The sequence below is a fragment of the Engystomops pustulosus genome, chromosome 3 (assembly GCF_040894005.1).
Source record: "Engystomops pustulosus chromosome 3, aEngPut4.maternal, whole genome shotgun sequence".
Taxonomy (NCBI): domain Eukaryota; kingdom Metazoa; phylum Chordata; class Amphibia; order Anura; family Leptodactylidae; genus Engystomops; species Engystomops pustulosus.
This window is the reverse complement of record NC_092413.1, coordinates 143,867,243-144,005,008: the sequence shown is the minus strand read 5'-3', so window position 1 is coordinate 144,005,008 and position 137,766 is coordinate 143,867,243. Positions and strand designations below refer to the sequence as shown.

The 137,766-nt window shown below is 41.8% G+C and overlaps 3 protein-coding genes and 1 long non-coding RNA gene across 8 annotated transcripts in view; 2 read left to right on the top strand and 2 right to left on the bottom strand.

Moving 5' to 3' along the window:
• Positions 1-38,322: 38,322 nt before the first annotated feature.
• Positions 38,323-47,643, bottom strand: LOC140122026 (mitochondrial ubiquitin ligase activator of nfkb 1-A-like). 3 transcript variants are annotated; one of them, XM_072142380.1, is made up of 4 exons: positions 47,386-47,643; positions 47,225-47,306; positions 43,821-43,941; positions 38,323-40,299 (listed from the first exon to the last, which is right to left on the bottom strand). In XM_072142380.1, exons 1-4 carry the CDS (start codon positions 47,491-47,493, stop codon positions 39,597-39,599), a joined length of 1,014 nt encoding a protein of 337 aa, XP_071998481.1. In that variant the 5' UTR covers positions 47,494-47,643; the 3' UTR covers positions 38,323-39,596. The 3 variants fall into 3 exon arrangements, with proteins under 3 accessions (XP_071998481.1, XP_071998484.1, XP_071998483.1); XM_072142383.1 differs by having other exon boundaries at positions 39,817-39,955; XM_072142382.1 differs by lacking the exon at positions 38,323-40,299 and adding an exon at positions 43,283-43,601.
• LOC140122027 (uncharacterized) lies at positions 46,950-85,442 on the top strand. Of its 2 annotated transcripts, none has more exons than XR_011854241.1 (3): positions 46,950-47,555; positions 77,843-77,954; positions 84,707-85,442. It is a non-coding gene; the product is annotated as an uncharacterized lncRNA (long non-coding RNA). The 2 variants fall into 2 exon arrangements; XR_011854242.1 differs by lacking the exon at positions 46,950-47,555 and adding an exon at positions 47,590-47,822.
• ECE2 (endothelin converting enzyme 2) lies at positions 60,325-112,786 on the bottom strand. Of its 2 annotated transcripts, XM_072142379.1 has the most exons (21): positions 112,768-112,786; positions 112,563-112,632; positions 104,586-104,675; positions 100,812-100,898; positions 95,511-95,655; positions 87,061-87,276; positions 85,331-85,455; positions 84,713-84,859; positions 82,504-82,569; positions 82,106-82,294; positions 81,799-81,941; positions 80,180-80,294; positions 77,814-77,924; positions 77,629-77,727; positions 76,511-76,588; positions 74,103-74,206; positions 73,644-73,754; positions 72,395-72,462; positions 69,076-69,266; positions 67,929-68,024; positions 60,325-67,834 (listed from the first exon to the last, which is right to left on the bottom strand). In XM_072142379.1, exons 3-21 carry the CDS (start codon positions 104,586-104,588, stop codon positions 67,658-67,660), a joined length of 2,271 nt encoding a protein of 756 aa, XP_071998480.1. In that variant the 5' UTR covers positions 104,589-104,675; positions 112,563-112,632; positions 112,768-112,786; the 3' UTR covers positions 60,325-67,657. The 2 variants fall into 2 exon arrangements, with proteins under 2 accessions (XP_071998480.1, XP_071998479.1); XM_072142378.1 differs by lacking the exons at positions 104,586-104,675; positions 112,563-112,632; positions 112,768-112,786 and adding an exon at positions 104,104-104,383.
• Positions 112,787-133,670: 20,884 nt separating this feature from the next.
• The window catches only part of PSMD2 (proteasome 26S subunit ubiquitin receptor, non-ATPase 2), a 14,410-nt gene continuing 10,314 nt past the window's right edge, over positions 133,671-137,766 (top strand). Inside the window, exons 1-6 of the mRNA XM_072142377.1 lie at positions 133,671-133,884; positions 135,788-135,844; positions 136,022-136,186; positions 136,440-136,561; positions 137,104-137,328; positions 137,621-137,766. The exon at positions 137,621-137,766 is cut by the window's right edge and continues 13 nt beyond it. Coding sequence (XP_071998478.1) covers positions 133,777-133,884; positions 135,788-135,844; positions 136,022-136,186; positions 136,440-136,561; positions 137,104-137,328; positions 137,621-137,766 — 823 coding nt within the window. The 5' untranslated portion in view covers positions 133,671-133,776. The remainder of the gene's footprint in view (positions 133,885-135,787; positions 135,845-136,021; positions 136,187-136,439; positions 136,562-137,103; positions 137,329-137,620) is intronic.

Genomic DNA, 137,766 nt, shown 5'->3' with positions numbered 1-137,766 from the left:
GTATCAACGCTTCAGGCTGGTGGTGGTGGTGTCATGGTGTGGGGAATATTTTCTTGGCACTCTTTGGGCCCCTTGGTACCAATTGAGCATCGTTGCACCACCATAGCCTACCTGAGTATTGTTGCTGACCATGTCCATCCCTTTATGACCACAATGTACCCAACATCTGATGGCTACTTTCAGCAGGATAATGCGCGATGTCATAAAGCTGGAATCATCTCAGACTGGTTTCTTGAACATGACAATGAGGTCACTGTACTCAAATGGCCTCCACAGTCACCAGATCTCAATCCAATAGAGCATCTTTGGGATGTGGTGGAACGGGAGATTCGCAACATGGATGTGCAGCCGACAAATCTGCGGCAACTGTGTGATGCCATCATGTCAATATGGACCAAAATCTCTGAGGAATGCTTCCAGCACCTTGTTGAATCTATGCCACGAAGAATTGAGGCAGTTCTGAAGGCAAAAGGGGGTCCAACCCGTTACTAGCATGGTGTACCTAATAAAGTGGCCGCTGAGTGTAAATTGACAATGATGTAGCCGATCACACTTGGGAGCCGGGTGTAGCAGGGGATTCATCATCGTCGTGCAAAGAGAGTGTCGGCTTGCGCGTCAGGCAGCGGAGCAGACAGCAAGTCGCTACTGTGGCCGGTACAAACCCCAGTACATGTCCTTTACAGCCCACTGGGTGAATGTGCTTCCTACCCAGCCACACCAACAACTTGAACAAGAGACGCCGCTTTGTCCTCCGCGTTGTCAAACTGCTGCTCTGGTGCCAGTGTCCTCCTGCTCCTTCTCCACTACCACTTCAGCCTCCACAAGTCCAAGTGCTGCTCCATCATACCACATGTGCAGGGCACAGCAGAGGAACTGCTCTACGTCATGCAACAAGAAATCAATCTGTGGCTTTCTCCACAACAACTGAAAATCGGAACCATGGTGACAATCGGAGGAACATGGTGTCCGCGCTGCACCGAGGAGGGATGGCCCATGCGCTCTGCCTGGAACACGTGTTCAATCAGGTTGTCAGCAAGTTCCTCAAGTCTTCCACCCATCTGCAAGACAGTCTAAAAATGGCCAGGAAACTGTCCATGCACTTCAGCCATTCTTACAAAGCCAAGCACACCCTCCCTGAGTTGCAGCGTCAGAACGGCCTCTCCCAACATAGTCTGATATGTAGGGATGAGTTTTGGCTCTCCACCCTCTTGGACCCTTGCTTAAGTCTGAAGTCCTTGATGAGCAACTTTCTTCACCTGCCTAGTGAGGAGGGTAGCAGCCACCAGCAGCAGCAGGACATAAAGCAGACCCTGCACCAGCAGGTGGTGGCCTTCTTGGACAGCAGTTTACCACACCAGGTAGAGGATCCCCTGGACTACTGGGGAGCCAAACTTAATGCGTGGCCGCAACTTGCAGAGTTTGCAGTAGAGAAGCTGTCCTGCCTGGCCAGTAGTCAGAACGGGTGTTCAGTGAGGCGGGGGCTATCATTACCCCAAGGAGAACCCGCTTGTCCACCCATAATGTGGAGAGACTGACCTTTGTCAAGATGAATCAGGCTTGGATCGGCCCGGATTTCAACTCACCAATGCCTTATGCATCAGATTAGTTCAGCCATGATGCCTCCCCCTAACTTTGAGAAATGAGTATGGATTCTAACTACCTGCCTCAGCCACTATTCTGATGCTGCCACCCGCCTGATCCCACACATCTGCTGCCAGTTACTCCATTTACCTCCTACCATCTTTACTAGGGACTGGAATTGTCCGCCACCTACACAATCTGTCATTGTGCCACTCTGTGGCTTTCAATGTTGCTGCCACCTCCATACTCTGTTATTGTGACACTCTGTGGGCTCCTGCTGCTGCTGCCGCCACCTCCACACTCTATCATTGTGCCGCTCTGTGGGCTCTTGGTGCTGGTGGTGCTGCTGACGTCACCTCCACACTCCCACACTCTATCATCGTGCCACTCTGTGGCTTACCAGGTTGCCACCACCTCCACACTCTATAATTGTGCCACTCTGTGGGCTCCTGTTGCTGCTGCCGCCACCTCCACACTCTATTATTGTGCCACTCTGTGGCTTACCAGTTTCCCGCCACCTCCACACTTTATCATTGTTTCCACTCTGTGGCATACCAGTTTGCTGACACCTTCACACTCTATCATTGTGCCACTCTGTGGCTTTCCAGGTTGCCACCACCTCCACACTCTATAATCGTGCCACTCTGTGGGCTCCTGCTGCTGCTGCCGCCACCTCCACACTCTATTATTGTGTCACTCTGCTGCTTACTAGGTTGCCGCCACCTCCACACTCTATCATTGTGCTACTCTATGGCTACTCTGTTGCTGCCACCTGTGGGTTCCTGCTGCTGCTTCTGCTGCCGCCACCTAAACACTCTATCATTGTGCCACTCTGTGGGCTCCTGCTGCTGACGCCACCTCCATACTCTATAATTGTGCCACTCTGTGGCCTACCTGGTTGCCGCCACCTCCACACTCTGTCATTGTGCCACTCTGTGGCCTTCCAGGTTGCCACCACCTCCACACTCTATAATCGTGCCACTCTGTGGGCTCCTGCTGCTGCTGCCGCCACCTCCACACTCTATTATTGTGTCACTCTGCTGCTTACTAGGTTGCCGCCACCTCCACACTCTATCATTGTGCTACTCTATGGCTACTCTGTTGCTGCCACCTGTGGGTTCCTGCTGCTGCTTCTGCTGCCGCCACCTAAACACTCTATCATTGTGCCACTCTGTGGGCTCCTGCTGCTGCTGACGCCACCTCCATACTCTATAATTGTGCCACTCTGTGGCCTACCTGGTTGCCGCCACCTCCACACTGTAATTGTGCCACTCTGTGGGCTCCTGCTGCTGCTTCTGCTGCCACCACCACCACACTCTATCATTGTGCCACTCTGTGGCTTACCAGGTTGCCGCCACCTCCACATTCTATCATTGTGCCACTCTGTGGCTTTCCATGCTGCTGCCACCTGAGGGCTCCTGCTGCCGCTTCTGCTGTCGCCACCTCCACACTCTATCATTGTGCCACTCTGTGGGCTCCTGCTGCTGCTGACGCCACCTCCACACTATATCATTGTGCCACTTTGTGGCCTACCAGGTTGCTGCCACCTCCACACTGTCATTGTGCCACTCTGTGGCCTCCTGCTGCTGCTGCCGCCTTCACGCTCTGTAATATTGCCACTCTGAGGTCTACCATGTTTCCGCCACCTACATGTTTTGTCATTTTGCCACTCTGCGGCCTACTCATAGTGCTGCCAACTGACCGCTGTCTCCTTGGAACACCCTGTGATTTCCATAATGCTGTTTTCACCCTCCACCGCTCTATGACGTTGCCACTATGTTTAGTTTTCTCCTTCATTTCATTTGTCAGAAGGAATGAAAAGCCTCAGGATTGATAGGCAAAAGCAGGAGTGGATACAGAACACAGAGGACATGCAAATACACCATTTACTGGTCATCTCTGTTTTGGATCCACTCCTGTTTGTTTTTGACTTAGCAATACTGTTGATGGATTATTAACCGATTGAAAGGGGACATTGACGCATGAAATGAACGGCAAAATGATCAGTGATGTGAATGCAGAATTACTGCCGACAACCTCTTTTCGGGGGTTTCTACATGTCTCCGCATTTAGCAGAACAGGTTCTGTCGTAATCTATGGAATCATCTGATGTCAGTGTAAAAAGAGTGCACTCTTTGATGTTATAGTGGGATCTTGGCCCTCAGCTCAGTACTTTCGAGCTGGCACAGAAGTTACCTTGTCAGGCTGCGTTCCCGCTTCGCTTATTTGGTGAAGTTGGCCTCTGTAAGTGCCCATGGAATTGAAGAGTGAAGCGATTCTAAGAGTGGTGGCTGTTTGAAGACCAAACCACGCTCCATGGTCTCTATGCATATTTAAGCATGGCACAACGTTCAATAACACCCTACAGGCTCTCTGCAGCCAGGAAATACCTATTTTTTTAATGTGATTCGTTGTGATTCGATTCGGGTCGAACCAAATTTTAACAAATTTGCCCATCTCTAGTATAGATATATGTATGTGTGCACTGTGTATACAGTGTATAACTGTAGAACTTTGTGTAAATAAGTATATATATGAGTGTATAAATGTGTGTATATATTTGGGTGTATAAATGTGAGTATGTGAGTATGAGTGTATACATGTATGTATATGTATATAAGTGTATAAATGTGTGTGATTGTATAAACGTGTGTGTACAAATATGTGTACTTTTATAAGGGGAAGGGGAGTCCCATGCAGAAATCTACAATGAGGCCCAGCCTCTCCTAGTTATGCCCCTGGCTGGGTTATAAGTAAGTATTTTCCCCCTAACCGAGGTTAAAGTGACAGGTCTGTAGTTTCCAGAACCTTTTTTTTTAAATATTGGCACCACATTTGCTATGCATCTGTCCTGTGAAACAGAACCTGTCCTTAAGGAATCTTCAAATAATTGTCCATCTATCACAGTACATAATTGCATTAGTACCCGGGGGTGTCTGCCATCTGGGCCTGGCGATTTGTCTATATTAGTGGTTTTAAGGAGGCACTATAGGTAAAGCAGCTGATATTTAACAGAGGATTTCCATTATTCATGATCATGTCGATCATGAGCACTTGAGACTTTGGGGCAGATTTATCAACCTGTCTGAAAGTCAGAATATTTCTAGTTGCCCAACCCATCACAGCTCAGCTTTCATTTTACCAGTGCTCATGAATATTTTAAAGGGGAACTGGGATTGGTTGCCATGGGCAACTGGAAATATTCTGACTTTCAGACAGCTTAATAAATCTGCCCATATAGCTCCCTGATCTTCCGTCTTCCATTTCACAGGCTGTAGTCATGCTGTGAGATGGAAAGCTGACATCCTCCTTCTGCAGAGATGACGCAATTTGTAGGGTCCCTGCTTCACGGACCAGAGGCCTCAATAGGCGTATGACCTGTGATGCGTCTGATCCAGCACAGGAGCACACAATGATGTCATCGTGGAGCCATGCATGATGGAGGCAATGGAGGTGCCAGCTTTAGAGAGGTGAGTAGTACCAGTTACTACTGGCAATTATGAAGGGACTGTTATTACTGGTTACTTGGGCCACATACTGTTGGCTGCTGAGTACTGTGACTATTGGCTAATAGGGTACTGTGCTTATTGGCTACTAACTACCAAGTACTAAACGTGGATGTGCTATGTGACTGGGTCCATACACACAGATTATTTATTTACAAAAAACGTCCCTAGGGACCGCTACAAAAATGCGGGTTTGAACCGCTGTGTAACAATCAAGTACTAAAAGTGGATGTGCTATGTGACTGGGTCCATACACACAGATTATTTATTTACAAAAAAGGTCCCACAAAAGGGATATCCTGGCAGGAATGGAGGAAAGACACACACAAAGCACTTCCTCAACAGTTCTCAGTTTCTCCCTGTTTTTAGAATATGGTGCTGATTATTATGTGGCTCATATACTACAAAATAAAGGGGTACAATGAGAAGTACTATGGCCATGAGGCCAGAGTACAAGTGCCAGCTCATATACTCAGCATATGGGCTGGTACTTGTAGTACTCCAGCCTCAAGACTATAGTATTTCTCATTTTTATATGCAGTATACTGCTGGAGTACTAAAAGTACCAGCTCATATGCTGAGTATTCTGCCAACAGTTCATATACTCAGCATTATTGGTGGGCTTTACCTTGGCGATGGGCAAATGCGAGAGTCTCTCCGCTCTCAGGATGATGCGCCGGCCTCGGTGACGTCATTTTGTCGCGCGAGGTTTAAAGCTTGCGCATGTGTTATTGTACACGTCTCCTACATTGTAAGAAGCTGTGACTGCGCATTGCGAAACAAAACACAGGGGGCACCATAGTTTGGGGAACTTTCCCTGCGGCACACCCGACCATGTGTCGCGGCACACTAGTGTGCCATGGCACACTGGTTGAAAATCACTGCTCTACAACATCAATCAGGCAGGGAACCTAGCTCAAATGTCATTTAAAAGGTTTGCAAGAGATGAGGTTTCAGGCCATCCAAATACTGCAGTAACTCCTTATGGAGGCACCCCATCCGGGCCAGCATCAAAGGGGTTGGTTGAAGGACCTGGTGACACTGTTGCAAATGAGACTTATATCTATCGAGCTGAGGGTCAAGATGGGTATTAAGGTCAACCAAACAATAGGCAAGTGACCGAGGGAAAGAGAGACCATACTGTGAAGCCTCATATAATATGGAAAGGGAAGCTATTGGATATAAGATACAAATAAATTCTGGCACTGCTCCCACAATATATGTGTCTTGTAGATCTAATAGGTCTTATAAACTGTATGTTGTTTGCTTTTTTAATAAAAATGCTTTATTTTATAGAACATATGTTGTTAAACGAATTCCAATGAGGAGTCTGGATTGCTAAAAAATTAAATCTAAAAACTAAAAACACAGTAAAAGAATGCTACCTTTTTTGACAACCAGACAGGGTAAATAAAATGAACTGGTGGTAACAGGGCCCCTAGATCACTGTCAGTGTTCTATGCAGAAAGTGTATTCAAAAAAATTGTTGGTCAGATGTATATAAAGGTATTATTTCATTATGGAATATCTCCAATATTTTCAATTAAAATCATAAATTCTTGAGCATAGCCCTATTCTGATATTAGTTAAGCAAAAGACTTTCCTGGATATTGGCTGTAGATATTTGGCAATTCACGCTAAAATAAAAGCATGACTGGTATAGATAAAAATGGCTAGGTCTTTTCTAGATACTGTCTGCCGCTCGCTATTGTGCCAAGACGGCATCCACTGGTAAGCTGAGGTGGTATGCATGCAAGTACAAAATCAGCACAGCCTAGCGTCCACCCCGTTATGGGCCGCACAGATTTTGTGGTGTGAATGTCATATACCCTTGTACTCATTATTTCATTTGTATGAACAAGTATATTTATGAGTAAGGGGCAAAGTGATAAGCTATTACCTTCTTAGGTACAAGTTGTATACGACGACCCCTTGTTGCAGTCGGACCTCTCTGCCCACTGTGACCTTAGATGAAGTTCTCTGGATGCTTTACTTTAGTCCCAGGCTGTAAGGTGTCTGTAATGAAGCTTTAATGATAAACCTTGGTCCCATTACAGCAAACATTTTTGAAAATCCAATTGTCACTGGGACAAATTATTTTTTGGAGCTACAAAAATATACAGTTTCAACTTACATACAAATTCAACTTAAGTACAAACCCAAGGAACCTATCTTATATGGAACCCGGGGACTGCCTGTATATACATAAATTGCTATTTGGCACTTTATTATTATATTTTTATTGTACTTTGCCTTACACTTTTGAAGGTTTTTTTAATAGCATTATTTATAATCATTATGTATACCACCCAATTATGTGTTGAATCTACGATATTATTATTATGTTGTTCCTAGAAGTGCTTTTTGTGGTCAGCCATCTTTCAGCCATTGTTTTTATTTGGATGAAATATTTTTTTAACCTATTTTTCATTCAAATATATGTTTTATATTATCAGTAGTATGGATTCTTTCTCCTTTTTGTACCCTCTTTTGGTAAAGAAATTAAATGTGGAAAATTCGAGCTAACTGTTATAAGGGTTTTCACACTCTGCATATGGGGATCTCTTTTAGAACTATCACCAATCATCTTTAACCTAAGCTTCTCCCAGGATAAAAAATAAAAAGGTGTCACTAGCCTTCTCACTGGGTGGGTGGGGGGGGGGAAATCTGGTTGGTGTCCAAGAATATGTGTCTTAAGGCACCCTTATTTAGATTTGCTCCCTGGTACTTTGGACCATTAAAGGTCTTTAAGTAGAATGAAGGTCTTCATCCATCCCTACATATTCCCAATTCCTTTCTTGTATCTCCTCACAAGCCCCTCCTCCTTACCCGATTCTTAAGAATCCCTCTCTCTTCCTGTAACTGCCAGTCCTAATGAGTAGTACAAGGTTAAATTGATTATAGACAGCAAGGATATAGGCCAAAATATTTTGTATCGTATGGAACCTGAAGACAATATTCATGCTCCAGCCCTCATCAAAGAATGTATCCATCTGTGATGATCAAAGAAAACAGGGCCTAAGCAAGGAGGCATCACAGAGACAGGGACATTAGGGAAATATCTTTTGTAAGCTGTCGCACTAATCATACTCCTACCTACTCTCACTAGCATCCTGCATTACTGGAATTTTCTAACATCTCAGTAATTTAAAGGGCCAGTACACTTATAGCTAACATGTCCCCAACAAATCCCTGCTTAACCATGATTATGAGTATTATCCATTGCACTGTACATTCCATTAGGGATTCACATGAATGACATAAGAATAAATTAGCACAAAAGACACAAAACTACAATGATAAAAGGCACCTTTCCCCACAGAAAGGTCCCTGGTTCATGCCGTCCAGTGCAAAAGGTGTGCATTAGTAGGATTGTCTGAATTTCTGCATTTAGACTGTGTTGTATGACTCAGACCTTGTTTCCCAATTCTTTATTCTGCTTCTGGGAAAAATCTCAGCTTGACTTGACTCCAGTCTGCATCTCATCCAGTAGCTGCCACCTACATTGGGACTACTTTGAGAGGTAGCAACCCTGTGCCCCATCACAACAAAGTCCAAATCCCTGCTCCTGATCTATGCTTCATTTTTGTCCATGGCTCACCCCTGGTTGCTGCCTTTGGGGTCTCTTTTGTCCAGTGCAAGTCCTACTAGTTGTTGTTCATGGTGGCTGCTGATTCTTTTGTCCCTCATTAAAATCAATGTAATATATCAATGCTACTTCATAGTTACAAAATTCACAAATACAAATATGGTTTACTGAGTCTTGCTTGTCTGATACTAGGCTGTCCAGTTACATTACTGTTTCCATACTTTACATATTTCACAGTTTTGTGGTCATCGGTATATGTGCCAGAATATATATTCTTGGCTTGAAAAATAATTTTGCTAAAGGTTGATGGTATATAACATGGACGTGACATGACCATGCCTGTTTAAAATCACAAAGTAAATTATATTATATATAACAACACCCAAAATTGTAGACTTGGCATTAGAGAACTAGATTATGCATTGTTCAAGTCACATTCAGCCTGGTGCCCAGTCGTAGGCATAACACGAAGCAATAGAACTCCCACTGACAGATGGTACTAGCTCCAGAAAGCTACCAACATAGGTTACTAGATTGAAAAATGAGTTCATTATATTTTCATCAACATAGTTTAAAAAAAATAACAAGCTGCTTGTAGAAGGCGACTGACTCATCCTGGTATGTTTTGCCTACACTGACAGTAATGCATTCATGGAACACTCTGAAAGAGTGACACCAAAGTTAAAGGAAACCTAACATTTAAAAATGCCCATTCTGACCCACAAATACCTTTAGGCAGGTCAGGATGAGCCGATGCAGGAAGATGGCTTGAATAGTGCCATTGGTTGTAAAAGAAATTCGTATTTTATACTAAGTAGCCTTTGGTGCTTCTGTGTCCCTCACACAGCGCACACCGCGATCCAGCTGTAGCATAACTGTGCACACGCTTTGTGTGTGTCATCGCCGGTCCCTTCACTGATTTTCGCGCACCCGAGAGCTGTTGACGTCACCGAGCTCTCAGGCACACTAACGCATATATTTAAAAGATTGGTGTCAGGGGTTCAAGTGAAATAAAAGATTTATTAACAATGGTGTCAGTGGAGTGGCGAGCATAGCTATATTTTTGTACAGTAACCCCCTACGGTATCCTGTACGAAGTCTTATGATACTAAACTAGTGCACTACACTAGCGCATGCGCATCTCCATCTTAGATTGCGCAGCGCTAGCATGCACTAGTGTGCTCGAGAGCTCGGTGACGGCACCAGCTATTGGGTGCGCGAAAATCAGTGAATGGACCGGCGATGATGCACACAAAGTGCGAGCACAGTTATGTTACAGCCGGATCGCAGTGCATGCTGTGTGAGGGACACAGAAGCTCCGAAGGCTACTTATCATAAAATAAGAATAGCTTTTTCAATGAAAAGAGCGGTTTCTGGCACTATTAAAGCCATCTTCCTGCATCAGCTCATCCTGATCTGTCTAAAGGTATTTGCTGGTCAGAATGGGAATTTTTAAATGGTAGGTTTCCTTTAAAGGCGCAATTTTCTGAAATATTTATACAGAATTACATTTAATCTACTTTGTATATGCAGTTAGAACTGTAAACGCAGAGTTCCAAATCCTGTGAAAATGTTAAAACATAAGTAAGGGAGGTGTCACGTACTGTTTTAATATTCAGCACCAGTGAACCTATTTTTAAATTTTTCTTCCAGAGCTATTCCTTTCCTAAAAATACATTGGTAGAGATTTATTAATCTGTCAAAATTTGCACTAAAAAACTGTCTGCACCACATTTATAAATGGTTTCAGACAGTTTTCTGGCTGTCCTACAACTACCTTGACAAAAGGGCTGTGGCCTCACACCAAAAAGGTCCGTTTACTACTGACCTGACAGAATTGTGTCCTAACTTGCTGACGTAAAGTAAGCCGGTATAATAGGAGGCGCAGAGTATAGAGTACTAGACTGTCTTATACTAGGACAGATTTATCATCCAGCATTAGACACTTTTATAAATCTGGTGCAGAATAAGACTGTCCTGTCTAACTGTGCACTGCCCCATTGTGCTTAAAAAGTAGTTTCCATAAAAAACTGCCATGCCAAAAGTCCTGAAGGAGTGTTTCAAAGTAATATATATATATGGCTGATCTATCCATTGTATAGGTCATCAATACCAAAATGGTGGGGGCACAACACACTTTTTAAAATAACATATTTCTTGTTTTATTGTTTAAAGTACAACACATTAACACATAGGGGCACATTTACTTACCCGGTCCAGTCGCGATCCAGCGGCGCGTTCTCTGCTCTGCATTCGGGTCCGGCCGGGATTTATGAATGTAGTTCTTCCGCCGTCCACCAGGTGGCGCTGCTGCGCTGAAAGTCATCTCATCGCGCCGGAATTCACCACCTCGGACCAAGTGAAGGTAAGCGATCCCCAAGCGACACTTTTGCGGTTTTTAAATGCGGCGGTTTTTCCGAATCCGTCGGGTTTTCGTTCGGCCACGCCCCCCGATTTCCGTCGCGCGCATGCCGGCGCCGATGCGCCACAATCCGATCGCGTGCGCCACAATCCCGGGGCAATTCAGGTACAATCGGCGCAAATCGGAAATATTCGCGTAACACGTCGGGAAAACGCGAATCGGGCCTTTAGTAAATGACCCCCATAGACCCAAAACCCCCTGGGGCACAACACATTTGGCATATGGAAATGGTGTAGTAAATGATGAAGAGAACAAAGTCATTCATTGTCTACCCCAGAGTGTATATTTTTATGTTGTTTTTGGGTTGATATTTATTGCTTTATTGTGCTATTCATGGGATATCATTTTGTGCCGTCATTGGTTGCTTTTTTAGTGGTGGTAAGCTACTTTAAGTCCCTTAAAGTATTACAGTATGACTATACACTCGTGGTCTTTATCATTTACATGGCATTTAACAATGAGGCAATCCCAAAGCGTAACTGTAAAGTTACTGATAAAAAATAGTTTTAGCACAGCTGTAAGACCTGAAGCAGCTTCATGGGTAAGTCTCAATGCACACTGTTTTTTCTTCTTCTCTATATTCTTCCTGCATATAGTGTCATGTATAGTCCTTATTATATAATCTTTGTTCCCTTTAGGATCGGAAAACCCTATGCTCACTTTTTTAGTATGGGCCTTCAGCCATTTGTAGTTTTGAGCCTCTTATAGTCTCAAAAACCAACTTAAGCAATGGGACTCTTACAGTCCCCTTAACACTTGTTTTTCTTTTATGTATCACTAATATATGTCTTTCTTTGTTTTCATTTCCTATTATAAGCATAATGACTGCCAATCTTATCCTTACCAACTAAAGAACTGCGGAGATACAGTATGAAGTCGACTAAATATGGGAACCTCACTTTGATCCTGGAATCATCCTCTGTCTCCCTTGGCCTGGAAGCTCCATCTGAATTTTTAGAAGATATTTACACCTCTAAAAGTTCCATTTACCTCCTTTTTCCCAAATATATGTAATTGCATAGCTCTTTGCATGGACTTACCCCCACTGACTGAATGGCACACAGGGACTAACTTACCTAGTGCTCTACTACCTTTTATTGTGATTTTGGGCAAACCCTATAGCCCTAAAAAATGTTGGACCCTCCGGGATAGGGATGATGAACTTGTTTCAGTATTACTATCTTTTTGCTTTTTATGTTACTCATACAACATCGACCCCTATTGAGTGCCCCCCGTCGTTCTTCTAAAACCTGCACTAACAAACTATTCTGTGCCTTAACCCATGTAGGAAGTTGATCCTGTATACTTACTGTACCTTATTTTAATACGCCGCACTGTCTATGATAGGCAACTAATCTCTTTACATATATTTTTTTGGGACATCATGACTTTGTGCCTTAATGCTCTATTATATAGCCTGTAGAAACAGCTTGCTCTATATATACGGATTACATGCATTTTATTTCTATTTTCGCCTTGTTATATAATTGAAAACACTACCCCTTTGCACTTTCTGCGCGCTTAATGCACTTTAGTCTATTTTTTGCACATAAATGTGTTATTTGCTGATTATATTTTTTAGATAGGGATCATGATTCTCGTTGATTACCAACAACTATCAATATTATTAATGCATACTTACTTTTATCACCCTTTGACTATACTTGTGTAATGTGATATTAACAAAAAATTATTTACACTTTATATTTCGTCGCCTGGATTGGGTATATTTTGATACCAGAACTTTTTATAAAACTTCCTTTGGACAAATGTATATGTGTAACATATACTTTCTTTTTCTTTTCTACTCACTTGAAGGTCTTCCTCTTAACGACTTAAGGGATATCGTATCCCAATGAATAAGACACAGGTTTTGTGCAAATTTATTTATTTTCCTTTTGAAAAATCGAAACATGCACTTAGATGTTTACATCAGCACTTCTTACTATCTAGTACTTATGTATATTTGATCGCCAAGCTGTAAGCAGTGTTCTGGTGGCTTTGCTGCTGGGGCTGCATTGGTCTCTGTGTTCAATTCCTCTCACCGACTAGAGGAGGACATGCGCAATAGCAGGGGTGTACCGAGCCTTTCTGCTGCCTGAGGCGAGCCATGTAGAGACGCTCCCCCCCCCCCCCCATATATGTAATATATCTGGGAGTGTCAGGACCAGATCCATCATATTGGTTTGGTGCATAAAATGCATACAGCGTGCCGCCATGTAGTATAAAATGAATACAGCGTGCCGCCCTGTAGTATAGAATGCATACAGCATACTGCCATGTAGTATAAAATGCATACAGTGTGCCGCCATGTAGTATAAAATGCATACAACGTACTGTCATGTAGTATAAAATGCATACAGCATTACGCCATGTAATATGAAATGCATACTGCGTACCGCCATGTAGTATAAAATGTATACAGCGTATTGCCATGTAGTACAAAATAGAAGGTCTGATAAATATCAAAATACTACATATACATACAGCATATATACATACATATACAAACAGTATATACGGCATATGCACACACTGCACATACATACACACACATATACAGACACATACATATATATATATATATATATATATATATATATACATACATATACACACACACACACCATACACAGAATATACATAAACACTCATACAGCATATGCACTTATACACACATACATACACATATACGAACACATAAATATATACATGCACAGATAAAGTTACATTACCTTTTTTTTATGGTCCTGACGGGGAGTGGGGGAGCCGGGTGCTCGGTGCTGTCCAGTGGGCTGCCGCAGCATGGTGCCGGCCAACTGGCATCCGGCAGAAGCTCGGTGCCAGGTGGTCAGAGGGCGAAAGATTGGTGCATGCCGGTCAGGTGCTGGGCGGGCACTTGAGAGCTCGTCCCGGTCGTAGCATGGCCAGGAGCATGGTGCCGGTCTGCAGGCGGTTGTATGGTCCTGGCTGACGGCCAGTCATATGGTGCGCGCGGGCGGTAGCCCGGTGCCTGGGGGCAGGCAGCTTGGTTTCGGCAGGCAGGGACAAGAGCGCGAGCGGGATAATGATGGTGGCGGGAGGGCGCGCAAACGGGAGCTCGGTGCTTGGCGGCCGGCAGAAGGGGCGGGCGGCAGCTCAGTGCCGGCTGGCGCAGGGAGTCTCTTGCCGGCTGGAGTGCGGGCCGGAGGGAAGGTGGGAGTAGGATGCTGACCTGCTGACGGGAGCACGGTGCTGCCCCCTCGTACAGCAGGAGGCACGCCGCCTGAAGCGAGATTCTCAACTCGCCTCATGGCAGGTGCGCCCCTGCGCAATAGGTGTCTGTGTATTCGTCGCCTAACAACAAAATCTCGCGATATTTACTGAGCTTTGGCACAGGAATAAGTCACTTCGGGTTTCGGTGCGGCGTCCTGGAGGACACGCTTATGATTGTTTACAGGTGTATGCAGGTACGATGGGGAGTATTTATGGGGGTCTGGTGTTCCAAAGGGCACTTCTATCCCTGAAGAAGTCCCCATCTGGGGACGGAATGCGCGGGGAGCCCTCCCTTTCCTATCCACCGACTGAATCACCCTGACTTTGGACAGTACGGGACTCCGTTTTACATAGCCTTCTGACCCGTCTCACTGACTTGTAATGCATGGGAACCAGATACACATGTTCTCTTTGACTTATTACTAAGTACAATAGGGATAGCATATTGCTTTCTTATACCATTGTGACACTGATACTAGAGCTTGTGTTGTGTTCATACATATATACTGTCTGTTTGACAAACATACTATCAGAGGTGATTCATATACTCATTTTTGTTGGTGAAGGAAATGGTTTGTTGGACTGCCTTGTTCCGATATGTACTGATATGTACTTGGTACATTTTTTGTTTTTATAATGTCTATCATTCCTGTGCTGGGTGATTTGTGTGTTGACCCCCATTTTTGAATAAAGATTTATTTGTATTGTCATATGGCACATTCTCTTTTCTATATATTTATGACATGCTTATAACATCACTCAAGGTCCTTTGCCAGAACACTAAGTACGTGTAAATGACGTAGGGCAACACGTTTGTAATTGGGCAACCTGAAGCATGTGGAGCATCACTCAAGGTCCTATTACTTTGCCCTCCTCTCCTACAGCCCCTACAAACAAGCCTCCTGGTGTCCCTTCTATACTGTTTCCCGTGCTTACCAGAAAGCATATATCTTGATAAATTCCCTTATTTTGAACAAATGTACAGAAAAATTGAGGGAAAATTTGGGAAAAATTAAGGATAGGATATGATCTATTTAAAACTTGGGTCAATTCAACATGCATACCCATGTGAAATAGTTAAACCATGTGTAAACTTGAATAATCTTTGCACTCAATTGTTGCATTGAGGACATCTACAATGGTGCAGACTTACAATGCTGAAAGAAAATCAGCAATTTATTTATTTATTTATTTTTTGTTTTTTCATTTTCATTTTTCACTCCCCATGATCAAAAATCCATAACTTTTTTATTTTTCCATGTACAGAGCTGTGTGACAACTTGTTTTCTGTTTTCTGCGTAACAAATTACACTTCATAGAGATGGTATTTATTATTCCATGCCGTGTACTGGGAAGCGGGAAAAAAATTCCAAATGCAGTGAAATTGGTAAAAAAACGCATTTGTGCCGTTTTCTTGTGGGCTTGGATTTTACGGATTTCACTGTCTGCCCCAAATGACAGGTCTACTTTATTCTTTGGGTCGGTGCGATTACGGGGATACTAAATTTATATAGGTTTTATAATGTTTTCATACATTTAAAAAAAATTAAAACCTCCTGTGCAAAAATTTTTTTTGGGATTTTGCCATCTTCTGGCGCTAATAACTTTTTTATACTTTGGTGTACTGAGCTGTGGGTGCTATTGTTTTTTGCGGATTTTGATGACGTTTACAATGTTATCAATTTTAGGACTGTTCGACCTTGTGATCACTTTTTATAGAATTTTTTTTTTAAATGACAAAAAAGTGGCATTTTCGACTTTGGGCGCGATTTTCCGTTACGGGATTAAACGCATTAAACGTCTCACTGGGACAGGTGAGACGCCCTGGCGGCGGGCTGGCGGGGGCAGAGCAGCACGGGTGAGCCCGCGACCCACGACAGTTCTCTTTCTCGTCCACTCTGAATCATTTCCTAATCCTTTAGTCTTACTACAGGTCCACCAAGATTTTTTGAATTTTCACTTATTTCTGAAATTAAGTATTCCTTCCGGTCCACCTATTTGTGGGTGGTCCTTGTTAGACACACTTCTGTAACACTATTGGTCGGTGTATATTTTGAATTTCCCTCAGTTTTTTTCCTTTGCGATGATTAAGAATTCGGTAAGAGTTTAAAACTTGTCTTGTTATTTCTGGAATAAAGCTACTGTTTCAAAATGATACTCTCAGTGGTGGAACTTCTCTATTTCTTAGTTTTTTTGTTGCTATTAAATATTACCAACCTATGTCTGTGATTAGTTATATCCACATTCATAACCTAAGTGCTATAAGTATGTATCCTAACATACTTGTCTTGTAGCCTGATCAGAATTAGCTACTCCTCTGTGGGACCTGCCAATCCTGTTGTATGATGTCCTGTAATTCGTTTAATAAGAATGTTGTTGAACCATAAATGATGCAACTATAAAGAAAAATGCCAGCAAGGGAACATGTACATCTGTGTTCATGTCTAATAAAAAATAAGCTACTGATACTAGCCGGGGCCCCAGAGGTCTCAGAGGGGCCCACAGCACACACTGGTAAGATAAGCATACTCAATTACATTGGCATACTTATTGCCGATGTAATTGAGAGAAGCACCTTATTCACACTGCCGACGCGTCTGACAGGGGGCGGCACCGCAAGCGGACACTCACAGAACATAATTGCATCGGCGTCGCCGATGTATCTCTGCCGCACAGCGCCTATTGCTGTGCAGGACGCTGGACGACGTGATGACTTCACACCGCCAGCGTCCATGCTGCTGCACAGTAGACGCTGTGCTGTAGATGTGGCAGAAGAGCGGTGAGCCCCAGAAGAGATGAAGAAGAAATCGCATGCAGCCCTTGAGGTAAGTTAGCGTTTGTTTTTTTTTTCTGGCCACTAATAATGTGTATTTAATTAATTAATGGAGGGGAAGGGGGGTATATATTAATTAATGAAGCCTCAAGGGGGTGTATATTAACTAATGGAGCCTGGGGGGGGGGGTTATATATTAATGAATGGAGCCTGGGGGGTCTATATTAATGAATTAATGGATCCCGGGGGGTATATATTAATTAATGGAGCCTCAAGGGGGTGTATATTAATTAATGGACCCTGGGTGGGTATATATTAATTAATAGAGCCAGGGTGGTATATATTAATTAATTAATGGAGCCCGGGGAGTATATATCAATAAATTAATGGAGCCCGGGGAGTATATATCAATTAATGGAGCCTGGGGGGTGTATATTAATTACCCTAATGGAGCCTGTGGGGTGTACATTAATTAATGGAGCCTGGGGGGTATATATTGAAAAATTTATGGAGCCTGGGGGGTATATATCAATGAATGGAGCCTGGGGGGGGGGTATATATTAATTAATTAATTAATTAATAGAGCCTGGGGGGTATATATTAATCAATTAATGGAGCCTGGGGGGGTATATATTAATTAATGGAGCCTGGGGGGGATATATTAATTAATGGAGCCTTTATATTCTTAATAAATGAAGCCTGGGGTGCTGTATACTGATGGACCCTGGGGGGCTGTATATACGTAATTAATGGAGCCGTGGGGGGGTAGTTGTATATTAATATTTGTATCTTAAGATTCTGCGTTTTTAATGCCACCACATTTCACATTTCACTGAGGCTCTGTCGCCCAGGGCCCCACTGAAACCTGGAGCCGGCCCTGATTGTAACCCTAGCCAAAAATGTTTTGGTCTCTGTGACACTTGGATTTTAAAAAATGTTGGATAGTCATAAGAACCATGATTAACAATAAACCTTCATTACAGACACCTTTTATAACTGTTATAGCTGTTTATTGTAGCCTAAGGCTAAAGTACAGTCAATTACTAACATCCAGAGGTTCGTTTGTGACTAGGGGTCGTCTGTTAGTCGGGTGTTCTTTATTGGGGGACTGTCTTTATACTGATTACATTATTTATATTCTTTTTTTACGAATTGAAAGGTAAAATGGTATCAAAATGAAAAAAGCTTAGAGTCACATACAATCACATCCTACAGTAAACAGGATAGGGCTTTGAGGAGGACAATGAATTTAAACAGATGCCATAACCTGTGCATTTATGTTAACAACTACCTGTAAGTGTTTTAACCTGACTGAACTATCATCAATCATCATATTGCTAGTGGGCTGTTTTATTTTATTTTTTTTAAGAAAATAGTTTCCAAAAAAAGACAACCCCTATGTATAAAAAAAATACCAAGGCAGCCAAACTTCACCTACACAAAGTACATTACGTAAAAGACTGTTATATAAATATTAATCAGTGTTACAGGCAACTCATACTTACAGTTATTTTTAAGATATACATGCCTTCCAGCATGCTATAGCCTAGATGGATATTACATTATGCCACAAGCTCATCAGATGAAAACTAAAAACAACCGTCTCTGGGTGCTAATCTTCAATTCTACAGCAATCAAGTTCACAGAAAACTTCCTTGTTTTTCAACAAATTGCTAAAACATATTTAACCACTCAACAAACTTTGCAGTCCATGGGTAATAAATGGTGAATGGTAGACCTTCATGTTTTCTTTGAGATGCAGGTGTGAACTGGGCCTAACACTGCTTATGGTCATTTTGTAATTTGTAATCCTCAGTCTCTAACAGCTTTCTCTTCTTCAGTGTCTGTCTGTGAAGTTGTAACAGTTTCAAAGCAAATGGGCGGAGACTTCGTTCCCTCCCACTACATAGAGTTTTGATGTAATCTGACACCTCACCTGCAGCAAAATGCCTACCAATAGGGTATTCAGTGGAAATTACAAATTAAAAGGCATATAAGAAGTGAAGGAGAGAGGATCATAATGGCAGGGGCATAACTTAAGGGGGTGCAGAGCTTGCGGTCGCACCCGGGCCCAAGAGGTTTAAGGGGGCCCTTATGGTGTCACTTTCCCACATGAGAAGACTATTACTATAAACCATACATTATAGTCGGGGGCCTGGCACAGACTTTGCACTGGGGCCCATCAGCTTCTAGTTACGCCATTGCATAATGGTCAGAGAAAGTAAAGAAGAATAACACTCTTATATTAGAAGGTAACTTATATTAAAAGGTTTCTTGTAGGGCAGATGCATATGACAGTAATATCATAGCAGACCGTGACTGATCAGTTAAAAAGTAGAGCATGTCTTTTCATAACCGTATTTCACAGATCACGATCTATGAAAAAAGGATGGCAGACTAAAGCAAATCGACCATGAAAAATGTATGTAATCTTATGTTTTTCATGGCTGATTTTTGCAAGGAAGCTGGACATTGTCATATGCAATAAGCGGCAGAGTGGGTTTGTGTCTGTCACAGGCGCACCCGTGTACCCCCGTATACCTCTTTGCGGAGGCTGCAGGCTTACTCACTCATCCACACTCGCCTCGGCTCTGTAAAATTTAAAGGGCCAGCGCTACGCTAATTGGCACTGGTTGGCCGCTGCCCTGTTATATAGCCTGCCCCTTCCTATGACTCCTGCCAGATCTTTGTGCCCAGTTGCTTTAGAGAAAGTATTGTTTTATCCATTGGGACCTCTGCTTCGTTTCCTGACCACGTCTGCCTTGATCCTGCGCCGTCGGTCCTAGCTCCTGCCTGACTCCCACCGTCTCTGTACCTCGCCACTACCGCAAGCAAGTCGCACCCGCCCAGTGACCAGGTGGTATCCTGCCGCAGCAAGTCCAACCTGCTTTGCGGCAGGCTCTGGTGAATACCGGGTGCCACTTAGACTCTGCTCCTAGGTGTCAGTTTACTTCACCGCTCGTGATGTTCAGTGAGTCCACCACGGTTCCTGGCAGTGTCCTAACAAATGCCGACAGTTTTGTGTGCAGGCATGAGAATTCAGCAGGAGACTTGGATGAGAATGAGCAATTGAACAACCATTTCTCCAAACATAAAATCTTCGTAACCCCTTCCTCCACAATGATATCGGGGGAAGTCATGCAAGCTTCTACTTCACACACCATGACATTCCCCAATGTCACAGAGATTGCACAGGCTAAGAAGCAGAGCCTGTGCAATGCGTGCAGGAGCCTGGCTGTATGTGACAGCTGAGCCTCTCCACGAACAGCCGGGGATCGTCACCCTCCCTCCCGCGTTGGGTATTGGGGTGCCGACTGTCTCCACAGCAACCCTGGGGTCCTGTGAAGGACCATGCAACACATTTATCATGCAGAGTCCAAAGCGTGTCAAATGCCCCAAGTTAAAGGTGCAACAAATAAAAAGTTTGGTGCATTCTGAAGAATGGGCGCCATAAATCTTGAATCACTGCGCATCCTGCACAATTCCCTTGAAGACAATTCACAGGAAAACTCCACGTTGTGGAGATTGCACTGTTTTTGATAAATGTGCCCCATTAAAAGTGCACAAAACTCCCCATATATCCCAATATCATCACATAAACAACACATATTGGGTATTGCCATGTCCATAATAACATGTACAATAAAATAAAATTATTACTGATTAATGATAACTACAAGTGACAACTTATAACACAAAAAAGAAGCCCTAAAACAGCTCAATCAACAAAATAATAAAAACGTTATGCCGTTTAGTAGACGTCAATCCAAAATCAAGGGATTTTTCTCCTCAAATAAGTTTTAATTCTGTAGAACAAATCAAACATAAAAGATATATCAATAGGATATTGCATAACCATACTGCCCCCCAAAAAAGGTAAAAACAAGGTAAAAATCTATTACAGAATACATTTTTGCAGCCCCCACAAAAAGCTAATAAAGGTTAAACAATGGGTTATTGCGCCCCCAATAATAATGTTTCTGCATTGATTGAGGGGGTCTACTTTTTAAAATGGGTCCACTCTTTGGAGGTTTTTACTGCCATACTATCTTAGGGGCTCAGTCAATGGGACATAGCACCTGAAATCTGTTCTAGCAAAATCCGCCAATAAAAGATCCTTCCTTTTCGGGCCCCTGTAACAGTTCGTTATCAAGTGTGGGATATTACTGCTTTCTAGAGAAACTGGGGGTCAAAGGAAGGTTTTTTGGAAAAAGATTTTTACTTACATGAGCCAATGTAAATATGTTCTATAAAACATCTGTGGTGGTAAAAAGATCAATATAAACCTTGATAAATTAACTGGGTGAGTTTGTTTCCAAAATAGGATCCTTTTTGGGGGGTCCACTGTTCTCGTAGCTCAGAACTTTTCAAATGTGTAATGGCACCTGAACACAACGTCATCAAAATCTGCCCTCTAAAAGCTTAATGGCACTCTTTCCATTCTGTGCTTTGCTGTGTGCCCCTAAAGTATTTTACATCCACGTGTGGGGTCTGCTCATAAGAAACTGCACAACAAAATCTGATATGTGTTTTCTCATTTTATACGGCATGAAGGTGTACATTTTAGGACTAAAAAATCATTTTCTTGTCAAAATTTAAAAACTCCAAATAGAACCAACATTTTGTTTTAATTCTTGTGAGATGAATAAAGGGTTAACAAGCTTACCTTGTTAACAGCTAAAAGGCTGTTTTAAATAGTTTAAAGAATGCAGTTTTAAAAATTGAGTTTCAGTTTATGAGGAGTTTCAGATAAATAGAGCTTTGAAAACCCTTATGAAGATGAATTGTCCCCTAAAATATTTTATCTGCAATTTACATTAAAAATATGGAAAAATCGCTGTTCAAACTGGGACCCTCCTAACATTCTTATAAAATAACATATAAAAATATAAGCATAATGCAGACATATGGTTAATGTTACTTAACAACCAACTTGGGCGGTTAGACTAACTGTATGACAAGTATAACCTTTAGAAATGTAGAAAATCGCACAAATTTTCACCAAATTTCCATTTCTTTTTATAAATAAGTGCAAAAAAGTAGAAGTACAACATGTCATGAAAAAAACAGTGAAAATAAAATTGGTTACAGTCTTCAAAAGTTATATCTTTTGAAAAATCGGGTTGTGTCCTAAAGGTGAGAATGAGCTGTGTCCTTAAGGGGTTAAAAGCAAAAAAAAAAATTAAACAAAAAACACACAACAACGTCAATGCAAGAATGTTGAAATCAAATTTCAACATAGTTTTACTGAATTTCACACAATAGAGCCAATCTTGGTCACTTTGCACAAGGACAGGTATGAACTTTGGGTTCCAGGGACCCTTTTTGTCAGTAATACCCAACCTATACTCTAACCTCTTGGCCTCCATTAAATTGCCTCATGCCCATTCACCCCATTTTAATATTGGTAATGTTACGCGTGGTCTCCCCACTGCTATTCATACTATGCATAGAGCCCCTGGAGGCAGTTATTGCTGTAGTGACAGATATTAAGGGGGTATAAGGTCAGAAACAGGGAATTTAAACTCTCTCTCTCTTTGCAGACAGCCCCATTCCACCCTTTCTAATCTTCAAGCACTAATTATGGCAGCTTATCTGGATATAAGATTAATGTAAGAAAGACAGAAGCATTGGCAATCGATATCCCAACTGTCCAGCTTAACCTACTCTGTTCTAACTACAATTATAGATGGCAGATAAAATCCCTTGTCAAGGGTGCTCCTGCAACCCATGTCCCGGTACCACTTAGACCTCGCTCCCAGGTGTCAGTTTATGTCAACGACCGCGGTGGTACAGTGGGTCCACTACCCTTGATCCTGACAATCTGAAGTGCTTGGGTACTTGTAAGTATTACTGTCACCTATAAATCCCTCAATGCTCATGATTTCCCAGATTTCCCATGATTTCCCCTTTTTACATCCCTAAAGCAACTGCTAAACAAATGGAATAATCTTCTACTGTCCTTTTTCGGAAGGATAGTAGCAGTTTAAAACCCTTCTGTTCCCAGTCCCCTTTAGGGTGTTGAGGCCACTACAGGATTCAGTAATGCAGTTTATCTGAGCACATAAGCAAGTAAATGATGCTGCCTTGGGACAGGGGTGGTTTGGTTGTTCCTGATTTACTAAAATACTATTGGGCGAAGTAGATGTGGTCCAAACTCCTTGTTTACTCTGCATTAATAATCTCTGGAGTACCACAATTAACCCAAATGCTTTACTCTGGTAGACGCCCCCACCATCCCCACTGTTAGGGCCAATGACGCATACCAGATTAATCTGGCAATACTGCATTGGATGTTTCACTTTACAATCAGAACACTGGCCAATGACTTAAAGGGGTTGTCCGAGTTAAAAAAAAAAAAAAATGTGGCCAGGAGCGGGCTGCCTAAAATAATAAAGCTGTACTTACCTTCCAGTTCCCTCCAGTATCCAGCGCTGCTGTTGCTCCGGTCCGGGCGCCATGTAAACAAACATGGCCGCCGGAGCAGCGCTGCATTCAGCTTCCGGACGGCCGTGGCCGGGTACGCCTATCCGTCCCTATACACAGCATTGTGTATGGGGGCCGGAAGGTTGTCGTGTCCGGCCGGAAGCTGAATGCAGCGCTGCTCCGGCGGCCATGTTTGTTTACATGGCGCCCGGACCGGAGCAACAGCAGCGCTGGATACGGGAGGGCACCGGAAGGTAAGTACAGCTTTATTGTTTTAGGCAGCCCACTCCCGGTCACATATATTTTTTTTTCAAAACTCTGACAACCTCTTTAATTCCTGTACAACTGGGCCTACCTTCCAGGCTCATGGGCCAAATGTCTAAGGCTGCATTTAGATGAATGTATGCCCGCATGGCTATGGCTGAAACCCCTCCCCTCTCCATATAGAAATGCATTGTGTACAGGATGTAACATGGGGAAAAATTCGGCATTGCAGCCATTGCCATCTATGGGGGACATAAACCTTTGGCCTTTTCCGGTTTGCAGACATAACAGACTACAGATCTAGGGAAATAATGGATTTCCCGGACCTTCTTCTCTCTATAGCTATCTACAGATTAAATTATATCTACAGTCCTTATACAATACACCAATGGTCTCTAATGGTCTCTGATTTTGAGAGATTTTGTAAAGAGGGCACCTCAACAAAAGGCCTTATTTCCACCATTAATAGAATCTTAGCAGATTCCTATTCTATTAATCCTCCCCGCCACAATTATAGGATTAAATGGGAAAAATTATTGGGCACGGCCCTGTCACCGGGGGTCTGACAAACAATATGTTCACAATGGTATCACACCCCAGCTCTGCTCCACCAAATATAACCCAAGGTCCCAGACATCTGCTGGAGATGTGGTGCTGACACGCCACATATCTTTTGGACCTTTACTTCTATTATTCCCAACTGGCAAATGGTAGAGATAGTTATTGCTGGGTCACTCAATACCAATGTTGGTCTGGGAAAACACAACTCAAGACACTTACTGCATATCCTGATGGCAGCTCGCTGCCTAATCCCTGGCAGTTGGAAACAAGGGAGCACCTCCTTCTTATACCGACCAATGCTCTAAAATACAGGAGGTCCCAACCAAGGAGCATTTAACGTCTATTTAACAAAATAGAGATGATAAATTTGATTGTATTTGGGCCCCGTGGGACTCGTACTGGTGATATGAATATCTGTCAAAACAAGCCTCTTTCTTCATGACCTCAGCCCAGTTTGTTTGAAGGGTTTAACTGAAGGACAGTTTGTGGGTACTGCAGTTTACAGTTACTTTGTACTCAGGGGCTACCGTATATAAGTTTTATGAAGGTACCCATTACAATAATGGACTGATCTAGGATGGAACAATGAGGGGAACTACTGCAAAAACCCACGCATCTATAGTAAAATGCGGGGGGGGAACACTATAACACTATATGACACTTTGGCAGGATGGGGTAACCAAGGTAACTTACAAATACTCCCATGGAGAGCGTGTGGACACACTGCCCTCCTGTGACCATGCACATTGGATTCACCAGCACCCTGCTAAACTGCGGCTATGCGAGTCTGCTGATCATGTGCAGTGGACAAACAGGAATTCAACGGGAAGGAGCCAGGTGCTAGTAGCTGAAAACATAGTTGCTAAGGTATCTCTGATCGTGTCAGATATTGTATACCCAATTGTTTCGCTGGTACCGTGTGAATCAGGGGAAAGGTCAGATAATAAATTGGGATTGGGGCACACAGCCAGTCAGGGCCGGCTCCAGGTTTTAGTGGGCGACAGAGCCTTAGTGGGCCCCTCTGTGGGCCGCCCTCCAGTGGCCACACTGTGCCCCCTCCCCCTGCGGACACATTGACTACCCCCCTTCCACCTGTGGACACAATGACCACCCCCCCTCCCCTTCGGACACACTGACCACCCCCCTTCCCCTCCAAGCACACTGACCCCCCCAACCTCCCCCTGCGGACACACTGACCCCAGGGACACACTGATCCCCCCCCCCCCTGCAGACACACTGATCCCCGCCCCCTGCGGACACACTGAACCCCCCCTCCCCTGCAGACACACTGAAACCCCCCCTCTCCTGCGGACACACTGAACCCCCCCTCTCTTCCCTGCGGACACACTGAACCCCTCCTGCTGAGACAATGACCCCCTCCTCCCCCTACAGACACATTGAACCCCTCCCTCCCCCTGTGGACACACTGACCACCCCTGCTGACACACTAAGCCCTCCCCCGCTGACACACTAACCCAGCCCCCCCCCCCCGCTGACACACCAACCCAGCCCTCCCCCCCACGGACACACTGACCCCCCCACCGACACTGACCCCCCCCCCCCCCCCCGCGGACACACTGACCCCCCCACCGACACTGACACCCCCCATCCCCCCCCCCCCGCGGACACACTGACTTCGCTCCGGGAAAGAAAAAAGAATTCACCTTTCCTGGTTCCCCCGGAGCAGCGTCTGCAGCTGTCTTCGGCCTGGGCCTGCGGAGCGCCACATCATCGGAACCGGGACAGGGGAGTTCTAGATTCTGCCTCTATGCTGGGCTCCCGACCAGCGCAGCATAGAGGTAGAAAAGTGATAGATCCGGATGGTGATCAATTGTACCAGTGTCTTATAGCGACACTGGTACAATTGATCCGGGGGCCCGAGTGGACCCCTCCAGTACCCCGGGGCCCCGGCACTTGCCCGGGTTGGCCGGGTGCTGGCGCCGGGCACTAACCTAAACTGCAGGGATCAAAGTATCCCATAATTTACCAAACCTATGGAAAGTCTGTGTGTTAACTTGTCCAGGAACTGTCTACCACTGAGAGGAGTTAGCTGATTCTTTTATAATTACCCCTAAAACTGTCCTCAGAGATTCCCCTAATCACCAGGACATAGGGTAAAGAGATGGTCTCTGCTAGGGCAGTCTGTCAGGGCAGTCGGGACAAATGATAGTTAAGAGATATCTAGGACAGTCCCGCTTGTTAGAGCTGAGTGTACCCCCCGACCCCTATTGCCCGTTTATTGGCAAGGCCGTTCCTTTTGTTTTAGAAATGTACTAGGTGTAATATCAATCTTTTTAATTTTTTTTAAAGGTTATGTTTAAGTATATATATTTATATCTCGCTTGATATTACTTGGTCACTTCCACTTTATGTTTTCATACATTTACAAAAATTAAAACCTCTTGTACAAAAAATTGAGATTGAGATGTCCCTGGCAGCTTTGCCAGAGGCATTTACAGGGTTAACACCCATGAACAGTGCCAGCACTGGCCGCAGGTGTTACTGGTGGGTTATTGCTGCAATATGCAGCAAACATCCACCTTGTATGGAGAGGGCTCAGCCCATGAGCCATCTCCATACACCCGAAGCCAGCATGTGAAATAATATTACGTCACATGTCGTTAAGATTAACAAAAAGGAACAATTTAGTGATATGTTATTCATCACACATAAAGTAATACTATATAGTTTGTTTAGTTGTGATGCTTTTTTAGAGGTTCATAAAGTCATTATTAGATACTATTTGCATTGCAATGTGTTTTTTATTATTTTCATATTATTGGTAAAAATCACTGTAAAAAGGAAACAAGTAAAGAAAACATCTACTCATCCACAAATTAATACCACTACAATGAAATCTGCAGCTGTTTCTGTTCTAATCTAATCCTATGGAAAGGTAACTCGAACAAAAAAAAGTTCTGCACTAAAACTGCAATGTGTACAAGTGGGCTAGGTCCTGATTCAACATGTAGCAAATGGTCTATTATTTGGTGTCTATATATTTATCTTTTCTTGTACCAGTCTCTCTTGTGTGTGTGCGTCATCATGTGTCACTGGTGAATTGTTTGTAAGGACACACAAAACATTGCATTACACGTGTCCACCTTGTCATAGAGATGGGTCACTGACTAATTATATTATCAGAGAGTAGAACCTCTGTGTTGCCTCCTTCCTATCTAGTCTTCCCTCCACCCTCACTGCATACTGCAGAGCCTGCTTTGGAATGCAGTAAACTGCATGTTCCCAGAAAGTAAACTGCCTACAATTCTACCAAATACACTGCATACATGACGAAAATATGTTACAGGGTTCACTTAGTAGCATTAGTATTAACAATTTCTTCAGTAAAGTGGAATACAAGATAATGTTTACCAGTAAACAATACTGGCATAGAAGAGAAGAACTGGTGAGTAAATAATAAAAAGCAAAAAAACATATTGTAAAACATGGCAGAAAGGTATGGGGAAAGAAGATGGAGGGCAGAGCAAACTATTGGAATAGAAAAGCGTGGGTGTTCTGAGAAGGAGGAAGATGGAAAGGAGTGTGAGAAGAAAGAAGGTGAGTCCTAGGGAGGAGGGCTTGGAAGATGAATATAAATTGTGAATAATAAAGGAAGATATACGGAATATACTTATGCCTCTTCATTATCAGCCCTTCTACTGTCCATATGTTGTCCTTTCCTAGTACAGTTTACAGGCAATTTCCCTCTTTCTGACAGACAAACTGATAGAACTGAACATATAAGTAGCACTAGACATATAAAATGACTTATATGTCCATTTACTAGTGAGTGGATTTGAGTGTGAACACCATTCTTGCTGGCAAGCACATGGTTACTACTTGCAGGAGTACTCAGTGTCCATGAGAATTTTACACATTGGAAGGTAAAGGGATACAAATTACTGGTTCCTTATTAGTAAAATGCCTTATTTTGTGAGTCTGTACACCGGTGCCATGTCTTTGATTTCTGCCGGTGCGTGCCTGGAGGTGACGGTGATTGTAACATGCTCTCTGTGAGGTGTTGGTGTGTGTGTGAGCAGACTGCAGGAGGAGGGTGACAGTGTGACTCCTCGGTGTGTGGGTGGGTGGACTGAAGGCGTGTCGCTGGAGGTGGCACTGGTACATATGGGGTGGAAGGTTTACACGGCGGGCATAGGGGTCACAGTGTGCAGACAGCAGTGGTGACATCACCATGTAATGGCAGGATTAGAAGTGTGATGTGTGGAGTATGAGGGGTTAGCAGTGTAACATTATTTGGGGGAAGGGTGTTCAGAATGAATCTCTGCCTAGTTTCCATAGCAACTTCTAGTTCGCTCTCTCTCACACATCAGCCCTAGATTGCCATGGAAACTGAAAAACTTTCCCAGATTTATATTTGTCTGCATAAAATTATAAAAAGTACGAAAAAGTGGGGGAGTTAGCAGAAGAGTTAGGTGATCACGTTAAAGCTCCTCTACATTTCTGTCAATAACAGTGAAGACTATTTCTCCAGTAACCTGCACCGTGACACCGCTGCCAGAAGCAATTCACAGGCACGCCAACACCAGTATTCCCAAATGCAGAAACACATCTCTGATATCCTGTTAATAGCTAGCTAAAATGGAGAAACCCCCCTCCTTGTATATCTCATTTACCCTCCACCATGTACACAGATCATATTCTTGTTCTCATAGCAACCAATCATTTTTTAGCTGTCAGGTAGAAATATGGCGGCTTTGATCTGGCCAACATCACTGTTCTTCAGGGCTCTGTTTTTCAGGTTTAGCCTTTTTTTCTTACCTTTGTAAACCTGAAGCAATACTATATTGCTAAGGTACATGCACTCTAATGCTATAACCAGGACCACCACTAGGAATTTTGGGGCCTTGAGTGGCAAATTTTGTGAACCCACCCCCATGCACATTAGTTTCCCATTTAATACTACTATTACCTATGGCTATCACAGGACCTAGGATGTAGAAAGATTAGTACATAGATACAGCACAGGAACAACTACAACATACATATGATATCAAAACTAATATTACTTCATAGATAGAGTATCAAAGCCAAAATTACTAAGTTCATAGATACAGTATGTTACCAGAACCAAGACTACTACTTAGATTTGTTACCAGAGCCAAGTTTACTACATGACCAAAACCAAAGATTACTACATTGAAGATCCAAAGTTACTACATAGAAACAGCAATGTAACGAAGAATACTACATAGAAAGGTTACCAGAACCAAGATGACTTAATAGAAACACCAATGCAACTATGAATACTACATAGGTACGTTACCAGAACCAAGATATCTTCAGAGAAACAGCAATGTAACTAAGAATACTACATAGATACGTTACCAGAACCAAGATAACTACATAGAAACAGCACTGGAACAGGACCAGAATCAAGATTGCCAAATAAATTCATAAATATAGCAGTAGATGTGGTAGTAGACCCTATCAAAGGAAGGCTCTAATAATGATCCAATATATTGCCAATATGCCTACAAAAATTGTAAAAAATAAATAAAAGTTAAAAAAAGCTTGAAAAAGGCTCCAGATTTGGGGAGCCGAAACGTAGCTTTCTTAGCACATGTTGGAATAAACAAGTATGTTCATATTCACATTGGAATCTCGGAGTGCTGCCATCTTTTGTTACTATTACGTGGATGGTCTTTGGTCAAAGCCCTGGGAAGTGCACCTGAGTTCAATACTTTCTAAGTGAGTGCTGCCATAATCTTTGTTTATACATATCACCGGCCACTTTATTAGGTACACCTGTCCAACTGCTCGTTAACACTTAATTTCTAATCAGCCAATCACATGGTGGCAACTCAGTGCATTTAGGCATGTAGACATAGTCAAGACAATCTCCTGCAGTTCAAACCGAGCATCAGTATGGGGAAGAAAGGTGATTTGAGTGCCTTTGAACGTGGCATGGTTGTTGGTGCCAGAAGGGCTTGTCTGAGTATTTCGGAAACTGCTGATCTACTGGGATTTTCACGCACAACCATCTCTAGGGTTTACAGAGAATGGTCCGAAAAAGAAAAAACATCCAGTGAGCAGCAGTTCTGTGGGCAGAAATGCCTTGTTGATGCCAGAGGTCAGAGGAGAATGGGCAGACTGGTTCGAGCTGATAGAAAGGCAACAGTGACTCAAATCGCCAGTAGAAGATTGGAAAAACGTTGCCTGGTCTGATAAATCTCGATTTCTGCTGCGACATTCGGATGGTAGGGTCAGAATTTGGCGTCAACAACATGAAAGCATGGATCCATCCTGCCTTGTATCAACGGTTCAGGCTGGTGGTGATGGTGTCATGGTGTGGGGAATATTTTCTTGGCACTCTTTGGGCCCCTTGGTACCAATTGAGCATCGTTGCAATGCCACAGCCTACCTGAGTATTGTTGCTGACCATGTCCATCCCTTTATGACCACAATGTACCCAACATCTGATGGCTACTTTCAGCAGGATAATGTGCCATGTCATAAAGCTGGAATCATCTCAGACTGGTTTCTTGAACATGACAATGAGGTCACTGTACTCAAATGGCCTCCACAGTCACCAGATCTCAATCCAATAGAGCATCTTTGGGATGTGGTGGAACAGGAGATTCGCATCATGGATGTGCAGCCGACAAATCTGCAGCAACTGTGTGATGCCATCATGTCAATATGGACCAAAATCTCTGAGGAATGCTTCCAGCACCTTGTTGAATCTATGCCACAAAGAATTGAGGCAGTTCTGAAGGCAAAAGGGGGTCCAACCCGTTACTAGCATGGTGTACCTAATAAAGTGGCCGGTGAGTGTATATATCGAAAGTAAGTGATCGGATGATCATGTTATTATATATATGCTGTTCACCCATATCACATTGGATGTCTTGGAGTGCTGCTTACCTTTCGTGTGTTATTATTGGAGGATCTGTAGCCCGGTATCATACTGTAAGTGTCTGAGAGAAGATATGTTCAATGGCAACCAATCAGGGCTCAGCTTTAATTTTCCACCAACTGTTAATAAAACTAAATCTGAGCTCTGATTGGTTTCCATGGGCAACTACAACAGTTTTACCTCAGACATATCTTATACATCTCCCACAGACAGGAGATAGATATATATGAGATAGATAGTAGATAGATAGATAGATAGATAGATAGATAGATAGATAGATAGATAGATAGATATGAGATTGATTATGGATAGATAACAAGATGGATCAGGGCCCAATCATAGGGCTATGTTGGAACTAGCTTCTTGGGTGGTAAAGAACAGATACTTTGTACCTCCAAAGACTTCAAACTATAGCAGAGCGAGCGAACAATGAGGCCAAGTACAGAGATATCCTGGATGAAAACTTCGTCTAGAATCCTCTGGACCTCAGACTGAGCCTAAGGTTCACCTTCTAACAAGACAATGACCCACACAGCTAAAATAACAAAGCATTGGCTTCAGATCAACTCTGTGACCATCCTTGACTGGCCGAGCCAGAGCCCTGACCTAAACCCAATTGAGCAACTCTGGAGAGACTTGAAAATGGCTTCCACCAATGTTCACCATCAAACCTGAGGAAACTGGAGAGGATCTGCATGGGAGAATGGCAGTTCAACTAATAAAAGTCCCTTAAATTACCACAGTTACATATTAAAAAAAAGTATTAATAAAGTATATAAAACACAAAGAATTTACATATTTGGTGTTACCGTGTCCATATTAATTTGTACAATAAATCTAAAGCAATATTGAACCTGCGCTGTGAATGGCGTAACCAGACCTCAACCAGATCTGTCAAAAGAAAAAAAGTGCTAAAAATCCAAAATCAAATTTGTTGATTTTGAAACAGTTAATAAAATCTCATGAATAAGCTATAGACCCCCAAAATTAACTATTTATACAGTGCATCTCATACAGCCCTCAAATGTTTGCATTACTATGCATGCCCGGCCGTGTACCCATAAAGCAGTATACCACCACATATAGGGTATGTGTACACTCGGGCAAATTTGGTTGTCAAACTTTGCAGAGCATTTCATCATTTAATTCATTGTGAAAGTATAATTTTTGACCTAAATGAATTTTCAAAATTTTATAATACAGTACAGTACAACGGGTCAAAAGTCAAAATTATCGTGACACATGTCAGATTCTAAAAATAGAGTCATTAAAGGGAACCTGTCATCAGAAATTGGCCTAATAAACCACTTGCAGCATTTTGTCAAGTAGCCAAGCAGATTCTAGATGATGATTCTTTCATGGTCTGGTGTGGTGCATCATCCAGAAAATCAACTTTGAAGTGAGATCATATCTTTGTTAATCCTTGTGCTGAGTGGTTATGCTGATAAAACAGATATATTATGATATTGAAGCTCTGTCGCTTCTATGGCTGGATCACCGATTCTACTATCACATGAGTTTTTCACTGCAAGAGAGGAGGATGTACCGTAATCCCTGGGTTGTCCCTGAAGGCAGAATAATCAATTGCTGCACCATCCCCCAGCTGCTGTGTATGAGTGATCCAGCTCAGGTTGATTAGTCATGTCTTGACCAAACCGCCATTTCTAATTACAAGCTCTGTGTAATGTGTTTATCTAGGCAGCCAGCCTTACCCTGCTTTCCCAAGGTCCTGAATGTTATAATTGTTTTTCAGCAAAACCACTAAGCCCATGATTAACCAAGATATGATCCTGCATCAGCTACATCATTCTCAAGGTATGTTTGCTTCATAATGCATCAAATCAAATGGTAGGTTTCCTTTAAATGGGTCCAAATACTTTCTGTACCAACTGTAACTTTATTATTAGCATGGCTGTTTTGTGAAGGCCTCAAATGTGTGCTAAAAACATTAGGGAACAAATAGTATAATGAAAACAAAGGTACAGCTTTGACAGGCTTCATTTTAATAATGTCCTGTCTGCAGTTTGTAAAAATCTATGTAGAGGACAGAGCAAGCATATAGGTGTGCTGACAAAATTGACAAAAACTTTTTTTGGACGGGGATACCAAATTTGTATAGTTTTTATAATGTTTTCAATGCTACCATTTGTGTCGGACACAGTTCTAGTGCTCCTAGCTGTCTGGGTGAAAGTCTGCCTTAAAGGGGTATTCTCGTCTGGGCATTCACATTCAGTTTGATTAATCTGCCATAAATAAACATTTCTTTAATGATAATTTCTCATAAATGTAGTGATATGGTCCCTTAGAACAAGACTGTGTCCCTGGACACCTCTGCTGAAGCGATTGCACCAAGAAACAAAAGGTTTTTGTATATGAAATGTCTGGGAGTTACTGCAGGTCCTGTGATGATCGCTGAAACCAGGTGGTCAGTCTAAGGGACAATACGGCGACATTTATAAGAAATTATTTTCACACAGGAACATTTTTTTAATAACATCCAATTGAAGAAGTGTTAACATATGCCAAATGAATTGAATTAAATGTAAATGCCCAGATGGGAATACCCCTTTAATTAGTGAAGGGCACTGTGCCAAGCTCTCAGCACGAAAGTTTCCCCACCTGCGTGTCATAGATTAGTCATCACTGCTCTATCACATAAAATATCTATTTAAAAAAAAGCATTCTGAAATGTGGCTACAGAGTTTAAAAATGAGGTTCAAGTTGCAACGCACTATGGTCTTTCTATAGTGTGAAGTCATGGATGTTAGACAACCTCACCTCTATGGTTGTGCAAACAGTGATGGATGCCAATCACTTTTATGACATCTCAACATAGAAAGAGCAGAAATCTAAGTGGATAGATGGCAAAGCTATATTGCATTTTCACTGTGTGTGTAGTTAGTATCAGCGTAATGGCAAAAAAAAAAAAATTATATTCCAGGATTCTAGTTGGATTTGGAACACTGGTGCACTGGTCTCTTTACTGAACACAGCACAGTCCATCTTCCCGATTTACTGCTGAACGGAAATTCTGTGCAGCAAATCCGAATTTAATATATGTGAGGGCGCTCTTGGTAGTTAACTTTTTTTGTTTTTAGTAAGAGATCAGCTGTAATGTACGTGGAAAGTCAAAAAAAAAAACACAAGACAAATATAGATTACATTGTTCCCTTTAAAATAAATGGTGAAGGTAACAGAGATGGAATATGTAGCTGCTTTTCAATCTGGTTGATACAGCATAGCCCTGAACATGAGATCCACCTTTATCTCTGAATTTCCAAATAAGGTATTGGAAAGTTGGTTTTAAAAAGCAAACACCCACTTTAAGAATGATCAGTTACAATGAATGAATCACAAACAGGCACAGACGCATGAGCATCCTCCAGAGGAATAATAAGCAGAGAGCAATTACTTCACATTACATAAAAAAAGCCTATTGACTCGAGTATAGGCCGAGTGTGGCAAATGCATTGGTCACAGCCCCTGTAGTATATAGCCTGCCTGTCCCTGTAGTATATAGCTTGCCAGCCCCTGTAGTATATAGCCTGCCAGTCCCCTGTAGTATATAGCCAGCCAGCCCCTTCCCCCAATATAAAGCCTGTAGGGGAAAAAAAGAAAAAAAGTGTGCTCACCTTCTGACGACCCCCCCAGCAGGTCCTATTCTATCCATCGTGGCTCCAGTATTGGTTCCCTGTACCCGTGCGGTCCGTCGCAGACATCGTGATGTTATTGAATTTTATTTTTAAAAAATAGCATACCGCCCCACAGACACATAGTGTCAATACCTGATGCTCGCCAGCATAGCCAGCTATGCCTAGACCTCTATCCTGATCGTGTTTGACAAAGGCCTGAGTGTAGGTCGAAACGTCACACCTTTTGATCACTTCTGTGTAAATAAAATATCACTTTCTGGCATCAAAAATCCATACGGAGTGCTTGAATTTACTTATATTTTGATCTTCATATACAGCTTGCACAGTGCAATATAGATGTCGAGCATGATCAGTGCATACTCAGTGGATTACAACTGGGTCCTGCCTGGGTTTACACAGTGCTATACAGATGTTGCGCATGCTCAAAGCATGCTCAGTGGATTACAGCCAGGTCCTGCCAGGAGATAGGGACACTGCATCCGAACTTCATTCTGCAGGCTTTGGGGCTGCCTTCAGAGGATCAGACTCTCTCAGTAAGCAGCGTAGGGGGTCCGATCCACTTCAGAAGCCCCTTACGAGTAAAAGGTTAACTCCCTATCCACTTCTGAAGCCCTTTTGGCATAAGGGGTTAACCCCCACGATTGGAAGAATCTCTGGTTACAGTAGGGTGCAATATGCAACTGACACCTGTTCTTTATGGTGCCCATCTCCGAACGTGAGCCATCTACTGCAAGCTATACTATTATGGTGAGTCGGGAAGGGGTTAAAGAGACCATGTCAGGTCCATTTGGAACCCTAAACCAACTACATATCTGTATGGACTGTCGTTTAGTGTCCCAAATTGACCTGTATTACAGCTGTCTGTGGGTGCATTGCTAAAAACAAACATTTACACTCACCTAGATGTGAGTTTGATGAGTTTATAAAGATTTAGTCATGGGTACCTCCTCTTGCATTGCTTCAAAGAAGCCAGGATAATACGCAGGTTCATTATGCATGCACTATATTGCGTCACGATATGCTATGCATGATTCACATGCCATAACAAACAGGCGCCGAGAGCTCTGAAGCAAGTGAAGTATAAATGTTTTTCTTTATGTTGCCAATGAGAAAACTCATACATGGCGATTTAAGACACTAGTCCATAAGGACCTGAGGGTGGTTTACTGTCACAAACCGCCTTGAAAGATTCCCTCTAAATAAGCTGGTACAACCCCAGCTATAATCCTTCTAGGGGATAAACCAGCAAGGGTCAAAAAATAAAGCACATTGATTGACTCCATATAGCAGCGAAATGGAAAACTCTGGAGAGCTCTGACTTTGTCCCCCTCAGGACCTTGATAGATTACACATGGCTCACCAATACATATGCTTGCTACTCCTCTCACCTTTAGGGTGGTGGCAGACGTGCCTTCTTGGCTGCGTTTGCAAACGCAAACCAAGCCCCACCCACCGATGCGGCCCAATCGTATCAGCGTTTCTATGGAAACGCCTGCGTTCGGGAAAGAGCCACCGGTGTTTTGCGTTAATTTAATGCAAAACACTGGCGGCTCGTTCCTGATCGCAGGCGTTTCCAAAGAAACGGTGTGTGTGACTTGGTCTGCGCTTGCGTTTGCAAACACAGCCAAGATGGCACATCTGCCATCACCCTTAGCGACCACCTATACTGATCTTGTACTAACTCCATTCTCAGGGTAACCCTTCCCAACCCTGTGCCCTCCCCCATTCACTTGTTCAGTTTGTTTAATACAGTAGCTGGCTATGCATCACCCTAAAATTACTCTTATGAGATTCCCCTGCGAGGGGCATACATTATGCCATGACCTATTGTAAGGCACTGTTATGCTTTTAATTCATTAAAATTTTGTTGAAACTAAATAAGCTGGTCCGTGCCATGATTTGTAAGAGATCCTCACAGATTGAACCTGTTACCAACCATTATCCCACTAAACTACCAGCCCCCTCAGGTAAGCTATGACATATCCCTTCTAGTATTCCCTATTTTATAGTAAAAAAAAAAAATCACTTCCAAAGTCACTTCTATAAGCAAATGAGCTGAAAACAGCAGAAGTGAGCCCAAGATGGTTCTATGGAATTATAAAGCCCAAGGCATATCCCGTTAAAGGTGAAATGTAACGTAAACTAGAAAATTCTAGAAAAGACATTCCCTTACACCACATTTCTCATCGCACTGTGCACTGGCCAGAAGACTGCAATGTAAAAAATAGAACATGTCCTATTTTTGCTGAAGGATCTCTGTAAGGTCTATGGGTGTGCAAAAAATTGTTTACTTTTGGTGCCACTCGGTTGTCATCCATATAATGGCAGTTTTTGTGGTGGGTTGCCCAGGAGACTAGGTGGAGTTAGCCGCAGGTTTTGGAGAAGTTGAAATGATGGACATAGAGATTTGCTTTAGTACAGCAGCACCCACTACTGTGGGACAGGAGGGAAGGGGACTAAGATGACCCTGACAAAAGAGTGCGGAAGGATGGAAGGAGATAACTGCACTTAGGCTTCCAGATGAGTGGAGTAGGAGCAGTTCCCAAAAAAAAAAAAAAAAAAAAAAAAAAAATTACTTGGTAAGTAGTTAACCCCCCCCCCCCAAAAAAATGGATTGCGGTTAAACAAAAGGTACATAGATTTATCACTATCCTTGAGAGGTTGCTTAAACTATGGATAAATGCAGAATAAAACAATTGGTGAGTGATGTTCCTCATGCTTAACCATGAGAAAATCAGATCTACAATGATAAAATATACAGTTTCGACTTACATGCAAACTCAACTTAAGAACAAACCTCCAGACCCTATCTTGTACGTATATGAGGAAGAAGCAAAAGGTTTTGGAGCTATGTGCGGGTGCGCTATTAACCAAATTTGGAGATGAAGGATAATGAAGGATAAAAATGAAGGATAAAAATACACATAATTATTCTGATTCTCAGCCTGTATCTATTTATTATTTTTTTATTTTCATTATCCTTCATCTCCAAATTTGGTTAATAGCGCACCCGCACATAGCTCCAAAACCTTTTGCTTCTTCCTCATAAACACAATTACGGTTTCCTTTGGATACCGGTCGTTGGAGCAAGTGGGAGCTGCTAGAGTAACCAATATCGGAGACCTGCAAAAGGGGTGGATATTATTCCCCTATTTTGTTTTTCTTATTGCACTTGCACAAGTGCCCATCAGGTGAGCACCTTTCAATACTTACCTGACACCACTACCCTGACGATATCACGCAAGGCGCCGTCCTCTTTGTTGTCCTTTTGTTCTCCAAATTTTCGTTACCTATCTTGTACGTAACCCAGGGACTGCCTGTATACACAAGTCCATATACAAGTGTGCATTGTACCAACTCTGCAAGAACCCCCCCCCCCCCCAAAAAAAAAATGGGGGCTTCTTGGGAGCTCTCTTGGCAAACTTTATTTGTAATTGACATATATTACATAAAGATAAAAGTTTATTTTAAAGTGATCTTGCACACTATGCAACCCCATTAAACTAGTTTCAGATCCACAATAGATAGTAGATGTGTTGCAGTTTGTAAAATCTATACTGCATATCATTTTCAGTACGAAAAAAATTTTCCCGATGTATATGAGATTGCTAAAGCCTTATAAAATAAAGACACTGTATAACATAGAAGATTTTCAATAAAATGCATTTCATGTCAGAATTATCCTTTACAAATACATTCATTTAAAGAGAACCCGTCATGGAAAATAACCCCCCTAAACTAAATATATTTTCATAAACTGCCATTAGAAAGCATTGCCTCTATCCCTTCATTGTCCCTCTACATGCCTGTAAACTTAAGCAATGAGGTCCTAAAGCTGTATGCAAATGAGGAGGATGCAGCATGTCAGCAGATACAGCACATACACTAACTATGCTTTACTATACATTACACACAGACATGAGCAGGGGGAGGAGAGGGGAGGGGTAACAGGGGTGACATCACTGCCTCTGATCATGTGACCAGCCTCATTTACATAATAAAGAATAGATCATTTTATAATGATTAATGTATGAAATAACTAGCTAAAGGCTGGGATGGATCCTTGTGAGCTGCTCCAACAGGTAGTAGTGACAGAAATAGTGACAGAGACCTGATGACAGATGTCCTTTAAGCTGGTAAATAATAAAATTTGTTCTAACTAAAACAGTGCTCTATTCTAATTAGATAGAAGATCGACATCAGGATCCGGTAGATTTATTCAAGATTATAATGATCTACAAACAAAATCTGTTCTTTGGGTTGGGCCATGTAGCCAACTACAGAATAGTACTGTGGATGATCTGCACATACTATTGTGTACATTGTGCAGCATAATATGTATATAATGATACACACCCTCCATTCTTTCAGGTCAGGTCGGATGCCAGGGCCCCTTGACGCTGTGGGCCCCAGAGCTGCTGCTAGGGCTGCTATGCTATGGCTGCCAGCCCTGTGGTTTCGGCCCTACAGGCATTCTACTGTAAATAGCTTTGCAATGTATTCTGTGTAGTTTTAAAATTTCTGTTTCAAGTCTTGCACAGCCCCCAAAGAAAAAGGCATTGCAAAAGCCCTGCAATTAAAAAAAAAAAAAAAACATGTGGCACAAGTCCTCTATAAGTTATCCAGCCTTGGGTATATTTTGAGCAAAACAAAGAAGCTTATGTGTAGTAAAATCACCACATATATATGCTAGTGCAGAGGAACTACCCGTTGTATATGGCATCTACAAATGGGGCATAGTTTATATGGTAGAGCTTGAAAACACAGAAAACAGCAGCATACATGTCCACAAGGTATTAAGACACAATCCCGTAGTCTTGAAATACAGATTACACATGCTCTTTCAGAAGATATTTCATCGTCAGAAAGGGGACAAAGCGTTTGCATCTCATCAACACCTTCTTCTGTCCGTTTTTTCTCTTTATGTCTTTGATAAGCCCGATACAATGCGATACAGAAAACCAGGGCCCCTAGAGCTCCACAGAGCAATGCCGCTTCTCTCCAAAAGGAAGCAATAGTTTCTTGTTCATGTAATATATCCTCGTATCCTGCAAGGGACAAAAAGTATTTACATCCATTTTGGGGTGGCTGTAAAGCAATTACCCCATCTTTGTTCACTACGAGTTTTCCTAGTCCAGTCAATATGGCTCCCACAGGAAGAATCTCCTCGGTTTCTAATAAGCCGGTGGGCTTTTCTCCACTCATGTAAAGTCCCAAAAGCTCCCCAAGGCTCAGAGAGGCAGAATGAAAGCGCTCATAAACAGTTTCCAACGTGAGACCAGTTGCGCTTAAGGGATCACTCACAAGCACAGTTTCATCGCTACCCTCCAGAGGAAGTAAATGGAAGGGGACTGACTGCACACTCTGGAAAAGTACTCGTACATACTCGCTCCTGAGGAAACATTAAGGAATTATCCAGTCATATTCTAGTGTACACGTAAAGCACTGCAATAACTGCAACACATGGTTTTAGCTGTTTTATACAGAAAAATAATAATCAGGTCTTAGAAAACAACAAGAAAAAACAAGCAGACATCCAGGAGAGAATTCAGGAGAGACAAAAAGTAATTGCAGCAGGTACACCTCGTTTAGACCTGGAAGCCACCCAAAATGTACAAGTGTATGCATTGACTCTAGCAGATGATTCTAGATATAGACATACCCTTAGGTCATTATTATATGGAGGTCCAGCACCAAATAAACCCCACTGATGCTGTAGTAAAATCAGCTTGTGCTTCCAAGGCATGTCATGTAACATGAAATCCATCACCACGAATGTCATTTTTAGCTGGTGACAGGTTCCAATAACCTATGCTATGCAGATTTTAAAAATGTGTTTTTCAGCATTTTCAATAATTTTGGTAGTTTATATAAGTTTAATTCACATTACCTGGCTCCCTCCCAGCAGCATGTGGTGAGTCACCAGTGAGGGGGCAGCTGGGTGCCGCTCCTTCCCTTTGTAATGTTTATTAAGCAGGCAGGGGAGGGAGGGATATGTTGTGGAGGAAAGGAAGAATACATGAGGAAACACAGGCACACCTCACCACACGTTGCTGGCAGGATCTGTAAAAGGATCTGAGCTCCACTGGTCTATCCGAAAGTAATAAGTAGTCTCCAAGTAAACACACATTTGTCCCCCTCCCTCTTCTTCCTCCAGAGTTATCACAGGAACGTGCACCCTACCCGGGGACAGGAGGGGAGTTACCGTACACAGCCCCCTGCAGAAGGGTGCCATCTCTGTGTCTGACACACAGAGGTGCTGATAGCTACCTTCTTCCAGTAAACTATGTATCAGATCTGCTCCTCCTGTTCAATATAAAACTGCCTGCACACTTCACCCCATTCTTCAACGTAATCCAGTCCGTCGGAGGATAGGGTGAAGTATACGGGAGTGTGGACGGGAGGTGTCTGGACTCCGACTGGCTGCTGAGTCTGGCTGTATGCCAGGTAAGAGCACAAAGTTCATTTTATGGGGTTGTGTGGCAAACATTTTTAAGGTAAAAGAAGGGTGCCATTGTGTTAGTAGGACAATATGAGAACCTGTCACTCGCTGAATTTGTTACAAAGGTGGTCACAGGTTCCCTTTAATCTATTTATGTGCAGGTCGTCTACTAATTTCTTATGTTAGAAGTTCAGTCTTGTATTAGAAAAAAAAACTTGATCTAAACAGACATCCACATCAATGGTCTCACTTCACAGCCACTATGTATTAATAAAGTATATGCAAATATATTGTGCAGCATTATCGGATACAGTGGTACTTTTGTTCATACCATCTTAACCAAAAAGAAAGATATTTATCATTTACAGGTGGAAAGTGTGTAGTCACTAAATGAAATCATATTGGGCCTGTCCTAGTCAGATTCCCATTAATTTCTGATCTTGAGTAGGGCTAAGTGAGGCCTTAGATAAAAGACAATGCAACCATGAACAGCATGTAGTAAATTAACTTTCTGCTTATGGCCCTTGGCTACAATGAGGACTGTCCTATGGATATCAAATCCAGATTCTCCAAGGCACAAAAAATTGCATCACCAATTACATATTAAGAGTAATTTGTTTTGACAATATGTATCACAGATTATTTTCATGCAAATTTAATTTATAAAAAAAAAAAAAATATGCTACCGGTAGACTCAGCAGGTAGGTCTGAAGCAGGACTGTGAAGCATCTTTTGATATGTGGTCACATCTGGCACTTACATTAATTTTATAGGCATCCCGAGAGATGACGAAACCCCGGGTTGGGTAAACTGTTCTGCAGGTGAAGAATTTTAATGAAAAATTTTGATTTACTTATGAAAGTAGATTAAATAAAGGGCCTTTTAAATTATACACTGCAGGCTATGAGGCACATGTATCATAGTTTTTCAGCTGCCGCTTTTTCAAGTTTCCTGAAGTTGGCCTACTTAATCATTGAAATGCATCTTAAGTTTTTCCCCTTTGTGATGCATGTTTAGTCTCACTTTTGAGACTTTTTGTGGTGTGCGACTTTTTAGTCCCAAATACCGTGTATACTCAAGTATAAGCCGACCAGAGTGTAAGCTGAGATCCTCACTTTTACCACCAAAAACTGGGAAAACCTATTGACTTGAGTATAAGCCGATGGTGTGAAATGCATGTGGTACACAGCCAGCCAGCCCCCATGTGGCACACAGGCAGCCGGCCCGCCAGCCCCCCCATTTGGTACACAGCCAGGCGCGCCAGCCCCCCCCCCCCCCATGTGGTACACAGCCAGGCCCGCCAGCCCCCCCCCCCCAATGTGGTACACAGCCAGGCCCGCCAGCCCCCCCCCCCATGTGGTACACAGCCGGCCCGCCAGCCCCCCCCCCCCCCACGTGGTACATAGCCGGCCCGCCAGCCCCCCCCCCCACGTGGTACACAGCCGGCCCGCCAGCCCCCCCCCCCACGTGGTACACAGCCGGCCCGCCAGCCCCCCCCCCCACGTGGTACACAGCCGGCCCGCCAGCCCCCCCCACGTGGTACACAGCCGGCCCGCCAGCCCCCCCCCCCCACGTGGTACACAGGCGGCGACCCAAACCAGCCCCCCCTATGTGGTACACAGCCGGCCCGCCAGCCCCCCCCCCATGTGGTACACAGCCTGCCAGCCCAGCAGAAGTTTAAAAAAAACTTACATACCCTCCCTCTGATGCCCTGATGCTCCAAGCGGCTCCCAGCAGCTCCTCTTCTATCTTTTCTGTGTTGTTGTAGCCAGCAGAGATGCATCCACATGATCTGCCGGGCGGCGCACACTATGACATCATCAGCGGAGACACCGCTGCATCATAGTGTGCGCCAGCCAGCAGAACGCATGTACGCATCTCTGCCGGCTACTACAACACAGAAAAGATGGGAGCCGCACCGAGGATTGGGGCGCTGGAGGGTAAGAATGAGTTTAATTTTTTTTGCTGACATTTTTTGAGCTGAAAAACTCGGCTAAAACACGAGTATATACGGTAGTAGTTACCAAAAGTAAGTCTGGGTCTAGCATGCTTATTAAGCGCAAGAATGGGAAAATTCCAAGCTCGAAAGTCTGGTGAAGAAATCTTGATCAAAGACTATTCCTGAGAATTGTTTGACTTATTTCTGCATCCAGGATTTTAGGAAGAACTGTGCTGTAGATACCTGAAAGGTTCACTGACAATGTAGTGAATGACATCACCTTTTAAAATAGTGAATAGTGGTGTCATAAAGCCTGAAAAAAAGAGCAGGAGTGAGAAGTGACAGTCGCATTTTTTTTAACCCCATAAAGATGCTCTTTTAGTCCTGAGCCCTGTAGTATTTTGGAGCAAAAGTTTAGGGCAACATGTAGGGCGTTTCGAAAATAAGATGTTACCAAAAGATCTCATAGAAACAATTATTACTCCAATGGCCTTTGAAATTTTCAAACAATGCACCCCACACAGCCTCTCACCAGCTTTTTGTCAGGCTGTTCCAAAAGAGACGGTGTTCCACCATCTGCTTTTTCTGAATGACAGCCAGGAGATGCGGATGGTTATGGCTGCACAGCGGTGGACTGGTGGCTTCTACCCTTCCTGTGATAAAAAAAACAATAATTAGATATCCATAATCATTTGGTACTCGTTAAGCGCCAGAGTAGCAGTTTTTCAAGCATTTGGAACTGCTTCAAACCAAAGCAAATTTTAACTTTGGGATCACACACCATCACTCTCCTTTCCAAAATTGGGTTAAAGATGTCCCTGTTGTCTTATGTGGCAGCTTTTACACCTTAAGTTGCACATTTGGACACTCCAATTCTTCCCCCTTTTTTTAAAAAATAATTTAATTGCAACTGAGCTCCATTCATTTCTATCCAGTTGAGCTGCTGTACCTGCACAAACCATGGTCAGGTGTGGCGCTGTTTTTGGAAGAAAGCAGCTATGTTTTTTAACCTTGGGAGAACCCCTTTGGCTGCAGTCACACGTTGCGTTATGTTTGCATCTAACGCATGCGTTTTCAAACAGCTGAATTGCCTAATTACATGGTTGTAAACATTGCGTTTAGAAAATGCAAGAGTTAACGAAATGTTAATGTGTACGTTAACAATTGCATGCATTACCAATGTTATTAGGCAAATCTCTTCTTCAGCTGTTTGAAAACGCATGCTTTAGACACAAACCAAACGCAACGTGTGACCACAGCCTTTAAGTGTCAGATAAGTGAGTGCCTTCCCACTGGAGCCATGAATGGCCTGCTGGTTCAAATGCTCCCCAACACTGCATTCACTACTATGGGACTGAGGATGATGTCAGACGTGGTGCTTTGTCTGCGCTTGCAAATGCAAACAAAGCCGCGCCCACCGGGGCGGCCCGATCGCATCAGCATTTCTATGGAAACGCCTGCAAACGGGAACAAGCCGCCGGTGTTTTGCATTAAATTAATGCAAAACACCAGCGGCTCATTCCCGATCACAGGCGTTTCCATAGAAATGCTGATGCGATCGGGTCGCGGCTTTGTCTGCGTTTACAAGCGCAGACAAAGCACCATGTCTGACATCACCCTGAGGGAGATAACAATTCCATAGGGTTACAGCAGAACTGTTTGAACATAGGGAATCGATTCATTTGGAGAACCTGGGTTGTTTGTTGGCCCCTGTTCTCATGAGTGACGGGGGTTCTAGTGTCGTGCTGCAGGAAAGCTATAAATATCCATAGTGGGTAAAACAATCATAATTTTCAGCACTCAGAGAACACTACAGGCGGTCCCCTACTTAAGAACACCTGACTTACATATGACCCCTAGTTATAAAGGGACCTCTGGATGTTAGCAATTTACTGTACTTTAGTCTTAGACTACAATAAACAGCTGTAACAGTTATCCCTGGTGTCTACAATGAAGCTTTATTGTTATTCTTGGTTCTAATGACAATCCAACATTTTTAAAATCCAATGGTCACAGAGACCAAAAGAAATTTGGCCGGGGTTACAATGATAAAGTATACAGTTCCGACTTACATACAAATTCAACTTAAGAACAAACCTACAGACCCCATCTTGTATGTAACCCGGGGACTGCCTGTATAATTGAGAGTGGTCTTCTAAAGGACATTCCATATTGCCGAAGTAAATCTTTGTATCTTCAACAGAATTCGTTTTTTTAATATTACTAACCAACAAGGTCCATTGCATATGTAGTTAGCAGTGTCCCCCCTTAATATGTAGTATAGCAGCCTCTCTGATTAGTTAATTCAGAGTACAGTGGCCTCCCTCCTTAATGCACTGTTAACTAGCACCCAGTTATAAATATACTGTCCAGCAGCCTCCAATTAACCCCTTAACGACCTGGCCCTTTTTTGTTTTTTAATTTCCATTTTATAACTTTTTTATTTTTACACGTAAAGAGCTCTGTGACGGCTTGTTTTCTGCGTAACAAATTGCACTTCATAGTGATGGTATTTAATTTAGCATGTCATGTACTGGAAAGCAGGAAAAAGAATCCAAATGCAGTAAAAATGGTGCAAAAAAAGCATTTGCATAGTTTTGTTGTGGGCTTGGATTTTACGGATTTCACTGTGCGCCTCAAATGACATGTCTACTTTATTCTTTGAGTCGGTACCAGCACGGTGATAACAAATTTGTATAGGTCTTATAATGTTTTCCTACATTTACAAAAATTAAAACCTCCTGTACAATTTTTTTTTTTATTTTGCCATTTTCTGCCACTAATAACTTTTTCATGCTTCGGTGTAAAAGCTGTGGGTGGTGTCATTTTGTGCGACTTTTGATGACGTTTTCAATGCTACAATTTTTAGGACTGTACAACCTATTGATCACTTTTTATTGAATTGTTTATATTTTTCAAAATGGTAAAAAAAAAAAAATTAAAAAAAAAAAAGTGTCATTTTCGGCTTTGAGAGCTATTTTCCATTACGGGGTTAAAAGCAGTGAAAAAAACGGTATATTTTGATAGATTGGTTTTTACTGGTTTTTATTAATATATACATATATTTTTTTTAACTTTTACTATTTTTCAGACTCCCTAGGGTACTTTAACCCTAGGTTGTCTGATCAATCCTACCATATACTGCCACACTACAGTTGGCATCATATGGGGATTTTCCACATCACTCGTTAAAATGTGCTAATTGCACATTGTAATGAATGGGTTAAAACGAGACAGCCTGTCTTCGGAAGACCCGAGACTGTCATGGCGACCGATCGCCACTCCCCGATGACTCAAAGGGAGCGAAATTATCACCAAGATGGTGGCGCCCATGCGAGCACCAATTGAGGGTGTTACCGGTAAGTCTTTGCTGTAATATGCAGCAAAGACTTACTGGCAATGGAGAGGCCCCTCCCCTTATACTATCCAGGTGGCTGCCACGCCTAATAATGAACTATCCAGGAGGCTGTCTCCCTTTATAACATATAGTCCAGCAGAGCCCCCATCTCCAACAAATAATAAACTGCCCAGGAGGGCCTCCTAATAATACACTGTCCAGTAGCAGCCATTTAAAAAGAAAAATAAGCTCATTACATAGCTCTCCTGTCTGGCGCTCCCTGCATCCTCCCCTGCATTAGCACAGGCAGAAACAGATGTGTGTGCTCTGCCTGCGCACACTGTATGACGCTGCAGTGCGGTGATGATGTCATCATGGCACCACTGTGGCATAGAGTGTAAAGACGTGTATTTGCCTGTGTCGCTGTGGTAATCAGTTGTATGTGTGTCTTCAAGACCCAAGTACAATCTTCTCTTGGGCCAGCACCTGCCAGCCCCCGGTCGCACCCCTGTCTGTGAGAAGCATCGGGAGAAGTTGGGACAGGGGTGAGCACACATTACTACATACAGCAGCAGATATGGATATGTGAGCTCACTCACCCTCCAGCACCACATAGCTCAGCTCCCGGCAGCACTCCAGCAATGTCCTCAGCTCTGCGCCCACCTTCAGATGAGGAGCTGCCTGCAGAACACAGAGAACACGGGTCAGGAGGCGGAGGCAGAGACAGCGGAGCGCTGCACATTCCCACCGCCACAGTTACCTGTATCCTCCTAACAGCCGCCTGCTGCTGCCGGTACCAGTAGTAGAAGAGCCCTGCCAGGGCTAGGCTGGAGCCCACACACACAGTGTCCAGAGCGGGCAGCTCCATGCCGCCGGTGTGATGACAACTTCCAGTGAGTGCACTGCCGCTCTCACTACCACTAGTTTACGGCAAGTTGACATTCGCCGAGGACTACATTACCCGAGAGCCATCACGGCTCAGCACTACATCTCCCGGCATCCCCCTGTGTCCTACGTTCATTTACTTCCGCTTCTATATAGACGCCGTTGTCTATTTTTTTTATCTAGGCTGATGTTGGCTCCGTCTCTTGTAGACAGTATTATTTCAGTACGCCAACAATTTCTGACCCTTCACAACAAATTGTTGATGGTTGGGGCGTCACTAGAACTGATGGGCTGTAATGTTGGGCCAATCAGGTCAGAAAATCATTTGTAGTTTGGGCTAAAGTAATGTGTTTTTGAAAAAATGTACAAATTCTCATTTTGTAAAATACCAAAACGCTCCACAAAGTTTGATAGCGAATCTCTCCCGAGTATAACAATCCCCCATATGTGGTGGTAACCTGCTGTATGGGCACACGCCAGGGCATCGAGGGGAAGCTGTGCCATTCAGAGCAGATTATGCATTGTCACTTTTTATTGGCTATACAATCTTTATTTTTTGGGAAATTTGGACATATAAGGGCTTATTTCCTGCGACATGAGATGCACTTTACAAATACTTGATTTTAGTGGGTCATTAGTTCATTTTATTAACTCATATGTATGCAGGAAAAAAAATCTTAAATTTTGGTTTCCTTTCTTCATGTATTTTTTGGGGACCTTAAACTGTACCATAAAAATATCAAATTGGGAGAGATTTATCATTAGTCGTATGTAGCTTCTTGGTGTATAATTGTCGTGTTTTTTTAGCGATAAATAACACTCAACTCTAAAGTCACGCCACGCAATGAGAATTATCAAAAGAATGCAAATTTAATTACAAAACTTCACCACATAGGAGGTGGTGTATGTGGGTGTATGTTGCTATTATAGGGGGAAGTTTTTTCTCAATTTTATGTTTGAGGTATCTGAGAATTTCCTGTGCAAAAACATAGCAAAAAGGCAGAAATTGAGCAGATGTTAAACATTCGCATAGAGCACACACAGCTGATCACATCAGAAGGCATTTGACACTGCACATACACCGGACTATAAATCCAACTGTTGAAAAACTGCCAGTCTGAGGGTGAAGACACACATGGCGTTTTTGGGCCGTTTTTACTAAGTGCGTTTTCAGATCGTTAAAAACGCATGCGTTAAAAAACGCATCCGTTTTTTAAAAACGCATGCGTTTTTTGAAAACGCATGCGTTTTTGTCCGTTTTTCATTGCTCAATTTTGGAAAAACGGACAAAACCGCATGCGTTTTCAAAAACCGCATGCGTTTTTAAAAAACGGATGCGTTTTTTAACGCATGCTTTTTTAACAATCTGAAAACGCACTTAGTAAAAACGGCCCAAAAACGCCATGTGTGTCTTCACCCTAAGGCCCCTTCCACACTTGCGTTGCAGATCACGTCAGAGTTTGATCAGGGTGCGATCAGGGTTTGGTCAGTGAAAAACGCACATTTTGCATCAGAGTGCAATCAGTTTTCAGTCAGAGTTTGTTCAGTGTCTCAGTTTTTCACGTGCGTTTTTAATGCAATTTCAATGCGTTTTTCACGTGCAGGTAATGCGCGTGAAATGGACTCAGGGCTGAGCTCTATCTTTTCTATGGCAATTGATGCGTGAAAAATGCATTGCACTTGCATGTGTCTCAGAGTGCAATGTGTTTTTGATGCATCTCCATGGACTTGTATGGTGCGTTTTTCACATGCGTGACTTGCAAAAGTAGAGCATGTCGAGATTTAAACGCGTGTTAAAAAAAATGCCAGTCTGAAAAGACCCATTGATTACAATGGGTTAGAGTGCAATGCAAGTTCTGCACGTCAAAAGAACGCGCAGAAAACGCGTGTGAAAGGGGCCTTACACATAGACAACTGCTCAAAATCCAGCCTAATGATAAATCACCCCTCATATGTGTAACATCAATCTGCTGGCTTCTAGACATCTCCAACACAGGTCAGGTACCAAGGAGTAGATGCTGCGCAGGAAATTAGGGGTCCTGTACCATTTCGTCAAAATCTTGTGATGTGTTTCGTGTTACACAGGGCTGGAAACTAAGATTTTGTAAGTGAATATATTAGCCTTTTCCCATTCTTGTTTAAAAAACTGTTTCCCCAGCTCCCTCTCCCAGGCCCTATAAAATGAACAGTCGATCGATCTCATCTGATCCTTCAGCAGGAACCCGTAGATCAGAGATATAAGATGCCTGGAAGGCGATTTTGTATTTCTGGCGGTCCTACACAGTACACTAAAAATACTATAATATTTTTATTCTATAGATCACTATGATTACGGTGATACCTCCTTTATATAGGTGTTTCTATATTTTACAATTTTACAGGCAAAAAAATTAATATAAAGAAAATCTAATTTGTTTTTGCATCGCCATCTTTTCGGAGATATAACTAATATTTTTTGGTTGACAGAGCTGGTTTAAGGCTTATTTTTTACGTGTTGAGTTGTCCTTTTCAGTGGTACCATTTTGGTACACATAACTTTTTTTATCACTTTTTGGAACATTTTTGTGAAGGGATTATATGAAAATGTAAATTTTTGGCGAGTTTTTCGGGTTTTGTTCACCGTGGTAATTTTCAGGTTTTTTTTACTTTATTAGATGTGTATAGGGAATGTTTGTGTTTAGGGACTTATTTAATTAATTCTTTTTATTAAAAAGTGTGTTTATTTAGTGTTTTTAACTTTCTTTCTTTACTTTTACAGGTAAGCTTGAACAAGCAATCCACTGATCAGTTGTTCAAGCTATTCTTCACCTAATACAGTGTAATACAGATGTATTACACTGTATTATGTGACATGCTGCGCATGCTCAGTGTGTCACAGCCGGGTGTTAGAGGTGGCTGTAGGCTATAATATATAGTCCACACCCGCAGCTTAATGCGCCGGCTCTGTTTGTGAGTACGTGTCGGGTTTGGATTATGTCTACGCCTGGGATCAATAGAAACTTAGGGTGGGAAAGGTCCAGAGGGAATTGTATATTGAAGGACAAGGGAGGTAGGGGACCTGATGGTGGTTCTATATAGTTGTTTTCTTGAGAAAGGCTTAGGCTCCTTAGTTAAATGGGCTAGATACTTTACCTAGTTTTTTGTAATGCGTGTGTTAGTGTGGGTGGGAGCAGGATATAAGGTAATTTAGCAATATGCATCTATTTATAGCTCTGCTCCGCTTTCTTGATATGCAAGTGAAGCCTCCTGTCTTTTACTTCATTAGCCAGACATTCTTGTCCATAAAATGGCTGTAGACTGGTGATTGCTGATGGACAGTCAGAGATCACATGACCCTCCAGCTGCAGCCATTTTATGGACAGGAATGTCTGGCTGATGAAGTAAAAGACAGGAGGCTTCACTTCACATATCAAGAAATTGGAGCAGAACTATTAACTCCTTCCCACCTTCAAAAATCTATAACTTTTTATTTTTCCAGGTACAGAGCTGTGTGACGGCTTATTTTCTGCGTAACAAAGTACCCTTCAAAATGGTTATATTTAATATTCTATGCCGTGTACTGAGAAGCAGGAAAAAAATTCCAAATGCAGTGAAATTGGTAAAAAAAACCCGCATTTGTGCCGTATTCTTGTGGGCTTGGATTTTACGTCTTTCACTGAGCGCCCCAAATGACATGTCTACTTTATTCTTTGGGTCCTTACAATTACGGGATTACCAAATTTGTATAGGTTTTATAATGTTATCATACATTTGAAAAAATTAAAACCTCCTGTACAAAAATATTTGGGGGGATTTTGCCACCTTGTGGCGCTAATAACTTTTGAGTTAGTTTGAGTTTGATGTGAAAGAACATAACAAACATTCACAGAAATCCTGACCTCAACTTCATCTAACACCTTTGTTATGAAATAGAATACAGATTGGAGTGTTATGCTCTGTCATCAAACATGTCTTGGGCCTTGCAAATACTATTCTGAATTGGCAAAAATTCTCAAGTCTTTTAGAAAGCCTTCCTAGAAGAGTGGGAAAATATGCAGATAACTTTTCCAGGATGGGATAAGGAAAACCACGCCTCTTTAAGCTACCTTGTAAGGCAGCTCCCTTGACATTGAGCATGAGCTTCAGGAAGCCTTACATGATGCAGGATTAACCCCTACGGGACTCAGCATCTTTTGGCCTAAAGGACGCGGCCCCATTTTTCAAATCTGGCCTGTGTCACTATAAGTGGTTATAGCGTGGGAACGCTATGAGATATCCAGGGGATTATGAGATTGTTTTCTCGTGGCACATTGTACTTCAAGTTAGTTTATAAATTTGGATGAAATCTTTTGCGTTTAGTTATGAAAAAAAACTTTGGCAAAAATTTTGAAAAATTCTTTATTTTCAACGTTCTAAATTCTCTACTTTTGATGCAGATAGTCAAAGCACCCAAATAAATTCAGAACTTACATTTCCCAAATGTCTGCTTTATGTTAGCATGCTTTTTTAAGATTCCACATATTTTACTAGAAGGTTATGAGGCTCAGAATTTGGGTGCCATTTTTCACATTTTTTGTAAAATCGCCAAAACCTGTATTTAGATGAACCTGCTCAATTTCTAATTGACACTGAGAGGCCTAAATAATAGTGAGACTCATAAATTACCCCATTGTGGAAACTACACTCCTCAACGTATGAAAAACCACTTTTAACCCCTTAACGCTGAAGCCACTTTTCACCTTCCTGACACGGCCCATTTTTTCAAATCTGCCCTGTGTCACTATAAATGGTTATAACTTCGGAACGCTTTAACATATACAAGTGATTTTAAAATTGTTTTCTCGTGATGCTTTGTACTTCATGTTAGTTGAAAAGTTTGGGTGTTTTGTTTTGCATTTATTTATAAGAAAATCAGATGTTTGGTGAAAATTTGGAAAAATTCTTGATTTTCGAACTTCAAAATGTTCTACTTTTTCCACACATAAGTCATAACAGCAAAAAAACGTAATAACTAACATTCACTAAATGTCTAATTTATGTGGACATGGTTTTTTAGGCATACTCTTATATTTGTAGGATGTTATGGGCCTTTGAACGTTAGGTGCGATTTTTCACATTTTCATAAAAAACGCTAAATCCTGCTATTGAGGGACCTGCTCAGGTTTTAAATCACTTTGAGAGGCCTAAATAAAAGTAAAACCCCATAAATTACCCCATTATAGAAACTACACCTCTCAACGTACGTAAAACAACTTTTATGAAGTTTATTAACCCTTTAATTATTATACAGGGGTTAAAACAAAATCGGATACAATTTTGAAAGTAAACTTTTTTGGCTAAATGAATGTGTTTTTCAAAAAATTTACAAATTCTCAGTGGATAAAATACCAAAACGCTCCACAAAATTTGATACCCAATCCCTCCGGCGTATAACAATCCCCCATATGTGGTGGTAACCTGCTGTATGGGCACACGCCAGGGCATCGAAGGGAAGCTGCGCCATTCAGAGCAGATTATGCATTGTCACTTTTTATTGGCTATACAATCTTTATTTTTTTGGCAATTTGGACATATAAGGGCTTATTTTTTGCGACATGAGATGCACTTTACAAATAATTAATTTTCGGGGGTCATTAGCTTATTGAAGAGATTTTATTAACTCTTGAATGTATGGGTGAAAAGAAAATTGTCAATTTTGGTTTACTTTTTTTTCGTATTTTTTGGGGGTCGTACACCGTACACTAAAAATACTATATTATCTTTATTCCATAGGTGATTACGATTATGGTGATACCTCATTTATACAGTTTTTCACTTATTTTTACAATTTTACTGGATAAAAACTAATATAGAGGAAATCTCATTTGTTTTTGCATCGCCATCTTTTCGGAGACGTAACTTTAATATTTTTTGGTTGACAGAGCTAGTTTTGGGCTTATTTTTTATGAGTTGAGTTGTTCTTTTCAGTGGTACCATTTTGGCGCACATAACTTTTTTTGATCACTTTTTAGAACATTTTTGTGTAGAGATTTTATGAAAAATGTACATTTTTGGCGTTTTTTACGGGTTTTGTTTTTACGGCGTTCACCGAGCGGGTCCAATAATGTTTCTGAGTTATTGTACGGATTATTACGGACGCGGCGATACCAAATATGTGGTGTTCTTTGGCGATTTTGTGTTTTTTTCACTTTATTGCATGTGTATAGGGAATATTTGTGTTTAGGGGACTTTAACTTTATTTAATTAATTCTTTTTATTAAAAAATGATTTTATGTAGTGTTTTTAACATTTTTTTATTAACTTTTACAGGTTAGCTTGAACAAGTGATCCACTGATCACTTGTTCAAGGTCTTCTTCACATTACACAGTGTAATACAGATGTATTACACTGTGTAATGTAACACACTGAGCATGCTGCGCATGCTCAGTGTGTTACAGCCGGGTCCTGCCAGAAGGCACGGACCCGGCTCACAGAAGAGGATCGCGCAGCCCCGGGCACCGGCAGTCCCGGGGCTGCGATCGGAGCAGCGGACCCCCCCCCCCCGGTAAGCGCCGCGGGGGGGGGGTCCGATTCTTCTCAAATGCCACTAGCACGCCGCGGTCATCGCGACCGCGGCGTGTCAGGGGTTAACACTCGCGATCGGAGAAATCTCCGATCGCGAGTGTTAGAGGCGGGTGTCGGCTATAATATATAGCCGACACCCGCAGCTTCTGGCGCAGGCTCCGTTCTGGAGCCGGCTCCAGAAGCATGACGTACTATTATCGCATTTTGCGGGAACGCACCTCCCGCCATGCAGTAATAGTACGTCAAATGTCGGGAAGGGGTTAAGAAGTTTGTTAACCCTTTACGTGTTTTATAGGGGTTAAAACAAAATGGAGGTGGAGTCTGCAAATTGTAATATTTTTTCACAATACACTCATTTTGGGTGGAAAATTAAACATTTATAATGGATTAAATGAAAAAAGGCTCCCCAAAGTTTGATACCCAATTTTTCCCGAGTACACGGATACCCCATATGTGCTGGTAACCTGCTGTATGGGCGCACAGCCGAGCATAGAAGGGAAAGAGGCGCCATCCAAATCAGATTTGCTATGTCACATTGTACAGGCTATAATTTTTTTCTTTTTTTTTAATGTGGACCTATAGGGGCTTATTTCTTTTGCCACATGAGATGCACTTTTCTAATACATAATTTTGGGGCATCTATAACTAATTGGTGAGATTTAATTAACTCCTTGTTGGTGGAGGAAATGAAAATCATCAATTTTTAGGAAAATTTTTATGTGTTTTTTTTTTTTGGCCGTTAACCATACCATGAAAATAGTATATTATGTTTATTCTATGGGTTGCCACGTTTATGAAAATACCTCATTTATATATATTTTTTATTTTTTCCCATTTTTACTGAATAAAAAGTAATTTGGCAAAATTGTTGTTAATTTTAGCATCACCGTCTTTCATATGCATAACTTTTTTATTTTTCGCCTCACAAATCTGTTTAAGGGCTTATTTTTTGCAAGAATGATAGCTCTTTTTAGTGGTCTTATTTTAGATTGCGTAACTTTTTAAAATCACTTTTTTAGAGCATTTTTAAAGGGCATTAATAAAAAATCATCTTTATCAGAGAGAGTTTTCTTAGGTTGTTTTTTACGGGGTTCACTTTGCGGATCTATTAACGATTCTGTTTTATTATACAGATTGTTACGGACGCAGGGATACCAAACATGTGGGGGTTTTGTGTATTTTATTCAATTGTACTGAATAAAAACTAATTTGGAGAAAATCTTATTCATTTTAGCATCACCATCTTTTTATATGCATAACTTTTTTATTTTTCGGGTGACAAATCTTGTTAGGGGCTTATTTTTTGCGAGAACAGTTGTTCTTTTTAGTGGTCTTATTTTGGAGTGCATAAAATTTTTTAAATCACTTTTTAGAGCATTTTTTATAGGGTATTAATTAAAAATGATCTTTTTTCGGAATGTTTTTTGTGTTTTTTTCCTCTGGCGTTTACCGTGCGGGTCCTGTAACAATTCTGTTTTATTATGCAGATTGTTACGGACGTGGCAATACCAAATATGCAGGTTTTTTTGTGTTTTTATGTTTTTTATACTTTATTAAGTTTTTTTATGGGAAAGTGACATTTTAGGGGCTTATATTTTATGTACCGTATATACCGGCGTATAAGACGGCTTTTGAAGACAGAAAAATCTTCTGTCTTCTCTGGGGTCGTCATATAAGCCGGTAATCGTCGATCGCGGTTGGATCGCGCTGCATGGAGAGGGCTCACGGGCTGAGCCCTCTCCATAGCCGGTAAGTCTTTGCTGCATATTGCAGCAAAGGCTTACCGGTGTTTTCACAGCAATGGCTGCCGGCAAAGCTGCCGGCAGCCTCAAAAAGATGCGCATGGGACATACTCACCGCGCCGTCTTCTTCTTCAGCAGCGGCGCGTCATACTAGGCGCCTGCCGGGGAAGATCAATGGCGGCGCGGAACACTGAAGACAAGCCGCGCGAACATCGGGGCCACCGGAGGGTGAGTATATAAGTTTATTTATTTTTTAATGCTGTGCTGTATACTACTGGGGGCTGTGCTGTATACTACTGGGGGCAGTGCTGTATACTACTGGGGGCAGTGCTGTATACTACTGGGGGCAGTGCTGTATACTACTGGGGGCTGTGCTGTATACTACTGGGGGCTGTGCTGTATACTACTGGGGGCTGTGCTGTATACTACTGGGGGCTGTGCTGTATACTACTGGGGGCAGTGCTGTATACTACTGGGGGCTGTGCTGTATACTACTGGGGGCTGTGCTGTATACTACTGGGGGCAGTGCTGTATACTACTGGGGGCAGTGCTGTATACTACTGGGGGCAGTGCTGTATACTACTGGGGGCTGTGCTGTATACTACTGGGGGCAGTGCTGTATACTACTGGGGGCTGTGCTGTATACTACTGGGGGCAGTGCTGTATACTACTGGGGGCAGTGCTGTATACTACTGGGGGCAGTGCTGTATACTACTGGGGGCTGTGCTGTATACTACTGGGGGCAGTGCTGTATACTACTGGGGGCTGTGCTGTATACTACTGGGGGCTGTGCTGTATACTACTGGGGGCTGTGCTGTATACTACTGGGGGCTGTGCTGTATACTACTGGGGGCAGTGCTGTATACTACTGGGGGCTGTGCTGTATACTACTGGGGGCTGTGCTGTATACTACTGGGGGCTGTGCTGTATACTACTGGGGGCAGTGCTGTATACTACTGGGGGCAGTGCTGTATACTACTGGGGGCTGTGCTGTATACTACTGGGGGCTGTGCTGTATACTACTGGGGGCAGTGCTGTATACTACTGGGGGCAGTGCTGTATACTACTGGGGGCTGTGCTGTATACTACTGGGGGCTGTGCTGTATACTACTGGGGGCAGTGCTGTATACTACTGGGGGCTGTGCTGTATACTACTGGGGGCTGTGCTGTATACTACTGGGGGCTGTGCTCTATACTACTGGGGGCAGTGCTGTATACTACTGGGGGCAGTGCTATATACTACTGGGGGCAGTGCTGTATACTACTGGGGGCAGTGCTGTATACTACTGGGGGCTGTGCTGTATACTACTGGGGGCTGTGCTGTATACTACTGGGGGCTGTGCTGTAATGGTAATGTTGTTGTTGTATGCCTTATGTTTATGAGTGACAGTTTTCCTGCTATATACCTGCATGTCATAAGAATTTAAATTAAAAAAAAGGACCATGTTAAATTCAAATCTGTTTTTTTTTTAATTTTTACCCGTGTTTTGTATGCATTGGAAAAGGGGTAGTCTTATACGGCGAATATATCTTAAACTCTATATTTTAAACAGGAAAGTAGGGGGGTCGTCTTATACACCAGGTCGTCTTATACGCCGGAATATACGATATTTATTTTTTATTTATTATAATGTGTAGTGTTAAGTGTTTCTGCATATTTTTGCTTATACATACTTGAACTTAAACCAGTGATGCTCTGATCACTGGTTTAAGTTCAATACACTGCTCTACAATACTATTTCATTGTAGAGCAGTGTAATCTGTCTGGCATGCTTGCGCATGCTCAGACAGTTTACAGTCAGACCCGGAAGGGGCTGCCATGGAGACCGGGCAGCTCCGGGGCACATGCCAGTCCTCGGAGCTGCCCAGAAGAGGATCGGATCCCCCGGTAAGCGGCACGGGGGATCCGATCCACAGCAGGAACACCCTTACACGCCGCGGTCATGCTTGACTGCGGCGTGTAAGGGGTTAACACCCGCGATCGGAGTCTGCTTCGATCGCGGGTGTTACAGCGCGGTGTCAGCTGTACTAGACAGCTGACAGCCGCTGCTTCTGGTACCGGCTCCGTTCGTGAGCCGGTCCCAGAAGCTGGACGTTATACTACGTCCCGGTGCGCTAAGCATCTAGCCCCGGGGACTTAGTATAACGTCGTGGTGCGCCTAGGGGTTAAAACCAAAACAGCATATCTATTCCAGAAGGTTTCAACCTGGTTGGGTCTCTTCAGCACAGCATAGGAAACTGGTTTGGCTGAGTGAGAGGCTTTTGACTAGGGTCAGGCGTTCTCCTTACAGAGACTGCCAATTAAGGCCTCCTTGAAGACTTTAGAATCCCCTAGTGGAGCATCAATGGCTATAAGTCTCCACACACGTACAAGACGGCCTCTATTGGCAGTCTCCATAAGGAGAACTCTTACTTCCCGACTCTTCCCAGAAGAGTGGGAGATGTTTTAGCTGCTATTTAGGGACTATATCCATATCATCCCATTCTGACCAAGCATTTTTAGGAAATTTTCATACTTATTGATTGTAAGGACCCTAACCTCTTTTTTTTTTTTTTTTGCTCAATACCTTGAAAATGTTTGCACCCTTTTTCATGACACAGATGTTAAAAATGTTAAAAAGTGATTGTCCATTTTTCAGAACAAAAAGTTTCTGAAAATCTTTTTCATTTTTGGTGGAATATGGGTGATAAGATATAGGACAGATCCTAGACATCCCTGTTACCCTAGGCTAGTGACATTCCATGGGTGTAGAGTGTCCTGCCCTCCAATGTCTCATCTGAAATTGGCAAAACAGAAGCGCTAGGACTGAACAGATTATTTTAACAGGCTTATTTAACTTAACACAAAGCTGCAACCCACATACATATTGGATTTATTGCAAATGCAGTGAAGAAAGCACAGCTTGACAGAATCAGCTGTGAAAGATTTTACAGAATATTTCCATGCAAAGGTGAATATATCCACATACGCGGCACTACACACGTGCTGGAGTCATGTGTAGAAGGTTTGATAGCAGCCCACCACTGAGTCCCTGGCAGCCCTGTCATTACCATTTGCTTCTAGGAGACAATAGACCCGTATACAGTACATGGCTTTTCACCCTGGTTCATATAGAATCTAACAAAAACTCCACACGATTCCATAATTAGCTATAGTTGGGTAAATAGAGCTTTAATATGGTTCTGCACTAGAAGCTAGAATAACAGTTTGTTTTTTTTATAATGCTCCATCTAACAGATGAGAAAGTCTTCAATGTGTATCTGTTAATAACTGAACATTTCTCGCTATTATACCGATGCTCTGAAAGATCAGGACAGGTAGGCAGTGGAATTGTGAATGTATCATAACATAGTATAATGAATTATTACAGTAATCCATAAAATAATAACACAAAACAATAGAGGTAAGATTCTGCTGGGTTTAATAGACATGAAAAAATAAAACATTTTGTTCACAAATACACAGTAATGGAGAAGCCGCAAGCATTCGGTAACAGTAACATCATATATAATGAGGTGATGTGCAGTTTCCATCTATCCACTGGGTCAAGGAATAGTAACAGTGACTTAATATGTAACTTAGCATCTTTGTGAACTATCCTACTACATAACATTGAGTAGAATAATGTGTAACCCAGTATAGCCAAGTAGTATTTATAACACTGGTCTCCCACTAAGGAACATAATCTATGTGTTTGCTGAGACCTATATAAAAATCTTATGTTTTACAGAAGAGCCCATGCTATCGGTGCTCAAATTAGAAACACAAGGACTACAAGTACCACAAATTGCATTCTAGGATGAGCAGCGGTGATCAAGGGTAGACATCTCATGGGACAGAAATGAAGCTTTCAGTAGTTCATTTGTTTGGCTGAATATTCATGCTGATCATACTTCCCAGTAAGTCACTTTAGGAAACCTGCCTCCTGAGTAAGTTCCTTGTATCTATCATATCCACAAATAGTGTAATACACAATGGGAAAGCAGCAGATGTCACAGTGTGAGGTAGGTATGGAGGGAGTGGACAAAAGGTTTACCGATATAACAGCACATTGCAGCATCCCTCCCATTAATTGGCTTATACTGGCTGCTTTTCTAAGACTTTACAAAATATATTTTATGGGTGCAAAACTGTAACATTCTTCCAACTCCAACTGACAGAGTATGTGGAATTAACAGGGGCATTCCCATATCTGAAATGTCCACCAGATATGCTGAAAATGTCTGATTGGGTTCTCTAGTCACTTCTATGGGGGTCTCAGTAATTAAGAGAAGTCCCATAGAATTAGTGGAGAGACACACACACATAGTAACTTCTCCACTCACTGCAGACACAAGACAAAACTCAAGCAATCCCTGTTTTTTTAAGAAGAATGCCCCTTTAACTACAGGGCACGGTCACACGGTGCGTTTTCATTGCGTTTTGAAACGCATTACAACAGCTGAGATGAGGTGATTTGCCTAATTACATTACTATTAACAGTTGTGTTTAAAAAATGCAGTGTAAACGCGAATGTTAATGTCACCTTTACACTGCGTTTTTTAAACGCAAATGTTAACAGTAGTGTAATTAGGCAAATCACCTCTCCTCAGCTGTTGTAGTGTGTTTCAAAAGGCAATGAAGACAAAACCAAAAAGCAATGTGTGAACGCGGCTTGAGGTTTTCCTATGCGAGGCAATTAGCCACAGTGAATGAACAATGCTTTGACAATGGTGTTGGCTATGGGACTTGGCAGAGTATTTCTGTATCGTAATAGACTACATAAGGTTTTGGGTGGTGACACACATGGCGTTTTTAGGCCGTTTCAGATCGTAGAAAACACAAGCGTTTTTGACAGGTTTGACCAGTTATCTTAATTCAAACTGGTTAAAAACGCATGCGTTTTTTATGATCTGGCAACGCACTAACTAAAAACGCCTAAAAACACCATGTGTGTCACCACCTTTTATCTGGTTTAGGTGTGGTTTCTTAATTCATCAGGTAAGACACATTTATTTAACAGGTTTTACCTGTAAAATCAAAACTGCACCAAAAACAGCATCAAAACTAAATGCAATTTCTTACATCACAGTTGAGATGCAGTTTAAAAGGGTAAATACACCCCAAGGGTGATGCCACTCATGATGTTTTGAACCTGTTTTTGGTCCATTTTTGAGCAGTCCGTCCAAAAACGCATCCATTTTTGACCAGTTTTAATTAAGATAATTAGTAAAACCTGTCAAAAAACCGATGCGTTTAAAAAAACCGCATGCGTTCTTCAAAAAAAGCATGCATTTTTTTTAACGCATGCCTTTTTTTAACAGAGTGCTTAAAAAACGGTTCAAAACGCCATGTTTTTGTCCCATTTAAATACATCTACAACGAAAGTGGGAGAAGGTTTGGCAAAAACACATTCGAGTTTCCAATGAAATACACCCGGTGGGTGCAGCTTTGTCTGCGTTTGCAAACGCAGACAAAACGGCACGTGTGCCACCACCCTAAGCAGCTTTGAAAATGTAAATGGATCAAGAATGCACCGTGTGACCGCACCCTGACAATGTTGTAGGTGTGATACTTATGGATGAAAAAAGCTTCCTGAAGCTTGAACAATGTCCTACAACAATGTAGTGCACATCAGTCTTCAAGCTCATGCTTTGTTGTACTCTGTAGCTAAACTTTGTAGTATTATATACATGTCTAAATTATGCGTTCTTGCAATTAAGGCATTCTTTTTTTTAATTGTCATTTAGTGCCCCCTGCTTTACTTGAGTGGTTCCACTGATGTCTCTTTGGGAGGGAGATGTACACCATAACTGGATCATCTAAAATGTCACAATTAAAGGACATCTACCATCAGTTTTAATGATGGTTGACGTGTATACTTAGAAGTTCCTGAGGAACGATGTTCCTCACGACTGCTTTTATTATTACTCTACATTCTGCAATATACAGTTATAAAAATGACGCTAATCAGTCTTGGGCACTCCAACTACGTGACCGGGGCGCCTCGTCTTTTCATTTATTCACTAGCCCTGTTCCGATAAAAGTCCCGGCCAACCATAAGGACTTCAGGGATTGGGCGAGACTTGTATAGAGATGGAAGGGGTGAATAAATTGAAAGAAGAGGCGTTCCAAGACTAATTAGCTTAATGTGTATAACTCTATATTGCTGCAATCGCAGTGTATAGAGTTATAATAACAGAAGTCCTGAGGAACATCGTTCTTCAGGAACTTTTTAGTAGGACAGTCTACCATCAGTAAAACCGATGATAGTTGTAATTTACGGGACTTCATACATGAACTGTAAAACTCTTCATAACTTTGTTTCTTGTCATACATGTAACAGGGTTGTAATAGATAGTGAGCATTATCAAACGATTGTATATGGTGCCTTAGTGTAGCATTTCAGAACACTATGTGAGGTTACCACTTCCTAATATCAGAAGCAAGATCCAAGCATGATATGTGTTCCAAACAGTGCAAAGAAGGAGGGTTGTTGGGGTAGTAAGACCCCTCCCAAAACAGGGACCCCCATGACAGCAGACGGTCAGGTGTGTTGTAAAGTAAAGCTGGCACTGTAGACCTACAGCATCAGCAATATCAGCACACAACATAGTTTACCAGTTTACACATATGCAGCATATTTTTAGCTCTAGGCACGCATTCATAACTATTTATCAAATTGCAACAATAAAAAAACACAATTTTCTAAGGTAATGAACATCACATCTCTTGCAGGTATCTCATCACACACAAGTTGCTTACACTTTTGTAGCAACGTATACTCATACAGCTTACTTTTAAACATACATACATACCTACATACATACATACATACATACACACCATCCCAACAATATACATGCTTGCATGCAGGATTAATTGAACCTGTAAACGAATACACTCAGGAAATGAAAGGCAGCAACCAAAGGTTATCTCCATATTACATCTCTTGCAGGTATCTCATCACACACAAGTTGCTTACACTTTTGTACTTTTACACATACACATAAGTACATACATACACACACACACCATCCCAACATTTTACATGCATGCATGCAGGATTAATTGAACCTCAGGAAATGAAAGTTTATCTCCACATTAGTTAATATCATCCATTTTCTAAAGATGGTAAAATTGAAGGAAACAAAATAGATTTACAAGGTTAGCAAAGATGGTTCATGTTCAATGTGTAGCATTAAATAATTTGCATCTTAATGCAACATATATGGGTGACAGGTCCTCTTTAAATAGTAGAAAATGTTCTAGTTTGACCAATTTTTCACTTAACACTCATAGGGGGACATGCATCATTATTTGGCTTGTGTTTTTCTTTTTGCTAATTTTTACATTTTTTTATTTGGAATATTTGTTTTTTTTCCACTTGCACCTGGGTGTCAAGAAGTGAGTGTCTGATGTAGTGTTCCTGATACATCATTGTAAGACAGGTGTTTTCTTTGATTCGCACCCCATATATTTGGGCAAATTTTTTAACTTTTTAGGCTCAGCGCAATCTTTCCCATGGAGTCTGCAATTGTCTCCAAAAAAGAAAAATTGCAAGTCTAAAGAGACAATATAGAGGTATGTATCACAGGCAACTGAAGCCAAAGATACATACCGTCCAAAGAAAGAGAAAAAACAGAAAGCAAAGCATACAAAAAAACAAAGATACATTTGCCCTATAGAATATAGTTTATCTGTGAAAAATTAATGCCATGTGGATGCACCGTGACTATGAAAAATTGATGAAAATGTAGATCTTTCACAGCCAAGAATTGGTTGTGTGAGTGTGTTTGAGCTAAAAACAGGATTGGTTTAGCACACAGAAGAGGTACAAATCTTTCCATTATACCTTATTTTAAAGATTCTGTGAATCACAGAACCTGCAGAGCCCTGTTTCATTAAATAATTACAGTATAGAGAAGAGGACTCCTTGCATCACAGTGTTATATAATGCAAGGAGTCCCATCCCCGGTAGTGTAGGCTCTCCGTGAAACAACACACTGCGCTGCACACTGGCCCAGATTTACTAAAGGCTGTGCACCAGTTTTCTGGCGGACTTTGCATGTTCTTTCATGTGCAAACTGCTTGAACTGTACGTGCCACATATGTGTCGCACGTGGCCCTTTTGTGTTGTGGCTGCACTATTCTTTACACGACACAAATGTCATTGTCAATGTCATTGAAATGGGTGTTCCACATTTAACAGGCAAAGTCCGAGAGAAGTGTTGCACGGTCCATGTTAAAGGTGTACCATAAAAAAGTTGGTGCACTCTATCGGGGCAGTGCAGGGAGCGCCGGATTCAGGTGCCACAATTCATGAAACTGGCATCCTTTTCACGCTACACAGGCAGACTGCACTATTTTTAGTAAATGTGCCTCACTGTCTGTGTTTTTCACACCGACTACACCACTGTGAAACTGCCTGACTGATAAAATAAGTGAGGTGTGAACTTGCCCTAATTAAAATTTTCCTTTCACTCGCTTATAACAATATTAGTAAAAATATCAAGTTGTAATACGAGAATCTGTACAAAAGCAGTCTGCCGAAGATTATTTTAGCTGGAAGGTCCTTTTCCTGTACAAAGCACAGGGGTTTGTCAAGAAGGTTATAGAAGGTTATATTTCTGAGGGCAGTGTAAGGTGCCCTGATTCTAGCAATGGTCTATTACTTGTTTTATTAAAACAGCATCAAATGCAGTTTATCATGTGCAGCAACACCGAAACACTGGAAACATTAAATAGCACCATGGTTCCACCAGAGCTTACTATTACTAATACCTATCACTGTGAATTAGGGCTCTTTCACACTGGTGTTTTTCTTCACGTCCAAGATTTAATGATTTACACGGATGCCCTACTGAGCCATTGTTTTCACATTTCACTTTTACACTGATATGTTGTCCGGTCTGACTGTGTTGCACGGTCTGAATGTGCAGCGGAACGCCCTTTTTTCGTGGCAGTGACACTTCTAAAATACATGTGCAAAGCCTGAAAAAAAATGGCGCAGGGACTTTAGTAAATTTGAGTCAATGGGGATCATTTACATAAAGTGTTGGTGTCTGCACTGGCTTGGTTACTGAGGGTGCGTTCACACGTTGCAGTTAAAACTGCATTGCAATCAGCTTTGAGGTGGTTTTAGGTGAAGTTTTGTCAATTGAACAGGTGAAAGACATGAACTGAACGGGTGAATTTGATGTTGAAGGGGAAACCTGCTCTACAAATGTCATTCACTCGTTCAGTTCATGTCTTTCACCTGTTCAATTGACAAAACTGCAGCTAAAACCACCTCAAAGCTGATTGCGATGCAGTTTTAACTGCAACGTGTGAACGCACCCTGACTTGCTCTTGGAAAGGAGATAAACATTAAATATTGTGCAGCTGTGCAGATTTCTGGCGCTGCAACCCTGGGATCAAAATCTGTCCCGAGCACCAGAAATGTGTCCAGCAGTCGCAGAACAGGCTGTGCACCCTGCCCTGGAGTGGAGCAATGGCCGCTGTGGCAATGCATCAGTGGATGACCGCGTCCCACAGCTCGTCCAGTTGGAATTGGACACCAGGAGGACAGGCAGCTGACAACCTAATGTGAGTGCAATAGCATGGTTTTGTGTCCCTGCTAAACCAAATTTCTTTTGGTTTACTTTCCGCCAGTTTACAGTGCCAAAAAATGGCTGCGACACATATTAATAGTGTCAGAGTTTCCACTCCGCCAAAGCCACGCCCCTTTTTGAAGAAGAGTCGGAGCAGGCGGAAAAGTCATTTTTTCTGGCATTGCCAGCTAATAAATAGGTCGGAGAGCAGAACATGCAGTGAAAGCGCCACAAAACTGGCGGAAACCCCATAGTAAATGTCCCACAATATGTGGCAGTGTTATGTTTTCTAACCAATGTTAAAGCCTTCAGTTTTTTTTAAAAAACGGAAGCATCTCAGAGGTAATGAGGACAAAAAATGGAGACAAAAACAAATCTGTTGTCATTGGACACACCAGTCTGAAAGAGCTATAAGGAAAAATCCATCAATTTGCGGTAATAAGGTAGAGGTATGAAGGGAGTTGAGCAGTAGGTGACACTTCTATAATAGGGTGTCTGTCACGTGTTTATGCTTTCTTCAGAACGGCAGGAACATTATGGCAGATTAACTTTAACTGACATTTAACACTCCCTTTCTATTTTAGGTTCCATAGCAGCTGAAATTTGTATTACAGTTTTATTTCTCCCTGGCTGAACATACAAAATGTTATACCCCTTAAATCTTGAAGACTTTCTATTATAATATGTAGATAAATACATTTGTAAATAGAAATCTCTTCTTCTTAAAAAAAAGGATCTGTAGCAGCAGAGGCGTGCACTACAATGAATCATGTAAAAACTACTATAAAATATAGATATATAAATATAGTTATTCCAGAATTCCTTGGCCTGCACAAATGCACTCTGCAGCCCTGGAATTTGTTATGTTCGTGGACGGCTATTATTCTTATAATAATTATCCGCTTATATAGTACTAATTCTCTCCTGCTGGCTTAATACATTTACTCCACACTTAGTTTTCACATCTGTGGTTCAGTGATTTTCACAGATGCCTCACTGAGCCATTGATTTCGATGGTTGTTTTCACATTGGCCTTTATTTTTAATGATCTGCTGTCTGTGGAGAAAAATTTTGAAACCTTTTGGTTGATTTTCACGGAAGGCAAGTCTATGAGTTCTCAAAAAAATCTGATAAACCTTCAGGTTTTTTTGCGGACGCAGAAACAAAAAGCAACGGATGCGGAGCACGCACGCCATTGTGAAAATCCACACTGTCCAGTTCTGGTTTTCACTGGGCATTCTTTAAATAGTGACTAAATTTTCACTTTTTTCAGCAGTGCAAGTGACTTCAAGAAACTTTCTAATCATAGCAGAGTGCCAATTGCTTCACTCCTGATTCTCTCCACTAATCTGATTTTCATTTTGAAATCTGGACTGAGTTTCTGTATTGGTATTTCACCAGATGTCAGATTACATAAAAACTCAATACAGTGTGGAGGGGAGCAGCGAATCGCTCTAGCTAAGCCTCATCCTAATATCTTTGAGACAGCAGTAACTTCATAAACAGACACTGGAAAGGAGAAAGCTGAGAAAGAAGAGATGAGCAAACTCAGTGGACAGATTTAGCATTCGGGTTCGGCTGCCTGACCGAACAGCCAATCCGGCAAATTGACGCTCTTAGCAACTAGCCATGGCTATGATTGACTCAAATCTGGCAATATGCCTGGCTCACATGGCCAAATCCGAACTCGCCCATTGGGTCCACTCATCTCTATTTACATTAAATAAATGTAATGTTCAATGGGATATCTGGACATATTTTAAAAGTATAGCTAGGTATGCAGCAAACTTAATACTTTTTATAATTTGGTATCTGGTGCATCATCAGGATCTGGTAAGTAAATTAGTTCTTTTATTTTTTTCAGCCTACTGTAACCTGGGTCCACCATTTTATCCTACTATAAACCCCTATAGAGATTGCAGTGTAGTGTAGCTTAGCAGAAGACCATTTCTAGCATCGAGAATTTTAATCCCTGGTGCTGTTCCTGTCTTTGGCAGTGCTTTGTTTCCAGTCCTAATGTATTAATGGCTTATCCACAGAATAGTTCATAAATATGAGATAGATGGGAGTGCATGGTGACCAATCCGATGTAAAACCATTAATATGTTGGGCCTGGAAAGTCCTCATAATATTTTTTGCTATGTTATCACAATAAAGACAAACTCAGTACACATACCCTTGCACATACACTGATTCATTGTCAGTCTCCCATTACATACATTTACCTTCACATTCAGATGTCAAACATACTCTCACACATCATTCCACAAATCAAAAGCACAACGCTTTCACCACACATCACAGTATTTTCCTGGGTTCATTAGGGTCCCTTTGGGGCAGTTGAAATGTTCAGAAAAGTCCTTGGAATTTGAGAGGGTCCCAATAACTCTAAATTTGGCTGGACTATGAGGATCTGTTACTAGCCCTTCATGGCTGCTCTCAGGAGTCCGCACAGAACACCAGACCTGCATGAGATAGAGTAATATAGCTTTACAGAGCAGTTATGCTGACATCACATCATTAAAGCTATCAAAATAGCTATGTTTATGTGGATATTACCTGTGCAAATCCTACGAAGAAAAGCTGGTGGTTGGTCAATGCTACTCCCGGCAGTTGCTTTTCTTCACCATGTTTCTGTAGCCAGGATTTGTATGCCTGAAAATAAATATATGTCAGTTAACTGTGAAATCTTGGAGGTGGATCATAGTTCCAAAATAAACTTTTTCAATCCCCAGCTGGATTTGGAATGGCTGTGGGATTACTGCTGAAGTAAATCTGTCAGCCATTCTGTAGAGTGTGCTCCTATAACTTTACACTGTCTCTTCCCTGGTGCCATGCACCAGCATTTCTTGACAAGTCTGGATCAGCCAAATTAAACCAAGTCAACTCCTGCTAAAGGGTAGCTAGCAAGGGAATTCGTATATTATGCTTTTGGACCCAGTTTACTTAATTTATGATAATGATGAAGTCCAGAAAGGTTTTGGCTTAATTAAACGTTTTCATAGGAAGTTTTCCACCCAAAAGCCTTTTAGAAAGTTTTTGAAAAATGATTTATGAAGACAGCCATGGTCTTATGCATTCCAATAACAGAGCCTTTTTTTGTAAAGGGGTATACTATATTTAGCATGTAGACCATCCAGACATTCAATGCACACAGCTGTCTCCATTATGCAAAATCAATTTGCTATTCACTCTACATACAATATTGACTGTAACACAAAACTATTGATTAAAGTAAGGGCATAAAAATGACTAAGGTGCCTTTTTACATATTGCGCTAGACCAGTGGTGGTGAACAAATTTCACTGCTATTTTAAAATGACACATCCTCGGCTGCTTGGTTGAGCAGGTAGAGTGAGAAGGTGGAGACAGGGCTTATCTTCGGAGGTCCTCTTCCTGGCATGGTGATTCTCCCTGTACAGAGGGACACTGGAGAGAATCTTCAATGATAGTCAAAATTTTCCATTCTTCTTTCAACTGTGTTGGTGTCCTCAGAAGGCTTATACAATTGAAAGTTATCGAAGAACATGGAGCAATGAGTAACTGCTTAAATTGCCTTTGTTGGCACTTTGTAATAAACAAGTGAGGTTTTTGGTTGCAGCTTAAGCACTCAGCCCCTAAAAGGTTTGCCATCACTGCTCTAGACAATATAGTTACTATGAACCCTTTACTCTATGAGGCACTTGTTTTGAATTCTAACACTTACATGGTATGCTGCCTTTAAGCCACCGTTGTCAGCTATATTCTCCCCAAGTGTTTGGCGTCCGTTAACTTTCTCTCCATTCACATTGTAAGCGTTATATTGACTAACCATACACTCAGTACGATTTTTAAAGGCCTCCAGAGATGCGTTTTGCCACCAAGGACGTAGGTTACCATCCTCATCATATTCCCGGCCTATAATAGAGATTATATTTGAACAGAATATTTAAAATGGTCACTAATTTTTCAACACATTTTGCATTATAGAATAGTACAAGAGACTACAAGAAAAGTTAGACTACACTACTCACAAAAAGTTAGGGATATTTTTGGGAGCAAATTATGAAAAACATAATGCTACAGTGATAATTCTACATAACACAATGCTACATTGATATTATTGTGAAAGCAGACATTTTAGTAGAAGCATGCAATGGTGACTTTAACACCTCAACAATGTAATGAAACAAACGGCACAAAAATTCAATGACTCAATAACTTGTCAAGAAGCATTGAGTATCAATTACACTGACAACGATATCTCATGCTGTTCACAATTAAACTAATTGTGTGCTGATGCATGGCATTCCTCTCTTCTTGAAGGACGGCCCTCGGGTCATTGATGTTCTGCGATACAGTTACCAACCTCAACATGATGACAGCAGCCGTTCCCTAATGATGTAACCTCGATGAGGTGGCGCATTGTCATCCATAAAGAGGAAATTAGGTTTGTGTTGGTGAAACCATCAGTTACTGATGAATAGTGCTTTGTGATTTTTCCATTCTTCCTCTTTCTCTTTTGCAAACTGATGATAACACCCTGTGACACTCTAAGGTTCATGTCCACATCATTCTGAGAACATCCTGCTTGAAGCCTCGCAATGGTGAGATACTATTGATCAATTGCTAGGTGTCATCTTGTTCTCATGATGTAAAAATGTAAACAGCCAGATGAGGAGGACTGTTTTACTACCAATTCTAGTAGAACTGGGAAATTAATTAGGCGATTCATGAATGAACAGGTCCATGACAGCTTCATTCGCATGGCCAGCGCACTCTGTGATGTCAGCAGCGGCTTACAATACAGTTGTGTGCCGGCCGGGCCGTGCGCACGGAGTTGTCGCGGACCTGGCGCTGGCCTGGGGAAAGGAAGAGGAACATAGAAGAGGAGCTGCCCGGGCTGTCAGAATGGTGAGTACAGAGTTTATTTCTTTTACGGGCTGGCTATATACTACAGGGGGCTGTCAGGCTATATCCTAGAGGTGGCAGGCAGGCTATATAATACAGGGGGCTGGCAGGCTATATACTACAGGGGGCTGGCTATATACTAGAGGGGCTGGCAGGCTATATACTACTGGGGGCCTGCTGGCTATGTACTGGGGCTGTAACAAATACATTTCCCACCCTCGGCTTACACTCGAGTCAATAGGTTTTCCGAGTTTTTTGTGTTAAAATTAGGGGTCTTGGCTTATACTCGGGTCGGTATATACCGTACAGAACTGATTTTGTAAGTCAGAACCGTATACTTTATAATTGTAACCGCCGCCAATTTTATTTTGGTCTTTGTGACAATTGGATTTTAAAAATGTTGGGTTGTCATCAGAACCAGGATTAACACTAAAGTTTATTAGCAGACACCTTTGATAACTATTATACTCGGGTCGGCTTATACTCGAGTATATACCATACAGAACTGATTTTGTAAGTCAGAACCGTATACTTTATAATTGTAACCACAGCCAATTTTTTTGGGGTCTCTGTGACAATTGGATTTTAAAAATGTTGGGTAGTCATCAGAACCAGGATTAACACTAAAGTTTATTAGCAGACACCTTTGATAACTATTATGGCTGTTCATTGTAGCCTAAGGCTAAAGTACAGTAAATTGCCAACATCCAGAAGGCTGTCTTAAGTAGAGGACTGCCTGTATAAGGCGTAATTTTTTGTAGTGTCATTATATTATTTTTATAGATCAGGAGTTTGGGACTTGGTGATACCTAATATGTGTATTTTTGTTTTGTTCTAGAAAAAAGGGGGTGTTTTGAAATGTAATTTATTTTTAATTATTTTTATTTCTTTTAAACTTTTTTCTTTTTATTGTTCAACATTAAGCTTTATTGGTTGTTGCTTGTGGGTAGTACAGGAATGAAAAATGCATTATAGAATATGCAACAATTAAGCATGAGTACACTCTTGAAAGAATTAAGTAGGCATTCTTATAGCGTGGTATACATTTTCATGTAAAACAATAGGTTAACTGTCAACAATAACAAATCAACATTTCAACTATGGGAAACCCGAAGGGGGATTGACATATAAAAGACAAGACAAAATACAATAGGGTAACAAGGTTAGGAAGGGGGGGGGGGGTAAGGTAGGGAATTATGGGAAATGGGGAATGGACCGTATGCGACTTATCCCATGTCTGCTCTCAAGGTACGTGAAAGTCGCCGCCTGCGGACAACCAATCACGGACAACGGACGTGGACCTATGATCTATCCAAGAGGACCATATATGATGAAATTGTTCATACTTTCCCTCATCGCTTGCTTTTAATTCCTCCATATGTCTAATTGAGTCTAGCGCCTCTATCCATTGCAATCTGGTGGGAGCCTCAGTTGATCTCCATCGCCTAGGAATAATTTGTCGCATGGCCATAAGGAAGTGGCGCAATGAGCTTTTTTTGAATTTTGCAATGGTTCCAGAGAACATGGACAGAAGCGCCAGCTCTGGAGTTGGCATCACCTTTTTCCTGTGGACTAAGTTGAAAAGTTCAAAGATGGCTCGCCACATCTCCTGTATGGGTCTACACTCCCACCAAATGTGAAGCATAGAGCCAGTTTCAGTGCCGCAGCGCCAGCAAGTGTCTGGGACGGAGGGAAACATCTTATGCAGCTTTACTGGTGTCCTGTACCACTGGGTCAGTATTTTGTAATTCAGTTCCTGCATGCGGCACGAAATGGACGACTTATGTGTCAAGATCAAAGCCTTTTGCCACTGTGCAGGGGTAAATGATTTATTGAGTTCCTCCTACCAGACACCTGCACATTTGGGACGGGAATCCGCCAAGTCCACCCGAGTCAGCAATGAATATACCAAGGAGTTTGTGTGTGGTGGTGCTAAACTTTTTTCTTTTTAAATGTTTTTCTGAACTAAAATGTTCATACAATATACTTCTGTATTGCAGTATATTGTGTATGCATTGCTTTTTTATGACACACAGAAGCAGGTTCTACACGCCTACAACATTTTATAACATTTAACTTAAATTTTGTTCAAATACATAAAGCTTTTGACTAAGTAACTATGCAAAGTAACAAACCTTGATCATCAAATGCATGCGTCAGTTCATGTCCCATCACTACCCCAATACCCCCGAAATTTAGAGCCCTGAAGAAGAAAGAGCAGAAGTAAGGTATGAATAAAAGTAGGCATGCTAAGCAGGGTACAGATTATTATTGAAAAATAATAAGTTTTAAAAGATCATGATAAATACAGAATCTGTGTATAATGATTACAGAAGTTCAACAAGATTAGATCATATATATATATATATATATATATATATATATATATATATAGGAGCTTGCAAGATCAATGTATTGTGACTTATTGGCAGGGCCGGCGCTAAGGGGCGGCAAACTGGGCATTTGCCCAGGGCCCCCTCTCCTGTCCAGGGCTCCTCCTGATATACTGTACTGAATGTGACCGTTCATAAAAGTTTTATTTTGGGGCCCCACTTTTAGTTTTGCCCAAGGCCCCACTGTCTAAAACCGGCCCTGCTTATTGGGAGAGATTAATTATACCTTCTACACAAACAGAATCTATTGGGGAAGATTTATAAAAAAAATGTGGTAAAGGTAAGACAGTGCAGAGTTAGACTGGACAGTCGTATGCTGCACCAGATTCATATAAAAGTCTGATGCTGGATGATATATCTGTCATACTTTACACCTCCTATTAACTGTCTTATTTTATGCCAGAAAACTGGGACACAATTCTGTTGGGATAGCATTATATTTGGTGTATGATCTTTTTTGAGACACCCCCTTCAATAAGCTTTTGTCATACTAATCATAATCTTGAAAACTGATCAACTAACTGATTCAACTTATCTTGAAAACTGACGATAAATGGGAAGTAGACAGGTTTTTTTTGTGAATATTACGACAGAATTCTGAAATCTGCCCCCTTTACTCTGTAATGTCTGATTATGCCCATGATTTCTATTAAGCAGTTAAAGAAATGAAAGTCATTTATTATGTGGGCTCTTTAGGAATGCAGCTCCCCAACTTTTCTGATGCTGATTGACAGAATTCTCCCAAAGCACGGTAACAAATAGAGAAGTTAATAACGGGCAGGCAAAAGCCAAAATAATGCCCCTGTAGGTTTATCTTTATGTGGGTGCAGAAGGGATCAGTTCACAGAAAAGTACTCTAGCAGCTTCATAAGCTACTTCTATGATATCGTGCGTTTGTTTCTTTACGCAAACGTAAACTGCTTTCAGGCAAACATTTGGGTTATATTTTCCAATTCTGGCTGCGACAAGTATGAAAGCTGAGCACACATACTTTGGGTGTGTGGGAGCATAGAACGGAGCCTGGAGGATTCCTGCTGGGAAGACAATTTCATTCTTGTTTGGCAAATAATAAGCGTTGACTGTCTGGGGTGTCATACTCCATCTGCAGAGAAAATTAGACATATTGAAATCTCCCCTCAGCTCTTTATTTGTCGTAATGAAAATGACGTTTTTATACAGGTCAGAGGCTATTAGAATACTGATAATGCTTTTTTTCACATGTATGTTTTTTTACCAGTTTACCAGCAGAAAGAAAATCACTAGCCACAGCCTGTGGCTTACAAGATTATTAGTACAAATTCTAATTGACAAGTGCTGCAAAGGAATAGCTGCATGCCATATAGGTTACACACCTGTAGAAACCACCTATAAAACAACATTGCCAATTGAATGCACATAGATCTACATATTCAAGATCTAGTGGGATAAAACAATCATTCTGGTGACTTACTGCTCTCTGTTTGGAGGTTTTCTTAGTTGTTCAGCCATAAGTTTAGCTGAAAAATTGTAGAAATTCAACATGTTCTGAAAGAATGAATCCTCAGACACTTCAAACTACAAAAAAAAAAATTTTTTAAAGCTTTTTACTGCATGATAAAAACGTAGAAATATTAGAGCAGATTTATCAATCTGTTTACGACGCAATTCTGTCCTAATTTGCGCAAAAATATGCCTGTGTCCCATTTATAAAGGATTTCCAACAGTTTTCAGGCACTTTTACAACTAGTACAGCAAAGTTTGCTCCAAAATGTCCATGTGCCAAAAATAATGCTAATGTGCCAGCTTAGCATTACACTAAAACTTTTATATAGCCATGCACAGCTGAAGATAGGGAAGTATGTATGTAAGATACACACACACACACACACATATATATATATATATATATATATATATATAATGTATAAATACAGTATAGATTAGACACTGGTTATCTCTAGTTTTCCACTTCATTGCAAATAGCATTGACACATACTTATATCCTATCTTATCTCATGTTATAATTAAAATGGAAAAAAACTGAGGCATAATGGAAGGTAACCAAAGGGGTGCAGGCTATAAAAAATAAGAAGGCATAGGTTGCAGTTTGAAAGTGGAATATATAGGGTACAGGCTAATTTAGGATTTAGTTGGGCTTGGAGTGAACGCTGTGAATAATAGAGAGACATTGGAAGCAAATTGTGTGTGCAAGAAAAGAACATGGGTGAGCAGGTTGTGTGAGAAGGTTTGGGAAATCGGGGTAATGTGAGAATAAGGAAGAAATGTACGGTATGTGCTGGCTGTGTGACAAAGAGGGGAGCATTATGGGCCAAGCTGGGTGAGAAGAAGCGGGAGACAAATGAGTAGGCAGTGTAAGAAGGAAGGGGCATGACATACAATGTGATCACTAATGTAACTTACATTTATGTAGACTTACAGTAGACACAATTGTACCATTACACCAAAAGAGTTAAAGAGAGAATACCAGTCTAGTAAAAAATAGTATAAAAGAACAATCTGTATTAAATATATGGAATTAAAAATTCATTTAAAAAATGTATCCCGGAAGAGACAATAGGTACAGCCAGGTAGTAAGCCCAAAAAATTATAAATAACATAAATATGTAAACCACAAGAAAAACAGTAAGAAACGCATAGAGGACATGTGCAAGCAAAGATATTAAGTGTACAATAAATTACATAACATATACAGGACCAAAGATAAAAACATTTAAAATAACACCTGACGGTGTCAAGCATGACCATGGGCTAGGGAGTAACTAGTCCTAACAATCCCTGTATGCGTTCTGCTACAGAAAATGAAACTGTTGAATCAGTTAAATATAAATGCAATAACCAATTTTTTGCAATATTCAAAAGGAGAGGAACTACAATATGCCTGCATGGTAGAGCAAGATAAAACAATACCCAAAATGCATCCACACAAATTAGACAGATGAAGGCATAAGCAGAACGGGGGGGATGAAGGAAGCAGATCCCACGCGTTTCATCACCCAATGGTGACGTCCTCTGGGGTGAGTAGATTAGGAAGTACCCCGTGTGTATATGAAATCCCCCCCACAGAAACGCTATATGTAACTATAGCAATGCTAGGTACAAATGATGTACAGTACTTCAATATAGCATCTTCATGAATGTTCCCAGACAAACAGATAATTGTTAAAACTTATTTATCCATTTATATGTGTCACATCTCAAAACTACATGTCACAAAAGTATACATCATTTCTCAGCTTCACAAAGCTACCAAGTCCACTGGCAAAAATGGCTATATGAGGTGTCAACTAACATGCCAGAAGGGGTCTATGATGGTGATAAAAACTATAAAAGTAAACACCTCACTGGTAGGGAATATAAGGATCACATTAAAAAGTGGCAGCATACTACCCCCCTCCCCGACGGACGTTTCAACCGCAGCTGGTCTTTGTCATTGCCGCACTTGACAATCTCTGTCAGCTCCATAGAGATGAATGGAACAGAACAGACATATGTGGCCATATGCTCCGCTCACCTCGGGCAGCGGCGAGGGGTCCGACAGAGGTACCTTGGACCCCCTTGTGGGGGTACCCCATGGATAAAAGAGATCCCCACCAATCAAAAAGTTAGGCCTCTTTTAGTGTATTGGTATATTGTGATTTAGTCGAGAGTCCAGAACCGGCCATTCTGGTTGGATTTGCATTTTTGCACTATATTGGTGTTCTCTAGACACAATTGTAACCTAATGGTTATTTGTAAACATATTAACTATTTATTATAGCTTATTCCATGCATTATTTTAAATTATGCCAATTAATTAAATAGATATTTATGTGTTCTTGTTCAGCCCCAATGTATGTTCATTATATAATTGTCTCTTACCCCATCATACACTTCATCCAGTTCCTTGGTGTCCAAAATAAAGTCTGGAAATCCTATCATGTCATATATAGCATCTGCCTGAAAAGAAAAATTAAAGATCCATCCCTATGGTTATATATATATATATATATATATGATAATCTTTATAGATGATTTTATCTTGATTCCCTTACACTAGGGACACAACTATCCAGGGTATTTAAAGAGAATCTTTCATCATACTTTGCTCTCATTTTTAGCAAATCTAAAAAAAGAACCATTGATGAGATTTTAGACGTTTGCATCTAATTCTGTTCAGGCTTAGCTTGGCAACTATGATTGTCTACTCTAATACTTGTTTCGCCAGGGAACTGGCTTCATCAGGGGTTAGCCCGAACCCCTGATGAAGCCAGTTCCCTGTCGAAACATGTCGGGGGGCTAATGTTAGGATCTGCATGTTTTAACCAGCAGTGTGTCCACAGCTCCACACTGAGACCATTACATTAGTAGCGCTAGGTGCCAGGTGGATGTGTGCATATAGGGCCAAAGAGAATATATACAGTGTGATAGGATATAAGTGATACACTTTCCATTACTTGAACTGGGGATAAATTCCACCAGTCGCTATAGGGATATACTCCAAACTAGGTGTGACGTTATATGAGCCTATAATAGGGACTATGTTATATGCCACTGTAGCCCTCAATAGAAATAATAGGCCATTGATATAGTTGCCATCTGTCTAGGTCTCCAAGTCATCCTCACCACACCTAGTGGTGAAAGGGGCTATATAATATCCCAACTGCTATATATAACAGCTTCTCCACTTCTAATTTATGTGAGATAAACCTAAGCGTGAGACTAAACGCTTTATCTATAGCCCTACATCCACAACCCTGGGCGCTGGCTACCTGCATGCCACAGTATATATTAACACTAAACAGGTCACTAGAGGCCCAGTGAACTGTGTCACACTGTTTTTAAATCACTCTCACGTTCATGGAGCACCGGGTAGCATAGCTACCGTTATTTTAGATAGGAATAATAAAAGTGACGTTTTATAATTGTTTCTTGTCCGGATATGGGTACCCTTTCTGCTAATGGCAGCTTTGTAAAATTCGGTTTGTAATATAACACACCTTCTCCTTTGCAGCTCTCCTTGTCTTTTCATCCATCCATGTTAGACCTCCCAATGTGAACTCAAAAGCCGCTCGGATCTCAGAGATCATTTGTTCTGCCTGAAAAATATGAAATTCGAAATATTATACATTTTTTTTCACAATTGTCATAAGATTGGCTTTTTAGCTGATAATATCTTACTTACGATTGTTTTACTGTTTTTATCAAATGTAGATTTAACAAATAGAGATCCCAGGGCAAAACCAAGAGTATCATCTGTATTTGATAGACAGGTCTGCCAGCGAGGAGTGCAGGACTACAATACAAAAAGAATGAGTGTCTAGAGGTAAATGGGACATATTTCTTTGTTTGCGATGAGGCATTGGAAAAAAAGGACAAAGATGTCCACATGGCATGGGTAAAACTAGGATAAGGGTTACTAAACCTAACACTATAAAAATGTAATTTGATGTGCAATAATAGCAGTGAATACTATATGAAATTCTATATGAATGAACTGTAGAAGATTTGTATTAAACAATATAACATATGATATCATTTTAAATATTTTTCTTTACTTAATACTTTGAAGCAAAGGTTGAATGCTTATGCAGGCTACGCATAAGATTCTTTAGGTTTGTTCTTAAATTGAATTTGTATGTAAGTCGGAACTGTATATTTTATAATTGTAGCTCTAGACCAGTGGTTCTCAACCTGTGGGTCGCGACCCCGGCGGGGGTCGAACGACCAAAACACAGGGGTCGCCTAAAGCCATCGAATCCACGATTCTATTGCATTTTTTGGCACAAAAACAATATTTTTGTACATGGTATGGGGTCACCGCAATATGAGGAACTGTATTGCGGGGTCACAGTATTAGAAAGGTTGAGAACCACTGCTCTAGACAATTGTGTTCCAGTGACAGTTGAATTTTAAAAATGTTTTGCTGTGTTAGGACCAAGGATTATCAATAAAACTTCAGTACAGACACCTTTCAGATAATCATTGAAGCCTGGGACTAAAGTAAAGCATCCATAGATCTTCACCAGAGGTCACAGTGGGCAGAGGGGTCCGTCTGTAACTAGGGGTCGTCTGTAAGTCAGATGTACTTAAGTAGGGACCTGCTTGTATTCAAAACCACAATGCCTACAGGTTCGCTGATGTGCTTGTGACATCCCTTCATGCCATGTCAGGGTCTTCAGGGTCTCCGCGGCTGGTCTTCTCTGTGCGCCGGTTTCATTACAGGGGCGCACAGGGAGCTTCCAGCCGGCCGGAAGCTCCTATCCGACACCATCTCTCAGCGCTTACAACGCTGAGAGATAGGGACGGATAGGAGGAGCCGGCCATATCCCGGACCGGAAGCTCCTTGTGCGCGGCTTCCGTGCCCCTGTAAACAAACAGGGGCACGGATCAAAGGGACCGCGGCGCAGGACATCGGCGGCGCCAGAGGAGGTAAGTACATGTTTATTATGTTTAAATATCCCTCCCCAGCCCAGCCATAAGAAATTTTTAAAACCCGGATAACCCCTTTAACTGCATGCACTAGGTGAATGCATAAAGTATTTCTCCTTCTCTTTTTGGCATAATGGCACTAAGTGGACATGGTCCCAGTCTGGGATTGTATTATGTCATAAAAAAATCTATTGAATAAAAATCTATACCGTATATTGAGTTGCTAATGTTTTACCTTTTAAGGTCAAAGAATTATAAATGTTTAGAAACAAGACTATATTATTTTTTATTTCAGAATATACCAAAATCATTTGTTTTCTATCGCTTTTTTAATTGCATCTAAATGGAAGCTCCATTGAATTGTTGCAACAATAAAAAGATACATTGGGAATTGGCTGTTGTAGCTGACCCAGATGCTCTGGTGAGGGCAGGGGTTACTGTTATCAAAGATTGATTTAAAGGACATCTACCACCAGAATGAAAGGCTGTATGGAAAAGAGCCTGAGGGGCTCCACGCTCCATTAACACCTATGGAGCCTGGAGCCTGTCTGGCTCATTTGCATACAGCCCTTCATCCTGGTAGTAGATGTCCGTTAAGGGTTCATTCAGACTGGTGTTTCAGTTTCACATTCAAAAAGAATGCATCAGTTTCCGTTCCACGTTATGCAAGTATTGTATCCGTCAGTTTTATGCATAGAATCCTTTTTTCTCTTTTTTTGCAAAAAAAGAAAATGGATGGAGAACATCCTGGTTCCCCAGAATCATCTGAGAAGAAAACGGATGACCTCATTGTGCTTTTCCTGCAAACCCCTAGACTTCTATGGGTGTCGGCGGTTCACATGCATAATAAAGTAGTGCATGCTGCAATTTTTTATCATCAGCATGAAAAAAATTGAATAAGTCCATAGAGGATAATGTGTCACTATGCCATCTGTCAAAATTACTGAAATCGCCCACCTAAATAAACCCTAAAAGTTCTGAGGTTGTTCTTTTCTGTATTTTACGAGTTAGTTATAGACGTATTATATTATGGCATAGGCATAGGCATTCATTTTATGAAATTTGCATTGTAAAATATATACACAGCAAACAATAAGAAAACAGGATTTGCAAAAGCACCTTTTTTGCCCCATAGAGAGACTCAAGAAGTTTGTCCTGGGCTTTCTCAAAACGAGAATCTAGACTGGGGGACATCTTTTGGACAAGATTCCAAATCAAGTAATTGTTTAATATTCTGTAAGAGAAAGAGAATTAGTCTTGCTGGATTTATAAAAGATAACTTATGCATGACAATATATCACATAAAATAAAGCTTTAACTCCCTAGTGAGGGTCAGATAGTATTCCATGATAGATATACTGTACTAATCACAGAGATTGTGAGGGTACTGCCACTGGCTGCTTGTTGCACATAACCAAGGTCAGGGCCAGCGCCAGCACTGGGCCTACCTGGGCAAGTGCCAGGGCCCATAGCTGCTGGGAGGGCCCACATAAGGCTGTAGATAAGGAATCCATAGGGTGTGTATAAAATAACAGTCTGGTTTGATAAACTAGGGAATATTTTAGAGAACTGTTTTAGTTTCTGAATTTTTAATGCTGCCATATGAGTTCACTGCAAAGGAGCCCACTGAGGCCCTGTCGCCTAGGGGCCAACTGATACCTGTAACCGACCCTGACCAAGGTGCAACTACAACTTTCCAAACATTGAAGATATCTTCAATCTGTGTAGTTCTATCCTAGACATCTGCAATCGTAAGACAGTCATGAGCCCTCCAATATAGCTGTAGGCATCAAAGCAATGCGTCTTTTCCACAACAAACCATCACTTTGGTGTTGGTTTAACTCTCTTGTCCCCCACCAATACTCACATTGAAGAGGTGTCAGTGTAATTAAAAGTAACCAAAACTGAGGAGGAACCAAAGTTATAAATTAGAGAAGTGGTCCCTTCTTTTTATGATTTGGAACAATTCTGTAGCAATCATACTTCCACCAATTAGAAAGTGAAAACATATCAATATATCAGTTTAATAGATGGGAAAATTCTTCCTTTTTCACAGTTAAAAGTGATTTTAATAATAATAAAAATTATAACCAAACAAGCAATTGTAAAGGGAAACTTACAAATATATAGGATCCCTAAAAGTTGTTACCCAATGACACAAATAAAAATTCAGTTTAACCAACAAATAATTTATGCCAAACACAAATAAATAACAATTCATATTTTATTAAATTCATCCATTAAAATACAAAGAAAAGGAGAAGATTTAAAATACAGTACCTGGGCTTGGGACATCAGGTGGACTTTTCGGTATACTGGACTGGATCTATCGTTATATCTTATTGCCAATGTAGCTTTAGGATGTGACTAATGTTCCCATAGAGATATATATGTGGATTTTTGTATTTTGCCCATGATTAATACTGTTGCACTTTAACTGGACTATATTCATTTGGGCCTATGCGTTTTTAGTCCAGTATGCTTTGTACGAAAATATATATAAGTTTTTTTCTACTCTATACTTGAATTGTCCCCCTGTATGTGCTGTCCCATATTTGTAATATATTTTAAATGATCCCCTTTTCTTTGGATTTTTAATGGATGAATTTAATAAAATATAAAATATGAATTGTTATTTACTTGTGTGTTTGGCATAAATTATTTGTAGATTAAAATAATAATAAAAATTACATTGGGAATACAAGAAATTTCACTTAAAAAAAATCACAATCCCTTACACTGGGTCGGTGTTGTTTACTAGCTCAGACACTTGCTGAAGATATTCCTTGCCATAAACTACCACAGGCTCTGTATCATTGATCTCCAAAGGTGATAGAGCAAAGGACAAATAATCCATCCAGTCAAATGCAGGCGCTATATTCTGAAAATATATAAAAGAATACTTAATACAACATACATGCATGAGTTTTAAAGCCATGTGAATGGTTTTTTAGAAGTTTATACTATATAAATTGTCCTCTGGCTGTGAATTCTACAGTGTATTCTACAAAGTGATATTCTGAACATGTTCTTTCAAAATCTCACCTGCAGCTCAGCCACTGTCATACGATTATAAATCTTTTCCTCATCTCGACGCTCATCTTGTGGAACAGTAAGATTGGCTAGCAAGGTCTCAAGCTCCAGGATCTGGGTCATCTGTATTTCCACTGAATCAGAATAGCCCCCTAGCAGCATCCCTATGTCTACCATGTATTGTTGGTAGGCAGCAAGAACCTGAAACAGAAATCAAACACTGTACCACTACAGTGAACTTGTAACCTAGTATGTAGAATGTAATAAAGTAACCTAAAATACCTATACATCAAGTATATATATATCTAAATATATATATACATATATAAACCGTAACTCAATGATGTTATAGAGCAGAAGAATATTCTGCTTTTTAAGGCACAAAAAGAATAAATGACACGATGACTGACCTTCCCATTAGCTGTCCTATTTAGATAGTAATCTCTTGAAGGAAGAAAGAGTCCAGATTGATCTACCTGGAGAAGAAAAAAGTGTGTGTGGTAAGTTAATGGGGCTTATTTACTAAGCGTCTGCGGATTGCAAATTCATTGGACTGTTCATGGGTTTTGGGATTTGCGGCACTGGCACAAGTTTTCGGCAGGGGATTGTGTCGCATACGATCGAATTTTGGCGTAGCCTCGCTAGCTTTCAAGCGGCAGGATTGGGTGTACCATTGGACGATCCGACGGATTCAGACTGAGCGTTGGATTTAACTTTCAATTTGTGCCACAAGTCAATGCACTTACATACACCAGGAAGAAGAAGGTGAACTCCGGCAGACCTGAGCGGAGAAGTGACACCTTCAGGATATTGGGCGCACAATCTTAGTAATTAGCTGCAGAGTGCATTATCATCGAAACAATGCACTTTGGATGAACTCCTCGGACAGGTGGGTAAATGTGCCCCAATAATTACAGTTGTAGAATTTTATACAGCGTATATGTAATTTGATGAATGTTGTGTAGTGTTAGACTGGCTCTTCTATAAATATATATGCTTGTAGATGGCTGCAATACACCAGCATTTACCACACAATTCTGCTTAAATTCTAATGCACAATGTTTCATACAAAGTTTAGCTTAGTAACTGTGTCTTGTACTGTAATTTATCATATTCATGCAGTGTTACTAACTCTTGAGATTTTTAAAGGGAACCTTAAATTGATGTAACAAACCACCGCCAGTATGTTATGAAGCAGATTAACACCTTGGTTGTACAAAGTATAGGAGGTGTAGAGTTTACCACTGAAGTAAAGCTCTCCTTGCCTCAGAATGCCCCTCTGCTGTGATTAACATAACTCATCTGACTTTTGTAGATCCAGGTATGATGTCCCTGGAAGCCTAGGCATTAGTTACAGTGAAGAGAGCGTTCTGAGGTGTGAGCTTTACTTCTGTGCTAAACTCTCTGCCTCCATGACATTATAAAACCATTTTAAAACTCACTTCTAAGTAGATTTTCTGGATGATGCTACCACACTGGGTCATGAAAGAATCATGATATGGATCTGCTTGACAACATAGTGGTAGTGGTTTATTTGGTCAGTTTCTGCAGACAGGTTCCATGAAGATTTCCATCACCCATTGAATCCATCTCCAACCTCTCCAGCACATAATACCATAAACAAGACATCCTTTCAAAAATCCTTCTCAACACTTTTGCTCCCACACATACTCCTCATTTCCTTAAACCCACCATCTCTTCCAGTCATATGCAGTTTTGAGAAAATAACCTTAGTAATTACTGCAGCCTGAGAATTATACTGTTTTACACTTCATGTTCCTTATATAGTTCACTCCTTTCTACACTGCTCTACATTTACAAAAAAATATATATTACCTTCTATAGACACTCTCCAATCTCATTTTTTCTAAATAATCCCTCTCACATTCATCTATTGTACAGGAAACTGCAGGTGGACAAAAATGTTTTTCAAGTTATTGCAGATAAGATGAATGGAGAAGTGATGTGCAGTGATTTTTATTCCTGAGAAACAGTGAGGATTGTGACTGTCAACGTGTCAGTCTTTCTATTCAATATACAATATTTTATGAAACTGTTATTCTATTTGACATCTGTAATCATTTTATGTGTGTCTACCATTTGTTGTTCTTGGTTGTCCAATTATGTTTTCTAGGTTAGTAAGAAAACTCCTGCAATTACAATTGCGTTTTCCAGGATGGGATAAGGAAAACTCTGTTTCTTGGCTACCCTGTAACGCAGCTCCCTTTATATCATAAGATTTATAATAGTCAAGTTGTTTCAATGTGTTTGCATCTCATTAGCACAGCGTAGAGAACTGATTTGGTCAAATAATAGGCTGTAAACTAAGTTAGGGAAGTAAGAGACTTTGCCATTAAAGGTTGCCTCTGCATCTTGGAAAATGTATTTGCATATTTAATTTCTCAATTATATTCAAAACAATTACTATTCAACACATTTACAGCAAAACTTCACTCCAAATGTTGCTACAATGTCTATGTAACATTGAGAGTATGTTGTGAAATGGATTGGCTGTGTAATCTGGAGCAGAAAAAGCATACCGTCCTGATAAGAATCATCGACCAGTTATTTATAACATGTTGATCTTTGCATACCTCTTTCCTCTCGTATCAGATTTACCTGGATTATGTTGCTGTTGGAGCTCTTGGAGTCGGCACTCACAAATACACTGAAGAATGGTGTCGCCCTGTACGTCCCTGAGACAGTCTTCAACACAGCCATAAAGTTATCACCCCTCCAGTTACCCGAGACGTTCCATCCACCAACCTTAATGTGCAAAAAACAAAACACTGTATGTTTCAGATCATGAAAAAGTGTTGTTTTCCATAAGGGATACTCAAACAATGGCAACTAATTTACTTACAGCGTCATAAAATAAATAGACAAGTTTTCGATTTAAAATCACCTACACCTGTGTATTAAGTATGATGGGTCTTGAAAGCTGAAGTTAAGATAATATTAAGTAGTACTAAGAATACTAGATGCAATAATTTTCCCTTGTACTTGTTTGTGGAATGGAAAATGTATTCATGTGATTCGAGCTCTGCACAGTTTTAGTTACAAGTTATCCATGGCCTCAGGTTATTTCCACTGGTATGGTTCTAAATACAGTTTAGGTTGCAGGCTAAAGACAGTAAAAGCAGCAATCATGTAAGACCTTTACTGTGTTGCTAGATATTATAGAAAGCAGCAAGAAAAAAAAGTCCACAGAGTAAATGTTGAAAGCTAGGATGTCACCTTTTTTATAAGGTCTGTGAGTGGTTTTTCTTTTAGCTCCTCAATTTTCTGCTCCTTCAGACAGGAGAGATAAAACCGCTGTGTCTTCATCTCCGCCTCACTGCTAGAGTTAAATGTAGCATTCTCTGAATTAGGAAGAAATATAGTAATTAAGTATTAGGCAATGTCTGTTATTAGCACTCACAGAACAAGGTGGATTGAGCTCTCTGATTTGCAGAACATACATTGACACATACAGTCTTCAAGCTTCCATGCATTTCTATTCATATGCAAAATACATCTAATTACCTATCCGCTTTTTCTATAAAAAAATTTACATTGTGGGGGAGACTTATGAAACTTTCTAAAGGCTAAACTCTATGGGGGTAATTTATCTTTATTTTTCTTCCTCTTTTTTCTTTCTTTTTTGAGACATTTTTTGGTGCACTGCAATGTTTGCACCTTTTTTGGGGAAAATTTTGAAATGTTCGACGGATATTTGTTTTTTGTCAGTAAGACACATTTATCTTCTATTTCAGATGTGCTCAATGCCACAAATGACATTTATCATTTCAAATTGTTCTAAATTTGCAACATTTTTTGGCGCAAAAAACTCCAGACCAAACCATACTTAAGGAAAACGTAGAATATGAAAATGACTTGAGACATTTGTGCGACATTTTTGCGACATTTGTGACAAATGTCTCAAAAAGAGATCTGAAAAAAAATATTTATTTAACACAAGGAAAAAGTGAGATTGATAAATAACCAAAGAAGCCGACGGAAAAAAGACCAGCAATAACTAGCTAAAATAAACAGAGATAAGATAAATGACCCCCTATGTTTTTCCATAGTAACCAATCACAGCACAGTTTATATTTCATATTGTGTGGTTGATGAAAGCTGATCTGTCAAATGATATAATTCTTATCAGGACAACCCCTGCTCATTTCATTTACTGTATTATGGCATAAATATCATAGAAGTAACATTCCTATTAAGAACAGTGGGCATTAGAAGTCACAGCAATTGACTAATTACTACCTGTTTAACCCCTTGACAGCTCTAACCCTTTTAATTTTTGTGTTTCCATTTTTTGCTCCCCACCCCCCAAAAATCCAGAACTTTTTATTTTTATGTGTACAGAGCTGTATGGGGGCTTGTTTTCTGTGTAAGAAATTGTACGTCCCAGTGACAGTATTTAATATTCCATGCTGTGTACTAAATGTTCATAATTGTGGTAAGTGCATTCTCATAACTTTCCTGTGGGCTTTGTTTTTACGACTTTTACTGAATGCTTTGAGCGTGTACGACCACAGTACTCACACAAATTTATATAGGTTTTAATATGTTTTAACAGATTAAAAAAAATTAAAACCTTTTGGACAAAGACAAAAGACTGCACTTTTTCATCCTGCTTCCTACCAGAGAGCACAGTATGCACTCAACGGAGGTGATAATAGCCTATTATGGACGGATGTAAGACAGCCATCAACTGCCTCTTCTAAGCATACCTTGTGGGTATTTCCTAAATGATGTTACTGTCCAAATACGGATAAACATTGCGTGGAAGCCTCTTGATGTATGCTGCTGCGAATATGCAGCGGCGGGCCTATCATACGCCGGCGCTTGTAAATGTCCCCCATAGTCTCAATGTTTGTTGTCATTATATGCAATCGTCTGTTAAGCTGTTGTGATAATAAAGTTTCTCATTTTATCTATTCAATTTTCAATTGTCTTAGTGAACTTACCAAGTATATGTTTTAGCACAGCCTGATTCTGATCCCATATGCTGTTAAAAGTATTCCATCTTGACCGTCCATCAGGCAACGGGTTTCTTTTCATCCAACCTCCACAAGAGTACTGATAGAAGTCTTCACATGGGTCCACATCTCTGTCCAGGGAATCAATTATACGTCCAGCTACAGAAACGCAGGCCTCTGAGAGACACAGTGAACGGGACTTGTCTGAACAAAAGAAAGGACAAAATAATTAATTATTTATTAGTACTGTATTCATTGAAAAGCAGTATTAAGAGAAAACTGTGGAATTGTAATGGGGAAAGTTAGTTTGGCTAAACCCTTCCTGCCATGGCAAATTTCTGTTTTTCATCCCTGCCATTTAAGAGACATAATTGTTTTATTTTTCTGTTCACAGAGTTTTTGATCAGAGGCTTTACATTTTTAACCAATTAACACCACCAACATTTTCCTTTTCTATTTTTACTCCCCACATTCCAAAATCCAAAACTCAGTGAGCCACATGATGGCTTATTTTCTGCAAGACAAATTGAATTTCCTAGCAACACTATTTAATATTCTCTGCAATGTACAGGGAATCTTTTTATATTTCTATGTACTGTGCTCTGTATGCAGTAATTATTTCTAGACAAGCTGATATTTTCTCTGTTGTTCCTTTTACTGTTTAATGCCACTTTGTGAGTATAATAAATATATTATTTTATTATACCTTCCTTGTGTGATCTGCACTATGGATCTGTTTTGACCCTACAGTAGCTAGTGTCTTAAATGATGACATCAGGTAGGCTGCTGTGATTTCATGTGATCAGATAAATTCATGTGGTAGACATTGAAGTTGTAACGGGACCTTAAATGATGTCATCCTGGTGACATGACTTTATGTGCCCAATGAGTTCTCTCTCAATGTTCTATACAGCAGAATATCATAGCCCTGAGACCTGCCAATCAGGAACAAGGAGGCAGGACAGTGCAAGGAAATTTAATATGCATGACTCAATTAATGTCATTTGATTGCAGTTATAGAAAGGAAAGGGCAAAGCTTTTGAACCATAATTTTTAAAAAAGAATGATTCAGTTGTATATTAAAAGGGAAAAAAATGATAAAAAAAAAGGGAAAATGTGTAAGCTGGAATCTGTAGTCTGCTGCATAGGCACAAAGCCCTGTACTATTTGATCGTTTGTTCTCATACTTGGAGTCAATAAAAGAAGGATTTCTTTTTACAAGCACTAGATTGTATTTTCTTTTGTATTATCCCGTACTAAGCACATTGGTTACGTGAAGATTCGGGCTGTCCATTCAGGAATCCTGATAAAGAAACTTGTCATCGGGTGAGCGTTGTATACTTTTCAGTTTTTTTCTTTCTTGTATACTTTCATGTGTGACTTTTGCCTACATTATCATCTTTTACCCCCAAATTTATCTGACTGAGAAATGTGAATAGACTGTATCCCCAAGTCTACTGTTAGCATTTTATTGGATTGGAGTCTGCATCCCAGTCGCTGCATTACTGCTGACCAAACTGGGCAGCAAGCCACATGAAAATCCAAGCATTGGAAGTGGCCATTTTCACTAATAAACATAGAATTAAAATGTTAGCAAGCAGAAATTTAAATTTTCCCTTTAAGATGCCCTTTAAGATGTATATGCCATAAATAAGAAAAATCTCTATTAAATGGTAAATAAAATATCTAATAAATAAGTATTGTTGAGGATAAGAAATTAAAGTGTGATGCTTACTACTCCCATCTATCTATCTATTCAAATGATTTTTGTTGGAATACACAGTGACAAGAACATTCCTGTCCCCATTACCACCCTGCCGGGGCCTCATTTGACACACAAACTTTCTCAAGCATAATCGTTTCCACAGAATCAAGTAACAGAGGGTTTTGAGCAGCTCTCCCCACTAAACTAGCAAACTAAAATTGTACCTTGTTTAGGTACATTGTTAGCAAAAGAGAGTTTTGATTCTTATGTAAATTGCTAAAGAAAGATAGGTATTTCAGCCTCCTGATTAATTTATACAAAATTTTTTTGAGTTGGGAAATGCAAAGATGTTCACATGTGTTTGGGGGAGATGTATCAATATGGTGCCGAATAGACTGGTGCAGAGTTTGAGTAGACTAGTCTTTGGTAATATGGTGGAGTTTGAAACTGCCAAGTCCTAATTTGCACATTCTAGTGTTTGTGCCAATATGTGACACACAATCTTTATTTTTCGCGCCACTCCCTTAGTCAAACTAGTGTGAGACACTGAAGGGGTTAACTGTGGATGGGCGGTATGTTTCCCCTAGGTTTTGCTTCTATGCAAGGCCTTAGTGCTGAGGTGGGTTTGTCCAGCACCTTGGACACAGGTGATGGGAACAGCCTAATTAGCCTGGATAAAATGACTCAGCAGAGTTGAGTGGGTTGTCTCTCTGTGGAAGGAGGCTGAGAGGACACAGCTCTGACCTGTGGGTCTGGAGCAGCCACATGATCTTTTGTTTAGTGTGAGCTAGTGGACTATTGTGTATAGTTAGCACCCTGACGGGTAGGTTTTCTTTTGTTTATTCAAATACCTGAATGTAAAGGCTGGTTTTATTTTGCTGCAATAAACGCAGGCGAGACCTGTTTGGACTGTACCCTGGTGTCCCTGTCTTGAACTGCATCCCAGCACCCCGCTACCACGGTCTCTACTGGGCCAAATCTCCACATATGGTGCTTCGGATTGCGGGCAGTTCAAAAAGACATACACCTGGAAGGCTTGATACATCCTGCAACATTGCATGGCCTGGCTGAAAGCATCAGGCAAATTGCAGGATACAGCCAAGATGGAGGACTTTATTAAATACCTGCAAGAGGAGGCCAGAGCTAATCGGCAGCAGCAGCAGGAAGAGTCCCAGGCTAATCGGCAGCTGCAGCAAGCCATGCTCCAGCAGCAGGAGGAGAGGTCCCGCCAGCAGCAGGAAGAATCCCGAGCCATGTTCCAGCTGATGATGGAGAAGTTTTCTGGCATGATGGCAGCACCGCAAGCGACGACTACTGAGGGGTCCCATACTGGTCTGCAAGGGTACCCGGTTGTCCAGCATTCCGCACGGGCTGCAGTACAAAAGGCCTTACAAAAAATGGCGACGACCGACGACGTGGAGGCGTATCTCACTGTGTTCGAGCGAGTAGCTGAGCGAGAGGAGTTACCGGCTGAGCAGTGGGCAGATGTCCTGGCACCGTTCCTGACCGGCGAGTCGCAGAAGGCTTACTACGACCTGAGTGAAACGGAGGCCCGTAAGTACCCCCAGCTAAAGGCGGAGATTCTGGCTCGTCTTGGGGTCACCGTTCAAGTTCGCTCCAGCCGGGTCCACCAGTGGGCTTACTCAGAAAAATTACCCCCACGCTCCCAAATGCATGACCTGATCCATCTTGTCCGGAAGTGGCTACAACCAGAGGACTGCACCCCAGCACAGATGGTAGAGAGAGTGGTCCTCGACAAGTTCACCCGTTCTCTGCCCTCTCGGCTCCAGCGGTGGGTTGGACAGGCCGGTCCCACAAAAGCTGAGGAGCTTGTGTCCCTTGTAGAGAGGTATCGGGCTACAGAGGACCTTCTACTTACCTCTCCCACACGAAGCAGTGCCAGTGACAGGGTCACCAAACCAGCTGGTAAGACTGCTACTGCGGAAAAGGGGAGACATGTCAGGTTGGGAGGGGGTTCATTGGGGGGCGTGGATACCCAGAAACCCAGTGAGGCTCGTGACAGAGGCCGTATCCAGTGCTGGCGGTGCCATGAAATGGGCCATATTGCTGCCAACTGTCCACTGTCAGTGGAGCCAATGGACTGCAACCAGACCCGGCGAGTGTCACTGTTTGCCCGGCCAGTTCTGGCGGCAGAGTCAGTCACGGGTGCAGAACCCCAAGTATGCATGGTCACAATCGGTGGTCACACAGTGGAAGCCTTGCTAGACTCAGGGAGTCTGGTCACCCTGGTGCGGGGAACTTTGGTTGATCCTGGACTATACAGTGGGCGGAGAGTGGGAGTGTTGTGTATACATGGGGACACTCGCGAATATCCCACTGCTGTCATCAACCTACATACCCCTTGTGGTACTGTTACCCATGAAGTGGGGGTGGTGGGGACCCTTTTTCATGAGGCTATTATCGGCAGAGACTTACCGGTGTTTTGGGACCTCTGGAGACGAAGACCCACCTCAGGTGCTGTTGCAGATTATGGACATCAGGTATGTCCGGCCTTGGCCCCTGAACCCTTTGAGGCCGATGTACACACACCAGCAGTAGGGGTGACCCCATGTGATGAATTCTCTCCCCTAGAGGTCCTAGCTGGTGGGGTCGGGGGCCACGAGGAGGTGGCCGACATGCTGGACCTTGAGATTTCCCGTGACAATTTTGGGGCTGCACAGCTACAGGACCCTACCTTGGTTAAAGCACGGGAGAATGTCAAGGTGATAAATGGGGTACTCCAAATACCAGGGGCTGATAAAATATACCCCCGAATGGTGATTATTGGGGAACTGTTGTACAGGGTCGACCAGATACGGGGTGAGGAGGTTGAGCAACTTGTAGTACCCCAATCTCACCGTAGGCTGGTGCTAGAGTTGGCACACAAACATGTGCTGGGAGGGCACTTAGGTGCTGAGAAGACCCGAGAGAGGATCCTGCAGCGATTTTTCTGGCCCGGGGTATGGGAGGAGGTAAACCGGTATTGTAGCTCCTGCCCTGAGTGTCAACTTACTGCCCCGGTCTCCCACTTCAGGAGTCCTTTGGTCCCGCTACCGATCATTGAAGTGCCCTTTGAACGGATTGCAATGGATCTGGTTGGCCCCATAGTCAAATCCTCCAGGGGGCACCAATACATCCTAGTTATCCTGGACTACGCTACGCGGTATCCCGAGGCGATTCCATTAAGGAACACCTAATCCAAAAATATTGCTAGGGAGCTGTTCCAGGTGTTCTCACGCACAGGCCTCCCCAAGGAAATCTTGACTGACCAGGGTACCCCATTCATGTCTAGGGTAATGAAGGAGATGTGCAAGTTACTACAGGTAAAACAGCTCCGCACCTCTGTGTATCATCCTCAGACAGATGGCCTGGTCGAGAGGTTTAATAAGACCTTGAAGGGGATGCTTAAGAGGGTGGTCAGCAAAGATGGGAAGGACTGGGATTGTTTGTTGCCCTATTTGATGTTTGCCATACGTGAAGTTCCCCAGTCCTCCACGGGTTTCTCACCCTTTGAGCTGTTATATGGCCGTTCCCCACGTGGGCTTTTGGATGTAGCCAAGGAGACCTGGGAGCAGGAGAGTACCCCCCACCGTAGTGTGATAGAACACGTCTCCCTTATGCAGGACCGCATAGCGGCGGTAATGCCCCTTGTAAAGGAACACATGACAAGGGCACAAGAGGCCCAGTCTAGGGTCTACAATAGGTCAGCCAGACTCAGGACCTTTAATCCAGGCGACAGAGTGCTAGTTCTGGTGCCCACCGTGGAGAGCAAGTTCTTGGCCAAATGGCAAGGGCCATATGAGGTCATGGAGAGAGTGGGGAAGGTAACCTACAGGGTATCTCAGCCGGGGAGGAGGAAACCCGAACAGATATACCACGTGAACCTCCTAAAGCCATGGAGGGAAAGAGAGTCCCTGATGGCCATGGGAGTAGAGAAGGCATCTGTCTCCAAGAAGGGGACACCGGAGGTAGGTGTACCCGAGGCCAAGGTGCCTGAAGTACGGATCTCGGAGTCCCTCTCCAGGGCCCAGATTCAGGAAGCGAAGGAGTTTGTGCTCCGAAATATGGATGTGTTCTCTAAGTTACCGGGACGTACTTCAGTCATCAAGCATGACATCATAACCGAACCCCACATCCGGGTACACCAAAAACCTTACCGGGTCCCTGAAGCGCGCCGGCTTGCCATATCCGAAGAAGTCAGGCAGATGTTAGACCTGGGGGTTATCGAGGAGTCTAAAAGTGACTGGTCGAGTCCTATTGTGTTGATTCCCAAACCTGATGGTTCCCTACGGTTCTGCAATGATTTTAGGAAGTTGAACGAGGTGTCCAAATTTGATTCCTATCCCATGCCCAGGGTTGACGAGTTGATAGAACGACTTGGACAGGCTAGGTTCTTCTCCACCCTTGACCTGACGAAAGGGTATTGGCAGGTACCCCTGACTGACAGGGCTAAAGAGAAGACCGCTTTTGTTACCCCTGATGGGCTTTTTCAGTACGTGGTACTCCCCTTTGGGCTACATGGGGCTCCCGCCACATTCCAGAGGTTAATGGATCTCGTGCTAAAACCTCACCGGAGTTATGCCTCGACCTACTTAGATGACATTATAGTCTATAGTAACGACTGGGAGAGTCATCTAGCCAAAGTACAAGCAGTGGTAGACTCCCTGAGGGCAGCAGGGCTGACAGCGAACCCCCAAAAGTGTGCACTGGGTCTGGAAGAGGCCCGTTACCTGGGGTACCGTATTGGGCGAGGGGTCATCAAACCCCAAGTAAATAAAGTAGAGGCGATCCAGCAGTGGCCACGACCTTTGAGCAAGAAGCAAGTGAGGGCTTTTCTGGGCATAGTGGGCTATTATCGCCGATTTATCCCCGATTTTGCGACAATAGCGGCACCTCTGACTGACCTGACTAAGGGTAGCAGGGCGGTGATGGTAAAGTGGAGTGAAGAGGCTGAGGGGGCGTTTCAGCGACTTAAGACGGTTTTGTGTGAGGGACCGATACTGATCACCCCTAACTTCACCAAGACCTTTATTGTGCAGACTGACGCTTCTGACGTGGGCTTGGGGGCTGTCCTGTCCCAAGTAGTGGAGGGTGAGGAACATCCTGTAACATTCCTGAGCCGCAAGCTCACACCTCCTGAAAAGAACTATAGTATAGTTGAGAGGGAGTGCTTGGCGATCAAATGGGCTCTGGAATCCCTGAGGTATTATTTGGTAGGGCGGCAGTTTACACTGGTGACCGATCACTCTCCCCTAACCTGGATGAGTCAGGCCAAGGAGAGGAACGCCAGGGTCACAAGGTGGTTCCTAATGCTCCAGAATTTTAAATTCACGGTGGAACATCGAGCAGGAAAATTGCATGGGAATGCCGATGCCCTGTCCCGTACCCACTGTCTGATGGCCAAAAGTGTTCGTCCCCACAGGGTCAAACAGAGGGGGAGGGTATGTGAGACACTGAAGGGGTTAACTGTGGATGGGCGGTATGTTTCCCCTAGGTTTTGCTTCTATGCAAGGCCTTAGTGCTGAGGTGGGTTTGTCCAGCACCTTGGACACAGGTGATGGGAACAGCCTAATTAGCCTGGATAAAATGACTCAGCAGAGTTGAGTGGGTTGTCTCTCTGTGGAAGGAGGCTGAGAGGACACAGCTCTGACCTGTGGGTCTGGAGCAGCCACATGATCTTTTGTTTAGTGTGAGCTAGTGGACTATTGTGTATAGTTAGCACCCTGACGGGTAGGTTTTCTTTTGTTTATTCAAATACCTGAATGTAAAGGCTGGTTTTATTTTGCTGCAATAAACGCAGGCGAGACCTGTTTGGACTGTACCCTGGTGTCCCTGTCTTGAACTGCATCCCAGCACCCCGCTACCACGGTCTCTACTGGGCCAAATCTCCACACTAGTCTGAAAAGTGTCAAAAATGACACCTGAAGTGTGTCGCGAGTGGATTAATAAATCTCTCCCATTGTGTATAATAGAACAGTGGAGGGGTGGCAAGTGTACTGCAGTGACCAGGACTAACATAAAGTACTGCTGAATCTGTAAGTAGCAAAAATGGCTTACTTTAAAGGGAAAGAATGAATAAAATTATTGTAATAGAGGAAGTAAAAACACATTATAGTTTCTGCACTTACATATTTCTTTTACTGTTTGGTTAATTAAAGCAATTGTCACCACAGGATAGGGAACTACAACTGCTGGGACCCCTGCCGATCATGAGAACATGAGTCCCTTCCTAACTAATTGATGGAGCGTCCTGCTGCTCTATTCAATTTTAAGATGGCATCAGATATTTCCAAGCATTCGGTTACCTCCAGCAATCCAATTCACTCTCTAAGGAAATACTGGACATAGCCAAATTCTGTGTCTGGCAATTTTGAATGTTTGTCCTGCCGCTCCTCCTGTAAAACGGGACACACATTCTCACAATTGCTGGGGGTCCTGTTCTTGCAATCAGTGTTGGTCAAACTGATGGGATCCTCCTATATTGTAGACAACCCCATTAAGGATGTCTAAACCACCCATCAGTTTTTCTTCTTCACTTTCTTCTATGGTGCTTTATTATTCATTCTAAAAAGCATCATAGAGCATAATAAGCATCATAAGTTTTTCTATATTTAGTTTCTGAGAATCTAATATGACATATGTTAGCATAATTCTTCAGAATGTAGTATGAAAATAGAAAACCACGCAAATGGAGAAATTAGATTCACGTAGGAAGAACATATTTTCTTGGTACCTGAGACTTGCTGAACTCCTAAAGCAATTAGGCTTCCAATGAGCAACAATCCTAAAACTGCACTCAAGGCTCCCAAAAAAATTTCAGGCTGAGATCTTCCTCCAAGGGAACTAAAGATGTGCCCTCTTCCCTTCCGAAAACCAACCTGTAAAAACAAGCAAATCTCTGATATGTGAAATGCGTGAAAATTTGAAACATTTAAGACGAGGTAACCCATTTTCCTTTTAACACTGTTTGACATGTAAACATTTATTCCTATTCCAAAGTCACTTTGCATAATCGTTGCTACAATTAAAGGGGTTGGCTCATTTACTTAAAAGTTTTTGTAATTTGCAGGAGGAAGGATATTAGGTAATTTACGATATTAGGTAATTTACAAATATACATATATTTATATTTCTGCACAGCTTTATTAAAATGTATAGTCAAGTCGCCTGATTGGGAGATTCCTTTTAATTCATCTTCCAGTTATTCCTGTCCATAAAATGTCAGGTGATGTAGGGTCATGTGAACCTAAATGTCCATGACCAGTCTGTGCATGCTCTACCTTCAAATACGGTTTTAGACAAAGTGGGTCCCTGGGCAAAATTAAAAGTGGGGCCCCAAAATAAACTACTTTGTGAACAGTCACATTCAGTAAGATTAGTTTACAAACAGTCGTGTGATAAGGCAGTTTGTAATATGCGACTGTAGGAGGATTTTATAGGAGCTTGACAAATGATAGGTAAATTGATGATATAAGATAAATATGAATATGATATAGATTTATAGATAGATGATAGATTTATACATGCATAAATATAAAGTAGATAACCAGATAGATGATAGAAGATAGATATGAAAGATAGATACAATAGAAGAGAAAGATGATCGATTGATAGATGAAAAGATAATAGAAAGGAGACAGATAGGTAGATAGAAGATATAAAGGTAAATAGATAAACAAAAAGCTCGATAGATAAATGGTTAGATAGACATATATATATATATATATATATATATATATATATATATATATAGGAAACAGACAAATTATTGGAGATAGATAACTAGGTAGACAGTTGACACTCCCTAATGCCGGCCCTGCTGCCTTTGTCACATCATAAACCCCCCACAAACTCCAAGCAGTACCTTATAGACTAGTATCCAAGTATGCCTTAGGTGTTTTAACATCTTTTATGCACTGAAGCATTTATTTAAACATGACATGAGATCCATTCCAGGAGGTGGGGAGCTCAACCATGCAGTCAAGAGCTACCCCGTCTCCACCAAGCTGTTTAAACTCTTAACCCCACCCCCTTCCCAGATGTCACTGTTCTCCTCAGGACAAGTGACAGGTTTCCTATAAGGATCTTATGACAGTATTCAGTCACATTTCTTTCACTCCCAGTACTCCACTCCCTGTCCTGCGCTAGAAGTATGACGAACTATTGTGGAGAAGTTGATTGATAAACAGAGTTCCAGGACACCACTTGTCTCCAGTACAGGGGAGTGACAGAAATGAGATTGAATACTGTCATAAGGTCCTGAAAGATAGATGGACACATGACCCTCCATCTGCACACTACAGAAATCTAGAAATAGCCAACCCCTTTAAGCTCCTTTTTCACTACAAAATACCTTGTATTGGTTTAGAATGTTGCTTTTCCAATGAGGAAAGTACCTGCTTCTCCTTTTGAATACCCATTTTTTGTTAACCAAAGATGAACAGTTTAGAGATATGACACCATAATAGTTAAAAAGTATTTTGTAGCAGGGGCTTTCCGGTACTTTTTTGCAATGGAAAAGTGAGCAAAGTATTTAGAAGGATCCTGTATCATTTTTACAAAAAGACTTTTGTAAGATTCAAAAATGAAAGGTTAAATATCAGATATAACTTTTGAATTATGAAAGTCAAAGGTGAATTCTCATCTTGAGCATTTATGAGATATCAAAAACATAAGGTTTCCATTTAGAGCTTTTAAAATTGTAATGGTTGCTTTGTTTCGGGGTATGTAAGTCACTGGTCTTGATCTATGAGGTGTTTATCAAATATACTGGGAAATCATATAAAAACTAAAAATGGTAAAAACCTTTACCAAGGGATTAGTTCAAGAAGACACTCACTTTGATTTTGAGTCCAGCACACTGGAATTGCTTTTGTCTAGCTTCTCATAAGCATAAAACATTTGACATTTACAGTGCAAAGTATGTCCTTGGCCAACATGTCTGTATTATATGTTCTCTGGCTATCATGATGACATATATAATTATGAATATTAAAGAACAATATTTACTCATTTAGCCCTGAAAATATTACACTGCTCAAAAAAATAAAGGGAACACTTAAACAACACAGTATAACTCCAGGTAAATCAAACTTCTGTGAAATCAAACTGTCCACCTAAAAAGCAACACTAATTGACAATCAATTTCACAATTTCATTCATTTCTTGGCAATTAGCAAGACACGCTCATGGAAGGAGTGGTTCTGCAGGGGTAGACCACAAACCACTTCTCAGTACCTATGCTTTCTTGCTGAAGTTTTGGTCAATTTTGTATGTTGGTGATGCTTTCACACTTGTGTTTGCATGACATGGACTATACAACCCACACAACTGGCTCTGGTAGAACATCCAGGATGGCACATCAATGGGAGCTGTAGCAAAAAGGCTTGCTGTGTCTGTCAGTATAGTGTCCAGAGGCTGCAGGTATTACCAGGAGACAGGCCAGTACACCAGGAGAGGGGTCCGTGGAAGGGGAATAATCCAGCAGCAGGACCGCTACCTCTGCCTTTGTGCAAGTAGAAATAGGAGTAGCACTGCCAGAGACCTGCAAAATTACCTCCAGCAGCCACAAATGGGCAATTATCTGGACACATGGATAGAAACTGATTCCATGAGGATGGTATGAAGGCCTGATGTCCACAGATGGAGGTTATGCTCACAGCATTTGCCCTGAGAACAACAGGATCGGCAAATTCACCACTGACACCGTGTTTTCTTAACAGATGAAAGCAGATTCACACTGAGCACATGTGACAGATGTGACGGAATCTGGAGACGCAGTGGAGAGCCATCTGATGCCTGCAACATCCTTCAGCATGACCGGTTCACCAGTAGGTTAGTAATGATGGGGGGTGGCTTTTCTTTGGAGGGCCGCACAGCCCTCCATGTGCTTGCCAGAGGTGGCCTGACTACCATTAGGTGCCGAGATGAGATCCTCAGACCCGTTGTTACCCATTTTACAGTTAACAAATTGATTTATATTTATCATACTATAATGATCAAGTAAGTTTGGTCCTTGCTCATGAAGCACATGACAATAATGTCAAGGTCCTGAATGTCGTAATTGGTGCTCAGTATAATCATAGTATGCCCGCTTTTCACAGATGCTGAAAAAGCATTAAATGATTCCGGTTGGTCATTCTTTACTTAGTTTTCTAAGGCATTAGCGTGGGCCCAGCAAAAAAAAAAAAAAAAATATATATATATATATATATATATATATATATATATATATATTGTGCTTGTGCTTGATGGCTATATATTGGGGAGGCTGTGACCAATGCATTTCCCACTCTAGGCTTATACTCAAGTCAATAGGTTTTCCCAGTTTTTTGTGTTAAAATTAGGTGCCTCGGCTTATACTCAAGTGTATAAGGATATAGTATAAAATAATAAACCTCTTATACTCATCTATCTCGCTGCTCCCATTAAGCCACAGTGCAGCCCGCCACTGCAGAGCTTATACTTATCTTCTTTGGGGCTCATATTCTCCCGCGTCAATGTCAGTCACCGCCAGTGTGTGGTTACAGAGGCCTGCACACCCATCCTGACCGCTGCTGCTTGCCTACAAGTTACTGAAATGAATGCAGTAGCAGGCACACAGCAGAGGTCGGGACGCCAGTACTGGCCTCTGGAAACAAATAGAGGCCTGGCAGCTTTTTATTTTTACAGCCCCCTAGTTGTGTCTAAAATATATATTCATTCCTGGACGACCCCTTTTAATGGTCTTATAGGTAATTCAGAGAATGATACAGCTGTCAATGCATTGCTGCTTAAGACTCTACTTAGGAGAATGGATTTCAGAAATAACCTAGAAATAACTATATACAATGGGAACAACCTCCATAGGCTTCAACAAAGTCAATATGATCTGATTAGACGGTCTTAAAACTATACATAATTTGGTGGCTGTGATAGATAAACTTTCTCCCTTTTTTCTACAGATTCTTCCCATCGAACTCTCATACTTATTGGTCAAAAAATATTTATTTGCATATTTATTTTCATGTAAAAAACTGGGGCTGGCAAACCTGTAATACTACGACACTACTTTCTGGTAAAATAAACCCTTTTTTTATTTTTCCATATATGCCACTGTCAAAGCCTCAGGGGAGGAGAGGTACACCTAACATGTTAACTGTTGTGAGCCCTCTTTATAATTATTTATATATATGTTGCTATGTGTGAATGGGTTAAATTAAGACTTTTCTGATTTTGCCATCTTTGAGGAATACGTACATACCCATGAGTGGCTACAGTGCACACTATATCCACATATAGTATGAAAAGATAATGATATATATTAAAATTTATTTTAAAGCTCCATTTCTCTTCATTGTTTATACACACTGCACCTTATATAACAGGACAGCTCCACTTGGTGCTGCAGCTCAATTCTAGCCACTGGATTAAGATGAACTGCAAAACCAGGCACAGCTGTCAATAAAGCTGAACTAATTTTTCTGTGCAAAGGGTTAAAGGGACTCTGTTGCTAAAAGTTGCCCATTTAGTTGTAAAAAATGCCTCCAAAGTCATATGCAAATTAGCTGAGAATGGTCACTTTTCATATGAGATGAGTCACCTTTAGAGGCTGGAAGAGAGTTGTTACTTCAAATTTCTCAGTCTTTTATCATAGTAAAGATTAGACTCTCATTTTTTAAATCACATTAGGCTTGTGGTTATGTGAGTTACAGGCAGACACATTTGGAAATGCGAGCTGCAGAAAAATATCCAATTACTGTCTACCTTTTCAACGGTAAGGAAATGCTAGAAAGAGGGAATGCTTGAAATGATATGTCATACAGTACCTGAGTGTACTGTTTCAGGGTCCCCATAAGGGTACTATTCATTCTGCCTATCAACAAGGGTATCCGGGTTGGACCTCGCATTTGATTAGTAGTGGCCTGTCCCAGTCAAGCTATACTTATATATATTTCATCTGATATATATATATATATATATATAGATCCATATTCAATAAAAATGTAATTCATAATGTAATGTAAAATGATGTGCTGTATAGAATGTCTCTCACCTCTACAGTATCAGGAGATGAAGCTGTCTCCACTGGAGGGTCTGGAATATCTTCATCATGAAATGTGGCGCGTTTGTAGTCAGACATCTGCAACAGCAAGTTCAAACCAGAAAATATATACTATTCTATAACATGTAGTAGCAAAATGTGAAGGAAAATATTTCCCTATTATTTATAAAAAAACAATAGATTTATTAACAAAGCCAAGTACAGGCAGTCCCCGGGTTACATACAAGATAGGGTCTGTAGGTTTGTTCTTAAGTTGAATTTGTATGCAAGTCGGAACTGTATATTTTATCATTGTAACCCCAGACAGAACTTTTTTGGTCTCTGTGACAATTGGATTTTAAAAATGTTGGGTTGTCATAAGAACCAGGATTAACAATAAAGCTTCATTACAGACACATTTGGTAACTGTTACAGCTGATCATTGTAACCTAGGACTAAAGTACAATAAATTACCAATATCTAGAGGTCCGTTTGTAACTAGGGGTCATATGTAAGTCGAGTGTTCTCAAGTAGGGGACCGCCTGTATTTAATGATCATTGTAGGTATAAAATAGGTTACAAACTGGTCCCTAACGTTCCTAAAACCCCTAGTGAGTCAGGGAAGTCATGTCTGGCCTTAGACTTCCCTAGATGCTGCAGAGGAAAAGTACTATTAGGTCTTGGTCAAGCAAGATTTACAATAAGTTGCCATTATTTTGTATTTTATAAACTTATTTGTTTTATTCCAATAGTCATTTTCACTTTTATGTCTATGCAACTTAATAAAGTCTTGTTTTTCATGGGATGAGTTGTAGTTTTAGCAGGAAAAGGGCTATTTCTATTCTAGTAAGCGCTATTACTTTGCTTGCTATGCCATCACACACTTATTGATGGAAGTCTGTCTACCACTATCCTTGCTGTACACATAATTACAGCATAGATCAATTCCCTTGTCTTTTCCAATATGATCTGCAAAAGGCACAGGAAAGCATAGCTAAAATAATGGTTGCTAAATTTAGCAAAATAAAGTGGACAGGTTTGCTTACATTTTTTACTGCTCTGACGCTTAGCTTTATCTTTTTGAGTACTTAAAATGATAGCCATAACTGCAAGATGGCAATGCTTTGCGGGAGTTTATAGGGTGCTGGAAATTCTACTGTCATTTCTATCACTAGCTTCTATGGATGAGGAATATAAAGGCTAGCTAACTTCCTAACAAATTGGCTCTCAAAACTAGCAACAAAGCAAAATCAGAACAGAAATATTAGATAATCCCATAGAAATTACTAAGGATAATTTTACCATGTCCCTGTTTTAATAAACCTGATGAAAACAAAAATACACTTCACATTCACACCTTAAAGTAAATTAACCACTTGGATTTAGTGGTTATAACCTAAGCATTCTTACATGCAGGTGTGTGTCCCCTAAAAAAACATCTGTTCTTCAATTAGCTGTTTAAGGCTTATTTTCTGTGAAAAAGGACTTTAACAAATATGCAAATAACGCTCAGGGGCTCTTGTGTACATCAAAAAAGCCCCTTCTGGCTGCATCAGCTGCTAATTATTTACGTGTTCCTTGGGCACCTATGCCCTTCTCCTCCCAGAGATCTGTGGACAGCCACCAAAGCCAGAAGAAGCTTATGTGACGTACACAAGAGCCCCTGAGGGCCATTTTCATATTGTTAAAAATTCTTTTTCACAAAAAATAAGCTATTAACATATAAATAAAGGAGTATGCAAGTATGCTTGGGTTAAAACCATTAAATCCGTGTGGTTAATTTACTTCAAGGTGTGAAAATTAAGTGCATACAGGCGGTCCCCTACTTAAGAACACTCGACTTACATATGACCCATAGTTACAAACGGACCTCTGAATATTGGTAATTTATTGTACTTTAGCCCTAAGCTACAATGACCAGCTGAAACAGTCATCACAAGTGTCTGTAATGAAGCTTTAGTGTTAATATTGATTCTTATGACAACCCAACATTTTTAAAATCCAATTGTCACAGAGACCAAAAAAGTTCTGGCTGGGATTACAATGATAAAATATACAGTTCTGACTTACATACAAACTCAACTTAAGAACAAACCTACAGACCCTATCTTGTATGTAACCCGGGGACTGCCTGTATTTGCATTCATCCCTCTAAAGCTAGTAAATATCATACTTGGTATGAGCATTACAGGTAGTTCAGCCATGCCACTTTTTTAGCTAATACCATTTTGGTGTCAGAACAAAACTAAAATAACACCAGCCTCTCTTAAATATAACATCTGCAACATTTATTTAAAGCTTACTTATCTCTCAGCAAATTTGTTTCTTTGTGCCACCTTAATGAATTAGATACAAAGTTTACTATTGACACTTGCTCTATTTTCGTTTCTGCAATAACTCTTTAATACCATTCTCTTTTGCATTGTTTTTGCCACATTTTATCCAATAAATGTGACTCATTATAGACCAACATCACATGGCTATGCACTGTCAAAGCAGCACGATAACATACAACGTATGAGAGGAAACTATAGTAGTATTTTACCACAGGAGACTCAAGTAAAATTTAACTTGTCACGTGAAACATACAATCTGATTTGCAGGCAGCATGTTATAAAGGAGGAGGATCTGAGCAGATCAATATATAGAGGGAGAATATTTTTTGATTTAGTAATTTCTGATCTTTTTAGGCTTTAAAGTTTAGTTGTAATTACTAGTGAACACTTCCCGATCTATATTATACCTATGTGTGTATCTAAATATTAGGCACAGGCAATACATACAATAGCATTCATGCGAGTACAGTGCAAAAATACATATCCTAGAATGCAGAATTTATTCCTATGATTCCAAAATAGAACAATAGTATTAGGAAAGGATAAAATGGATATAAAAAGGTGATGTTAGAAACTTTCCAAACTATTTAGAAAATGCTCATGGTTCAGATTGAAGAAAACAGTACAGGGCCTGCAGAAATGTAAAGGAAGACATGGGTATCACAAGAAGCCTTTACAAAGAGGAGGTGAGACATTTGTGACACTTATCAATAAACAAGGATTTCTATAAATGATGAAGCATTAAGGCATGATTAAGCAGACAGATGATGTTAGTATGGTTACATTTGTGCATATTGTAAAGTGAACATCAGGAAAGCTATTATTATATATTACGTGTATATCCACGCCTACATCAGTGCATGTTACATATAGGCTAGAATACACCTACTTTCATACGTCAGTGTATATGGATGACCAGAAATAAATTAGTGTGCATTCAGTGTATATAGATCTCCCTTGGCACTCACGCTGTTGCTGAGATTCTGAAGCGCAACGTTCATCCTGGTGATGATGGAGCAGCATCTACATGAGCCGAGCCAAGAAATCCAGAACCATGCGCAGAAGCCAAGGGATACTGTGCCCGCTGCCCATTCCCAGATCGCCCAGCAGATCCTTGCTAGCCTTGGCAAACTGCTGGGAGATAAGGCCTGAGAGAGGGGGAGGGAGAGGCAGGGCGAAGGAGGGAGGGAGTGAAGCTGGGGCTGCTAACTGGGAACGCTCTGGTTACCATGACAAAACCCTATTGTATCCTTCAACAGGAAGGACAGGAGAGCATCAGATGTTACAGGGAGGGGGAAGAAGAAAAACAGCCTATAGATCATTTGTAAAGAAAAGAGAACGCACCGAGACTGAAAGATAAAGAAATGCATTTGACACACCAATAAAAACGTAAAAACTACCGATGACAAGATGTCTTATGATTATTACAAAAATATCTGCAAGCACTTACCATGGTGATGGATTGTACTAGAGCAATGGAAGCAGCATTAGAGTGATAGACTAATATATAACCTGTGCTTCATGTGATTCATTGTTGTGCCTGTGTATAGATAATTATATATAGAAAATATCATTGATAAAATTGTGTATATAGTAGTTTAATATCTACATATAACAACGCTTTCTGATATATATTTTACATCCAATTAATTCATATTCTTACTTCTTTCTTTTATATTAGTTATAAGACTAAAAATGATAAGAATATGAATATAATATTGCTTTAGTTATCCCATAAGCACTTAACACTAACGTTCTAACACTAAAATTCTCTTTAGATGGTGGGCTTCAATTAATAATTGTGTAATTGTTTGTGTAATTGTGAGATGTGGTGCATAGACACCAACAGCCACGATTGATGCCTTAAAGCAGAATAACTTTAAGTATTACAAATCACAGGGTAAGCAATGATTTGTAATGTATTTGCAATTCATTTTTATAAATAAATTATTATTATTATTACTTATACTAGTGTACCAATACCCCATACGTGGTGGTAACACGGCACATGGCTGAGCATAGAATGAAAGGAGGCGGCATAGAGAGCAGATTTGCATTGTCAAATTGTACAGGCTATAATTTTTTACATTTTTTTAAATGTGGACCTATAGGGGCTTATTTTTTGGCCACATGAGATGCACTTTTCTGGTACATAATTTTGGGGCATCTATAGCTGATTGATAAGATTTTATTTACTCTTTGTTGGTGAAGGAAATGAAAATCATAAATTTTTGTTAAGATGTTTTTATTTAGTTTTTTTGGCCATTCACCATAACATAAAAATTAAAAATTATTTTTATTCTATGGGTCGCCACACTTACGAACATACCTCATTTATATAGATTTTTAATGCATAACATTTTAATACAATTTTACTGAATAAAAACTAATTTGGACCAAATTTTGTTAATTTTAGTATCACTATGCCTGGGTTTTTTGCAGCCAGATCTTGTGCAGTGAGCTCTGCAGATTTTTGTGGCAGATAACTTTTAAAAAAGCATTAGCAAAGCGAGTGTATGAGCTTGGCGGCGAGTGTGCATTGATCTGAAGTGTGTGCAGTGTCTTAAGTGTGACTTACGTTTAAGGAAGGATTACTTTTTGGATCCAGCAACAAATAGATAAGTGCATCTACATTTTTTATTTCCTGATATTCATTGTGTGATTTATATTGCAACCAAGTAGATCTGAAGGTATTTTACTTGCATAATCTGTATATTGTGTGGGGGGTATAGGGAGGCATTCACCTTGCTTATCTAGACAGTATAGTCACAGGTGCTGCCTAATTAATAGTGGGGTGTGGCTATCTAATTAGCAGCCTTTATATACTTCTGTGGTCAGTTTGTTTGGTGGTTTGCAGCCAGATCTTGTGCAGTGAGCTCTGCAGATTTTTGTGGCAGATAACTTTTAAAAAAGCATTAGCAAAGCGAGTGTATGAGCTTGGCGGCGAGTGTGCATTGATCTGAAGTGTGTGCAGTGTCTTAAGTGTGACTTACGTTTAAGGGACTTAAGTTTGAGGGGCTTTAGCAGGTAACTTCTGTGTTCTGTGTTACTCTGACTGTAAATTCTTCTTTCTGTGCATATTTCTATTGTAATCCCCATTAGAATAATGGACTCCATAAGTGGCATTGCTACACGGTGTACATCCTGTGCCATGTATGCTTTCCTTGAACAGCCGTTCGAGGGGGAATACTGCTGTGTGGGGTGTGTGAAAATTGCTCATCTGGAAGCCCAGATTCTGGATCTAAATGAACAAGTTTCAAGGCTGCGGGCAATTGATAATATGGAACGAAGTTTGCTGCTCCTGGAGCACAAACTCTCTGGGGAAGATGGTTGTGGGGAGAGAAGTATGGAGGTGCAGAGTGAGGGGGCAGCTAGTTGGGTAACATGTAGAAGGCGGGGTAGAGGGAAGAGTTGTAGAGAGTCTAGTCCTGATCTGGTGCACCCCAATAAGTTTGCCAGGCTGGCGGATGAGGGGGATATCAGCTCTGGGGTAGCAATGCTGCAGAAAGATGTGGCCGCTAGCAACCAGGGGAATGTGTGCTCCAGTAAGAAGGGTAATGGGAGCACAGGCAAGGTCAGACAGGTGCTGGTAGTGGGAGATTCCATTATTAGGGGAACACACAGGGCAATCTGTCACAAAGACCGTGCATACCGAACAGTGTGTTGTTTGCCGGGTGCTCGGGTTCGGCATGTTGCGGATCGGGTTGATGGATTACTGGGAGGGGCTGGTGAGGAACCAGCGGTCATGGTCCACATTGGCACTAATGACAAAGTAACAGGTAGGTGGAAGGTCCTTAAAAATGATTTCAGAGATTTAGGCCATAAGCTCAGGGCAAGGACCTCAAAGGTAATTTTCTCCGAAATACTGCCTGTACCACGTGCCACACCAGAAAGGCAGCGGGAGATCAAGGAGGTAAATAAGTGGCTCAAAAGTTGGTGTAGGAAGGAGGGGTTTGGGTTCATGGAGAACTGGGCTGACTTTTCTGTGGGCTACAGGCTCTACAGTAGGGATGGGCTGCACCTCAATGGGGAGGGGGCTGCTGTTTTAGGGGAAAAAATGGCTAGAAGGTTAGAGGAGTGTTTAAACTAGAGACCTGGGGGGAGGGCAACTACACTTGTGCAGGGCAACTAGACGGTGTACATAGAGAGCTGGGAAGAGCCATAGTCCATGGGGGAGGAAGGGGGGCTGGAATGAGATTGGGAAATAAGGACAAAAGGAATATGGACAGGGAAAACCATATAAAGTGTATGTACACAAATGCCAGAAGCCTCACAAACAAAATGGAGGAACTGGAACTCTTGATGTTGGAACGGAAATATGATATAGTGGGTATCAGCGAGACATGGCTGGACAGTAGCTATGACTGGGCTGTTACTATAGATGGTTATAGTCTTTTTAGAAAGGATCGTATAAATAAAAAAGGGGGAGGGGTTTGTTTATATGTGAATTCTTGCCTCAAGCCCGTCTTGCGAGATGACATCAGTAACGCAAATGTGGAGTCCCTATGGGTGGAGATAAGGGGAGGGAAAAAGAATAATAAAATATTACTAGGGGTTTGTTATAAGGCTCCAAATATAGTGGAGGCAGCAGAGGAAATGCTGATAAGTGAAATGGATGCGGCTTCAAAGCATGGTGAAGTACTTATCATGGGGGACTTCAATTACCCAGATATTGACTGGGGGGCAGAAACCTGCAGGTCCTTCAAAGGTAGCAGGTTCTTGTCAACAACAAAAGACAATTACCTGTCGCAACTAGTCCTGGAGCCAACAAGAGGGGGGGCACTGCTGGACCTTATCCTTACCAACAGACCTGATAGGGTATCAAAACTACAGGTTGGGGGGAACCTGGGGAATAGTGATCATAATATCATTGATTTTGTATTACGCTTTACTAAGCATGTTAGTGAAGGGGCAACCAACACTCTAAACTTCAGGAGGGCAAATTTTCATCAACTAAGGGAAGACCTTAAAGGCATAGACTGGGATAATGCTCTCAAAGACAAAAGCCCCCCCCAAAAATGGGACTTTTTCTCATATATTCTGAAAAAGTCCTGTGAGAAACACATACCTTATGGGAAAAAGCATAAAAGGAACAAGAAAAAGCCTATGTGGCTAACTAGTCTTGTAAGGAAAGCAATAAGCGAGAAAGATAAAGCGTTTAAGGTTCTAAAACGTGAAGGTAGCGATGAGGCATTACAGGATTATAGAGAGAAAAATAAATCCTGTAAAAAGCAGATAAAGGCCGCAAAAATAGAGACTGAAAGAAATATTGCCAGGGAGAGCAAAAATAATCCCAAATTATTTTTCAAGTATATAAATGATAAGAAACTAAAAACAGAGAGTGTGGGTCCCCTTAGAAATAACATGGGGGTCATGGTGGAAGGAGATGAGGAAAGGGCCAATCTACTGAATGTCGCCTTCTCAACTGTCTTTACCCAGGAAAATCCCCTGGTGGAAGACACAATGAGGAATAATGTAAATTCTTTTTATAATGTCAACAGTTTAACCCAGGAAGAGGTACGGCACCGCCTCGCAACCACTAAGATAGATAAATCACCTGGGTCAGATGGCATACACCCCCGGGTTCTGCATGAATTATGTACGGTGATAGACAGACCGTTATTTTTAATATTTGAAGATTCACTGAGGACTGGTTATGTTCCACAGGAATGGCGCATAGCAAATGTGGTACCAATATACAAAAAAGGATCAAATAGCGATCCTGGAAACTACAGACCCGTAAGTCTAACTGCTGTGGTGGGGAAAATATTTGAGGGGTTTATTAGAGATGCTATCCTGGAGTATCTCACTGTGCACAACCTTATAACCCAGCGTCAGCATGGGTTTATGAGAGATCGGTCCTGTCAGACTAATCTGATTGGTTTCTACGAGGAGGTAAGTTCAAGACTGGATCTGGGGGACGCTGTGGATGTTGTATATCTGGACTTTTCAAAGGCATTTGACACCGTGCCACATAAAAGGTTGGTATATAAAATGAGACTGCTGGGAATAGGAGAAAATCTGTGTATCTGGGTAAGTAATTGGCTTAGTGATAGAAAACAGAGGGTGGTCATTAATGGCACATTCTCCGATTGGGTTGATGTTACCAGTGGAGTGCCACAGGGGTCAGTATTGGGGCCACTTCTTTTTAATATTTTTATTAATGACCTTGTAGTGGGTTTACACAGTCAAGTTTCAATATTTGCAGATGATACTAAGCTGTGTAAAGTAATAAATACTGAGGTCGATAGTTTAGCATTACAGAGGGATTTGTGGAAGCTTGAGGGATGGGCAGAGAAATGGTTGATGAGGTTTAATGTAGATAAATGTAAAGTTATGCACTTGGGCCATGGAAACAAAAAGTATAATTATGTTCTAAACGGTCAATTACTTAGTAAAACTGAGGCTGAAAAGGACTTGGGGGTATTGGTGGATGGTAAACTTAATTTTAGTGACCAGAGCCAGGCGGCTGCTGCTAAAGCAAATAAAATAATGGGATGTATCAAGAGAGGAATAGATTCTCATGATAAAGACATAGTTCTGCCCTTATACAAATCCCTGGTCAGACCACACATGGAATATTGTGTACAGTTTTGGGCACCAGTGTATAAAAAGGATATAGTAGAGCTGGAACGGGTGCAGAGGAGAGCAACCAGGATTATTAGGGGAATGGGGGGGACTAGAATACAATGACAGATTACAAAATTTGGGATTATTCAGTTTAGAAAAAAGACGACTGAGGGGAGACCTCATTACAATGTACAAATACCTGAACGGACAGTACAAGGATCTCTCCAAAGATCTTTTTATACCTCGGCCTGTGACCAGGACAAGGGGGCATCCTCTACGCCTAGAGGAGAGGCGATTCTACCATCACCATAGACAAAGGTTCTTTACTGTAAGAGCAGTGAGACTGTGGAACTCTCTGCCGCATGAGGTTGTTATGGCGGACTCTATGTACATGTTCAAAAGAGGCCTGGATGCCTTTCTGGAGAGAAAAAATATCACGGGTTATGGGGATAAAACATTTATTTAATTCTTGAAGGTTGGACTTGATGGACTTGCGTCTCCTTCCAGCCTCATATACTATGATACTATGATACTATCTTCTCAACCGCATAACTTTTTTAAAATTTTTTGGCTGACAAATCTGGTTAAGGGCTTATTTTTTACGAGAAGCATTGTTCTTTTTAATGTTCTTATTTTGGAGCGAGTAACATTTAAAACACTTTTTAGCGCATTTTTAATGGGTATTAATTGAAAATTATCTTCTTTCAGAATTTTTTTTACAGGGTTCATCATGCCAGTCCAGTAACGATTCTGTTTTACTATACAGATTAATAAAAAACAATTTGGAGAAAATCTTGTTCATTTTAGCATCACCATCTTTTCAGATGCATGACCTTTTTATTTTTCGGCTGACGAATCTGGTTAAGGGCTTATTTTGTGGCGAGAAGAGTTGTTCTTTTTTGTGCATTACATTTTTCTGATCACCTTTTAGAGCATTTATTAAGGGTATTCATTAAAAATTATCTATTTTCAAAATTTTTACTTTTTTATTTTTTTGCGGCATTTACCGTGTGGATCTAGTAATGATTCTGTTTTATTATATGTGGTGTTTTTTCTGTGTATTTGTGTTTTATACATTATTAACATTATACGTTATTTGATTTCATGCATTATAAAGCAAACATACCTTGAGAACGTTGTAGCTACACTGATTCAGAAATATATCTTGTTTAATCCCTGAGCTGAGTGGTTTTGCTGAAAAAAATTATTATAAAATTCAGGGTAATGAGTCTCTGTCACTCCTTTGCCTGGCTCAGCACTTCTCCTCTTACTCTGCCCAGGAGAATGATACACTTACAGGTAGAAGTAATCAATCACAGCACCATCCCCCAACTGCTGTGTATGAGTGATCCAACTCAGGTTGATTAGTTCTGTCTGGAACAGTGCAGACAGTTCGTGTAATGTGTTTACGTACTGCCAGAAGGATTCAATCCAGCTTTCCTGATTGTCATAATTTTTTTTCAGCAAAAACTCAGGGATTAAACAAGATATGTTGCTGCATCAGTACAGCTACAGCATGCTCAATGTATGTTTGGTTCATAATGCATGAAATCCTTCAAGTGTTTGTATGGGAATGTATAATATTAAGGGCTTATATTTTTATTTACCGTATTTTACTGTTTTAAACTTATTTTTTGTACTTGGCACTTGGCAGACCTCGGAGCAGCCCAGAAGAGAATCGGATCCCATGGTAGGTGGCATGGGGGATCCGATCCCTAGGGGGAAGACCCTTGCCCGCCGCGAACATGCTTGACCGCAGAATGTAAGGGGCTAACACCTGTGAGTGGGGCCAGCTCCGATAGCTAGTGTCAGAGTGCGGTGTCAGTAGTGATATACAGCAGACACCTGTTGCTTCTTGTGCCGGCTACTTTCGTAAGCCAGTGCCAGAAGCTGGACCTAATAGAACGTCATGAAGCTAAAAATATCTTCCTGCAGGGACATACTATTACGTCCATGTGCACGTAGGGGTTAAAATAATACATTTGGTGAAACATGTTAAGTAATTACTCCTTCCTAACTTTAGTCTTTGGGGAATATTTATCAACAAATATAAGATAATCCTTTTGGAGTATTTAAGTACATTTTATATGTATTGCCTTCCCCAGTTAGCAATTTTCCAATACATGTGTGTTACAGAACTCAAACTACAAACTTTGTATGTAATTTGTATATTGTCTTTTGGATACCTTTTGGAGTCAATGTTGAGAAAGACCTACACTGTAAACCTACAATGACATTTCATAAAGCTTTTTTGCTTCCGTTAAGGATATACCATATATGCTCGAGTATAAGCCAAGGGAACCTGTCAGCAGAAATTGACCTATTAAACCACTACCAGTATGTCATCAAGCAGCTAAACACCTTCTAGATCATGTCCATATCATGGCCCAGTGTGGAGTCATCATCCAGAAAATCAACTTTGAAGTGAATATAATTTGGTTGTATAAAGTGAAGGAGGTGAAGAGTTTAGCTGAAGTCCAGCTTTCCTCACTTTGTAGTGCCCTCTCCAATGTATTTGATGATCCTGCATCCAGACACATCACTAACCTGATCTATTTCATTTTAAGGTGAGGAGAACTTGACATCAATGCTGAGCTCTCCACCTCCTTGACTTTATTCAACCAATGTACAACTCACTTTAAAGTTGATTTTTTTGGATGATGCCACCGCACTGGGTCATGAAAGAAACATGGTCTTAATCTGCTTCACAACATACTGGTAATGGTTAATTAGGTTACTTTCTGATGATAGGTTCCCTTTAAATGTACGTTACAATAATACAACAGCATAGGAAGCATCACTTTAACAAGAAACATTATAACAGCAATACTGTTGTAATATATTTAAGTGTTAATACCTGCAAGTACAGCACTGTTCTTACTTCTTCTTGCTTTTCTCCTTGTCACTCAAGTGTGAATGTCATTCTTCTATAGGAGAGAAAAAATATTGTAATCTGTTATATTCTGTAGTTCAACAGCTATCACATGGATGTAGCTACTGCTGAGACTGTATCATTCAGCCATCAGTCAGTTCTCACTTTAATACATACCCTTGTAACTTACCATGCTAGCCCCAAGCGTTGGTGCCAAACACACATCCTAATGTTCTTACGTGTGCTTGTACAGTGCTTTTCACTGGCATTGGTAGTAAATTTTGCACTTTCTAACACAGCAGGAAGGGTGGGAGCCTTTCCTTCCACTGTAATTAATATTACGTAAAACAGAATAGTGAACAATAGTCCCCAGGGTGAAATAGTTTACAATGTGATAACTGTAGTAACTGTAGGCGGTGGCCCATGGCATGGTTTGGTTCTTTTTCAATGGCAACTTTCTTGTTCTAAAAGAAAAAAAAAGGAACATGTGAATGGCTCTAAAAACATAATATTTTTTACTTTTCATATTAACTCATTATAGTAAAGTATCTTTGTCTCTATTTGCTTACTTCAAATCACAAAGGCTGTATAATTTATAATCTAAAGTGGACTTGCTTACTATATTATGTAGTAAATGAAGGACATTACACATGAAGGCTATTAAATCCTTTATACCGTTGAAACCAGAAGTTTACATGCAGCATATAGAAAGACACATCGGGGGTCATTTACTAAGGGCCCGATTCGCGTTTCCCGACGTGTTACCCGAATATTTCCGATTTGCGCCGATTGTACCTGAATTGCCCCGGGATTTTGGCGCACGTGATTGGATTGTGGCGCATCGGCACCAGCATGCACGTGACGGAAATGGGGGGGGGGGTGTGGCCGAACGAAAACCCGACGAATTCGGAAAAACTGCCGCATTTAAAAAAAGAAATTGTGTTGCGGAGCTTGCACTCACCTTCATCCAGGATAGGATTGTGAACTTCAGTGCATTTCAGGGAACTTCAGCGCAGCAGCGCCACCTGGTGGACGTCGGAGGAACTGCCTTGATGAATCCCGTCCGGACCCGAATCCACCTCAGAGAACGCGCCGCTGGATCGCGAACGGACCAGGTAAGTAAATCTGCCCCATTAAATCAAAATTGTGCAAGCAGATCCCCCATTACAGTTGTGTGAATGAGGCCCTGAGTTACATTTTTATGGTGAGTTATAGTTTGCATACTGCTCTTGTCAGGGTCAGCACTACACAAAGCTTATGCAGGAGTCAGTGGATGCGTAACTAGTGAGGAACAGGTTCAGCAGGTCCATACCAAATTTGGCAGATTTGGCACCCACGAAACCCTAAGCCAAACAGGCATCGATGTTCACGCTTCAAGGGGAAAGCACCAAGCTGATTTATTGACTGCTTAGCATCCAATAAAGTGACTTGTAACCCCTTTGCAACCACAGGCCTGCCCTCTGTGGGTATGGCAGTGACTGGCCAGGTGGGACATGTGGCTGTATAAGTTTGCAGTTCTTGCATCATCTAGCAAAATCTTAAAGGCACAATTTCAGTATAGTTTGCGGTTCCAGCATAATTTAGCAAAATCTTAAAGAGGCATTCTTAGCATAGTTTTCAGTTCCAGCAAAGTTTTAAAGGGGCAGTCTCAGCATAGTTTGTAGTGCCAGCATCATCCAGCAAATTCTTAAAGTTGCTATCTCAGCATCCAGCATCATTGAGCAACATCTTAAAGGGGCAGTCTCAATATAGTTTGCAGTTAAAGCAAATTCTTAAAGGAGCAGTCTCAATATATTTTGCGTAAAACAAGAAAAAGCAGCGGCACTCCCCAATCCGATAAAATGTCTTTGTACAGTTTGCAGTTCCAGCATCATCCAGTGTTACAATACCAGTCATAGACCTATTTGCGTCAGTATTAGATCACACTACCAGTCTTTCAAGTATTTGCATCTGTGATATCTTACAATACCACTCTTAGATTTATTGTCAGGATTTGAACAGCGCCCTGTGGCCTGATTGTTTTTACCTGTTTTTTGTTGCTGGTGTTTCTCAGTCTCAGGTAATTTGTATTATCCTATCAGGAGTAGTTGGGCTCCATTTAATGCTGGTTTTGTCATTCAGTATTTGCTAGGTATTGTTGTATCTGCAGCTTATCCTTGGCTCTGCTCTGTGGGGATATCTATACTTACTAAGTAGCTTGTTTCTTTAACTGTGGTGAGAGATTCTGTGTAGTTTGTCTTTTTCTCTTGTATTCACTCACTTTCCTGTTCTCCTTTGTCTGTATTTATTTTCGAGTGATTGTTTTTTGGACCTGCTCTGGTTGTTACCCACTATTCCTGTCCTCTCTATTGCTCTTCCTCCTGAATTCAGTATTGGTTTGTGTGCATGCAGGGATTGCTTGTTCATCAAGTTTTTACTTGCAGCGATCTTTTCGTTGGGGGGGAGGGGATTTAGTACACCAAACCCTTGTATCATTTAGTCTTTTTCCCAATTATATGGAAAGGTCTTTGTGTTCAGAGAGAGAAGTTGTTGTGTCCGGAGCTAGCCAGGCTAAGCTGACCAACACCATGCAGAGACTAGCTTAGCCTTAGAGTAAGGGATAATTTTCCCTTCCTTCTTTTCCTAGTTCTAAATAGTTCCTATTTATTTAGTTTCCTGCTTCTTTGTAAACCATGACATCTATATGCTTTACACTACAAGTTTTATGAGTATTTGCATCAGTGCTAACTTACAACTCACTCCTACACCTATTTGCGTCATACAGTACTACATTGTAGAGCCGTTGTTATTGTTTAACCTATGATCCATCCACCTCCTCCTGTCCCAGACATAGCATAACAAGATTCCCAAGACCTTGTGGTAGAGGATGAGCGCGTGGACGGCAGACCCTCAAAAGAGATCTACTATGGATATAACACTTTACTACTAACGGCTGTAGCTTTCTGCGAGTGAAACAGAGAAAGAGGGCAGTAGTAAGGGCTTGGGGGTAGAAAAAGCAGGAGCTGATGATGAGATCCTAGACCCTACATGGGTGTAAGGCAGTGATAGTGGACAAACCACAAAGCTGTAGAAACAGAGAAAAAAGAAAAGAAAAGATAACCTCCCTAGTGCGAGCATCCAAATTTGTATAATGATAGATACAAATAAATGTATTGTTTTTACCTGATGTGATTGTGCGGACAGACTCCTCCGGGTATCAATGAGAAATGAATCCAGTAGAAAAAAAGGACATTCTCAAACTGGACCAGTTCAAAAAAAGGACTTGCATGTGGCATGTCAATCCTGAAGAAGTGCACAATTGTAGGTGCAAAACGCATTGGGGCAGATTTATCGAGCTGTCTGAAAGTCAAAATATTTCTAGTTGCCCATGCACCCAATCACAGCTACCCTGCAAACAAAAAATGAACTGCAGTGTATGAGACACCAAAACAGGTGATTCTGTCCACGGCGTGGCCCTATTCACTGACAGGATGACGCAAGCTTTGCACAGGACTTTATTCCTTGATTGATTTATATGGGGCATTTTACATGGATATTTTTCCAGCATGTCCGTTCTCCTTGGAGTTAACTCATCTCGTGTGAATCGCTGTACCTTCTATTTAATATCGCATATAAGTAGTTTATGTGCTGGCATCCATGCTTTTTAGATCATTCCTGTGTATTATATATTATTCCACCTACCCTTAGGTATTTAGGTCATTTATAGCTTTACCTTGGAGGAAGTACATCTCTTTGGAGAGATGTTATAACTGGTATTGTCTCCATCGATTTAGGCCTTGGTTACCCATCAGTGGTAAATCCATGCAGCGGATGTTTAGGTGTCTACCCCTTTTGTAGTCAGTATTTTTCTGGTGCTGTATCTCCGCATGATATGCTGTTAGATTTATTGTATTTGTAAATTTTTTGTATTACTATGATGTATTAAAGCATTGATTTTTTATTCATATGGATTATGATTATTTCGTACTCTCGCACCACCACTACAACCAGCAGCAGCACCACTGTGACCATCAACAAAATGTCTACAGCACCCGTTCTGGTCCAAATAAGGGAGACAAATAGGAAGTTTGGGCCATCTCACTACTGAGCTCAAACCTAGCAAGGTGGTGTGTAACGTTGTAGCAGCTTTGGGCCAATCCAGGTTGACGCACATCCCTTGCCTTGTGCATGTGCTCAACCTGGGGGAGCAAAGATTCATGGCCAACTACACAGACCTGCCGGAGCTGCTGCTTGCGGCGCGTGGTGTGTGTTTGCATTTTCGGCATTCACATGCAAGCAATTGTTAAATTCCAGCTCCAGAATACCCGAGTGAATGGAAGTACTGACTAACAGCACTTCACCACCAACAACTGGGCCTCTATTAGGGACATTTGTTCAGCGCTGCAATACTTCCAATATGCCATCAAAATGGTCAGCTCTGATGACGCCATCAACAGCTTTAACATCCCCATCTTTTGCCTTCTTTAAGAAACTCTTCTGGCCATAACGGAGGATGTTATGGTGGCAGAGAAAGAAGAGGAGGAACAGGTGTCAGGTCAGTCTACAAATGGCTTACAGGGTGGGTTGCTGGAGCAGTGGTCAGATACTGTCCAGCCAGGGGACACTTTTGAAAGAGGATGAGGAGGAGTTTTTAGAGATGAAGAGATGGAGACAACTCACAGCGGGGACAGTTTGTCCTTGCCTCTATGTGGCCTGCCCCCCCATATGATCCAGTGCCTGTGCAATGACACCTGAGTTGCCCGGATAATCACCAGTTACTGGAAGGGGAGAAGCGCGAATCGGTGCAGGCACTACTGGAATTCAGAGCTCAGTGGCAGGGCAGCGAGGGGGAGTAGGAAGCCGGCAAAGCAGCAGGAACACAGCACCACCTCAGGAGTGAGAGGGAGTATGGCCAAGATGTGGAACGCCATGTTCAATTCTCCTTAACCTCTACTACCATTGGATACAGCACATAGTACCGCCAGACTGTGATTCACATGGTGGAGCTTATTTGTCCACATATCTCCTGAAATTGAAGGATGGGTCCACCTTATTTAACTTCTGGGTGGAAAAAGTGCGCCGTCAGAGCCCGTGAGCCCTCTCCATGCACCTGCACCCGGCATGTGACGTAGTATTACATCTCATGTCGGTAAGGAGTTAACACTGCTATTATTGGGGTAGGGCTAGGGAACTGTAAGTGCTCCTAGAGGGATTATTTTGGGTGACTCTTTAATATTGTTAATATATACATATATTTTTGTGAGGTGGTTGAATCTTTTGCACTTTATTATATCATTGTTGTATTTACATATGGACAGAAGATAGGGGAGTAGTCCTGGAGCACTGCTTTGTATTGTCAGGTGCCCAGTGCTTGTTGAAACACACCAGTTGCATGTTTTAAGTGATTTTAATCAATTTTTTGTGTGTGTTGTATAATATCTAATAAAGATTGTTCTATTTTTGGTCAAATACTGCATCGCTTCTTTTCTCTTGTTGTATTGATAGTTAGTTTGATGCATGACAGTTGCATTGGTGCTGTGCCCGGCCATCTTTCCTGACATAAGTAGAGCAAGGAGCTCACAGCTCCATACTCTATTAGAGGAGCAATGCGGACAGCAGGACTAGAGTCCTGCTGAGTCGGGGACATCGGGGGCAGGTCCGTACTAGCAGTGGGAGATTCAGGCGGCTGACTATGGTTGATGGTTGACCGCCAGCCAACTGCGCATTATCAGTGACTGAATATGGGTAGTTCAGCTTTCCCAGACATGGAATTAGAGGCACAATTCGCACAACCCACCTCTCTTCCATATTTATTACATGCAGATCATACGTCCCTATGCGAACCAACCCCCAATCACCACATTTAATGAATGGCAATTCTACAAAAATACCAACTATTTCCTTACCAGGGCAACCCAGACTTTCAAAATGGTAAACCATACCCAGTGTTCTCCCGCTGCAAATCCCTGGGCATTTAATAGTAAGGAACATACCCACATTGGACCCAACACAGACTCTCAACTTTGTGGAGCACACCAAAAAGCACAGGACTTTATTTACTATCTCCAGGCATCAAACTATGCAAAGTCAGTAAGAACTGCCCTTTCACTTTTCACTCAAGAGGATCCCACAGTATATCCTTTTACTAGAACGACTGACATACAATTTAAGAAATCTTCATTTTACTAAATTTTTGCAATCTCAGTTAAATTACAGAGTCAGAAAAGGGATGGTTGTCCTATCTCCCGGACTTGGTCTTTTCATATATAATTGACCACAAATACAAGACACATAAATGGCTCTCCTCATTCATGTTGTCAGGACTGTGAGTCTGTGGACCCTCTGGACCACCGCAGAAGATAGTACTAGTCGACACTTGGGACTGAAGTATAAGTGGCACCTGGTCTTCACCAGAGCCTGCCGCAAAGCGGGATGGTCTTGCTGCAGCGGGGGCACCACCTGGTCATTCCACAGGTGCGACAAGCCCGCGATGGCAGCCAAGGTAGTAATGCAGGAGACTGTCTGTACCCGGGGAGACAGCGGGAGAACAGCACGGGAAGGGACACTAGGACTCACGTCCGGAATCACATGAGCTGGCACATAGATCAGGAACACAGCAACGGACCGGCACACTGATCAGGATACACATGAATGCAGGATACACAGGAACGCAGGATACACAGGGGGGCAATTATGGCAGGCCAGCACCAGTTATCGGCACAGAGACCATCGCTGGAGCCAGGAGAGGTGAGTTCCGCTGGGCTCTGGGGGCACACAGAGGGACATGGGTGCACCCACGATCCAAGACAGGGATCGCAGGAGCACCCGTGACAGTATCCCTCCCTCCCCCTCTTCTTCTTGGTCCCAAGAAACCTCTGGAGGAGAGTCCAATCCAAAATTTTTTCTTCAAGATGCCAGGATCTCTCCTCAGGCCCGAACTTCTTCCAGTCCAGAACCACTTACCCCTCATGATCTTCATGTCAAGAACCTCCTTAACTTCATAGACATCTGTGGATTCCGCCTCAGGAGCAGGAGGAGGGGATTGCTGTGAAAAGCGGTTAAAGACGACTGGCTTTAGGAAGGAGACATGGAAGGAGTTCGGGATACGCATAGATGGAGGAAGGCAGAGCTTGTAGGCCACCTGATTGATGTGGTTGATTACCTCAAAGGACCAAGGAATTGGGGACCAAATTTGTAGCTGGTGTAACAGGATTAGCTCTGGGATCGCCGTCTCCTGGGATAGACAAGCACTTTTTGGCACATCACAGTCACAGTCCACTCCAGACAAGTTGGGTAAAACTGGCCGCAACCAGTTTTATTAACTTCTTTCAAGCAGGAACAGTGGCAAAACAAAAACAATACAGAAATAAAATCCTAGGCCGTCTGGCCACTAACTATACAATACAGTAGTTTCCTCACTACCAAGAAACTGTCCCTACTGTACAGCTTCCCAACCATAGCATACAGCAATTGGCAACTCACATATAATGTTTTCCCAGGAGCAGAGAGAGAGCGGCTCCTCTTGTGCAGCTTCTGACTTTTAAAGCATCATCTCAGAGCTGCTGGTGATTAGCCCCAATCACCTCAATCACCTGGAGTGGCTGCAGCAGCCAGGTCCTGCAGACCAGCTTTTGGCTTCCTAGAAAGTGTAGGACAGAAACCTAGGGGAAACATACACACCATTTAACACTTTTCCCCTGGTCCTGTCATGCTGGGTATCTTAAAACGGACGTATCTGGAGGATAACCATACTTTGTCACCAGGAGAGAAGACAGGAGGAGCGCGACGTTTCTTATCAGCCTTGGTCTTGGTACAGTCTGTAGCTTGTAGAAGGAACTGGCGGGTCTGGTTCCAAATAGACTTGAGGTCCTGCACCAGGTCCTCTACTGCAGGGACATCAGAGGGAGTAGACAGCAGAAGAGGAGGGCAAGGAATATGTCCAAGACCACAAAGAATGGAGCTGAGCCAGTAGACCCCGAGTCCAGGGAATTGTAGGAGAACTCAGCCCAAGGAAGTAGGTCAGCCCAGTTGTCTTGACGGGCTGAGACGAAGTAGCGAGGTAGCAGCCCAAAGTCTGGTTCACCCTCTCTACTTGACCATTCGACTGAGGGTGGTAGGTCGAAGAAAAGTCAAGGTCGACCTGCAGTTGGTTACACAAAGAATGCCAGAATTTGGACACAAACTGGACTCCTCGATCGGACAGGATGTGTAGCGGAAGACCATGCAGCCGGAAGATATGTTTGAAGAATAACCTGGCAGGCCACGGGGAAGACGGAAAACCTGGAAGGGGAACTAAACCAATCCGTCACTACCCAGATGACAGTACTGCCCGAAGACAGGCAGATTGGTGACAAAATCTATTGCGACATGGGACCACGGGCGACTGGGTTTTGGCAACGGAAGTAACAGTCCAGCCGGTTTTACACAAGAGGCTTTGTTGTGGGCACAGGAGGAGCAGGATCCCACAAACACCCGAACATCTTTGACCAGGTCTGGCCACCAATAGTAGTGGGAGATGAGGGCACGGAGCCCAGGGTGCCCAGCCACACGAGAACAATGTCCCCAAGACAGAATTCTCTTTCAGAGAGAATCCCAGGCAACGGACTGGCACACGGATCAGGATACACAGGAATGCAGGATACACAGGAAGGTAGGATACATGGGAACGCAGGATACACAGGAATTCAGGATACATAGGAACGATGGATATACAGGGGGGCTTTCTCTTCAGGGGATGGCTTGAAGATCCGGCAAGGGTTACAGGAAGAGGCAGAAATTTATGGCAGCCCGCTCTGGCCCTTTAAATCTTTGGGAGCCGGTGCACCTTAGGAGACAGGGACGTGCGCGCCGAACCGCGGGAGCCGCAGAGCCCGCCACTGGAGCCAGGAGAGGTGAGTTCCGCTGGGCTCCAGGGGCACACGGAGGGTGCGCCCGCGAACCGAGACAGGGATCACGGGAGCACCCGTGACACATGTACACAAACTTGTCCTTGAAAATTCTTCACAGAGCATATATATCCCCCTTGCAGAGTTAGAGAATGGGCCAACAACCTCCCCAGGTTGTTTCAAATGTGCAGAAACAAAAGCAGACCTTTTATACTTTTGGTATGCCCCAAGATTAGAAGCTTCTGGACAGAGGTAAACACACATACTCTCACATATGCAACTGACTCCTGAATTGTCCATTTTTGGAATATCCACAAGTAACAATACTTTGTGAGTGGATCACCCCAGTGCTCTATTTCTCCAAAAATTTACATTGTTATTCTGGAGGGGGTGAATAAAGGCAGCACTACCCAAAGAATGGAAAGTACAAAAATTCTTTGTTCTCTGGAAGCCCTTTAAAAATTTCCTTCCGTAGAGAAAATTACATACTTGCTTTCAGTATACCACATGTTACTTAGAACATCAAATTGCCCAAGACCAATCCGTTGCCATCACATGTGTGCAACCATTCAGGAAACCGTTACCTGCCCCATGGCAACGGATCTGAGCTACCCCTCCCTTCACCCACCCCACCACCCACCTCTTCTACCCTTTATTCCAACAACCGCTTCCCTTACCATCAAACTGTACAACTTTCAACTATTACTGTCCGAACTGCTAGGTCGCGCTGGCTCACCTTGGAGAACTCTTGATGCATTCCAGATGAAAGACCAATCTACTGCCACATCGTGTGACCCACCTCCGAACTCCTTTCCACCCTATCCCCTTTTTGCCCACTTCCTATCCTTCAGCATCCCTCCACTCTTTTTAGTCTTTGTTTGTTATAGGGTATGTTCATATATTTGAAAATCCAAATCAAAACATGTTTCAAAAAAAAAAAAAAGAAGAAAAGTGGGTCATCAGAAGAAGTCCCCTAAAAAGCCATTATGACAGTCTTTAAGGGATTAATAACCATGGATCATTTATAAGCAAGGATGAAACAGTCTGTTATCTAAAATGCATCTGTGTGAGGATTAAACTTGTTTAAAGGAAATCTAACATCTAAATCAAGCATAATAAACTAGGAACACTTACTCATATAGATCCAGGCACAGTGTGGTAATCTTCTTATATCCATGGTCTCCTTCTCCTTCTAAAATCAACTTCTAAATTTATGCTAATGAGACTGAAGGGATCTGGTGTTACCAGAGCCCCTCTATGCTCCAACATCACATGCTGTTCAGAGCCGGATTAAAGGGGGGGTGCACGGGGCGCGCGCCTCGGGGCCCCCTCCACTTCGCCCCCTAAAATGGGCCCCCACCAAGTGTGGCGATTCGGACGGACACATTGCCCGCAATCGCACACTATGTGCCCGCAATCGCCCATTATCCAGCTTGCCGCGCCGCCCTAGTGGTGCGGCGGCTGCCAGTACATTTGTGTCTATGGCAGCCGCCCTAAAACACAGAGCACGGGATGTCGGCTTCGCTGTGCGGGCGGCGCGGAGTGTGACGTCACACTCCACGCCGCCTGCCGGAGGATGCAGATATCCCGTGCGCTGTGTTTTAGGGCGGCTGCCATAGACACAAATGTACTGGCGGCATCCCGAAAGAAGAGCAGGAGGTCGTCGCGCATCGTGGGAATGGGAGGTGAGTACAGATTTGTTATTTTTCTGGGGACTTGTTATGAATTATGTGGGGCTGTATACACACCCGGGGGCGCTATATGTATAACTGGTATACATTCATGTGAATGGGGGGCTATTCATGGGGGGATTGCTGTTTATTATTGGGGGGCTGCTGTATAGTCATGGGTGACTAATGTCTTTTCATAGGGGACTGCTGTACATTATTGGGGGGGCTGTATGTATAACTGGGGGGCTGTTTATTCAAGGGGGGGAAGCTGTATATTGATGGGAGTCTACTGTATATTGATGGGGGGCTATATGTATAACTAGGGGGCTGCTGTATATTATTGGGGGTTTATTTATAATTGGGGGGCTCTATATTTATGGGGGGCTGCTGTATATTACTGGGGGCTGTAGGTATAACTGGGGCTGTATATTCATAGGGGGCTGCTGTATGCTATTGGGGGGCTGTATATTCATGGGGGATGCTGTATATAATCAGGGGGTGTATGTATAGATGGGGGACTGTATATCCATGGGGGGCTGCTGTATATTACTGGGGAGCTGTATATACATATGGGGGATGTGTATATATAACTCTGGATCTGTATAAAAAAAATGGGGGCTGTATATATAACTGGGTGGCTGTAATTATAACTATGGGGCTTTATATATCACCAGAGGGCTGTATAAATATTGGGGTATATATAACGGGGGGGCTGCATAGAAAACTGGGGGACTGTATATATTAATTATTGAGGGATGTACGTTTATGAATTACTCTGGGTTGTATCTTTTAATTACTGGGGGCTTTATATCTATTACTGGGGACTGTATATCTATTAATCATTGGGGGAATGTATATAATAATTACTATGCAATGTAAATGTATGAATTACTGGGGGCTGTAGTCAAATTGTGCAATCATGGTCCCATTTGCATTTTTGTGCATGATGCCTAAGGGGGAAACCTGTTTTACATGGATTACTGACTAAGGGGGGACCCTACCTATTCTATGGATGCTAAATGTGTACCGTGTCTGGGCTATATTCTGTAGAGGGGCCCCCACCAGGTTTTGCGCCCAGGGCCCCCCACCAATCTTAATCTGGCCCTGATGCTGTTACACTGTCTCACTCTCCTCCATACTCCATCAACACTTTTCCCACCCTCTGCCTGGTATAATCAGTAGCAGAGAAAGGTTCATGACACTGTGGAAAGTTCTTCTGCACACTTTAACAGCCTGTGAATCTGCAACTCAGTGGGGGGGGGGGGGGGGGGCTCTTGTAATACCCCCCAGAGCCCTTCAAGTTCATTAGCAAAATTGAACGTTGATCTTAGAAGATAGGAGACCATGGATAACAAATGTAAGAAGATTATCATAGTCACCGTGCCTGGATCTATGATTTTTGATGGTAGTTTCCTTTAAGAAAGGAAGCTTCTGTTCAGTATTCCCGACAACAACACCTCGGATGCTGTAGTCTAATTAAATTAAAAGTGTTAAACAGTAAAAATAAAATTAAAATTACTCCTCACATATCAAACACATATAAAAAAAAAATAAACAAAGATATAAAAAAGACCAAACTGCTAAATTATAAAATATCAAACTATCTAAATTGCATTTTTGCATTTTTTTTGAATTTGCATTTTCATAAACATTTGGAGTGATCAAAAGGTTATTATTTCCTATTACAGTAATAACTCAGAAAAAAAAAATTCTTTACATAGCTCTTTTCACAAGATTTAAAAGTGACTCTGTGTCAGAATATGGTGATTTAAAAATGTAAAACCATGACAGAAATTTCCCTACATATATTTACATATTAATCAGCACATTAAATTCAACCTTATTTAAAGGTAATCCTGACATAAAAGTATTCCGGGCACATGAGCTGGAGCCCCTTAGTATTTCCGGCGTGATGTGCGGTGGAAAACAGCTAAAGCTGCTGCATGTTGCGCAATAACTTGTTACATTTCCCACATTGGCGCAGATTTACTTACCCGGTCCATTTGCGATCCAGCGGGGCATTCTTTGCAGTGGATATGGGTCTTCTGCCGATTCACTAAGGCAGTTCCCCCGACTTAGTGAATCAGGTGTCGCTGCTGCGCTGAAGTCTGCCGAGGTCCGCCGGAGTTCACGATACAATGCTGGGTGCAGGTAAGCACGTGTCCAGCGACACTTTTTTCTTCTTAATTGCGGCGGTTTTTCCAAAACCGCCGGGTTTTCATTCAGCCACGCCCCCGATTTCCGTCGCGTGCACGCCAGCACCGATGCACCACAATCCGATCGCGTGCACCAAAAATCCGGGGCAATTCAGGGAAAATCGTCGCAAAACGGAAAAATTTGGGTGACCCACTGTAAAAACCCGATTCGGGCCCTTAGTAAATGGACCCCCATTGTGTCACATCTGGATGTTTTTCTCTAGCTTCTCAGTACATTACTCAAAATAGCAACCTTTCCATAGGAATATGTGATCATCAGTGGTGCAGTCACTGTCTGCTTTCGGGTCTATCCTGTGTATAATAGTGCTACAGGCTTCAGTGGTTATGGGTATTGTATCCTCATTAATTAGGTATTAATGAGCAATTCTATGTATTAGCCATTAATATTTTTGAGCAGAAATCCCTGCGGTGTTGGGTCTTACATACTTTGGTTTTGTAATGCAGTTTTAACGCTAAATCTGAAAAGAAGGAGGGGACATTCAAAAGCTGCAGTAACAAACGTGAACATGTAAACCCAGCATAAAAATTTGGCTTCAATTAGACAATAATTCCATTATTGGAATTCAATTAGGAATTCCAATAATGGATTATCAAGTCTAGTCATTAACACAGCAAGAGCATCTACTGGTATGCTAAAAAGGAAAGAGCACCATGTTAAAGATTAATAACAGGAGAATACCCTTTTATCAGCTTGGACATATTACACAATGTTCTTTGGAACAAGCACAAGGTATCTTTTAATCAGTTCTGCACCAATAAGATTTATGAAAAGGGGAAATGTTCATACACTTATAGTGCCATCTAGTGGTCTGTTTGTCAATCCCTACAGGTTTAATTTTCCTGTTGTCACAAGCAGATGAAGTAGACAACCAAGTAGACAACACCTTTAGGAAAACCCCCAACCTTAAAGACTGATTTTTCTGTAATTTCTGGAATGAGCATAAGGTGTACACAACATAGATGTCTCCTAGGGTATGCATGCCATTGTTTTTCCATAGGGCTCGGCCCTCCAGGGTTTGTTTATGTGGAAGTGTGCTACAGTGGAATTTCTGCCATAATATCAGTGAATTCTAAGTAGTCTAGCGGCTTTCCATACTTTTTCTTATAGGTTGGGCATTCCTCTGGGAGAGGCTGTATACTGGGGGGGCAGGGGCTGCAGGCTGTATACTGGTGGGCGTTGCAGGGACTGCCGCCAGAGCAGGGACAGGTGAGTTTGCCCCCGGAATCTGCCTGCCACCTGAGTAAGGCACATGGGGGCACCTGTTTCAGTGACAATGAGAAAGTGAAAGTCAATTTAAACCAGCTGTAGCTGTTAAATTGTGCAGGAACACCCCCCCCCCCCCCCCCCTGTGGCGAGGAAGCAGGGGGCAGACATGCTACTGCACAGTGTTATAGAAGCATTCTTCTGGCTCATTAGCATAATTGTGATAGTTGATTTTAGAAGAAAGGAGGCCATGAATAACAAATAAAAGACTAGCTGTAGCCCACGGTGTTGCCCAGGATAGTCTATCTACTCTTTGCAATAACACTCGTTCTATATACTCACCGGCCACTTTATTAGGTACACCTGTCCAACTGCTCGTTAACACTTAATTTCTAATCAGCCAATCACATGGCGGCAACTCAGTGCATTTAGGCATGTATACATGGTCAAGACAACCTCCTGCAGTTCAAACCGAGCATCAGTATGGGGAAGAAAGGTGATTTTAGTGCCTTTGAACATGGCATGGTTGTTGGTGCCCGAAGGGCTGGTCTGAGTATTTCAGAAACTGCTGATCTACTGGGATTTTCACGCACAACCATCTCTAGGGTTTACAGAGAATGGTCAGAAAAAGAAAAAACATCCAGTGAGCGGCAGTTCTGTGGGCGGAAATGCCTTGTTGACGCCAGAGGTCAGAGGAGAATGGGCAGACTGGTTCGAACAGAAAGGCAACAGTGACTCAAATCGCCACCCGTTACAACCAAGGTAGGCAGAAGAGCATCTCTGAACGCACAGTATGTCGAACTTTGAGGCAGATGGGCTACAGCAGCAGAAGACCTCACCGGGTGCCACTCCTTTCAGCTAAGAACAGGAAACTGAGGCTACAATTTGCACAAGCTCATCGAAATTGGACAGTAGTAGATTGGAAAAACGTTGCCTGGTCTGATGAGTCTCGATTTCTGCTGCGACATTCGGATGGTAGGGTCAGAATTTGGTGTCAACAACATGAAAGCATGGATCCATCCTGCCTTGTATCAACGGTTCAGGCTGGTGGTGGTGGTGTCATGGTGTGGGGAATATTTTCTTGGCACTCTTTGGGCCCCTTGGTACCAATTGAGCATCGTTGCAACGCCACAGCCTACCTGAGTATTGTTGCTGACCATGTCCATCCCTTTATGACCACAATGTACCCAACATCTGATGGCTACTTTCAGCAGGATAATGCGCCATGTCATAAAGCTGGAATCATCTCAGACTGGTTTCTTGAACATGACAATAAGTTCACTGTACTCAAATGGGCTCCACAGTCACCAGATCTCAATCCAATAGAGCATCTTTGGGATGTGGTGGAATGGGAGATTCGCATCATGGATGTGCAGCCGACAAATCTGCGGCAACTGTGTGATGCCATCATGTCAATAAGGACCAGCACCTTGTTGAATCTATGCCACGAAGAATTGAGGCAGTTCTGAAGGCAAAAGGGGGTCCAACCCGTTACTAGCATGGTGTACCTAATAAAGTGGCCGGTGAGTGTATATTGTAATGCAAATGCTTATAAAAGGCATAGAGGCATTTTTGTACTTTAAAGAGAACCTGTCACCATGGACCTAATTTTCACTAAAGACAGGTTACAGAAGCCCATTACAGCTGCATTGCAAATATGCAATGCTTTCTCTAAACATTTGCATTACAATATAATTGTGTGTTATAACTTACCATATATATTCAAGTCAAGAAAAATAATAAAGTCAAAACTCACCTCTCCGGCGCCACCCGCAGGTCTTTTCTTGTTGCGTTGGCAGCGGCATCACACACTGAAAACATGTAACAAAGAAAAGAACCTTTCTTGTTTCCCGTTGTACCGATCAGACCTCCGATGCTTCCCGTCACCATGGCAACGAAGGCGTTTCTAATGTTGATCACATGTGGATCATGTGATGGATTACCTTGAGCAAGGCGTCGACGGAGGCGTTGCCTGTGCTGGTCACATGCAACATCACGTAATAGATCTCTATGGTAAGCGGGTCCCTGTGCTGGCCATACATGGGAATATCCCGTCCTATCCATAACGTGCAGATCCACTGACTAGAAATTTCTTTGATATGTAAGTAGTGGTTTACGTCTGCGTTGCCTTGGTATTCCGGGAGCATAACAGGAGGCTAATGGATATTAATAATACAACTATGGTAAAAGGAAAAAGGAAAAAAAGAAGGAAAAATGGTCATTGTGTGTACATTAGGTTCATTTTCATGAAAATTAGTGCATGGTACATAAGACAATAAAAACAGTCGTAGACATACTAAGAACAAAATTATGAACAGGATAATTACATGTATTGTTGTCAAATGTACGTCCCTGAATATGGAAAGATAGCTTTGGTATGAAATACATAAATTCAAAGTTTCCAATCTAATTTTTTGTATTTTTGCAGAGCGTCACTAGAGAGGACAGTCGTCATTTCTAATACTAAAATGAGGTATAAAACTGGACATGCACCCAACACTGACATGAAATCATTTATTTACAAATACATTGTGCAGGATCTAATAATGGTACATAAATTCTTTTCTAAAATTCATGCCTTTTGGATATCGGGAGTCTAAGTTGAATATCCAGTATGCCTCCCGATTATATAATTTTGAATTGATACTCCCTCCTCTGATGGGTTTAGATACTTTCTCAAAGGCGAATGTACATAAGGATTTGACATCTCTTTGGTGGATATCAATAAAATGTCTGGATGCTCCTGAGAGTCCCTTTGTTTCTATTTTGTTAATTCCATTTAAGTGTTCCAAGAATCGTGTTTTAAATTTTCGTCCTGTATGTCCAACATATATCAAGTCACATTCTGTGCATATGATAGCATAAATGACATTGGTTGTATTACAATTGATGTAATTCTTGATATGGTATATTGTTTCGTGACTGCTATTTTGAAAAGTGTGGATTCATTCCACATTTGAAAAAGCCCTTGTGTGTCATCCAAGTTGGGTTGGTTTGAGTGGTGTATAATGAGGGTGACAGAAGATTGCCGAGTGTCTGTCTTCGTCGTGGTATGATGTTGCAGCCTGCTGTCAAAATTTGTTCTAAAATTGGATCTGCCTGTAACAGTGGAAGATGTTTGTGTATGATTTTGGAAATTTCTTTATGTTGTGGACTATAAGTTACAACTAATGTTGGTTTGTCAGATGTTGTAGTTGTGGTTTTCATCTGTTTTTCACTGTTGAGTCTGTTATATTTCTTGTCCACTATCGTTTTGGCTCGGGTTAGCATCCATTTGGGGTAATTCCTGTTTTTGAGTCTAGTACTGGCCCTGTCTATTTCCCTTTCATAGACTTCAGTCTCACTACAATTACGCCTCAATCTTGTGAATTCACACACTGGGTTCGCTTTAACGGTGTGTTTCGGGTGTTGTGAGTTTGCGTGCAATATAGTGTTACCCGCCGTCGGTTTACGATACGGGGAAAAGTGTACACGTTCACCCTCTCTCGTATTTAAGCTGAAATCTAAAAAAACCATTTCACATGGGTGACTGTTGGAAGTAAAACACAAATTGTATTCATTATTGTTGAGGTATTTCACGAAGAGTGGTATGGCAGGCACACCGCCGCTCCAGATGATCAAAATGTCGTCGATGTACCTACCATACCACTCCAGTGAGTCAAAGAAAGGATTAGCATCAGTAAAAATGAAATGTTCTTCCCACCATGACATTGTGAGGTTTGCCAGCGAGGGGGAAAACTTAGCCCCCATGCTGTCACCCCTAACCTGTAAAAAATATTAATTATTAAATAGAAAAAAGTTGTGTGTCAACAAATACAGGCATACATCGATGATAAATTCTTTCAAAGCTGGTTCATAATTACTATATTTATCCAAATGAAAGCCCAATGATTTTATGTCTATATCATGAGGGATCGATGTATATAACGAAATTACATCACAGCTGAGCCATGTATAATTATTTTCCCATACCATGTTCTGCATGGAGGTTATTACATCATTGGTATCCTGGAGGTAACCTGGTACTCTCCGTACGAGTTGCTGGAGTAATGAGTCCTGAGCATAAGGAGGCTAGAGGTGAGTTGGAACAGTCACTTTTTCTTGGGAAGGCGCACACCCTCTTCTGCACCAGGGATTGCACAAGGAGCGCTTCTGTCAGGTAAATTAAAAATGAAACTGCTGATTACTGATGCTCTCCATATGCGAGGATGCTCCCCTAGCAATCAGCTGAAGGATACCTTCCCACATCCTGAACAAGAAGAGGATGATTACCAGATAAGGCTTCTTGTATAAACATGGTGTCCATGCTCTTCTGCTCCACATGACAGGAGGAAGGGAGGTCACAGGTCAGGTAGTTGGAGAGTAGACAAGCAGTAAATCTGCCCTTTTATGTGAGAATTCTCCTGTGAGGTTAAATACTTCTGTAAAAAATAGGAAAGTGCTTGAGGAATGATACCTTTATTGGCCAACCAGAAAACTTTCTGGAAATATTTACCACAAGCAGAGCACAGCAAATATAATTTTTCTGGTTAGGTATCATTCCTTTACCACTTTTGTATTTTTAACACAAAAGTATTTAACACCATAGAAGAATTTTTTTTTGCCTAAAATTGTATTTCTACACTTGTGTGTAGAGGTGATAATATTGTGAATAATCATACCTCCCAACCGTCCCAGAACCAGCGGATCAGGTCTGGTTTTAGGCAATGTCACGCACAAGGTATGTGCCGGGACCTCAGCTTTGCCACCATCCTAAGGACAAAGCTGATTACAGAGCTGGCAGCTCCCTTCGCTATCACGGTTCCTCTGCTTCTGCTGTATGTAGCAGAGTTAGCAGGCGCCAGTTGATGCTGTCATCCCAGCCTGCCGGCTGCACTGCTACATATAACAGAAAGAAGCGAGAGGCTGATGCGGGGAAATGTGTGTACATGTGTTTGGGGAGCTGCTTGGGGACACAATAAGTGGGTAATGTGCTGGGGGCCACAATATTAGGGAGAGCTGCTGGGGGGGGGGGCTTTAATACCGTATGAAGGGGAGCTGTGGTCACAATAGCAGAGGGGATACATTGTGACAGGGAGTTGGGAGAACGCAATGTGAGGGGGGTGGAAGCACTAAGGGGGAAATTATACTGTGTGGGGTTGGTGAAAGGGGTGGAACAAAAGTTGTGGTTAGGGAAAAAATACATTTCTGCGGCGTGACACATCTTTTGTCCCTCTTTCTCCCCCTACAAAAGTTGGAAGGTAATGTATTTCAGAAAGAGAACTCCTGCAACAGCTTTCTATAACTACGAGGTCGGACTCTCACATGCTGTCAAGGTAATTACTTCATTTTCCATCCTAGGTCTACATTCAGTCAGAGGATACTTGTGGGTGAAGGACTGCTCCTCTCTTATTCTTCTTCTTGTTCACACACAGGGGCACATTTACTATGGGTACGCACACCGCATTTCCACCGGGATTCCCGACTATTTCCCCGCCGCATTTAACAGGGGTTTTTGGCGCACGCAATCGAATTTTGGCGCAATCGCCCCAACTTTCATGCGACACAAATCAGGGTGCGTGGCCATCGGACAACCAGACTGATTCAGACTAAGCGCGGGATTTAAAATTCAAATTGTGTCACAAGACATGCACTCACATACACTGGGAAGAAGAAGGTGAACTCTGGCGGACCTGAGCTGGGAAACGGCACATGCAGGATATCGGGCGCACAATCTTAGTGAATCACACCGGACAATCACAGTAACATGGATTATACACTGGTTACACATTCACCAACTTTATGGACATAGAGCATTGACACAGGTAACATACAGATTACATACGGCCCACACATACAGCCATTGCAGACGTAGATTGCGGCCAGAGAAAAACATTGATCATGTGCAGATCCTAAACACCAAGTGTGAATTAAGCCTCAGTCTTGTATCAAGCTTGCTCATTTCTGTGTAGTAGACTTTAGTTATGTGTATGCAAGGGCTTGTCCAGATTTAGTAATTTTTAGGTAAAGTATGGTTAAAATTTAGGTGATAGAAAAATTATATTCATCTCCGACATTTGGGTCCAGTTCACTGCCTCCCGTCACTGCCAGTCTTTGTTCATCCACAGAAGCATCAGCATCAGCCTGTGTCTCGGTCTCCTCTTCTCTCTACCCTCCCTGTCATGATTTAGAATGGTGAAAAAGGCATTTTTCATATCAGCATAGCATAGGAGGCGAATCTATAGTATGGGTGCCAGGGGTGCACTCAGTTCCCTGTCTGCATCCCGGGCCTTCACCCCAGCACAGAGTTTGCCAGAGAAGTTGCACTATTGGCGTCAGAATAGGGTGAAGGAAAAAAAAAATTTTTTTTCAGATAAAAGCTTTACATTTTCTTAAAATGTAATTTAAAAACCTCATAAAGCCTATATAAATCTGGTGCACTCATGAACGTATTGACTGAAAAATAAATTAGAGGCGTCGTTTGGATTGCAAACTGTAAAAATGAAGCCCAGAAGAAAATGGCGCAAATGCTTTTTAGTCAATTAAACTGCATCCGGGAATTCTTTCCTAGACACGTATGGGACATAAAATGCTGCGACTAGGAAGTACAATTCATGTAGAAAATAAACCCTTAGGCTATATACACAATAACATGTGCACGCTGTACTATAGCATGGTGGGCACAGGTTGGCACCGGGGAGATGAAGAGGGGCCCCCACCCCTCTTCATACAGAAACATGGGGCACAGCTCCGTATTCCAGGGGAAAGATAGGGCATGTCCAGTGGACATGTGTGCGGCCATTGCCATCTATACAGCAGTGTGAATGGAGCCTTTTACATTATAAAATGTAAAAAAGTTAAGGATTCTTGAAGATGGGGAGCACAAAACCGAAGAATAAGAAGTCCATATGTGGAAAAGAGTTAAAAATGTGAGCCCATGAAAGACATGGGGACGTGAGGCATCTGCTGAATGACAGACAACAGCGAGCTTAGTGCGAATCGGGGCTCAGTCCACGTTACAGTAAATCTATGTACATATCCCGGCACATCCAGGGGGCAGCGCATCTCACGCTGAGTATAACGTGACACTATCACAGACACTGCCGACTATCAGGTGACCACAGCGCATGTCTCACACTCGTACAATGGAGCTCCCAGGATGCTTCGCTTCAACCTTCGTGAGCGTCTGACGTCTAGTTACGTATTGTTTACGCATGCGCAGATCATCCGGTCTGTATGATTCTCTAGAAAGACTCTTCGGCGGACATGGAGGAACAGAGCCGGAGTCAGCAGACTGCCCCAAGCGGGAAAGGCAAGGAGGCGGGCGGCGAGCAGCGCGATCCGGTGAAGGATAAGAAGGAGGATCAAGAACTGGTGAGAAGCGGAAGGGAATGAGCTGTGTCACGGTATAGGAGAGTCAGCGGCCTAGATGGGAGAGAGCTGAGTCACTGAGGCCCATACACATGAGGGCCCGGCGCTGCACATACAATGTATGCGGGGGACTCCTGTGTACAGATACAGCTCAGCATCAGGGAGGATGGACGTGACCTGACTGCCCGACATCTTCTCCGATCAGGGTCCGCACATACATCGGGGTAAATGGACTATGGGGGTCCAGCACCCACAGATCAGCTGTTCTCTACATCCTTTAAAAGGAATGGGAGATGATGTGTAGTAACCTGGTGTGACCACCACATACAGAGCAGCGCTGCCCACTTCCTTCTCTCTGTGGCTGTGGAGTGCTGGGAATTGGACCTTTGTATAGATATGTGCAGTATGTTCATCCTGGACAATGCTTCTTCGGAACATACTTACAGCCCTGCCATGCCAGCACCATGGCTGGAGGACAATGCCAGGCTTTAAGGTCTGTGTATATAAACTCCCTAGAAATTGGTTACTGCAAAATTATCCTCACTGGATGCAGATCATTAAAGGGGTTATTTGAGTTCTGGGATAACTTAGAGCTGGGTTGGGGCAGGCTATTTAAAAATAATAAACATGTACTTACCTCCTCCAGTGCCACCGATGTCCCGTGCCGCGCTCTGTCTGATCGTGCCCCTGTTTGTTTACAGGGCACTGAAGCCGCGCACAGGGAACTTCCGGCCGGTGCAGGAGCCGGCTTCTCCCATCCGTCCCTATCTCTCAGTGTTGGGAGATGGTGTCGGATGGGAGCTTCTGGCCGGCCTGAAGCTCTCTGTGCGCCCTTGTAAACGAACTGGCACACAGATCGGACGGACCGCGGCGCAAGACATCAGCAGCGTCGAAGCAGTAAGTACCCGTTTATTATTTTTAAATAGCCTGCCCCAGACCTAAGTTATTCCGGAACTAGGATAACCCCTTTAAAGGGCCTGTCCTCTTTAAACACCTTACAGCAAATAATTACGCGGGCAGTTCAGTAAGTACCTGTGTTTGAAGACAGAGGGCGTTCCTGAGGGAAGTTGGTGGTATTGTGTGCTTATCTATCAAATGACGGCAAAACAAATTGCAGACTGATTGATAGGTTAGTTTGGATTTGGCAGCCATTTGAGTAAGACGTGTTTCGTGATTTTTCGCTAAGATGGAAAAAGAGCAGTATCGTTCGGTAATTCGCTTATTGTTTTTGGATGGGAAAAATTGCAAGGAGATAAAATCAAAGTTGGATTCTGTTTATGGGGACACTTCGCCATCTATGACCACAGTTGGGACACCATCCTCAGTGACCTTGGTTCACAGAGAAGCTAATTAGCATAATTATTAAAACTGAGTTTTCTCTAAAACTACAAATCACTGGAGAAACAGGAATACATGTCTAATAGAATGTATAAAGAACCCTACACAATGCTGGTTTCACATGGGAGTTTGCTGACTTCCCTTACACCCTGATCTATTACCCATTGCTCCTAACTTCTCCTAACAATCCTCCTCATTTATGAAGGGTCCCTAAAAATGGGTCCGGTAATTTTTGCTGCTAGTGTTTGCTTTTTGTGCTCCTATTTTTAGCATGAATCCAGCTAGACGATGCTTCAGGTAGTTGATCATCTGGATTGTTGTTACTCTGGGGCCATTTATTTATTCTTCAATATACATTATATGGCATACATAGGTTTTATGTATATAGTGTTGCCACATGTTCCTTATTCGCCTCATTAGTATTAGTATTTTATGTTCCTGTGTTGGACTGGACTGGTTTTATAGCGTCTGGTTCTGTGTTGTATGTTTGCAGCAGGATAGTAGAGAACTGCTTGTGAGTACAATACAAAAACAAACCTTTTACTAAATATACTTCTTATTTTCACAGTCTGAAGAAGACAAACAACTGCAAGATGAACTTGAGATGCTTGTGGAGAGACTTGGGGTCAGTATCCTGATATTAATGGGTCACATGTTCATTACATTGTTCTGGTTCTTGTTGCTTTTCTTTTTGATATGGAAACTGCTTTAAGTTCCTGATGCTTTATCATCGCTCTTATGCTTGGAATTAAATCAGTCATCTGGATTTGTAGTACCTTAAGTTCTTTATTTTTCCTCATAGGAGAAGGACAGCTCCTTATACAAACCAGCTCTGGAGGAACTCCGTAGACAGATTCGCTCTTCTACCACCTCTATGACATCCGTTCCTAAACCCCTGAAGTTCCTGAGACCACACTATGGGAAACTTAAGGAGATATATGAAAATATGGCTCCTGGAGAAAATAAGGTGATTATTAATACTCTCATGCTGAAACAGACTGGCGTAATACGGAAGTGTGAATAGCTGGCATCCCTGTTGAGAACGTTCTTGCGTTTGTTGCATGACCAAAGTAGGTTAAAGATGGTTGTCTTTTGCTCCATCCACTGTTCAACATAATTTAAGACAATGCTATGAAAGGTACTCTATAATAGAGCTACATTGTGGTATTCTGGGGTAAAATTCTAAAGACTTTTAATGGTCATTTCTTTTCTTTCCTCAGCGTTTTGCTGCTGACATCATTTCTGTTCTTGCTATGACAATGAGTGGTGAAAGAGAATGCCTTAAGTACAGACTCTTGGGTTCACAAGAAGAGCTAGCATCATGGGGGCATGAGTATGTAAGGTAAGGGTGAAAGCTATTTGTAGGTTTTGGCAAATATAAAGTTCTTGTTTATTGATAATGGCTAACTTAAAGGACTAGATGGGCAATCTATTGTTCTAGAACCCTTTATTTGTACCATACTTTATTCCTATGGACTTTAGTATTTATACACTTCTCAGAACTGATTTGCTACAGTGTTTCCCCAGTATTGTAAATTTATATGGTGCCATTGGGTCCCATTTAAAGGGGTAGTCTGTTTTTGTAGAAAACCCATAGAGTAGCTAGCCTTTGGGGAGATATAGTTATATAGAAAAAAAAAGCTATACTTATCCCTGTGAAGTGCATTTCTGGCTCCCACATAAACAAGCTGTTACCTCTACTCCTGATGGCACACGTGACATCTGGCCTCGGGAGTCACGTTTTAAGCCATAATTGGTCTGCAAAAATAGAAAAACTATTTAATGATATGTTAAAAAAAACTTTTCAGAAGCAGAAGTCTTAATAAGCCTAATATTTCCGATATGTTATTCACTTTAATCTTCCTCCACTTTGGATCCTTTTAGGCACTTGGCAGGGGAGGTTGCCAAAGAATGGCAAGAAGTGGAGGAATCTGATAAGTCCCAGCGGGATACTCTGCTAACATTGGTGAAGGAGATTGTCCCTTACAATATGGCCCACAATGCTGAACATGAAGCCTGTGACCTGCTCATGGAAATCGAGCAAATGGATATGCTGGAAAAGTACATTGATGATAATGCATATGCTAAAGTTTGTCTATACCTCACCAGGTGAGTTTTACATGCTTGTTAAACTTATCAGTTTCTTGGGTAAAAAAAACAACTAATGACATAAAAAAATCTGATCATGTTGATTCAGATGTTCATCTGATATGTTATTGTCCAACATTGGCATCCTAAAGGTTAACAGCAAATGTTTTGGCTAGTGCCTATTTAAACTAGCTTTAGTGGATTAGCATTTCCGTCTTTTTGGAGAAGATGACGATAGCCATCAACTAATACAACTTGGATTTTACATTTTTGCTATTTACGAAAGTTAACAATTCCTCTATCTTCTGTTCAGTTGTGTGAGTTATGTTCCTGAACCTGAGAATTCTTCCCTCTTGCGCTGCGCCCTCTCCATCTTTCGAAAGTTCAATCGATATCCAGAGGCGCTACGTCTTGCTCTCATTCTCAATGACATGAAGCTTGTGGAAGATATCTTCACTG

Excerpts from the sequence above, each read along its gene's own strand:
- LOC140122026 (XM_072142380.1), bottom strand. The coding sequence starts at position 47,493 with ATGGAGCTGCCCGCTCTGGACACTGTGTGTGTGGGCTCCAGCCTAGCC. Across the intron at positions 47,307-47,385 it reads CGGCTGTTAGGAGGATACAG|GCAGCTCCTCATCTGAAGGT; the intron begins GTAACTGTGGCG and ends TGTGTTCTGCAG. Across the intron at positions 40,300-43,820 it reads AACAGCCTGACAAAAAGCTG|GAGCGAGTATGTACGAGTAC; the intron begins GTGAGAGGCTGT and ends ATGTTTCCTCAG.
- ECE2 (XM_072142378.1), bottom strand. The coding sequence starts at position 104,136 with ATGAACGTTGCGCTTCAGAATCTCAGCAACAGC. Across the intron at positions 74,207-76,510 it reads TGGATGAAGTGTATGATGGG|TTTGAAGTGTCTGAGGATTC; the intron begins GTAAGAGACAAT and ends TTTTTTTTGTAG. Across the intron at positions 69,267-72,394 it reads GCATGCATTTGATGATCAAG|GCCGGGAATATGATGAGGAT; the intron begins GTTTGTTACTTT and ends TCTCTATTATAG.